Source organism: Acanthopagrus latus, chromosome 8 (genome assembly GCF_904848185.1).
Source record: "Acanthopagrus latus isolate v.2019 chromosome 8, fAcaLat1.1, whole genome shotgun sequence".
In the NCBI taxonomy this organism is placed as follows: Eukaryota; Metazoa; Chordata; class Actinopteri; order Spariformes; family Sparidae; genus Acanthopagrus; species Acanthopagrus latus.
The window spans coordinates 1,706,340-1,820,555 of NC_051046.1; the positions used below are offsets into that span (position 1 = coordinate 1,706,340).

General features: G+C 43.0%; 9 protein-coding genes across 26 annotated transcripts; 1 reads left to right on the top strand and 8 right to left on the bottom strand.

Moving 5' to 3' along the window:
- Nucleotides 1-2,382: 2,382 nt before the first annotated feature.
- On the bottom strand, nt 2,383-16,072 carry tnnt3a (troponin T type 3a (skeletal, fast)). 4 transcript variants are annotated; one of them, XM_037108299.1, is made up of 14 exons: nt 15,990-16,061; nt 14,196-14,238; nt 14,073-14,086; nt 13,475-13,483; nt 12,806-12,964; nt 9,970-9,988; nt 9,783-9,828; nt 9,571-9,687; nt 9,399-9,476; nt 8,523-8,636; nt 7,493-7,605; nt 7,104-7,194; nt 6,427-6,467; nt 2,383-2,774 (listed from the first exon to the last, which is right to left on the bottom strand). In XM_037108299.1, exons 2-14 carry the CDS (start codon nt 14,213-14,215, stop codon nt 2,738-2,740), a joined length of 858 nt encoding a protein of 285 aa, XP_036964194.1. In that variant the 5' UTR covers nt 14,216-14,238; nt 15,990-16,061; the 3' UTR covers nt 2,383-2,737. The 4 variants fall into 4 exon arrangements, with proteins under 4 accessions (XP_036964194.1, XP_036964195.1, XP_036964196.1 ...); XM_037108300.1 differs by lacking the exon at nt 13,475-13,483 and having other exon boundaries at nt 15,990-16,072; XM_037108301.1 differs by lacking the exon at nt 12,806-12,964 and having other exon boundaries at nt 15,990-16,063.
- Nucleotides 16,073-20,703: 4,631 nt separating this feature from the next.
- prr33 (proline rich 33) lies at nt 20,704-29,875 on the top strand. Of its 2 annotated transcripts, XM_037107645.1 has the most exons (4): nt 20,704-20,837; nt 21,196-21,243; nt 24,977-26,117; nt 26,172-29,875. In XM_037107645.1, exons 3-4 carry the CDS (start codon nt 24,992-24,994, stop codon nt 28,055-28,057), a joined length of 3,012 nt encoding a protein of 1,003 aa, XP_036963540.1. In that variant the 5' UTR covers nt 20,704-20,837; nt 21,196-21,243; nt 24,977-24,991; the 3' UTR covers nt 28,058-29,875. The 2 variants fall into 2 exon arrangements, with proteins under 2 accessions (XP_036963540.1, XP_036963539.1); XM_037107644.1 differs by having other exon boundaries at nt 20,705-20,837; nt 24,977-29,875.
- Nucleotides 23,555-59,719, bottom strand: lsp1a (lymphocyte specific protein 1 a). Of its 4 annotated transcripts, none has more exons than XM_037107647.1 (17): nt 59,699-59,719; nt 59,241-59,338; nt 56,349-56,430; nt 50,092-50,142; nt 47,633-47,751; nt 40,386-40,532; nt 37,010-37,403; nt 36,776-36,915; nt 36,398-36,638; nt 36,172-36,309; nt 35,070-35,113; nt 33,609-33,690; nt 32,381-32,518; nt 31,900-31,995; nt 30,398-30,484; nt 29,930-30,038; nt 23,555-24,225 (listed from the first exon to the last, which is right to left on the bottom strand). In XM_037107647.1, exons 1-17 carry the CDS (start codon nt 59,702-59,704, stop codon nt 24,206-24,208), a joined length of 1,992 nt encoding a protein of 663 aa, XP_036963542.1. In that variant the 5' UTR covers nt 59,705-59,719; the 3' UTR covers nt 23,555-24,205. The 4 variants fall into 4 exon arrangements, with proteins under 4 accessions (XP_036963542.1, XP_036963541.1, XP_036963543.1 ...); XM_037107646.1 differs by lacking the exon at nt 59,699-59,719 and adding an exon at nt 59,423-59,470; XM_037107648.1 differs by lacking the exons at nt 50,092-50,142; nt 59,699-59,719 and adding an exon at nt 59,423-59,470.
- A 3,029-nt stretch (nt 59,720-62,748) lies between these two features.
- On the bottom strand, nt 62,749-67,159 carry LOC119024682 (troponin I, fast skeletal muscle-like). Its single transcript, XM_037107669.1, has 7 exons — nt 66,987-67,159; nt 65,831-65,863; nt 65,579-65,615; nt 65,285-65,413; nt 64,201-64,290; nt 63,949-64,122; nt 62,749-63,128 (listed from the first exon to the last, which is right to left on the bottom strand). Exons 2-7 carry the CDS (start codon nt 65,836-65,838, stop codon nt 63,051-63,053), a joined length of 516 nt encoding a protein of 171 aa, XP_036963564.1. The 5' UTR covers nt 65,839-65,863; nt 66,987-67,159; the 3' UTR covers nt 62,749-63,050.
- Nucleotides 67,160-68,211: 1,052 nt separating this feature from the next.
- Nucleotides 68,212-75,956, bottom strand: LOC119024684 (troponin I, fast skeletal muscle-like). Of its 5 annotated transcripts, none has more exons than XM_037107670.1 (7): nt 75,582-75,956; nt 73,131-73,163; nt 71,081-71,120; nt 70,862-70,990; nt 70,282-70,371; nt 69,553-69,726; nt 68,413-68,550 (listed from the first exon to the last, which is right to left on the bottom strand). In XM_037107670.1, exons 2-7 carry the CDS (start codon nt 73,136-73,138, stop codon nt 68,476-68,478), a joined length of 516 nt encoding a protein of 171 aa, XP_036963565.1. In that variant the 5' UTR covers nt 73,139-73,163; nt 75,582-75,956; the 3' UTR covers nt 68,413-68,475. The 5 variants fall into 5 exon arrangements, with proteins under 5 accessions (XP_036963570.1, XP_036963565.1, XP_036963568.1 ...); XM_037107673.1 differs by having other exon boundaries at nt 75,228-75,890; XM_037107671.1 differs by lacking the exon at nt 75,582-75,956 and adding an exon at nt 74,391-75,203.
- A 77-nt stretch (nt 75,957-76,033) lies between these two features.
- LOC119024681 (troponin I, fast skeletal muscle-like) lies at nt 76,034-82,044 on the bottom strand. Its single transcript, XM_037107668.1, has 8 exons — nt 79,740-82,044; nt 79,207-79,288; nt 77,958-77,990; nt 77,733-77,772; nt 77,489-77,617; nt 77,317-77,406; nt 76,296-76,469; nt 76,034-76,205 (listed from the first exon to the last, which is right to left on the bottom strand). Exons 3-8 carry the CDS (start codon nt 77,963-77,965, stop codon nt 76,128-76,130), a joined length of 519 nt encoding a protein of 172 aa, XP_036963563.1. The 5' UTR covers nt 77,966-77,990; nt 79,207-79,288; nt 79,740-82,044; the 3' UTR covers nt 76,034-76,127.
- Nucleotides 82,045-82,386: 342 nt separating this feature from the next.
- LOC119024685 (troponin I, fast skeletal muscle-like) lies at nt 82,387-87,830 on the bottom strand. The gene is made up of 7 exons (XM_037107676.1): nt 87,737-87,830; nt 86,453-86,485; nt 85,789-85,825; nt 84,200-84,328; nt 83,595-83,684; nt 82,667-82,840; nt 82,387-82,574 (listed from the first exon to the last, which is right to left on the bottom strand). Exons 2-7 carry the CDS (start codon nt 86,458-86,460, stop codon nt 82,500-82,502), a joined length of 513 nt encoding a protein of 170 aa, XP_036963571.1. The 5' UTR covers nt 86,461-86,485; nt 87,737-87,830; the 3' UTR covers nt 82,387-82,499.
- Nucleotides 87,831-97,312: 9,482 nt separating this feature from the next.
- tnni2a.2 (troponin I type 2a (skeletal, fast), tandem duplicate 2) lies at nt 97,313-105,836 on the bottom strand. Of its 6 annotated transcripts, XM_037108143.1 has the most exons (8): nt 105,548-105,836; nt 105,139-105,177; nt 100,240-100,275; nt 100,072-100,108; nt 99,854-99,982; nt 99,534-99,623; nt 99,266-99,442; nt 97,313-98,226 (listed from the first exon to the last, which is right to left on the bottom strand). In XM_037108143.1, exons 3-8 carry the CDS (start codon nt 100,248-100,250, stop codon nt 98,146-98,148), a joined length of 525 nt encoding a protein of 174 aa, XP_036964038.1. In that variant the 5' UTR covers nt 100,251-100,275; nt 105,139-105,177; nt 105,548-105,836; the 3' UTR covers nt 97,313-98,145. The 6 variants fall into 6 exon arrangements, with proteins under 6 accessions (XP_036964038.1, XP_036964035.1, XP_036964037.1 ...); XM_037108140.1 differs by having other exon boundaries at nt 105,139-105,836; XM_037108142.1 differs by lacking the exons at nt 105,139-105,177; nt 105,548-105,836 and adding an exon at nt 104,304-104,409.
- A 144-nt stretch (nt 105,837-105,980) lies between these two features.
- Nucleotides 105,981-113,579, bottom strand: LOC119024915 (troponin I, fast skeletal muscle-like). 2 transcript variants are annotated; one of them, XM_037108138.1, is made up of 8 exons: nt 113,390-113,579; nt 110,745-111,348; nt 108,473-108,504; nt 108,183-108,219; nt 107,924-108,052; nt 107,750-107,839; nt 106,451-106,627; nt 106,103-106,245 (listed from the first exon to the last, which is right to left on the bottom strand). In XM_037108138.1, exons 3-8 carry the CDS (start codon nt 108,478-108,480, stop codon nt 106,150-106,152), a joined length of 537 nt encoding a protein of 178 aa, XP_036964033.1. In that variant the 5' UTR covers nt 108,481-108,504; nt 110,745-111,348; nt 113,390-113,579; the 3' UTR covers nt 106,103-106,149. The 2 variants fall into 2 exon arrangements, with proteins under 2 accessions (XP_036964034.1, XP_036964033.1); XM_037108139.1 differs by lacking the exon at nt 110,745-111,348 and having other exon boundaries at nt 105,981-106,245; nt 113,390-113,578.
- Between the last annotated feature and the right edge of the window lie 637 nt (nt 113,580-114,216).

The window sequence follows — 114,216 nt, forward strand, 5'->3', positions numbered from 1 at the left end:
AGTCCAACTGCTTTAAAACATTATTCTCATAAAATCAGATTCAAAACTTTATATTCAGACACTCACCATCACCGCAGTGTTTAAAGACTCCTGAAAATCTGAATTTATTGTTATTGTACAAGTTGATTAGAAATAATTTAACATGCATGAGTCCACACATTGTTTCCTCCAGGAGACGTTCAGATACTTGTGTACAAACAAACTCTGGTAAAAGTCGAAGTTCTGATCCATCTTGTTTCCTCCAGTACAGTAACAGAGTTCAGGCTCTGACATGGACTCAGAGTATCAGAGTAAAAAGTCTCCCTCTGAAGGACATTTGTGCTCAAAGCTAACTGAAGCTCACATATTAATAGAATTCAAAGACTATTAAAGTTAAAGGTAGAATCAGTAGGATTTGTCCCAGCTGTTCCTGAACGCACCACAAAGACAGTTGATTGTTGAGTCTCATTCCCAGGACGTCAAATAGACACATGTTGGGTTGGTAAAGCGTCCCGAGCAGCAACAAAGAGAGAAAATCAGAAACTCTCTGCAGATACGAGACACTAACACGCCTTTTCTCCACATTCCAGCCTCCCTCTCTGTCTGTTTACGGCTTCTTACGGCTTCTTACGGCTTTGTCTCGTCTGAAATCAGTCTGGTGACGTTGGGAAGGCGGCGTGTGATCACACCAAATAACAACAATCCATATTTCACCTCACATGTATCCTCCCCTACAACACTTTCTCTCCCACACACTGACATTGTGACACGTCTAAGCGTCACAACTCTGTAAACGACTCTTTTGACGATCATAATTTGAACCATTAAGTCCAGTAAGATTTAAAAAGTCTAGAAGAGCAGCAGGAGATGTGGACTCACTTCAGCTGGTGGCGAACAGTTGCAGCTTGCAGAGCTCGGCGAGGTGCAGCTCTGAAGAAGGTCACATTCACCTGGTCCGGTCCGGTCCGGTCCATAATCATGTTTCAATACGTTAAAACAAACAGCAGAGGGGCATCAGCTCCAAGTTCTGCAGGTTAAATCACTGTTTTTATCAAAGGAGTTTGGTGGATCTGAAGATTCAGCAGCTTCAGGTCTCAGTCTGTCATCCAAAGTCAGCTGCTGTGTCCTGAAACAAAACAAGTCCTCCACTCAGGTGTTCTCAATCAAACCCCACACCTGTTTCCTGCTCCATCCACCAGACTGAGAATATCTGTGACACGGGTCATTCTGTGGAAGAGTCCACTTTTCTGTCAGACTTTACAGAAAAATTATGCCTAAAAACACATTTTATTTTCATGCTTTATGATTAAACAGGTTATTAGAACAACCACTACCTGTCGGGTCAGAACTTCTTGTTCTTATAGAAGGAAAGTCGCTCGTTTAGAGCTCAAAATATGTTTCTACCATTTAATGTAAACATTATCAAATATATGATAGAAATTGTATAAAAAAACGAAAATATCAAAATCATATAGAATATATGATGAAGGTAATCGTGCCCTGGAGACTCTGTTACAATGTGACCATGAGTCTTTTATTTTGAAATATAAATCATTTTACTTCCTTTGACCTGTTTTCCTGCAGGTCCTGGTTCAGTCGACTGTCTCATCTCGTTAAAATTACAGATTACATTCATGTATGAAGCTTTTTAAGGATGTGATTTAGCAAGTTTTACATGATTAACAATGTGTGGCTTGATGCCCTGTAGCAGCCATTTTGTGCCGGTGTCACCTTCCTCATAAACGGGTCAGAAAAACATAAGAGGTCATTATGTTTTTAATTCTGTGTGTTCATGGAGTCAAAGAGTTCTGAAATATTAAAATAAAAGAAGAGTTACGGGTCAGTTCTCAGACATTTTGCTGTGAGAACAGTCGACATTTCTGCAGAACGAGACAAAGATCGACTGACTCAAACCTCCGAGAAGACAAACGATCACATCACAAATCGACCAGGAAGTGACAGCCTTTAAACTTTGAAACTTGAGTCACTTGTTTCCTGTTTCTAGAGTTTTTTTGCAGTATTTTTGATCCCTGTTCTTCTTCTTCTTTCCTTTTCCATCAGCACTCTTTTAATTTTACTTCACTTGCTGCACCAAATAAAATATATATTGAATATTTGACATTTTCATTTATGTTGTACTGTCTGTTTCTATATACGTGTATAAAAATATGTTACTGGATATATTTTTATTCTGTTCTATGTGTGTAGCTTGATAACTTTTGTTTCATTGTGCAGCTCTGTGTTGTAAAATGAACCTTGAAGCCTTGAACAAAATAAAAATACACAACTTTGTGGTTATTATTTGGTCTCTGGGGAAAACCTTGATCCTCGTTATCCTGCTCCGACTAAAAATCTGATTCAACTCTGCAGTTAGAAAACCGTGTTGAACAAACGACTTTAAAATTACATGGCTACAAACACTGAACTTTATTGACTTCTGAAGAAGAACAGATCTACAGACATGGCTTGAAGAGTCACACTTTATTTACAAAAATACTGAGAACCAAACAGTGGAGGGCGAGGAAGCGAGATGGCGAGCAAGATTTCGTAGGCTTTTTCTTTTTTTTTATTCCTATTGAGCAGCAGCTAAAGGCTCCTGGTTGCATGTTTCAAGACGTGGGTTGATAACCGCAAAGTAGACCTCAGCATGACTGGCTTCTTTCGAGCTACGACCTTCGCCACAGTGTGCGTTGTTTCATCAGGCGTGTGTCCGAGACGATCGCAGTTTGGTTTCTGAGCAGCGGCGGGGCGAGGTGATCTACTTTCTGCGGCGAGCGGCGGCGCCCTTCTTGCTGCTGTAATACGAAAAACACACAACAAGATGGAAACACGTCAGAACAGGAAAGTCACACATTCAGGAGGTTTTGCATCTTTTTGTAAGCACTCGATTAGCATGTCTGCTAGCATATCGCCTGAAATCCAGTCAGAAAATTGACTTTTGCAGAAGATAAACTGTTAAATATAAACATGGACGAAAATCACCACTGAGTTTGAAATGTTGTAAATGTTGTATGTCTGCTTTTATCTCAGACTTTTGCTAATGAAATGCTAACTATCACAGAAAGCAGCCGACATTGAAACTTATTCCTCTTGTTCAAAAACTTTTTAGCATCAAATAAATGTTAAGACGATGAATTCTTCATTTAACAGTTATTGTAAATTGATCTCATCGTCAGGAAACCTTTGAGTGGCTAACTCAAGGAAAATGCCAATCAACTGATGAGCATTTTCCTGAAATTTAGAGAGTAATTGAACTATCAAAAAGCCTCTGATGAGGTTTTGGAATAATGTTGAGAGTGCTTGTGATAAACAGAGGCTGCTGCTTTTACCAAAATAATCATAGAAAGAAAATAAGTTAATTAATCTAAACATTTTCTGGGATTTCTGGTCGACATGCTAAGCAGCAAAATATTGCAAAACGTCAACAACATCAGATGTCTCTCAACATGTTGAAGACAGAAACTTCAAACTCGTGCAGCACTTACCTTCACATCTCCACAGGCTCTAACAGGAAGTGAACACCGTTACAGATATCGACTCTCACGCACAGTGAAATAACCGTGTCAGTACGAAGAGAAGAACCCCGACCGTCACACTGAAAAAGGATGCACTGCTCTACATTGTATCTGTACTTTTTAACAACAGGATATAATCAGATTTGTTTGTGTCTTCCATTAGTTTATATTTTTGCTGAGGGCAGCTCTGTTAGCCTGGAGGCTGGCTAACAGAAGTAATGTCATATTCTGGTTGTCCGGATGGTTTTATTGCTACAGTCATACTTTATTTTGAAGGTTTTTTCATCCTTTTTCAGAAAACACTGGAGAACTTTCCTTAAAACGTGACACAAATAAACAAACTGATAAAAGATATTGTGTAAAAATATTTACTTTGGTAAAAGTAAATATCTACACGTGTGAAAAAATCTTTATACCACAAATCAGACAATTATCTGATCTGATATTCAGCATTTTTCTGATTATCAGAATAAGTTTAATTATTTTTTCATCCGATTGCATCGGGCTTTCAGTCTGAAGCAGCATGTAATCTGCAAAGTAATTAGTAACTAAATTAATCAAATAAATGTAGTGGAGTAAAAGAATGATATAAATTCTAAATGCAGCTTGTGGAAGTTTAAAGTCACAGAAAATAGAAAAAAGTGAAGTATGAGTGCTGCATAAGTTGTGTAAATGTACTAAGTTACGTTCTATCACTGCTGTTAGCTGTAGACTGTTTAGTTTAGTAGCTATGCTAGTTGGTTAGCCACCGTGCTAAACTTTCAAAATGGTATCGGTCTTTTAAATAAACAAAACGTTTAACTGTTTCCTGAAGATTTATTATTTGAATGATTAAAACTTAACTGAAGAATTTATTTATTACAAATTGTTCACGTTAAGGTGAAAGAGGTCGATCTCTACCTGAACCGCCGACCTGCTTTCACCTGCAGTGTTAGTGAGGTTTGGTGTGTTTATGGCTTTTTGTCTCAACTAATTGACACAAAAAATGGACGACAGTATCTGAGAAAATCCTCACGCTGAAAATTTAGGAATGGAAATACTGAAAAGTTAAAGCTAAATCTTTTTTCCATCATGAAAAACCAAAACTTTCTCATTTGCAAGTAACCAAATCCAGCAGCTCGGTCAGTGGCCTAAATATGCAGCATCCAGTTAGAATTTCAAAATAAAGTGAGCTGACACATTATGACATCATGTTTGATGGACCATTATGAAGGTTTGGTGTGTAAAAACATCCAACTTTAGGTGTGTTTGTGAAGTAACTAGTAAATAAAGTCATCACATAAATGTAGTTGAGTAAAAAGTAGCAGAAAATGAGAATACTCAAGTAAAGTACAAGTAGTTCGACCCATCAAACAATGCAAACACCCTCTACCTCTGACTTTTCATGTTCTTTATACCGCAACAGATCTGTACAACTACAGTTACAGTTACATCCCTAAAATATTACTCAATTACAAGTAAAACTAATTGTATCCAAATGATACTTCAATAAAAGTAAGAAGTAGTTTCCTCAGATGCTGCTCAGAAGATTCGTTACTTTTTTAACCACTGATGTTTAATCCATTCAATCAAGTACCCATAAATTACTTCTTCACAGTTATCAGAGTAGTTGTAATTAATTACCACTGACCAAGCTGCTGTATCTGCTGCTTTGACCGGGTGAGTCGGCCCAACTGATCCACTGTTCTGTGCCATAAACTGACATCGACTGTCCTGAGCGGTTCTGACAGTCATGTCGGGCTGAGGGGAGGGTTCACGCAGACGATAGCTGGTGTGTCAGTGAACGCATCACGACGGTACTTACTGCTTCTGCAACTCATCGATGCGGTTCCTGAACGTGAGCACCTGAAAAGCGACACAGCAGCAGCTTTAACATGTTTACCTCGGAGGAGAAGGACTTCCTCTCTGCTCTCCTGAACCGGCTCCGTGGACTGAACGCTGCAGACTGAGGCATCATGGGAAACCATCCACGGGGGGTCACGCATATCATCAGTGTTTTACTTTAGTTTGACTTCAGTTGGATGTTTTTGACCTGATTTCTGTTATTTGTCAAATCAGGTGTTCTGTTATCAGTTAATCGTCCGATACAGGATAAACAACAGAAGAAGAAACACCTGTTGGTCTTATTAATCTGATGATTGTTGCGTTTCTGTCCCGATGTGGTTTCCCCCCCCAAAAAAGAAACGTGTTCACCTCTGAGAGATTCGCTCTGAAACCTCGACAGACGTCCACTTACCTGTCCGACCGCTCACTCACACACCTGACCGAAGCTCTGTGATGCTCAAACTGACATCCAGAGCCGGACAGGATGTGACGGAGCTCAACACCACCTGCACACCTGAGATCTGCTGACAGCTGAAGAGTTTGATCCATTAAAGTGACATCACTAATAAAAATATAACTTTGTTTAACCTCAGCATTTGAAGACAAGATGTTGTTGTTTAATTTAATAATTTAGCTTCTTAGTGTGACAGTAAATACAGTTAGGGCTTTATAAAAACACAAATTCATCTTATTAATAAAATACTGTGAAAATGTTATTTTTGACTGTCACGTTAGAGATCTTTAAGTTCACATTAACGACTAATTAAAGAGTTAAGAGAGAAAATCTTGATCCAGCAGAGATACAAAGATGGAGATAACTGAGTCATATTTGGTAATTAATATATAATTATTATAAATGTTTCTAATTAAAGCTGCGATGCCTTCTAAACTAATAAAAATAATTAATTTACCTCACATCTGAATCCTGAACTTGTCACTCTCAGAAACAAACTCTTCACTTCTTTCTGTCAGTCGTGTTTCGGTGGTGCGTCGTGTCCCCTCTCGGCCAGCAGGGCGGCGCTCTGCTTCTCTGACCTTCCTTCATGCTAACATGCAGCTAGCCTGAAGCTATCAGGCAAAAAATCTGCCCCTGCTCAGCTCTACTTACAATTTACTGAGCTCCTCAACTCTCTTACGCAGGGTTGTAACCTGGAGGGGGGAATGAAAGAGGACGACACGGAGGGTTCAGATCTGGAGACGCTCAGCAGGACGTCACCTCAGGACGCCAGCGTCAAAAACAACACATGGCTGCTATGGATTTATGGTTTCTTAATCTATAAAGTGTGTGTAATGTTCCTTTTATGTTTGAATTAGATAAATGTGTGTTAACTGTGGATTGATGTTAACTGTTCCAGGTACCTGAACCTTAACTGGAAGAAATCTAAACATGTTTTTCTCGGAGAAAAAGAAACCATAGTCGTCAGAAACTTAAAAACAAAATCCACCATAAACGACTGAAAGAAAATGTTAAGTCAGCCCTATAAAAACAAGCTGACAGAACCTGGAAATATCTAAAAATCATGACTTTATGAAAAAGTCAAGTTCATAATTCCCTCCTTGACAATCTTCTTCAGAACAAGACGTTTTAATTCACTAAGAATCTGTACCTGATGTTAAAAGTGTGTTAAGCTTTACAGGTTGCATTTTGTCATTTACATTGTGTGATACATTACAAACCTTTTCTTATTTCTAACAGCAAAATATATATTAAACAAAAGATATTTATCAAACAGAGAACTCGTCGTCTTCTCAGCTGTAAATGGTAAAACAGGGCCGGAGTCTCACCTCGTACTTCTGCCTCTTCAGTCTCTCCATGTGGTCGAACTTCTCAGACTCCAGCTGGACCATCCATTCATGCAGCTCGTTGATCTTGTCCCTGCAGGAGACACGAGAACGTGAGAACGTGAGAACGTGAGAACAGGAGAGGATCAGATACAGAAACACATCCTTCAAACATAATGAGGATGACAGTGTTTAAATATCTCATCGAGCTGACTGGAGTTTAGTTTCCTCTGATGCTACAAATCTTTGTTGTCCAACTTTCTTCGAGGTCCCTCTTAGATGGTTGAGACACAAAGTGCCCTTTTGTCATATCTATGTGTATGTGTGTGTGTGTATGCGTCTGTCCGTGTGTATGTGTGTGTCTGTCTGTGTGTATGTGTGTGGACTCGTACTTTAGCTTGTCCTCGTTCAGATGGTCGATGTTCAGCTGCTTGCGTCTGGCGGCCAGGATCTTCTTCTTCTTCTCTCTCTCAGTCTCTTTCTTGCCTCCTCTCTTCTGGTCGGCCTGTTCAGTGTTACCAAACAGCAGAATGTAACTAAGTACATTTACTTATCTACTCTACTACTCACGACATTTAGAGGCAAATATCATACTTTTACTCCACTATGTTTATTTAATATCAAATACTTTTACACTGGTGGAGACAATATCACATCTTTTGCTGAAGTAATAGCAGAGAATGTAACTAAGTATAAGTCAAGTAGTGAAAATAATTTGAATATTGACACGAGTTCTTGAGTATTTTCCCCTTTCTGGAGAAATATTGTACTTTTTACTTGAGCCCTTGTGAATAATGAGTACTTTTATCTCTGAAACTTTACTTATTTGAATTCAGTGGATTACGTTTAGACTGTGGCATTTATACTTTTACTTAAGTAAAGAAAAATATCATCAAGTTTAAAATACTCAATTCCTGTATTCCAAACTTTGAAATGTAAATGAACACATTTACTTGTAATGGAGTATTTTATGACTACATTATTTCTACTTTGAGTACTTATTCTGCCACTGAGTAAAAGTAGAAATACAACAGTTTACAAATATTCTGTTGCAAGTGAAAGTAATTCATTCCAAATATAGAAATAGTATATAAAAGTAAAGTATAAAGTCACCAGTGTTTAATTTTTATGTGTTCTGATTATTATTGATGCATTAACATGAAAACAGATATTTTAATTATTATTAAAGATTATATATTGTAGGCTCATTTGTGTAATTCAAATCTGTGAAGTATCTAGTTACAGTACAGCTGTCAGAGTAATATAGTGCAGTCGAACTATATATAGGAGCATAAAATGAAAATATTCAAGTGAAGTCCCTCAGAATTGTTTGTACAGGCTTGCTGTAATCTACTCAGTTACTTTACAGCACTTAGTTACTCATAGTGTGGAGAGTATTAGAGTATTAGTGTGAGTACTGACTCTCTGCAGGTGGCTGCTGTAGTTGGAGCCCATGCTGGACAGAGCCGACTTCTTCTTGGCATCCTCATCAGCCTTCTTCTTGGCGTCAGCCTCCTCCCTGATCCGCCTCTCCTCCTGGTTCACAACAAACACACCAGAGTGAGACCGCCGGGTCAGAACCACCACTCACTCTCCAGGACTCAACAGATAGTATATCTTTATTTTTTTAATACATATAACAGATGAGCTATTCATAGAGTCAGCAGACGCAAACTGACGGAAAATTTCAAAATATATCAAAAACAAAACAGAGAATATTTTAAAATGAGGATATACTGCAATGTATAAATTAATTTGTTGTATATCATTATTTTTTAGAAAGTTTAAATCATCACAGAATGTAGCTAAAGAAATGACACACTTGATACACTTGATAACAAACATCATGAATACACGATACAAATAAAGGTAATTAAACTGAACAGTTAATACTTGTTTCACTGCTTGATAAGACAATTATTTATCGAATGTTTATTGTAAAGTTACAACCGATCCTTTAAAATTCCTCAATAAATAGCTGATTTCATTATTTGTTAAATATTAACTAACATTTAACTCTAAACATGACATAATTTTTGATGTGTGGCCCAGAGAGGATACAAAATAAAATAAAAACAAATTAATACATCAAATTTATAAATAAGCATCTCCAGAAGCTTGTAATAACTTAAGCTTCAGCAGAGCTTCAACTTCAGTTTATAGTGCCCTCGAACAAATAAGTGTAATCTGATTACATACTGACATGAGAGATATAAATCAGCTCCATATCCTCTCAGAGAGGCTGATAAAGAGCTGATGTGTGACGTCACCAGAGGTCAAAGAATAAAAACCACGAACCTCACGTCTCGCCTGGCGCTCCTTCTCCTTCTCAGCACGGACCCTCTGCTGCTCGGCCCTCTCGGCACGACGCTTCTCCTGCAGGACGACAGGAAACACAGAGTCAAACACAGATGAGGAGTTTGAGACTCGCTTTGCATAAAAGCCTCGCTGGATCTGGCTGAAAACTCACAATCCTGTCCTTGAGGGCGATCAGCTCCTCCTCCTCCTTCTTCCTGCACTCAAAGTGGGCATCGATGAGGGCCTGCAGCTCAACCAGGTCCTTGTTCTGACGTTTCTTCTGGATGTCCTGCAGGCCACATGCACAGAAAACAACAAATCAGCCCAACAGAAACTCTCGACGTCAGCAGAAATCCTTTGCGTGGTCGCTTCAGGTCCGCTTACATCAAAGTCCACTTTCTCACCATCAGGGATCTTGGGAGCGCTGGGCCTACAGGAGACAGTGTTTGGTGTTGAGTTGTGCTGATTATCGTGTTTTCGTTCATGTTTTCTCTCTCTTTTTTTTTTTTTTTCTTTTTTGCCAAATGTCTCAGATGGAATGTGAACGGAAATCAGTTCGAAGGAAACTTACTTGAACTTTGGCTTCTCCTCTGCAGGTTAGGAAATGAAGAGGGGACAAGTACATGTCATCGGGTTAGAAACACTGCAGATTATTTCATTTCTCAGGCATCACATGGATTAAACTGCATGGTTTGGTCTACGTGACACATCAGATTCAGGTTAAAGATGTAGCCTTGTTTGAGTCAGGGTTAGGGCAACAGAAAAATACTAAAAGAGCAAAAGCTTGACTGAATCAGACACTTTTTTCGTCAGGAGATCGTCTGTGAGTGCAGCTACGGTAGATCTGAATGTGTTTTTATGAACAAAACATCAGTTTTCTTGTTTTTTCATTCGACTGAGACGTCACTTTCACTCAATGTGTGCCATGTTTTGTTGGCTTGACCCCCCAAAAAATGTTTATACAAGCAAGACAAAGTGAGTTTCCCCTTTTTCTTTCTTCAGTCTGAACCCAGATTCGGGCGGCTCCATGCCATGCAAGATGACGAGTCACATAGCAAGAGAGTAACGGTGGGGTCGCTGCGCAGTGAAGCACATGTTAGCATCTCATATTCTTTCACCCTTTTTCTCCTCTAGCACTCTGGATATATTTTTTTAAAAACACTCTTTCAATAAGCTTTTAAAATTGTGTGTTTTTTTTCCTTAAGAATTCAATGTCTCAGTGCCAATTGGGCAGCGCTCCTGGACTTTGCACGACAGATGAAATTTGGACAGACATTTTCTGTGAACAGCAGGCGTTCCCCCGAGAACAGACGTCAGACCTGGACCCTGGTGGTCCTCCCAAAACCAGAATGACAGATTTTTTTTTTGTTTTTGAAAGTTCTTTTGAAATCAACATACCTTCCTCTTCAACGGCCTCTGCATGCAGCAAGCATCCAAAACAAAAGCAGAATAAACAACAGCGTTAGCAAGCATCGAACTGTAACTATAAATACAGGGCAACTATGAAACTGTGGCACGAAGTGACACATATCGTAAATTCTCAAACAATCGCCGAGTCTCAATGTTTAAAGAAATAAGTTGTTTAAAAAGGTTTGATGCTGACCACATTTTCCCTGTTGGAGTTTTTCTTGATTATTCAATGTTCTTTGGTAAAAAAAAGGAAATATTGATCAGTGTTTCCCAAATTCTCAAAGCTTTTTGTATGTATACGTATCCATTTTGTGTTACGTCCACTGCACTACATTTCTGAGACCAAGATTGATCTTTCCACTCACAAATTGTTTTCATATTTCATTTCTAACTTTAGTTACTTGTTACTTTTAAGAATTTAAAGACCCCACTGTTGGCACTGAATGTTGGATTGAAGCCAACAAATAACATTTTTCATTATTAAAAGGAAAAAACAAAAATGACTAATAACAATAATCTGAAATGTGCATGTTAATATAACATAATATGTTCTTGAATTAAAATTTTTTGACTCAGACTGAGTTATTGATTGTCAAAATAGCCGCTGATTGCTTCAGTAGTTTATCACTAATCAATTAATCGACCTATCTTCCTTTATGTTATCTGCAATGAGAAATACAAATTTAACCTGAAGAGTGGAAGCAGTCAGGAAACACACTGCTCCAAAAAATATATGACGAAATAAAGTTTTCAAGGGTGGATTTAAAGCCAGTATTTGAGAATTTGACGATTGATGACATGAATTTGTAGAAGCCACAGTTTCACTTTCAAGCAGCTCAAAATAAAATCCTCTAACATTTAAATCTGCATTCACACGCCATCAGACACCTCGCAGACTTCTCAGCAAAGTGTGGAAGCTGGAGAGTCAGGGCAGATTTCAGCGCTTCTTTTAACTTTGAGTAAAGTTTCTGAATTAAATCAATTTCTACATTATGGCGTGTGAATGCAACACCAACTTTACCATTAGCAGGTTAGCATAATGGTGCAGTAAGCGTATTTAGAAAAAGATGAACCGTGAGACATCTTTTTCTCGTCTCTTTATCCAGTCAACATGTTTGTTTTCATGCCCAGCAGCACATGTTCTCCCCTTTTAACAGAAGCAGCTCCAGACATAAGATTGAATGTAATCTGATGTTTACCTTCGTTAAATCATCAAAAAACAAACATGTATGCCAAAGTATTAGCATTATATTAGCGCCCAGAATATGAATGGTACAGTAGAGTTAGACTGATAAAAGAGACCAAAAGACTTTTTCAGAAAGTAAATATTCTGTTTGCAAAAGAAAGTTTCTTCACTGTGAATGTTTGTGAAATTAATAAAGCAAATTGTTTTATACCTAAAGGTTATAGATGTACAATAAAAAGTAACGGATTTACCCTGCAGTGGCTGTATTGAAGCCTGCAGTAGCTATGCTAATATGTTAGCATTGAACACTGGAGTCATCAGAGAAGATTTTACTTTTATTACTTTATATTGAAATTGACAGAAACATTTAATTTGATAAATTAATGAAAGTCTGGTCTTCTGTCTGAGAATCTAACAGAACAGAATCCGACCCGGATGTCGGGCCGGATGTTGGTTCTTTGTATCAGCCTAAAACATGAGCTTCAGTGCAAAAATACTCAAATATTAGTCGTAACGTAACTGTAAAATATTTATGAAGGATCATTTTCAACATATCGACATATGTTTAAATGTTTACAGTAAATATAAAACAGTTATCACGTCCCAGCTTTGGACCCTTTGAGTGCTACGTAAATGGGCCATCTTGGACTTAGAGGTGAAAGGAAGGTAGCGTTAGCATTAGCAGACATGGTGAACATGTGTGCGGATCTGGATTAGTTGGGTCTGTCTGGCTTGGCCATAGCCCGCGGAGCGCACCTGTTGCCTGGGGAAAGGATGATAGAATACCCCCTCCCCCCTCCATGCCACATACCTTCAGGCTCAGGCTCAGGCTCTGGCTCTGGTTCTGGTTCTGGCTCTGGTTCTACCACTGGTTCTGGTTCTGGCTCTGGCTCTGGTTCTGGTTCTGGCTCTGGCTCAGGGGCCGCCTCAGGGGCCACCTCTACTTCCTCTACTACCTCCTCTTCTACAGCTACACAACATGCAACGAGTCACCGGGGGAGAGGAAGGGCGGTGAGAGGGTTAATGGAAGCAGGAGAAATGGAACAGGGGAAGAGGTGAGTGGATGAAAGGGGGGAGACATGAGGAGGTTCATGAGGGGGCAGTTCGGGGGGAAACTGCCACCGGATGGTGCTAAAGCAGGTGAGAAAGCAAGCGGTTACAGGAGGGAAAAGGTCGGTCATTGATGGTCAGTCATTGATGGATGAAATGCGATTGAGTCCTGGAATACCTGCACTGCACCGCCGAGTGGTGGAAGACAGAAAGAGACAAAATCTATCCTGACGTAATCTCCTCTGTTTTAACCTGTGTCTTTCTCATATACCTTGAAAAAATGTTAGTGTCAATCAGCATGCCACAAAGTAAGAGAATGGAAGTGAGAGCACACGTCTTTTTTGTTTGTTTGTTTGTTTTTTAAAGGTGACTGACAAATTAGTATCAATGACATGAGATTTATCATCGGAGTCCGCAGGCTGCGTCTTACCATCGTATTCTTCACGTCCGTCCGAGAAAGAAAGGAGCAGAAGAACATTATCAAAAGATCCCGTTTGTACCCATTTTTGACAGAATACAAAATGTGGGTACACTGGGGATCCATGCTAAGCATACACAACACGGTCCTCCTGGGCTGAGCAGAGCCGGACTCTTCAGGTTCTGGCTTCTGTTCAGCTCAGGACGACTGCTCAGTTGCAGATTGTTCATGCAAAGCTGCAGGACCTGTTGCCATCAGGTCAGTGCAAAATGTGCGAGATGTATAGATTTTGGGTTTCACGCAGCATGTTTGACACTGTCCTGATGCCAACTCTGGTGCCTGCAACCATGCCGCAGCGGGAGGATAATACAAATGTGCAGATTTGCTTGAAAGAGAGAGCATTATTGCACAACTTGAACCTGGAGGAGTCAAGCCAAACCTGCAAACGAACAAATTTTGTCCAGTGCAAATAACTCTCTACAGGGATGGAAAATCAGTTAGGCAAGGTTCAGAAAATAATTCTGGGCTTCAGCATGGAGCTCCGGACTGTACCTAGACCCAATGTAAAGGGGTGTTATGTTTATTGTATTATGAAAATGATGCTACTTACCCTCGACCTGATCACTGCAAGAGAAGAGAGAGAAAATCCGATTCAGACTTAAAGCACATCACCTGAAGAAGATTCATGCCAGAAAGTTGTTTTAATCTGTGGATGAAACGTGAGTGGACTTACACTTCCTCAGTGTCAGACATGGTGAGAGTGGACTTGTGGCAACCTGGAGGCGAGAGAGAAGAGAGGAACCTCAAGTCAGTGTGCAGAGGAGCGACTGAGCAGCCTGCTGTATTTATAGCTCAGGATTAAGTTGCAGATGTCTTAAATATCTTGTGACGACCCCACCCGACACTCAGACAACACCTGCTCGCCTGCACATATTTCAACACCACCTCAGAAAATTTTAAAATTCTTTTCGGGTAATGATTTAATTTCTAAAGTTTTATGTGCTCATGTTTTTTGCTTTTGTTTGAAGGGGTTCTGGTTTAAAAACTGTCGATCCAAACATCTTCAGTTTTATAATTAGCATCAGACTTTGGGCTGAAATTCAATCCTCGCTTCTGAATCTGCTTCTCTGATGATAAACGAGAAGGCAGCCAGAGTTAGATTTATGCCAAGTGGGGTGTTTTTTAAACCAGTGAGAGAGGAGATGCATGTCTCTGTTGGAGGAATAAAAAGAATCCACCGGGGCAAAAGGTCGACCTCCTGAACTTTCCCATCACTCTGCATCCATGTGGCATCCCAAGACTTTTTATTTTATCTTTAGAAACAGCTTCTAGCAAATTCTGTCACATCTCAAATCCCTCTCGGTCCGGTTGTGATTGTAAAAATTCCAGACCGGAGGCGATCAAACACCCTTCAATGATAAACACACATGACCTGAATTAATTCATGATTGAATTTAGATGTAGGATTAGTTGCTCATCAGCTTCGTTAGCGTGAGGCCACCATGAAGGCGTCCCGACTTCACAACTATTTCCATCAAGACAGCTGCACAGGTCCCAGATCCGGTTTCCTAAACTTGAAGATTGGGTTCCTTTTCCTGGACCAACACCCATAATTCCACCTTCATCTCCTTATCTGGCTGTTTCGCCCTCACATGGTTCCTTCAATCATCTTCCTGAGGCTCCCTGCTGACTGCAGACACTTTGCTCAGGAATTAAAATTAACCCTGAGGGGGAGCCGTGAAGGTTAGAGGTCGACCGCTAGGCTTCCTTCTGCCTGTAAATTAGTTTTCGCCAACATGTGATTTAACTCTCCACTTTTAGATGATTCCTTTGCATCCAGTCTGGAGGCTCTTGGCTCCTGTTCAGGATGTTAAAGTGATTATCCTCTTTAATGTAAACACATGCCGCGCCTATTCACAGCTTCACTAATGGACACTGAACTCAAACGTCTGAGCTAAAGACAACCTGGGATCCAGAAAGTCACGTCAACGTCCCCTGACTGAAATGATCAGAAGCAACCAGCAGCTTCATGTCCACTGTTCTCTTGATGTTACATAACTCGCTAGTCATCTTCTGTCTCCTGAAGCGGAAAGCTGCTTCGAAGGCTTTAAGCCATCTGTAAATCCCTCAGGTATGAACGTCCGCTGGGTCTCTGGACTCGGACCAAGCCGGCACAAAAACAACAACAGAGGCCTTTTAAGAAAACACCAGAACTTCACACCTTCATATTTTAACCTCAGCTGAAGGTTTTTACAAGCTCAACACAAGAAAACCACTCATCAAGCACACAAACTACAACTGAGCTCAAAGACCAAAGCGTCAAATTCTCTGGACTCCACATGGAGGCCCGGGTCCTCTGATCCGAACACAACCACCCCTGACCTCAGCTGCAGCATCTACTGGTCGTGGCAGTGATTTTTAACACGTGTGGCCTCAGCTGTCCACAGTCTGGGTTGATGTTTGGGGACATTGCACTTGAGCCTTTCTCTCTAGCACTCACACACTCACTCTCTCCCCTCTTCCTTACCTCAGAAAAGCTGAAAGAAGCGAGCTCCCTGCTGGCCGAGACAGGCTGTAAGGTTCTGCAAACTTACCGCGCTGATTATGTCCTTCTGTTATAGTGACACACGATCCGCTCGGCCTCCCCATTGGCCGAGGAGTCGGCCCGGAGGCGAGGCCGGGCAGGGTCAGCGACTTGGGCGCCCCCCCTCCTCCCACTGTTGGCACTCAATAAGGAGATGGAAGGGTTGAATGCTAAGGAGGGAAGCTCAAGTTTGGAGAAGGGGGCAGCCAAGACGCCCCCCAGGTTGCTATTCTGGGGGCAGCTGCATTAGGCAAGCAAATTTCATCTGAGGGTGAGAGGAGAGCTGGACGACAGGGAAGCGAGCCAGGTGTCCCTGGACCTCTTACAGAAGTCTGGGACACATAATCATAATGTACAGCTTGGTCAGAGGAGGACAAGGTCCCGAATAATCTGTTGATCCAACATGTTAATCCAACTCGTTGATGCATCCGCTGCTTTGAGTCTGAACGTCAGCGAGAAGGGCGGAATAATCAGAGTTAAACTAGATCCAAGAACAAACAAATTCTGCAGACTAAAACCAAGAACATCAACATTCATTTCAAATTCATGCAAAATGTTTGTTTTGTTGTTTGTTGTGTTGAAGATTCTGGAAGAAGATTGTCAAATATTAAAGGAGCGCTGAAGAAACTGTTAATAAGAAGAGAAAGATCTTCATCATCTCAAACATCTCATCTAAATGACGACACAGTTTATACTGTGTTACTTTGTTTATATGTGGCGGACCCTGCCACCTCTCTAGCTTCAGTGTTCAGGGACCTTGTTTTCCTCTGGTATTTATAGTATAGTCGTAAATATAGTCCTGTGTGTGATGTGTATGTGACCGGTATTAAAGGGGCATCATGTCGTTCTGGAGAAGAAATCCAAATGCAGAATTTAACTATTCGTGGCAGGGTCCGCCACGTATAAACAAAGTAACACAGCATAAACTGTGTTGTCCTTTAAGGTCAGTTTGTTCAGTTTATTCAGTCGAGCAAACAAAGAGAGTTTGATTATTTTGTTTGTTTGTTTCTCTTCTCATTAACATTTATTCCCTGAAAACTACAGACTGCTCCTTTAATGAAGCTGACTGTGCAAATACAAAAATAGAAAATTCAAAAGTTAGAAAAAGAAAGAAAAAATTCCAGACGAAAGCAGACGCACGCAGCTGAAACTGAGGCAACAAAACAAAGAATCAATGATTGTAAAACTGAACAAACACGGAGAGATTAAAGTTTCTTCTCCAAAACTACAGAATGCTCCTTTAAATAAATGTTATGTCATGTTTCATGCTACAGTTCGATAATAGTTGTGTGATATCCAAAGTTACTAAATCAGATTTTCTCTACACGATTATGTTTTTGGCCGGTAAATGTGTGAGGACGTGTTGCGATCGTGGTTGTGAGCCTTTATTTTGGTTTTCAGATCCTCCTCAGGATCAGTTTGATCTGTTACTAATGTCTTTCAGTTTTGCTGTCAGTCAAAACGAGTTGCATCGTGAATCACTGAGCGGCTCCTCAGCTTGATTTATAATCCGGACCTGTGATAGAGGCGTCAGTCTGGATCCTTCTCCAGGATCCTGAGTGATCCTTGAGTGTCCTCCAGGTGGAGCTACAACAACAGAAAACAGAGCATCTCGGACACAGAAATGTGGGCGTGTCAAATGTTTTCATGTCACAGAAACACAAATAGACAAACGTCAGGCCCGAAGGCCCGCCGGGCTGATTCTATGGTTACAGTTTAACTGACCCGTCTACACTCACAAACCACAAACATGACATTTACTCCCAAACTGCACACTCACTCCTCAGAGCATGAATCAGAAGAAGAAGCCCTGAACCAAAGACACCACAGATAATATTATGAGAACCGTCCGGTCCATCATAAACCATCAGAACCAGCTGTGGCACCATCTTAACTCTGTAAACGACCTCTAACATCCTCTTGAGGAAACATGGGACTCACTGTTTGATCACACAAAACCCCAGAAATACTCGTGTAACCTGTCTGAGCGCTGGACATGTTGCCAGTGGACTCATTCGGATCATTCAGAACCTCCAGTGGATCTTTGTAACGCCCTGAAGGATCCCTAACACCCTCTGTAGGACTGCTGTAACATCTCAAGCACCACAAAGAACGTCCTACAAGCACCTACAGAACAAGAAATCTCACTAACATGACCCTGTGGCTGACGTTTACCTCCGTATCGACGCTCTTGAACTCTCTGAACATAAACACTCGGTAAAAACACGTCAGGAACAACACACAGATGCTTCAGTACCTCCACAACGCTCTTTCCGGGTCGAGGTGTGTTCCACGTGCTTCGGCATTAAGACGTACCTCCTATAGCTATTATCTCTGAAATGGTGCGTATACGAGATATTTTCAGTGACAGCTGGAGACATTTCCAGCGATCAGAACCGGCGATTTTATCACTGGAAGTCGGACCGTCTGCAGCCTCCATGGAGGAACCAGAACAGGTGTTTTAATACAAACCGCAATGTCTTCTACGACTAACCAGGTAATTTTCACAACGTTGTGATGAGAGAGGAATAGAAAATTCAACCTAAACAAAAGAAGTTGGGTCGTAAATAAATGTGCAGAACTAAGAGAGGTTTTGAAATGTTCGTACACGCCCACGAGTGCAGGATGAGTCATCAACCGTACAAACACATGGTACAATGATAACGACTCATCATGACATCAGAGTAAACAGCTTCATACACACAACAATCATGTTTAAAATCATTAATTCACACTTGTAGCAATGAGACATTATTGAAAAAGTGCCAACATAAAAGTGTTCAATCAATCTGACCTTTAAGTTTATAACATGTTATAATCGCTTATAATGTGTTATAATGTGATTATAAGTAAACTAATGAGTCCCTGTGTTGAAGGCAGTTCTAATACAGTACAAGTGTTCATTGTTTCCTTTAAGTTAAGTGAAGAAAATAAGAAAATATAGTTTATATAGACATCAGTGTGATAATTATAATTATGATAATACGGAGCTATTGGTGCATTATATCACATTATAAATACTTTTATAAAGTGTTATAATGAATTATAGACACTTTATCAAAAGTGTTACTATATTGGTAATATTTACTTTCTGTTATAACGCCAAACTTTACAAAGAAAAACCTTTAAAATACATTTTTGTGCAGATGTTCGGTCAGATTCTTGCACACAGATGAGATAAAGATTAAGACGGTTATTATTGAAAACGGTTAACGGGACGAGTTGGTTACGACATAAAACATGTAGCTGAAAAACTGAACTGACAGGAAACAAATTACACTGAGAAATAAAACATAGACATTGAAAATTATGAGATTTGATCTTCAATATTTTTGCTCCGTCACTGTTCTGCCTTCATTTCACATGAACATTAAAACACTGTGACAGTTTAACACCATGACGTTTGGCTTTAATTACACTTTAATTGGCAGATTTTCTGATTTAATAAAGTGTCAAATTAAATATAAATGAGAGCTTTTAGTTTTCCACACCTGATTACAACTTGTATCAATAGGAGTCCAGAGGAAATTTATAAAATAAACTCAGTGGAGTGGAAGAATAAAGGAGCAGAAAATGGAAATACTGAAGTAAAGAACCTCAAAACTGTGTTTAAGAACAGAAGTTGAGTACATTTTGACACTAAGATTTTAATTTTCATTGCAAATGAATATTGGTCACATCGGTCCTGAAAAACCCACATGGGTCAATTGGTACCAAACACAACCAGAGCTGAACCTCTTGAATCTCCTTCGTCTCTTCTGCAAACATAAATTGTGTCTTCTCGAGGCTCATATGTGACTTTTAAACCACTTTCATGTCAAATTGGAGTCATTGTAATTACGATAACAGGTCTAATTTCACAGTCTCCTTCATCGGCACCATGTTGTCGGTCGCTGTAGTCTGCTGTTTTTATCTGACACATTCTCGATTAGAAGAAACTGTATTAACCAGAGTGGTGTAAAAAAAAATGCTGCTTAGTTACAGCAACAGTTTGTAAATCTGCAGAGAGTTTTATTCCACGCAGGCGCAGAATGTACAACCTCACCGGTCACGGCTGAAGTCTTTGTGGTGCGTTCAAGTGCAGCTTCTTGGCTGAGACACAGTCGGATGTCATCGCAGCTCGTTGGAGCGTCGAGGCCTTAAACATCCTTCCCAACATACAGGACACATAGATTTACATCATGTATGGACGTTTCTATTTTCATACTTAAAGGGGGCAGAAATGGGCCTGAACACTGGATCCTGTGAGTAGGAACATGGCATCAGAACCTCTCAAATCTGGAGTTCCTCAGAGGAAGACCCTCAGAAACACAGATTATCTTACTGAGGGACCTCTATCAACCATCAGGGCTGTTTTAAATCCACCTGTGCTGGTGCAAGAACCCGTCGAGGATCCCAAAACCCATCAAAGAACTCAACAGAATTCGAACCCCATCATAATAACCCGCATCTCTTTTGTCAGGAGCCCCCTGTTGGTGCCCGGGTACATCCCTGACAGACCCCTGGGTGGCCCTCGGACCTCACTTTTAGAGCCCGGAGGAGGTGAAACCTAAGGCCTCGTGGCCTCTCGGCGCTGCGTCTCGCCTCGCTCTGCTGTCACGACGACGCTGCTGTCACTCTGAGCAGCTCACAGGGCTCAGGATTTATTTTTGGACTGCCATGGCGTCTGTTCCTTCCATTTGTAGGAAGGGGGGTCGAGTTGGGCTCAACATGAACCTGCCGTTCTGACACTCCGGGCTGGGACAAGCAGGCAGCAGCCGGCCGGCCGCCCCCTGAGCAGCAGTCGCACAGGTAAACACGCCACAATTACACCTTTTATTCTCCAGATAGAGAGCAGGGAAGCTGTAGGCGAGTGTGAGGGAGGCAGCTGCCGTCGAGCGCAGAGCCCCCCCCACCTCGGCAGCCGGAGATCAGAGTTTGAAGAGCTCAGGGAGTTTTTGTCTCTCGTCCTCTGTGAAGCACCAGCAGGGCTGAGCTAAGTGTTAGCCTCGCACTGAGCCTGCGCCACACTCCACTGTCATTTATCTGTCCTGGCATGACTGAACGATGAGCACGTTTTCAGCTGTAGCTTCCTGTTGTCTCATTGTTGGGAATAAAGTTTCATATTTTTCGTGGAGCCTGAATGAATGTTCTCTTCTGTTCTGTGAAGGGGAACCTGCCTGGAGCGCTTTGAACCCCAGCAACAAGTTTTGACCTGGTACGTTCCTTCTCTTTGCATCTAAACTCACTGTTTTGTTTTTGAGTGTGAAGCTTCATAACTGCACCTGCGGGGTAAATGACTTTTTGGGGCTGGATTCATTTACTTAAGGAGGCCATTGTGGACCAGTGTGGTTTTTTATTACACGGCTATTATTACCCTTTCCTCTTTTGAACTTGCATCCTGAAGGCGCTCCAAATACCGAGCCTACCAGAGCCTTAAAAGGAGGAGTGGGCTCTCGAGTGTCAGGCCGGCAGCAGGTTCAGGGAGGGATGTGGGCGGAGGGGGGGCTTTAAAACACAAGCAGCTCTGGCCTACATTTCACTGAGGTGACACACATAGTAAACTGAGGATATTAAACAGTTGTTTTTGCACAGATTGCATGATGTCAGTGATCCTGCGTAAACTCTTATGTCAAGCTCGGAGCTCGACACTAATGTTCCTGCAGCGTTTATTTTTAAAGAAAGAAGAGAAGAGTTGCATCGAGTCTCTCCGAGGCTCATTTTTGCCGTCCTTTTATGATAAATTCCCGTCCTCTCGTGTGATTGGGTAATCTCGGAGACAATATATTTGCGAGGCCCTATCAGGTAGTTACGAGGGGTGTGATGTCATGAGGTCAGATGCTTTGCATTCACTTTCACCCTTCTGCAGATATTTATACACGTCTATAAGCGTTTTTATGTGGGAAGAGACACGAGAGGATTCTGACTCGACAAAGATGTGATGATAAACGTTTGTTAACTCACAGAGAGGCGGACGAGCTCAGAGGACAGTGTCCGTTAGTAAAACACAAGTATAACGTGTTCAGGAGTTTGAAGCTAATGATGAACAAATCTGGAAATAAATCCAGAGGTATCACACCACAAACATGACAGATTTCCACGAGGATATTCATTTATTCTGCTGATTTTCTGTCCTCCACTCGCCAGACTTTCAAAATATTTACGTTTGATCATGGTCCCCAGAGGACGCATCGTAAAGATTTTATTGACCTCCAACCCTTTTCCCCGAGCGCCTTCACTGTGGCACGTTTTCCCAAATTTTAGACCAAAAACATCAAAATGAAAATGGTGATACTCTCTTAAACCCTTCTGATCATATTCCAGCTCCCCTGAGGATGAACTATTTGACCTTAAAGACTTTAGGATAAATAATCAGTTTGTTGTTTGTTGTGACTTTAATCCTGTTATACAGAAAAGTATTATTTTGAGGTCACAAATTGCCATTTTCTCACCATTCGTTGGACCCAAAATTGAAACTTTAATTGTTGTTATTGTAAACTTTTTGAGGATGGATTAATCAATTAATCAATCAGACTTTACTTGTAGCACTTGTCATATAAACTAAATGTACCACAAAGCGCTTCTCATTCAAAAAAATTAGTAGCTGAGGAACTGAAGGCAGATAAAGAAACAAATTAATGAAGTTTAATTAAAAGTAGGATTAAAATCATAAATGAACTTGACACCAGATGAGAACGGGACTAAAACCAAACAGCTACAGATTGTATAATTGATGCCCTGTGAAGCAACAGAGGTTCGGTTCGGTCCGATCTGCATCACAGCATTCTGATTTATTGTTCTGTGAAAGTGATGCAGCCTGTAAAAAGCCTGGAGTCTTAAAAAAGGAGTGATGAAGAAGCAGGTGATTGGCCGGCGTCCTCGCTGCCTTCAGGACTAAAATTAGGCCAAGTTAAAGTTTACAGGATCAGCTGCGAGGCGGTAACATCATCCAGGAGGAGTTCTGTTCTGGTCTCCTGCTGGTTTATCAGCTCTGATCTCTGCATTTAAGAACAGCCGTCATGCAAAAACGACGACTCGTCCTCTGTACGTGTGTGTGGATGTTGGGTTCCTGTTTTTATATGTGCATGAAAACCTCTTGAACTTAAAAGTATCAGATTTCTAAGTTTAAGGAATCCAGTCTCTTCTGCATTTCAAAAAACTTTTAAAATGTTCTTACTAAATGTTCTTGTAGAGTTAATCATTAGTTTGTTTTATGAATTGAATTATTGAAAGCCAAGCAGAAGTTGAATTTGAATCTTTAAACTCGATCAGAGTTAATTATCAACAAACATCTATAGACAGTCTGTTATCAGCGTGCTGTAGTTTGTATTCTGGCTGCAGACACCTCGACGTCTGAAATAAAATAAATTAAAAAATATCTGAGTATAACTCTCGACAGGAACTATTATTTGTTCTTGATAATCTACGATAATTGTGGACAATAACACAGCTGGAATCTCCACCGATGGGTTGCTTTGGTCTGGACCAAATGATTTATCACTTAACAAGGAATAAAAACAAAAACTCCAAAAAGTAGAAAATTATTTAATTTATTTAAGAAAAGAGGTTATGAACACAATCACAGATCTCAGGACTCGGGTATGAAGGGTAAAACATGTCTGCAGTGAAACAGAGACGGCTGATAAAAACTGAAGATCAAGTTTCTGCTTGATAAATGTTGAGATGTAACAGAAATCAATGTTCCCCGTTTAGATACGTGATCAACTCGAAGGTTCGTGTCTCAACTGTCTCAGATTGTTCTTGAGCCAAAGTTGAAGTGCAGAACATCTCATAGTGTAATCCATTAATTCTACATGATTTGGAAAATGTAAACTTTTTCTATTTTAAAAAGACCTTAAAGTTTCCCTACACACCATCACACGAGGACCAACCAGACATCCAGAATGATTCACCTAAATACTGCAGCAGAGGACAAAACACGAAACATTAAAGCTCAATGACAGATATATACACAATACAACAGGAACACGAGGTCGGAAAAATACAAAAGCAGACAGGAAATGGAACAAATATAGATGTTTGATGATCAGATGTTTTGGACTTGAGCTGTTGGTTTGTAGTTGTCCAACTGTGAAAGTCAGAAAAAGTGATTTATTGGATACAAATGAGATGTTGAGACTGTAACTGCTGCTGCTGCACGATGAAGCGACGACGCCTCGTCAGTAGTCGTGATATAAATCTGCAGAAGAACCAAAAAAGAAAATGTTAAAAATGTCTTTCTAACTGTGATTCCTTTATTCATGTTGAAAAGTTCAATAACGTCAAAGTTGGTAAAGTTTTCAACAAATTTGAGACTTTTTAGGTCCTAATGAAACTGAATTTAAAATGTATTTAACTTTAAAACTGAATATAAAAATGAAGCTGAAAAAGCAAAAGATTTTTAAAAATGTAAATTCAGTCATCGTCTCCTCCTCCAGTCAGGTGCCGCACTCTCCTAATCAGCTGAAGAAGCTGGAAACAACCAAAGTAAAATAAAATGGCTCCAAACAGTTTGTCCAGTGTATTTAAATTGTTTTGAAAAGATGTCATTTACACCCTTTTTTAAGCTGAGTATCATCATCATAGCCACTGAACTAAAAGTGTGGAATGTAACTTTTGTCTTTTCATATCAATTTTAAATTTCTGGACTTCCGAAGACTTTGATTATGCTGCCGAGCTGTGTGGAGCCATTTCATGTGTTATTCTTTTTTGGTTCATTTTAGAACAAGTCTGACAACTTAATGTTTACCTTCAACTTTGTCTAACTATGAACTTAAAGGTCTCTTTCATAAGAAAAGTAGATTTTTGAGTCTCGTTCCCAGCTCGTTAAATACGGACACTTCTGACCCGACACGTCTTGATGAGTTTGGACTAAGACTAAAAAACATTTCATTCTTGATGTATATTTTGATGACTCATGAATCTCCCTTTTCTGTATTTTCTCTCCGCAGGGTGCTGAGGCGCTCATGGCTGTCGCTTACGGTGCTGTTAACCAGCCGGGCCTGCTTTCCCAGCAGTACCCCCCTCCCCTGCTTCCCAAGCCCGGAAAGGACAATGTTAGACTCCAGAAGCTCCTCAAGAGAACCGCCAAGAAAAAGGCTTCCGCTCAAGCATCGCAGTCCGCCGCGCCCTTCCGCTCCAGCCTTTCCCCTGTGAACGAAGCAAGCCCTGACCTCGAGCACAGCGACCACTCGACGCCTCCCAAGACTCCAGAGACACCGTTCAGCCTCTCAGGCATCCATCAGGCTCCACGGTTCACCGTCAGGCCGCTGTATCAACATGTGGCCTCTCCTTACCCACAGCGTGCATCTTATGGCAGAGCAGCAAGGTTCTCACCTCAGACAGTGGCCATGCCGTCGTACTCTTACTCGCAGCATGTTACCACAGTTTCTTCATATTCTGCAACGGCCCACCTCACTGGAGTCTCACCAGCTTCAGGCGCCCAGCTGGCTGTACCCAAAATACCTCAGCCAGCTGTGTCTGCGCCTGAGGCAACAGCAGCAGCTGCTGAAGTGAGAAAACCAGCTGAAACTCATGCCGGTTTCAGACCTGCTGCAGCTGAAGCGACCCCACAGCCAAAACACAGTGTAGGTCCGACTCCTTACCAACTAACAGGGGGCCAAGCTGTGTATCGTCCTCTCACTGTGTTGACCCCGCTAGTCAAATCCAAAAGTCCACGTCCAACATTCAAAGCAACCGAACCTTCAAGATCACCCAAACCGATGTTTGATGTTCCTCAAATTAGGATGTACACGGCGAGCACATCATACTACGAGACATCCAGGACCCCACCGGTGTACGACTCAGCTGGATTAACTTCTATTGGCAGTACAGTGTCTTCAAGTAAAGCACCGACAGAAATGAAACAAGATCTGATACAGCCTCCTTTGTTGGGCACAGAGCCGCTGAGAAGGACACCGACTTTTGAAACCAAAAGAGGCACAACACCAACCACAGAGATGAGTACAATGACAACCCCGACATCTGAAATCAAAAGAGCAACCCCGACATCTGAAATCAAAAGAGCAACCCCGACATCTGAAGTCAAAAGAGCAACCCCGACATCTGAAGTCAAAAGAGCAACCCCGACATCTGAAGTCAAAAGAGCAACCCCGACATCTGAAGTCAAAAGAGCAACCCCAACATCTGAAGTCAGAGTCAAAACGCCAACAATTGAGTTCCAGTCTTCAAGAATTTCAGCAGGTCGGCCCAGAACCCCGGCGTACCATAAGACACGGGCGGCAACACCTGTATTTGAAATCTCAAGACCCAATCCTCTCTTGTTTGCAGTGTCGCCGATCACAGTGGAGCCAGAGAGGTCGAGATCACCCAAACCAGCGTCTGCTCCGAGCGGCTCATCTGCTTCCCAAAGCGTGAAGACGACTGCACCGGCAGAAATGATACCGAATGGGGACATTCATTCAGATGTGACGACTGCAGCCAAACCAATCCAGCAAAGTATTGCGAAGTCAAAGTCAGAGCCTGATCTGAGAGAAAAGATCCAGACTACATCAGCGCCGACTGGCCATCAGAGGCCCAAGACTCCAACTTATGAGGCCTCCCGACTTTTGTCCTCATCACCTGGATATAAAAGACCAAAGACTCCCACATATGGGACATCACCTTCTGGTGTTTCACCTGTAGCCTTCCAGAGACCGAAAACTCCAACACAGGTGGCTCAAAAATCAAAGTCTGGCTATCGTGGACTGACACCGGCTGAGTATGCAGCTTACGGAGGAATCAAAACGTTTGCTCCAGCGTTCGGTATCTCGAGTTCTCAGATTCAAACTGAAGAGGAGGTTAAAGCTTCAAAAGACGAGTCAGCAGAGTGTAAAACACCGAGCCAAGAACCAACTGTGAGACAATCACCAGCCGAGGTGACTAAAGCTAAAGAAACCCCCAAAGATGCCCCCACCCAGTCCATCCCTACTATTATTGTTTCACAAGCATCAGACACCTCAGGAACAAAAACACCAGAGACAAGCACAGTATCCAGTCATGTTGCAGTGAAACAAGACAAAACTGTGATTCAGGAGACACCAAAGGCTAAACCTCCAGCAGTCGTGGGGAAAATTCTGGGGAAGCCAAAGGTGGAAACACCAATTCAAGAAGTGTCCAAACCAAAGACAACAACTCCTGCAGCCAAACAGCCTCTGCCCAAAGGTGACGACCAGGATCCGCTGAAGGCAGTAAGAAAACTCTTGGGCAAAGATAAAGTCCAGACTGTCGAGCAGAAGATAGAAACTGAACCAAAAGCAGCCGTTTCAGATCAAAAAGCGCCAGTGAAACCTGAAGCTGCAACCAAGGCTAAAGCTGAAGTCTCAAAGCCGAGCGCTGCAGCACCTGCCGACTCAACAGGAAGTGAAGACAAGACAAAGGACAAGAAAGAAGAATCGGCAGTTAAATCTACACCCGAGAAACAGGAGGATGAATCCCTACCCGCAGCCGAACCCCTCCTTAAAGCCTTTCAAAAGCCGAAGGGGATGAAATCTAAAATGAGCGGTTGGTCCCGACTCAAGAAGCACATGGTGGTGGAGCAGGAGGAGCCCAAATTTCCAGAGGTATCGGCAACCGAGCAGGACCAGAAGAGCACAGAGAAAAAGGGAGACGAGGCGGCCGGCGAGAAGGTCGGCGAGAAGGTCGGCGAGAAGGTCGGCGAGAAGGCCGACGCTCAGCTCGAGAACCAAAGCCAAGACGCTCCCAAGGCAACGAAGATGTGGGACGCCGTCCTCTTCCAAATGTTTTCCACCAAAGAGAACATCATGCACCAGATCGAGTTAAGCAAAAGCGAGGAGGAGAAGGGAACTGAGAAGGAGACGCAGGACGAGCTGACAGATATACCTTCATTTGCGTACCGGCTGCCTGTGCTGCTGTTTAGTCCAAAGTTTGACGCGAAAAAGCTTAAAGAGGCAGCTTCGAGGCCGGTGACGAAAATCTCAACAGTTTTTGAAATGGGTCTGATTGGGCGGAAAGGCAAAGACGAGGAACCAAAAGACTTTAACAGAAAGGCACGGGGGTTCACCGCTACTTAAGCTAATATACATATAAATATATAAATATAATATAATATAAATCGCCAAGACGAAAATGTAAAGAAAAAAAAGTTGTGTTAATGTTTAATGTACAGGTGCAGACGTGTTAGCAACAGGAGTAATGTACAGGTCAGGAGTCAAAGTCTCTGTTGATCAAATGTAGTTTGTGTTAGAAAACCCGGTTTGAACTTTATATACTTGACAAATGCTTTGTGGTGCATTCGTGTGACTGGTTGTCTGGACGTTAAATGTTTGTGGATTAGCTGGACAGAGAGCTGCATTTGTCTTAAAGTCATTCAGACGCCACTTCAGATTAAAAGCGTTTTTGTTTTAAGTAATTTCAGAGCTTCTCGTTTGTTTTTCTTTCATCACATGTTCACGATGGATATAATTTGTAGAGGTAGAAGTTTCGGGTCGGACGGATTTAGTTATTTATTTTGAAAAAGTTAAATTAAATAATCTGTATTTTTTTAGACAGAGAAAATGATTTTAAGACAAATCATTTGTGATTTAAATATCCAGTTTTATTCAAAATGGTGCTACTTGCCTCAGGGTAAGACCTCTCACTAGATAATGGATGCGTCTTCTTTAGGCCGTAGCTGGTTAGGTTTTTGTGATTGAACTTTCTTAAAGTCACAATGAAACAACATTTTCCAAAGCGTCTTCATTTCACCTCCTTTCTGTTCAAACAGGAAGCGTAACGAGACGGATCAGTCGAAGGAAAACACCAGTCGGATGTCAGAGACGTTGGATAGCAGCGGGACAGACGAGGGAGATCAGGGAATTTTATTTATCGTTTGATCGAAATAGTGACGAGCGACTGCAAATTAATGAATAAATCTACAGTTTATGAGCGTTTCAGTCAGTTTGATCACTACCTCACTGAAAAGATAGTAAAAACTAGAAAGCATCAAATTATAACAAGCTTCATGTTTCAAAAACCCAAAAGTTTTACTTCAGTATTAAAATTATATTAATTACACGTATTTATAAAACTGAATACTCTGGATCCGATATTCAGCATTTTTCTGATTATCATAATGTTACTGTATGATGTGATAAAAAAAATTACAATATTTTATCTTATCAAAATATCAAGATATATATATATATATATATATTTTGTGTGTTATGATATTTAGGCCTTTTTGCCCTCATGTCTCTATTTTAATAATACATTGAACTCTAAGCTGCTGACAAAATGACTTCATTGTGACTTGAAGATGGCCGCTGAGATTAAAGCTTCTGTAAGTTGATGGAGACGAGCGATGAAGAGCGGCCTCCGCCATGATGGAGGCCGGTGGGGTCGAAGGTCTGGAGACACGGACGGGTTTGAACTTCTTTCTTCTAGTTTTACTTTTGTTTTTGTTTTTTTCTATTGTTGTTTCTAAGTCGTTTGTAACGTGTGTGCTGGAGTTACAGATTCAAGTTTGGAAAACACGTCAACATAAGCGGGAAGATTTCCTGTGAACCTGAGGACACTTTCAAAATAAATGTGCAGAGTTTCCTTCAATCACTTGTTTTTTTTGTTTTTGTTTCCTGTTTCAACACGAAGCAGCAGGTAAAAGATGTTTCAGCTCCTGAGGGGAAAGTTCTGGAAGAAAACGATCTGTGTGACTCTTCATAATAATTAAACGTCAGATTAATGGATCTGGACTGTGGACTGAAAATCACATAGTAGATTATTGGATTGGGGTTGATCCAGTCTGAAGAAAAACATTATGAAAACTGGCTTTAGTATCTAAATTTTGGATTAATCTGACGAACAAACAATTTAACACTGACGATTTAAAAAAGAAAATAAAGACGTAAAGTCGACGTGTTAAGTACAGCTTCTTCTTCTTCTTCTTCACTTCCTGTCTGTGATCTTACCAGACTTTCCGTTGGTGAACTCTTGACTGTCCTCGTCGTCAACGGGGATCTTCTCATATTTTCCGTGACCAGTGACGACAAATTTGTACTTTTTACCAACTGCTGAGGTCTGAAGAGCGAAACAGAGACAACGTTTGTTCACTCTGATGTGTCCGAGAGAAACTGACATCTGTTAATACGTCTGAATCATCGTCACTTCTTTACTGTTTTAGGTGATATAATAATAATAATAATAATAATAATAATAATAATAATAATAATAATAATAATAATAATAATAATAATGCCATACGATGATTCTCAGAGTCAAAGACATGGTGGCAAAAACATCAAAATCAAATGTACAACAAGCAAAACATTCATTATATTACAGACTAAAATTATAATAAAATCATAAACGATAAATTGTGAGTCACAAATAAAGGTGTGTGTGTGTGTGTGTGTGTGTGTGTGTGTGTGTGTGCTCACCTTGGATCTCTGCCCGGTTCGACCCGACGAGTCTCTGATCCCCTCCCACATGTTCTTCTTCTGCATCACGTCTCCGGGCTTCACGTCCTGACGAATCAAATCAATCATGAATCAGTAATCAATACTAACACGGTTGATATTTTCGGGTTAAGTATGTTTTATGTTTCAGAGGTTAACAATCTTTTGTTGGTGTGTTAAGTTGGAGTCAGGCCGTGGTTAGCCTAGCTTAGCATAAAGACTGTAAACAAAGGGAAACAGCTAGCCTGGCTCGGTCCAAAGTTCAGGAATCGATTTGCAAACAGCTCTTTTATCTTTGTTCGTTTGACCTGCAGAAATGTGAGAACACAGTTTGTGGTTTCGGGTTGAGTTTCGTGCTGGAACTATTTACTGTCCGTGATCCAGGAACCAGAAAAAAAAGGGTCATTACGTCACTGAATGTTGACTGTGTGACAGACGGAGTAAAACACTAAAACCCAACACTTGCACCTCGAATGACCTCTGATGAAGAAATGCCTCCAGAGAGAAGCTCAACACCTGATTTTTAAAAATAACATTGTGACCTAACGGAGTCGATTTGAGCGGCTGAGACTTCAGGAGCGTTTTCCCCAAAACAAAATCCAGAGACGAACAATGTGGCGACACATAAATCTGAGGTTAACCTCCTCTCTGAAGTGTGTTCTCTCATTTTCTTCATCAGAAGCCAGATGACGTACAGATGTTGGGTTTTAATGTGTTTCACCAAGAATCTCCCGTAGGCTTCAATACAACTGACACCACAGTCTGACACCAAAGCAAGATGTGGTGATGTAATTAACTTTTCTTCTTTCTTCGGTTCCTTGTTCATGATGTTCAGCTTCCTGAAGTCTCCTGTCATCACAGTGAGGCTGCCAGGTTTGACATCATCATGCCTGACCAGAAATCAGAACCTAAACCCGGTACTTGTGGTCCAACTCTGGCAACCCACACAGAACAAAATTACTGGGTGGATGAAACCTGTTTGTTTGTCAGAAACAGTTCATGCAGCGTTCACTGTCAGAGCTTCTGTTTCTCACAAGATTTAAACTTCTATTCTGACTTTTCATGGCGATACATAACAATTAGTTTGTTCTTCGACTGAAAACCTAAAGTAACTTTTAATTAATTTCTAAATATTTTTCCATTGATCTGATTTGAAACAGTTCAATTAAAGGTTTGTTTCTGATCCTCCTTCTGTCACAGAAACAATATTTTTCCAAGTATCAAGGAGAAGATGTTGCTGTATCGTCTTCCTCCACAAGAGGGAAACCTCACATAACAAACTTTTTAAGCTGCACCTGAACGCACCACAACACTGAAGGAGAAGAAGTACTCAGCCTGTTTATTTTACGTCGCTGTGTTGGTACTTTTACTCAAATCCTGGATTCATTTATTCTGCTCGGAGACTTTGAGGAAACGAGTGGACAGAGGATGAAGACGGAGAGCAGAAGGACTTCAGCACGTATCCGGTTGTGTTTGTGACTCACAGTCGGTCTGCAGAGTGACTGTCTGCTGCCGTCAGACGGACCCTTCACCCACTGAGTGATCAGGCCGGCCACGCCCACCTTCAGCCCCTCAGCGTCCTGGTTCAGAAGAAACACAAGGACCAGATGTTTGGTTACAGACGACATCGTGAGGTTTCACAGCCGCTCATTACAGATTGTTTTACAGCAAGACACTCGTGTGTTTCAACAGGAGCAGAGACTCTATAAATAAACTTTAGTTTGTGGAGAAACTGGTGAAACTTTGGTGTTTTTTCTCATCTGGTGTACAAAGTCAACGCAAAGACACAAACAGATGCAAAATCTGCATCACTCTCGTATCGCTGCTAGTTATCGGACAGACATGGAGAGTCAGATCCAGATGTTCTGGACTACCAAACACCTGGAGTCACAGTACTTCTAATTTAAGTGTCTTTGTCTTCAGCAGCAGAGCAGAAGGTAACCACACCTGTGAGCGTCTTCTCACCTTGCAGGTAGCTCCCCTGGTGGGACTCTGGCTCCAGGCCTCTCCGGCCTCAAACAGGTTTTTCTTGGAGGCGACGACCTCCGGTGAGCTGGGCAGGTCGCTCAGTGATGCCTTCACTGCCCGGGACTCCTGAGCGCTCTGCACAACAACAACAACAACAAAAACAACAACAGCTCTCAGTTAGTGTTCAGTGATGCTGAACCTCACAAATGTCTCGTTTCTAGTGATAGAATGGAACGATGCTGACTTGTGATTGGACAGAGAACAAACATCTGATGACTTCATCATAAATAAAAGACATCAGAATGTCTTAAAATATCTTCATCTTAACATGTTACCTAACCTAACCTACATGTAATTATCTTAAATAATAGAATACAGTAAAAATAAAATTAAACAATGAATTTAAATAAATAAATAATGTTCTTATTGTTGATGATCTCTGACTGTAGAGGTGCTGGACAAACTTTAAATATACAAGATGCTTAAGATGATATAACAATGATAAATATAAGAAGAAGAAAAAGAGGAAGAGGAAGAAAAACTTTGTGTATAAAGCACCTTTCAAAACTTAGTTAAAACGAAGGGAAAACAAATTAATGTCACATTGAAATAAACTATGACACACTTCTAAGACATGACACAGTAAACTGGAGATGGAATGATGTCATTTTAATTCCCGTACATTAACGCTGCCACGTGTGAACACAGTTCCTCGGTGTGAGGTATAAACGGCGTCTGCTTTGAGAGTATTTTTCTTCTTCACACCTGTGACTCCTGCCGCTCACTTTGTGTCAGACCTGTTTTTCTTTCAAAGCTCCTCCATAAATACGAGTGTGTGGCGTTGACCTCGGGTCATCAGCGAGCCGTTAATCAGCCTGTGAACCGCCCCGAGGTGAAACGAGAAAACAGAGAGCGGAAGTATAAAAATAAAGAGCTCTGAGCGGCCGTCGTTCCCGTCGTATATCTGTCGGCACGAAAACACAGAGCTGTGATGTCATCGGCCAGGTGCTGCAGAGGTCTGTGACCTCAGCACAGGAAGGTGAGCTGCGTTCTGCCGCTCAGCTGGTTCCAAACAATACGAGTCCGAGAGGTTCATCAGCTGCAAACCGAGGGGCGACGCACTTTAAAGGAACAGTCCAACAGTTCAGGAAAACAGCCGCCATGTTGTCAAAGCCGATTACAGTACTGTGTGTGTGTGTGTGTGTGTGTGTGTGTGTGAGCTGACCTCCACAGCGTGTGCGTACTGCTCCATCTTGTCGTCGATCTTGGGCAGCAGGACGAGCGTCTGCGTCTTCTTGAAGCTGTTACTGTTTCAAACAAGATGCAAACCGTCAGATTCAGGTTCCAACGTCATCAACATTCATCTTTAAATTTAACTTCAAGTCACGTTTTCACCGGCGTGTTATTAAAATATGCTGCAGTCCCAAAACACAAAATCTGTGACATTCAACTACTTTTTGTTTTTTTCTTTGTTTGATTTGAACCTGGTTTTCACACTTGTGCTCAACCAACTGAAACCCAGAGGAAGTGAGAGCAGCACGTCTGGACTCCAGGAGGTCATGTTGTCTTGGATCAGTGTGTGAAGGTCCAAACTCAACGTCCGCCGTGTTCCTCCAACACTGAACACACTCAGACACGAGCTCTGCAGCTGGATGATGTCAAACCTCGTCCATCATCTGACTCCTGTGTTCCAACACGTCTGAGGCGACGCCCACTGTTTAAAAGTGGGGTTCACACCTGATGATGTCGTGATCGATGGAGGGAAACAACACCTGATCTCACCCGTCTGGATCGAGACATTTCAGATTTTACGAGCTGCTACCTTCAGTGCTGGAGGGTCTGACTCAGTCCACAGGTACTTTCACCTTCAGCAGTGTGAGGACGTAAAGTTTCCACCTGAAAGTGATTTTCTTTGAAAGCTGCACAGCAGGAATTTAGAGCTGATGACGGTGCTCGATGAAAAGTCGGAGAATCAGTAAAGTTATGATCCATCGGATGTTTCCGTCTGGATCAGGACTCTTTGTTCTGGCTGCGTCTGCGTTGTGTGAAGCGGGTCGTCTGCACGCTGACTGTCGATGGCGAGGGTCGGCCCTCTGTTGCCACGGCGTTAGCAGCTGTCAATCAAAACCAACTTGCAGCATTTGTTGTCTCTCAGCGTTCAAGTGCTTCATCGCAGCGCTCTTGAACGCACCGCAGAGCCTTTCAACACCTGTAGCTCTTAAATCAACCCAAACCCATTTTCAGGTTTGAGTCCTCACATCATCTTTAACTCTTCGACCAACCAAGTGATGTTTCAGTAGAAAGAAGCTCTGACTGCTGTGAGAGGAGACACGCTGCCTCCTCTGAACACCGTCTCTGTTCCTGCCACACTTATTCTGAAATGAAAAACATCCACGCGGAGGCTTCAGTCCTGCTGGGAGCTCCTCAGAGATGATCACTTCCTGCTGCAGACGGCCTGGAGCCGCCGCACTTCACCACCCAGCAGAGGAAACACGGCCGCCTGCATCTGGACGGCGTTAAGCAGAGCGATAAATCACAGCTGAGGAGGGAGATGCTCTCTGAGAGGTGGAGGAGTCACCGTGAAGGCCGAGCTTTGAGGGAAATGTTTCTGCACAACATCCAGAATATCTCCACTCTTAAAAGCAAAGAAATCAGCGTCAGAATAAAACATGATGGAGATATTCACCTTTTCTTCAGCGAGCGGTTCAGCGACTCTGTCCTCTCTGTGATCTGAAAAAGAAGAAGAAGAAGTCTGACGTCATCTTTGTTTGTCAGCGGAACGCAGGGAGTGTTTTTTTTATGCCGCTGCCTCCGTTCAGATGTGTGTTAATTACAGCTCAGCTCTGCTCAAACCTCCAACACAAACACAGCGAGCCGAGTCGAGTCTGCTGGACGTCATCAGACGGTTCGAGTCACAGAATCAGCTTCAGCGCTCGGCGAGCGACTGGAGGCTCGAGCAGAGCGTGACACTGAACATTTCTAAGTGAAAGAAACTGTTTATAAGCTTGTTGTGGTGCTGCTGCTTCAGTGTCTCTGCAAAACACCTGTTTATTTTGCCGTCTCCTTGAAGTTTTTAAAGAATCAGCAGTTTAACGACTAGATTTCATGTGTAATCATCATTTTTGTGTTCAGGAGCTTAAATTCTGTAAACATTCAGTTTGATGCACCCAAAGACAAACTGGAAGGTGCTGAACTCACATGCAGTGTTTCATGCACATCATCAGCACGACTGATTTCATGTGCAGATACAGACACACATTCTTTAAATCTTGTGCACACAAGATAAAGAGAATGAAACAGGATCCAAACCTGTTAACGCAGACAGACGTGAACACACGACAAGACAACTCTGTGTTCAACAGTGACGGGTGGAGAGATGTGGAGGGACGTCAGCGTCCACAAATCAAACTCACACACACACACACACACACACACACTGACACACACACACACACACACACAGACACACACATACACAGACACATGCTTCTCCTGGTTTATCAAACACACACACACACACACCAACACACACGTGCAACTTACAAGCTGAGCCTGAACCCATCAGCTGTGAAGGTAACAACAGGTATCTGTCATCGAGTTTGTTTACAATCAATAATCTGCAGGTAATGTGACTTCATGGATCGACAGTCAAACCCACTGATCTGAAAACACACCTGGACTTCTGACAGAAAACATTTTTTATCTTGCTCAAAATTAAAGATTTGAACTCAAATAGAATCATGTTCAAAGGATCTGGAGTATAATAAATTCATCTTCGTTTTATTTACCTTGTGCGTGGGAGTTTTGGGGCTGATGGGACTGAACATCTCATCTCCGTCCACGCTGGACATACTCAGACTCTTCATCCTCTCTGCTGCCTCCATCCTCCTCCTCTCGATGTCCCTCTTCATCCTCGTCCTCTCCTCCTGAGGGTCGCATCACAAACACGTCAGAGCTGCCGAGTCTGTAACTCTGTCAGAGAAACGCTGCTACGCTAAGAAAAGACGTGGTCACCTCCTCCTTGGCGAGCCGCAGCTGCTCCTCCTCCTCCCTCCGACGCTCCTCTTCCTCGCGGACTCTTCGTCTGTCCTCCCTCCTCCTCTTCAGCTCCTCCAGCTCCTGCTCGGCCTCGGCCTGCCGGTGTCTCAGCTGCTCCAGCTCCTGGCTCTCCTTCTGCTGGAGGCTCAGCCGGATCTTCTCCAGACGCTGCTCCGTCTCCAGGATGGCCTGCGCCTCCTCCGGCTCCTTGGCTCTGCTACACACCGGGACGTTTTTAATACCAAGTTAAGTATCTGAATACTCAGATCAGTGATGATCTACTGCTGTGTTGGATGATGAAGGTTAGATATTTCTCAGTATCCACAGCAGCTGTAAATAAAACTTGCGACACACCTGATGGATCTTCTTGTCTTGTTCACGTATGACGTCACTTCCTCGTTGGTCGCGTCTCTGATGGCGTTGTTGTGTTTGGGCTCGTGTTGGAGGACAACTTTAGACGTGTAGGAGATTTTAACTTCTTTTCTTTTCTCCACCTGAGCATGAAAAGTTCAACACAACATATCTCAGACACGCGGACGTCTCCAATGACTAAGCTTCTGAAAACATGGCAGGTACTCCCAGACTCACCTCTGTGTTCGGTCTTTGAATCTCCTCCCTCCTCCTGGCCATCGCCTCCTCGCTCTTCCTCTTCTTCTCCTCCTCCTCCCTCTCTTTCTCCCTCCTCACCCTCTCAGCTCGAATCGCCTCCTCCTCGCGTTCCTTCCTCCTCTCCCTCTCCGTCTCCGTCTCCACCTCCATCTTGCTCCTGTCTACCTGCTCTTGTCTCTGCAGCCGGCTGGCCTGGACGGACTTTACAGCTTTGTTTATCGGCACCTCCTCTTCCTCCTCGTCCTCCTCGCCTCCCTGGCTGAGCTCCTGCAGGCGCTGCTGCCTCCGTCTCTCTCGGCGTTGGGTCCAGTCGCTGAAGCCTTCGTCCTCCTCCAGAGATGGAGAGCTGTTCGGCTTCAAGTCGCCGTCGTACCTGAGGACGAGACGAGGAGTCAGGATGGACGACGGATATGAAACCACAGCAGACGGTCGAGGTTCAACAACAACAACTCAGAGTTAATAAGAAACCACATATTCAAGCTTCAAAGTGAACAATGCAGAATTACAACGAGACGCAAAGGAAATCTTTCTCCAGCGGTCCTCGTCTGGGTCAGTGTCAGAGACTCATCGCTCCCGAGCTCGTTCACTTCAGGACTGACGGTCAGGCTGCTGACAGCAGCTCAGCTTGTGTCCGTCAGAAGGCGTGAAGTGATTTTAGTAATGAGGCGTCCAGAGCGTCGGTAAAAACAGAAGCTCAGGACGACGAGGTCAGTCCAGTGTGAGCAACAACACTGTTCAGACTCATTAACGTGATCTGCAGTCAACTGGAGTCTGGACTACAGACTGGACTACAGTCTGGACTACAGTCTGGACTACAGACAGGACTACAGACTGGACTACAGACTGGACTACAGTCTGGACTACAGACAGGACTACAGTCAGGACTACAGACAGGACTACAGTCAGGACTACAGTCAGGACTACAGACAGGACTACAGACAGGACTACAGTCTGGACTACAGACAGGACTACAGTCTGGACTACAGACAGGACTACAGTCTGGACTACAGACAGGACTACAGTCTGGACTACAGTCTGGACTACAGTCTGGACTACAGACTGGACTACAGACTGGACTACAGTCTGGACTACAGTCTGGACTACAGTCAGGACAACAGTCAGGACTACAGTCTGGACTACAGTCTGGACTACAGACAGGACTACAGACAGGACTACAGACAGGACTACAGACAGGACTACAGTCTGGACTACAGACAGGACTACAGACAGGACTACAGACAGGACTACAGTCAGGACTACAGACAGGACTACAGTCTGGACTACAGACTGGACTACAGACTGGACTACAGTCTGGACTACAGTCTGGACTACAGTCAGGACTACAGACAGGACTACAGACAGGACTACAGACTGGACTACAGACTGGACTACAGACTGGACTACAGACAGGACTACAGACAGGACTACAGTCTGGTCAAAACATCTTCACATCTTCCAGCCGTATTTACACGACACTTCATATTCTTAATCTCTGGAGGAAGAGACGCCGACAGCTTCACTTCTCACAGTTTAACAGCTGAAACGTGTCGTCGTATTCTGTTGGATCCAGATGAAACAGAGCGGAGTCGCACATTTCTGTCATCACAGAGTCATTAGCAGCAGAGTGACGCTGTAAAATAAAAGACCACAGCTGGAGAAACAACCGGTGAAAACAGGAAATATAAACAGAGATGATAAATTGTGGTGTTTGTTAATCTGGTCGCTGGTGTCGTAGGAGCTGTTTTACTTCAAGTTGACTCCACTAAACTCCATCATGACTTTTTACAGTGTACAAAAATGTATTCTGGGAGATTTGCTGAAACATGGGACGCTTTTGTTTTTCTGTGGAGGAAAAAAACTTATAAACTACATTGTATATTTAATAATCATCTCCAGCGTCCTGCTTCCTCTGCACAGAAACCACTGCAGTGTGATCTCTCTGTTATCTGATGGTTGAATATTAACTGTTACATTTTAATTAACCAAACTTTTCATGATAATTAACGCAGCAGCTCGGGTTGTTCCCCTCCACTGACTCAAAGCCATCGCAGTGTGTTTTGTGTTCCCAGGAGCCGGCACAAAGGAATTCTCTCGACATTCCCCAGATGATTAAGACGCTCCGGAGGCCAGCGGAGCCCCGCTGCATGATGGGAGCCTCTGCCTGATCTCTCAGCAGCTAATCAGCCCTAACGAGCGGCGATGGTTCTGTTCCTGCGTCGACACCTGGACAGGAATGAGTCAGTCGAGGGTCTGACTCTCTGATGTCAAACATGTTGACAGGATTGAAAAACACAATCACGACACAACACGTCAGTAAATCAGCGATGTCTCAGCTTTACATCAGCGTTCAGCTGACACTGTGGTTACTGTGATTGGTTGATTACAGAGTCACAGACGGGAAGTCAGAGACTTTTGGAAGTCGCACCAGATTCAGAGTCGTCTGAGAAACTGGATGGTTTCATCAAACATGTTGGATTCCATCTCTGCCAGTACGTGACCTCTGACTTCTGTTGAGGCAGAAAACTTCTGGGATTTTAAAACAGCGTTACATCATCGCTGCATCTTCCTCAATTACAGACTGCAGAGGAGTCGACTCACGACGAGTCACCGGCCGACTCTGATGTGACGGAGGAGAAGGTGTCCAGGCTGTTATTAAGAGCATGAAATTAAAAGTCGGCTGAGTCGCCGCGAGCTTTGACACGGCGGCGGCGGTTTTCCCCTCGAGACACTTTGTAGTAAACATTCTTTGGAGGTTGTGTAATGAGAAGGCAGCTGCATGTTCGTCCTCACATCCACACGGCAGGAGGGAAGAGGTCATTTGCAGCTTTTCCCCCCAATGGAAACATTTGTTTTATGTAACCAGACGTCCGTGAAGCCCCGTAAAGCGGCGAGCGTCCGACGAGCGGCGAGCTGGAGGGAAACGGTTTGAGTTTCACAGCTGGGAAACACGACGACAGACTCTTTAAACACAGTCACACAGTTAGCAGCTTGTACAGGAAGTCGTTGGACATGAAGGAAGTGGATGAATAATGTTCGGCACTTAATAACTTCCTGGGTTCTCATGATTGAACCGACCAGGAATTCAACTACTGTTTGATGTCGTATTTGCAAGAGCGAACATCTGAACGTGATCTGAGGACGACCGAAGTCACAAATCCCAAAGTTTCATCTGGACAGATTCAACATTTCAGACGCAGATGCACAAACATTCATCGAACATTCAGCCCTCGTTAACTTGGAGTTTGCAGGTGTGTTTCTGGACCGATTTAAAATGGTGCAGTTGATTATAATCATGACTGTGTGAAACCAGCTGGATGTCTTTGTTCTGAACCGGTCTCAGTGTGTTTGTACTCACATGTTCTCTTCTGCCGGCGTTTCGCTCTCAGGCGAAACGTCTCCGGGCAGCGAGCCGCCGTTGGACCAGCGTGAAGCCTCCCGAGCTCGTCGACGGCGCTCCCTCTCCACCTCCTCGGCGTCCTCGATGCTCCTCTGAGCCGTCAGCCTGGAGAGGAGGGAGGAAAGGTTCGGTCAGAAAGGACGGGAAGTACCAGAGTGATGAGATAAAACTCAAGTGGATCAGTACTTTGCAGATTCATATGAAGATGTAGACTTCAGCTACATCAGCAGTTCTTCCCAGCGTCCACAGTAACATTTCATGGAGTAAAAACTGACTTTTACATGTTGTGACTGATGTTCTGTCGTATTAAAGCTCCTTAAAGTCTTTCACAACAATAAAAGCTTTAATGACAAACATTCGCTTCATGTCACAGACGACACAGACTCATCCTCGTCTCCTCAGACTCTAAAACAAAGACTCTGAGTTCGGGTCGGGGGAACATCTGTCGGGCCTCAGACGAGAAACGCCGGCGGCTGTTTATGTGCAGGATAAACACACGTGCTCTTCACCTCGTGTCTGCGTGACATCACAACATTTATCACAAACACTGTTAATCTGTATTTATCCAGAGACGACGCGCCGAACATGACGACTCACACATGGGGGAATTCTCAGCGACGCCCTTCAGGCAAACACGTCGACACCAAAGATTAATCTACTGGATTATAGTCACAGTTATCTACTTCACACACTGCTGGGTGGTTTGTGAGTTCATCCTCTCCCAACCAAAAACAATGGAAACAAAATCTGTAGTGTGACGAGGTTGTGAAGGAGCGTGGGATCATCGAACGATCAACACTGGTGGAAATCGATCTGCTGCAGGTGTTTGGTCACATTCACTGCTGCCACCAGATGAAACCCGGCGGTACTTTGTGTTGTTCACACCAACAAAACATCATCATCATCAGCTCAGGTCTGATCGATGAGCTCTGATGTGGGCGGGGACTCAGAGCTCTGGCACCGGGACGCTGATGAGCTCCGGCATCACTTCCTCCTCCTCCTTCTTCCTGTGGGCAGGAAGAGGAAGTGAACGATGGGCCGGAGGTGCAGAGGCCGGAGAACAGCTGGATGAGGGTCAGAGTCTCTCTGATAGGAGCCGGGCGGTGTGAAGGTAAAATCAGGGCACGCTGTGTTTGTTGTAGAGACGCTGCAGGCAGCAGATAGGCAGGACGGGTCACTCCGGGTCAGATAGGACCGCTGAGTTTCAAAATAAAAGCTTCCTGGAAGGTATAAGTGAAACTTTAACGTCCATGACTGCAGTAATCAGGACTGTGCTGTTCTGTTTTCATCAACACATATAAGAGCATTTTCAAGTTGTAGTTCTGCATCGTGGAGACAGTTTTAGGTTTAGTTGTGAACAGAAACTCTGCCGTCAGCAGTTTGGAGGTCGAGATGAACTTTTCCTCCTCTGCCTCCTCGTTACGTCTCCTCTCTGTAATCAGCGCTGTGTTATTCTGTCATACTTGGCCGCGTCTCAAACTTCTGATTCAGACTAAAATGATTAATCCTCCCTCCGAGTGATCGTAAAGCACCGGGATTACCGGCAGCTTCACTTCCTCCTCCTCGTCCTGTGTTTTATCAAAAACCAAAATCTCCCCCTCTCGCTCGTGTCGTCTAATCATCGCAGCGGGGGGGAAATCCTCCCTGAGAGCCGGTCTGGACTTTATCGAGGTAACGACGCCTCTCCACACAATCACAGCAGCATGTGCACAACACTTTCACTTCCTCGGAGGCGGCCGGGCAGCTTTTCTTTTGTCTTTTGTTGTCGCTGCTCTGTAAAGTGACACCAGAGGCAAGACTGAGCACGTCGCCTGGTGGAGGCTGCCGCAGTGCCCTTGAGCCCTGGAGGTCAGTCGTAATGACAAACCTGAGAAGCTTCCAGAGAATATTCTGACCAACATGAGACTCAATTAACAAAGTTGTTGCAGGTTCATCTGCCGGCAATCAACTAATTGATTAATGATCAGCTGTTTCGGCTTTAGTCAATATAAATGTGACTGTGACTAAATAAAAAACACAGTTGCCCACACAGTAAATTAAACAAGTTGACTGTAATTTAATAATTGTAACAGAATTACACAGTAAAGTTGCACCAGATAAAGTTTTTCCCTGTTTCTGATCTTTGTGCTGATGAAAACTGGTCGTCTTATAACAGTTTCTCTGAGGAATAGTTTGTTGTGGAGATGCAGCTGGTTGCTGGAAGATTTGTGGTCATTTTAAATAAAAAAAAACCAAAACCTTCAGTAAGACAAGACAACAAAAGGAAACCTGACACACGAGACAAAAGCAGCGTCACCTGCCAACAGAGCATCTAAACTTGGTATCTCTGGCGTCTCTCTGCCTGCACTTGTTCCGGCTTCAGCTTTATTGTCCGGCAGCGGCTCACCGGAACGAGAGTGAAAAGATGGATTCGCCGTCAGGAGGAGAGAGGGTAGAGGTATTAAAGGCCTCAGCTGCTCTTGTGTAAGCACACATGCTGTCATCGGTGGGATGACTCGCTTGAATGACACAATAATAACACGGTTTCCTTTCAGCCTGGAGGGCCGCCGGGCTCCGCGGGACAGACGAGGACGGTGGGAAGACGTTTGTGAGATGAAGTCACTGTTGTGCTGGAACAAGTCGGGGCGGCGGAGGGCACTGAATCACTCTGACAAAAACAACAAGACGACACACATCCAAGAAAAGAAAAGTCGCTAGAGTCACCAGACGAGTTCTGAGGAAGCAGCCGGGAGCTTCGAACAGACCGTTAGAAACAAACTGCTGTTTAATGTTACAGCTTCTCTGACTTCACTGTCTCCTGGTTTTAAAATGGAGAGGAACTTTTCTGTAGAACACATGGTGCAATGATGACCTTCTCATTTGGACAAAAATATGTTTGCGCCATCTTGGAAGAATAAAGTGTTACACTAATGTTAGTTAGTTACTGCAGCAGATGGACGAGGCGTTGCACCATTCAAAACTTTTTGATTTTCATCATTCTTGTCAGTTTTGTGTTCAGCTGTAACCTTCCACACTGGGAGCGCTCGCTGTGCTCCAGGGGGCCGTCCTGGGGTGGAGACTAAACAGACGACGGTGGAGACTCTGTCATGCTGTTGGCAGCACCATTAATAAAACATAAAACATACCAACAGCAGCAGGCAGGAAGGAGAGAAAACACGTCTTCATAAACTCTTTCAATGAGCTCAGACCGGCTGCCAGCGACTCGGTGGGTCTTAATAACACATTATCTCAGTGCTGCATCCTCAGTTTGCTACATTACCACACATGCCTACTTTTTATCCATTAAAACAAACAGATGGGTAAATCTGTCCTCCATTTTTTATTGAAAAAGCTGGTTACAGCTGACTGTTCATGTCCTGGACAGTCTGGACCTCCATGTAGTCACACAGCAGCTGTCATGACCAGAAGTCCATCAAACCTCTGGAGACGCCGAGCAGACAGTAATCACCCTGTTATGGCTGCAGTGGACGTCTGTCCCTACATGCAAAGTGCTAACAGGCTGCAGCTCAGTTAGCAAACAGGCTTTAACTGGAGGACATGGAGGAGACGCGTCCAAACGACCTGACGAACACGAATCAAACCTCATCACGAGGGACCGGAATAAAAAGCTGCGCCGTCTGGATCAAGAGAAGTTGAACTGGAGAGCAGGAGAAAATACTTCACTGTGAAACTAAACAAACCAGAATCTAAAAACTGCAGGCTTCTTTCTGCGAACAGTCCAAAGAAAACAAACGTCTGATTTAATCCAAAGCCTCATTTTGTCCAAAGAAGCAGAAAACAAGAGAGCGGAGGTGAAGAGACGAGCGCTCTGAAAGTTTTTCCTCTGAGCAGAGAGGCTGGGAAAGTGTTCTGGTTCAGGCCCGGTGCAGAAAAACGTTGATATCATTCCAACACGAGTAACTAAAACATGTAAATTGCTCCTGCATATTTACACATATTCACCCCGATCACTTCAACGTCCTGACAGTCCGGTCAGGTAGGAAGGAACGTTGAAGTGATCGGGGTTTAGCTCTTGTCTAGTCTGCTAACAGGACCGCTAACGTTAGCCTTGTGACAACAGCAGCTAAACCACATGGACACTGGACTCCCTGTGGTCAAACTCTTTGCAGACGATCTCTGAGTTTCTGTTTGGACTCGACGCCAGGAGAGCCTGAATCTGTTCCCACATGTTAGACGTTGGTGCGTTTTAGTTATTAAACTAAACAGTTTTAAAAGTATTAAACATTAAACAGTTTTCTCAAAGACTTCACAGCAACAAATCAGTCGTGCTGTTCGGGTTTTGAGATGAGACGAGTTCAAACGTGGCGTCATCACTCTGGAGCGGAGATAAAAACCTGTCATCTGCGCTCACAGATATGACTCCTGGAAACAGGAAGCCTCACTCTGTTTACTTTCCCTCTGCCCGTTTAATCCAGACAACCTGCGGAGGGAGGGAGAGTTCAGCGCCCCCATCACTCATCAACTCCACCCTCCCCTCCCCTGGAAAACATTCCTCAGTCTCTTATCTGCCCGTATCGTAAATACCCAGGACACCCGGCGATGTGTTGGTGGGGGGTTCAGGGGTCAGAGGTCGCAGCAGTCAGCTTGTTTTGAAGCAGGTATGCCTCCTGGATGACATCACATCTCAGAGAGCAGATTAGAAACAGCCCGTCTTCCTCGACCTGCTGCCATGAGCCGCACGCCATCTGATAACGACGTGGTCTCGAGCTCCAGTCAGCGGTTCTGTCCCATGACGTCGTGTTCAGTTTGTGTAACAGCAGATAAGGACGATGATACACAGAGGATGGAAACACAACAGTTTGAAACACGAAGCGAACTTCAGTCTGTGACGTTCAGGATCAACCGGTTACAGACGACGAGTCACAACCAGCAAAAGCTACGAGGGCGTAAAAAAAATCAAGCAGCTCATGTGGAGTTTGAACGCTTCTCCTTCGCTTATCTTTTAATTTTGTTTGTACAAAACGGGAATAACTGCAGTGATGGAGCTATTTGATGATTTTTGGCTGTTTTCCACATTTTAAATCAAGTCTCCAGCTGCTTCAGTTGTTTAGCAGAACGCTGCAACTCTGTTTTGTTGTGAAGGTCCAGAAATATTTTTCGACACTTCACCTGATTAGTGAGCAGATAACGACTGAATATTAATTTAGGGGCAGTCAGGTCAAGTCACTCAAGTTCACTTATTAAATAATCTGTATCTCCTCCCCGTCACTTTAAAACTGTGAACACGTTGTTCAAGTCTTCATGTCTCAAGTCAGATGAAGTTACGAGTCTTTAGCTCTCATGTACACGTCTGGTGTGAAATAACTGGAATGAGATAGACGATGATGCGTAAAAAACACATAAAATAGAGTACAAATACCTCAAAGTTGTATTTGAGTAAATGTACTTTGTTGCTTTGAAGCGTTGCTCGTACGTAAACCACAGAAACTGTTGTCTCTCATAAACTGGGATGAAAAACACAGATTGTTTACCGGGAAGCTTTCGGATAAAAGGTTATAAAAACACAGATGTTGTTCTCATAAAGACGGAACGTGAACATCTTAGACTCCAGCTGCTGATCTCAACAATCAATCTCAACAAATAAAACATATTTCTTTTTTTGGCTCTGAATTTGTAAAGTAGATAAACTGAAATGTTTTACTGTCTGAAACTCATCCTCAACTCAGCAGCTCAGAGCCTGAACATCTTCCGTGACTCGGGCCGTCTGCGGTGCCCACGCCGCTGCTTTAGGAGTGATGTCAGCCAGACCGATGCCATCTGCTGACTGGACTGAATCACAGCGAGACGCCGCCTCCTCCAGCTGTTATCTGCTTCATAAACATGCAGCCCGACCGCTGGACTCGCTGTGACTCAGAGGTTTACGCCACGCTCGCTGATCATAACACCTCCACACTCACTGAGACGCCCCGACCCGGCTCGCAGGGCGGCTCGGAACCAGATCCACACCTCAGCTCAGAGAGAACAGAAAGTCACCAGAACTCAAATACCACACGTACATCCATTAAAGATGAAGTTACAGGCAGCTGTAGGTGAGCTGAGCACATCTCTCTGTATTGATTAAAGGTGTATTACACAGCGTCTTTACATGCAGCTCATCACAGCTGTGTTGTGTTTCTTTATCTGGTGCCCTCTGATGGACGAGAGCAAAGGAGGGCGTCAGGTGCTCATTATGATCCATATTCACGTGTGTTTAAGGTGGCGACCTCCAGTGGCTGCAGTGATCACTACAGCTGCAGAGGAGGAAGTCAGGAGGAGATTTATAAAGAGCGACAAGCAGGTATAAGAACAGGAAGTTCATTCAGGAGACTCTGCTCGTCTCACCCGTACGTTTTGGACCAAAAGATACAGTAAAGTAACGCAGGGATTTTAACTACAAACCAAAATGTTTTCCTAAACCAGAAAAGCGTCTGTACGAGAGAGGAGGTAGAGTTTAGATGGAAGGAATTGCTCAACAAAAGAATACGATGATGTGCTGGCTGACGGTGACCAACACAGAGCTGTCTGACTGTAAACAGTCAGTCAGTCTTACTCAGCTCGATGTGTCACAAGTTATGAAAGAGGGTCAACATGTGACGTCTCTCCGTCAAGTCGCAGCAAGAGTTAACGACTGATCGTCTCATCTGACGCGAAGACCAAGACACAAAACTGAGAGCGCCGAGGAGCCGACCTGGAACCTGACACAGGATGAAAACCAGCAGAAATGTCTCGCCGCCACCCGAAAACACCCAGATAACAAAAGACTGACTCAGGTGACCTTTCACCTCTGACACAGGTCAGCGACACCACTTCCCCTCTCTGTGCAGCCTCGAGGCGTCCGGCTCGCCTCCCAGTGGGTCCAGACTCACAGACCAGAACATTTACTGCCTTCACTCTGCCTCTAATCCAACGTGTTTTAAATGTGTGTTAAAGGGGAAATAATACAGATTAATGCGCTAAACTGATCTTTAATACTGTTCCTTTGTTATGATTAATTCATGTGAGCGGAGCTAAGTCGATCCAGAATCCCCCCAAAACCCTGCGTGACCCAAAACACTGCCAGTAATCCCACTGTTCCCATTCAGACAGACATGCTGACCACAGAAAACACACGTTAGTAACGTCTGATGAAGGCTTCTGTTCCTGATCTCTGTGTGTGTGTGTTGTTTAAACATTAACCTCTGTGTGTACAACACAAACAAACAGGAACCAGAACATCGACCACATACCTCATCAGGTTCTGTAAACCCTGTTTGCTGGAGTTTCTCCTCAGCAGAGCGTTGGACATGTTGGCCTCTTTTCTTCTTCTTCTAACTCTTCTTCTTCTTCTTCTTCTCCTCGTCTCCCTCTGGTAGAGAACAGATCACAGGAGCCTCTGAGGATAAACTTTCTCTTCTTCTTCTTCTTCCTCTCTTCAGTTTCCACCTCGACTCTGACAGCAGCTCTGAGTCCTGCAGCTGCACCGAAGCCCACAGCTCACAGCAATGTGTGTGTGAGAGTGTGTGTTGTACAGTTAAAGCCTCCTCCACTGGTTACACACACACACACACACACTCACACACACGATCACTCACTGGTTTTTGGTTGTATGTCACACACACACACACACACACAGTTTTCTCCCCTGCAATGCTCGTTGGGAATGTCAGCGCAGCTCGGGTCGACTCCCTCCTCTCTGAGTCGGAGGCTGGGTTTTTAGTCATTACGCTCAACCCCCCCGCGCACACACACACACACACACACACACACACACACACACACACACACACCTCACCCCCTCCTTCTGTCCTACATGTGGTTTTCATTGAACAGCTCAGAGCGGCGGGGCCCGACATCTCTCTCTCTTTCTTTTTTCCCCCCTATCTTTCCTCGCTGCCTCTCTCTGTTGCGGCGGGTCATGTGGTCGACTCCCTGAGGGGGAATGAAAGACGATACTAATCCTCCCCCCCCACCACGAAGAGAAAGAAGGTTGTTTGTTATCTCTGTGGAGAAAATTGAATCAAAATCACAAAATAAAACACTTGGATACAAGTTAAAGTCAAAGTAAAGAAACATCGGCAGTAAAATCCTTCAGTGTGTCACCGAGACGTTCAGAGTGAATTAAGATACATTAATAACAGTTTACAGCTACACTCAGACACACTTCATACCATTAAAGGGACGCAACTAAGGACATTTACTCCAGTACTCTACTGCAGTACAGTTGATTTGGTGATTTATTTGACTCCACTAACTCTCACTCAATCATCGGAGACAAAGTATGAGGATTTAAAAAACACAGACGATCAGAAAAATACAAATTTGATAATCAGCCAAGTGAGTAATCAGTCAGCTAACAGTGTATTTATACATGTAGTTACTTTTAAAAAGTACTTTCACTTGTACTTCTCATGATTTAGCACATTTAATAGATACTTTTACGATTCGTACTCGTGTAATATTTGTAATATTTTAACATGATATCTTTACTTTTACATGTATGACGTTTGGGTACTTTTTACAACGCGGCCTGATAGATTATTAATACCTGCGCTCACCTGTGGTTTAACCGTCCAGTCACACCTGGCATTAAACGCATCTACAACACCTTCAGTAACCTCTTGTGAAGGGATCACGGATTCCCCGCCAAGGACACAGATTTAATTGACCGTCACTGACTGTGTCTCTGATTAAAGATCCCGACTGTTTGTAGTTATAATTCATTTCTAGAAAGATTTTCTCTGACAGGTGTACAGACGAGCAGACAGCGCTCCATCGTCAGTCATCGTGAACTCTCCAACCTGCAGAGCTTCACTTTAATGACATATCTGAATTTTGTTATCAGGTGTTTAAAATGATGCACAAAACTTCTGGAGTTCAGTATTTACATCTGGTGGTTCAGTGCAGACATAAAAAATAAATAAATAAATAAAAATTAAGCTTTTCTAATTTTGTCCTTCGATCATAAAAATTCACTTGAAATGACTAAATAAAAGCTGTTTACTGTCACGTGACTTCCAGCTCGTGAGCACGTCGTCTGCTGGGCGCTCGCCTCTCCTCCGCCCTTCACACTTCGACAAACAAACTCTACGTCTTTGTCTCCTCTCGGCTCCGCCTCCCGACGACCCTCACATATTCAAACTGCCGCTGTTGCCGCGGTAACGCACTCATCACCATTCATCCCCCTGGAGTGTCGGTAAGTCTTGCTTGGTGGCACGTCAGACAAAAGGGCATTCTGGGAAGTGAATTCACAGCGCGGACGTCCTCCCCCTCCCTCCCTCCCTCGTGCTCGGGCTCATAAACCAAAGCTGCCGTTTCCAACGAACACAGGCCGACCTGAACACAACACACGACACTCAGACGCTCTAAAACAAACAGAACCGTTAAAGCTTCACACTCAAAATAAAAAATACACTTTTCAATCACATCAACGCACAGATCCAGGGCTGAAGATAACAAACTTCATCTACGACCTGTGGGAACATTATGAAACACAAAAATGCAAAATGTACAGAAGTATGAGTGACAAAATGTAACTAAAGGATCAGAAGAGAAAGTACTCGTTCTGCAAAGAGTCTGCAAACAAACGACCAGCACCAGCTCTGTGTGAGAGCAGTGTGTCACTGATGTAGCTGCTCCAGGTGGAGCAACTTTATCTTTAACATTATATTGCAATAACAACTAATGTACATATACTATTGTGTATTACCTTGCTGTGCCCGCTGGTTCCCGATCTACAGGTCCGGCCCCTCGGAAGGGTCAACAGGTAAGTCAGAGAAGATTCACGTCAGAAGAAAGAGGAAAAGTTCTGATGCACAAATCAACTTTTCTACCGACGCATCGTATTCTGTTCACAAGATAGTTTCAACGTTCATAACCATGAAAGCGGCAGATATTTACCATGAGAGGCTTGAACAATGTGTAGCTGCATTTGTGTCATAACCAACAAACACGATCTTTCACTTGTCCCAACGTAAAGCTGAACAAATGTCAAGATGCAACATCAGCTGAAAGTGTCAGACGGTGATGTTTGAGTGGATCGGACCGCTCAGCTCGGGCCGGACGACAGCAGAGGAAGAGGACGTGTACATAAACTGCTGTGTGGCGTTCAAAGTGTTTCAACATGTCGTGGTGGATTTCCACTTCAGTTTCAATCAAGACACATGTTCTCTCCGCCTGCATGTTGGTGTTGGACTGCAGAGTGATGGAGTTTTGTGGTTCTCGGCAGCAGATTAACTCTGAAGAAACACGTTGGTCCGTGTTTAATCTTCCTTCACGTCTTGGCTGAGAGGAAGCAGCTCGCAAGAGCTCGAGTGTGTTTCACTTCCCAGCAGGACGTTCTGGCTCAACGCTGGTTTCAGTGCATGTAAAAGCTGCTCTTCTGATGATTTACAGCTCCGTGGACATCCAGCCGTGACTCAGACGTTTATTCTCCAACTGTTTCCCTGAATGAAAATTAAGCGCTCAGAGATTCGGACAGCATCAGTGTCCTCAGACGACAGGATCGACTCTGTGCTCCAGTTCATGATATCTGAGACTGATGTGATGAGGATTCCTGTGGGGACTTGAAGGCATCACTGAAACATGACTGTAGTCACGATCACACATTTCTGTGATCCCTCCTCATCTCGTGGGGAAGCAGAAGTAAACAAAATGGAGAAGTCGTTGCAGTGAAGAAAATAAACAGAAGCAGGAGGTGAAACGAGTGTGGATGAGAGGGGAGATGAAGTCAGTGAGTTTTCTATTCTTCAGCGAGATCTGGACATCAGATTTTACGTTTCTGCCAACAGTCGAATGCTAGCTAACGTTAGCATCAAGGGCTACGATGTTTATTGTTGCTCAGCAGCTCCGTCAGCTGTGAATCAGTAAATATCAGACATGCTTGATTTTTCCCTGATGAGTCTTTGAGCCGATCATCCCAAAATGTGCAGATGTTAGAGGACACAAATCTGAACTACATCATCAGATCAACAAATGAAACCTTAATAGATTTTCAAGTTAAGTTGCCGCCTCTTATTAGACAGTTTGGAAACCTGCTTTATCTCCTCCACCTTCCCGGCCAGAGAACAAACACCTCCATCCATCAGCAGAGGAACAAACACTCTCCGTCTGCCGCTTCACTTTCAGCTCGAGGGCGAATCGGCTTCAGCTCCTGTGTTTGGTTTAATCTGCTGACGCCAGGCGTGGATGGAAAAGCGTTCTGCAGCCACCATCAGTCTGCTGCTGTTAAAGGTTTAAGTGTCTCTCTGATGTCCTTCAGGATCAGAAGCTGTTTTCTCAGCTGTGTTGACACAGTTACTCTCACAGCTGCTTCGCCCAGAAAGCTTTTTACATGTTGACATGTAGCCTGCGTTCACACAGATACACACACAATTTAAATGGCTCCTTACAATGTTTCTTTGGTGTTTTTGGTTTCATTGAACTACAACTTCATTTTTACACACTCTGGTGTTTGGTGTTGTGGCTGTGAACCATCGGGGCTCGTTCCAGGTGACGGAGGAATTTTAAATGTCTCGGTCTAACTGAAGGTTTGCAGCCGAGTAGGAAAGTCCTGCATCTCAGCAGCCATCTTGGCGACGCACCTGGCTTTTATTTCAGACTAACAAGACGAGGCTGCTGTCTGAATCAGTGTGAAGGGAGCCAGAGCTCCACTTTTAATGCTCTCCAGGATCAAATCGCCAGTCAGGTTTGATGAAAGACACTAAAAAGTTCGGTGGCTTTGGACAAAAACAAGACAAGTTAAACTTCTGCTGTGGTTTCACGACACCGACGTCTTCAGCAGCTCGATACAGAGTGATGTCATCAGCTCAGCCAGACCAGAGCAATCGAACGCACACGAGCTTTAATGTCTGATCTCATCTCAGTGCTCATCTGCAAATCAGTCGCAACTGTCTTGAATCTTGGCTGATTTCTTTCCTGGTTCGGCTGCTATGAAGCACATTTAAAGCAGATTTAACAGGAAGTAGTTCTTTTAAGCTATAACATTATTTTTTCCTAAACCTAACTGAGGAGTTTTGGTGCCTTTCGCTACGTGTAACCAGGCGTTTGAATGAGAACGTGTTGTTATGAATAGGACAGTGACATGTTGGACAATCTGACAAGCTATCACAGAATAATAGTGAAGTCCAGATCTGTACTTTTTCTCTCAGGCTCATAATCCTCGAGGATCGGCTTCCCCTGAATATTTCCAGGTTTTAAAAAAACAAAAAACAACCCAAATCTGTTTTGCTTATTTGGCTGAAACAGGATTAGAGCTGCAGGTCGTCCAGAACAAAAGAGCAGCTCATTCCTGCTGATCTCCTCCCTCCGTCAGGGCGGAGGAGAGGTCAGAGCGAGGAGCGGTGCTGATCCGTTAGAGGGCTCGGGGTGTGTTGACCTCCAACCCAGAATGTGTTCCTGCCTCCCCTCCGCCCGGTGCCAGCGCTGCTCTCATCACCTCCCACTCACAGAGGCTCCTCTCAGGGCTCCACGGCGTCTCTGCAGCCAGAGATCTGCTCGCCTGACACCGACCGCCAAACAGCACCGAGCTGCCAGAGACGGATGGATTTACAAGCTGGAATCCAGTCAGGTCTTCTAGAACAGGAGTTAACCGGTCTGCAGGAGGGATGTTCGTCAGGTTAGAGGTTAGATCCACAAACATTTGTCACAGTCATAAATTTCATCAGATTGAGATTATTGAGAACGTCGCCACTTGTTTCGGAGTGATCTGCCTGGGTTAACTTTGTTTTGGCTGTTGTTGGATCTTCCTTCTCCTGAGCAGCAGCAACCCGACACCTTCCTGCGGTGTCGTTGGCCTCCTGCAGAACTTGTTGCACCATCGCTTGTTTATCATAAACTGTGTCCAGAGACGTTCGCCTCACCTTCGACGCTTCAGACTCAAATTAACTGCAGTCGAGCGCTGCAATGAGGCAGTTTAAGTTTGTATTTAAGCGGTCTTGGAAATATCACACAATATTTGGTCATTTATTTATTCATTCTAGCTGTTGGTGTTTGTGTAAATGTCATCTGTGTGCTGTTTCTCCACCTGCTGATGGTTTACAGAGACAACAAGTGTTTGTTTTCATTCTGTTGAAGCATTTTCACTCTGCTGAGGAACGTCCCTGCAGGGAAAACATCTCCGGACAGGCCTCGATTTTCCAAACATGGAAATATACGTTCAATCGAATCCTTTGTTTCAGCGGATGTTCAGGTCAAAAATGGGAGAAAAAGCCTATTAGTTTGTTCAAAAACATCCCAAACTGTCTGACAAACACCACAACAACCAAGTAAAGAACGATATCTGAAATCAACCACTGAAGAATGTAGCTGATAGTCACTGGATTACGGAGCTTTTGTGCTTCTGTATTAAAATTTACAAGAAAATGCAAATGAGCAGTTCTGATCAGGCCGCAGTGAGTCACGTGACACTGGACAGTCGTCACAACACCAACCGAAGCCCCGAAGTGGAAGGTAGCTGATGGTGTTTGCTCTCGAAGGGGGAATCTGGCATTTCAGAACTTCATCTCTGTAGTGGGACTTAAACCTGCGACCCCAGCAGAGTAGCTGCCTTGCTCTAATGAATGTGTTGCAGCAGATTAACACATTAAGCAGCCACAGGGCCTCATTGTGCAGCTGTGAGTATCAGATTGAGTTTCAGGTTCATCAGATGATTAAAGCTGACAGGCGGTAAGACGATCCGAGGGGGAAGATCTGAGGCCGAAGACGACGGAGCGAGTGTGTGCTGCCGCTGCAGCTCGGCTGTGTGCAGTAAACAGTCAGTGTGACGGAGCACAATGACATAAAGTTTTCCTTAAAGCTGCCGACGCGCCTGCAGGGCTTCTCCTCCAGAACGTGATCGCTGAGCTGTTTCTGTTTGTGCTGGTAAATAAAGACGTGTTTCCATGCCAGCACAGACCTGCTGACGGCCGGCTCATAATGGAGCCTCTCAAACACCTACTATCTAAAATCTACTGTAAACAGCTTCTACAGCCGGCAGACTGCAGCTGAAACCCTCTTTAATCAGGAAGATATCAAGACTGCAAACCTGCAGTTACATCTTTATGTAGAAATATTATCTACGTTCTCCTGTACCTGAAAACATCTATTGACTGTTAATAATTTAACTGTTGATTCAAGCTCCTAATGACGTTTGTCAGCCAATAGCGTAACACGGCTGGAGTCATGTGGTGTCTGTGTTTCTACGCTAACGTTAGCTAGCTAGCAGCCTGTGATATTTGATAAAGAAAATGTTAAATTATTAAGATGCCAAATGCTGCCGTGGTGGACCGGACACGGATCAAACACGGATCTGGTCGAATTTAGCGGCAAGAATTTGCATTTAACCAGCGGCAGGTGCTAATTTCCTTCCCAGGCTTGAATTATAAAGCTCCTCTATGTGTTAAAAACAGTTAGCGGTTGCTAACAAGTGTCTGAATGAGGCTACAGAGGTTGTCGGGGACATTAAACGTCCTCACAGCGAACACAGAGACTCATCTACTTTACAGGTCGACTTCAGTTACAAACTCTTCCTGAGAAACTGACTGTATTGATGATCATGTTTCAGCTGTGTTTGTGTTTCGTTCTCTGTTCAGTCGTGAAGTCCAGGTTGTTTTTTTATGAGCTTCAGTCAGGACGGTTTTAACAGCAGCATAGTTATTTTACAGCTCCCACCAGGAGCTTTACAGCATGTCGGAGCCGTGTGGAGTTTACTGACGGAGTAATGTGGAGGTGATCCCACGTTCAGGTGGAGGAATTCAGCCTCATTAAAGGAGCAGAGGAACGATGCATTCCTGCTGAGTGAGGTGAACCATGAAGACTCACACGAGACACTGGATGAAGAAAAAACATGTAATATATGAAGAGTTTGACTGATGGACAAACTAAAGCTCCCAAATATGAAAATATATGAAGTGTCAACGCTGAATTAATTTACACCAACGATCAATCATGTTTCTCTCTCACATCGTTTTTCATCTTCACTCACTTCATTTCCATCCGTCTGTCCAACACTTCAACACATCAACGAGGACGACAGGAAGGATCGACCAGACGATCAATCTGAATGATCAACAGGTCGCCTCTTTAATTCGACTAACGGTCTGAAAACACGACAGTAAGTGAGCGTTTTGCACTTCTGGTTCTCTCGTCTCAAAGTCAGAAAAGTGAAAATGAAAAGACGTACGAGGGGTTTTATAAATCCTACAAAAACTCTGTGAATGTATGTTTCTGTTTCTGTGTGTCCGCAGGAGTTTTACACATCTGGCCAGGTGTTTCTGCCCTCACCTCATCTACCTGTGCACTTTGTTGCTCTTTTAACTTCCTCGCCTGACATCCTACAGCCACAAGAGATAATCAGATAAATGACGCAGCTCACGTGGACGATGTGTACGACCTCTGCGTCACTCTCAAAGTAAATATTTGATGTGTTTTATATGAATCTGTAGCTGAAAACACGGAGCAGCGACCTGAGAGCTGCACACATGAAACTCTCCATCCGTCCACTCAGTTTGTTCTTATCCGGGGTCGAGCAGGCAGGAGGCTTAGAGAATATTCTAGACTTCTTATTCCCCAGCAACACGTTCCAGCTCCTCCTGGGGGATCCTGAGGCGTTCCCAGGCCAGACCAGGTCTATAATCCCTCCAGCAGGTTCTGGGTCTGCCCGGTAAACCTCCAACGGGAGGCGACCGGGAGGCGTCCGGACCAAAATACCTGAACCACATGAAACTAAAACTCCTCCAACTATTCGTTCACCTCTTATTTCCCACTTTAATACATTTATAAACTCAAACATTTGCTTTGAAAAACAAGATTCCACTTCACAGAAGATATCTGAACAGCACAGAGTGACTCTGCAGGTCGAGTCATGAAAACCCGACAGTCCGTGACCCGAGGCACCAGAAGTTACACATGTTTACTCACAGCTCCACTTTCCATAAATAGCTGCAGGTTGTCTTCTCGCAGAACCACAATTACTTAAATTACACACACCTCCGCGTCTTTGTGCGCCTCACGCGGTCCGACCGCAGGTCTGAAGCTGCTGGCTGTGGTCTGCTGAGGCTCCGCAGGTATTCTGTTGGATGAGAGGCGTCATTAGTGGTGAAGTCTGAATTATTCTGCACAAACTGGATCAGAGTTTAACAGTTAGAAAAGAGGACGGACTCAGAGTTTTGTGATGCAGGTCTGGATCCAAATAAACAACATTTCCTGTTTTTGAACAAATGAAGATAAAATGTTTGAACTCTGACTTCTGTCTCGTTAAAACAAAGACAACGATTTCTTCTACTGACGGGACTGAAAGTGTGACTTAAACATGTAGCAGTAAGAAGCTAATGCTAGGCTACAAACAGACGACATCACGGTCACATGACTGAAACGTCTCCACCACTAAGAGTCTTACTGCACAATTACTATCCAGGTTTTCTATAAACTGATCAGTGTACAAGTTGTAAAGTCAGAGTTAGAACAGTGTGGAACTAAAGTGGCCTGTAAAGACGGACTAGTGAGTAGATGAGTCTCCGTGTTGCTGTGAGGACGTTTAATGTCCCCGACAACCTCTGTAGTCTCATTCAGACACTTGTTAGCAACCGCTAACTGTTGTTAGCACATGAAGAGCTTCAGGATTAAACTGTGGGACATTTAATGAGGAATAAAACATATTTTACATATTTAAAGCAAAACTCTCACCAAAATGCAACCAAGGCTCTTTTTTGTGAATGTACGTGAGTCAAAAGTTAGTTTAAAAGCATAATTACAACAAAAGAGACACTTTTAAGATTTACCGTATTTTTGGGTCAAACTCATTTTCAATAGCAGTGTTACAGGCACTGCTATGATAACATCAAAGTCGATCTCCAAATGTGAATGAATGGACTCCATTGTTTCTTATATGAGGCTTTTTCAACGTCAAGGTCAATATTGTTTTCCACTAACGACAAAACAAGGAATTATCCGCATTTATATGGAACTAAGCTTCAGGAGCGTTCCACCTTAACTGTCCTCCAGGTTACGTCTCATTCTGAGATCGACTCTTCTCCACTGGCAGGACGGCGGCGAGTAGAACAAGCTGCTGCTAACATGAGCTGTTCGAAAACTTTCTTTTTAGTAACTCTGAGTACACAAACAATGTTCTCAGTGCTGGTGTTCATGTGTAGAGACCCTGGTGATGCTACCAGCAAAGTTTCATGTTGTGTCGAGACTTCTTACTGTTTTAAAAATAGAGATTTTCATGCTATCGTAAAAGTGCCCGTAGCACTCCCACCGAAGATGAGTTTGACCTGAAAACGCAATTACAGTAAATCTTAAAAGTGCCTCTTTTGTTGTAGTTATGCTTTTACACAAAGGTTTGACTCGTGTCCACTCACAAAAAGACGCTCGGTTGCATTTTGGCGAGTTTCACTTTAACTGAAAACACATTAAGAAAGCTGACAGACGAGGGAACCAGAAGTGCAAAGATACGAACTGACGCTCTCGCGTGTCACAGCTTCCTGTCACTGATCTGAAAGTCTGGTTCAGGCTGAACCCAGACACAGACCGCCTCTTTCAGTCGGACCAGGGTTCGGCTGTTTGGTCCGCGGGTCAGTGTGACGGCACCCAGAGACATTTCAAAGCACAGATCCTACATATTGTGGGCCTTTAAAACCTGAAAGCTATGTAATATGTATTATTTAATTTTAGATAAACTGTGCACAGGAGGGTCAACGGGGGCCCAGCAGCTCATGTAGCACCAGAACCTCCTCACAGGTCCGTCCGACCCGGCTGTTCACTCGTTATGTCTCTCGTATCTGCTGCTGCTCTGAAGTTAAACCTGCAGGAACCAGATGGCTGGCAGGCTGGACTGCGTTCATCAGGACTGCAGGACGAATCCAAGAAGGAAATCAATCACCGTCCATCTGGAGATGACGACACACGGTCAGAGAGCGAACGTGTGATCCAGAAAAACAAAGCAGCGCCGCCGCCTCTCCACCTGCGAGCTGCTGAAAGTGAAACCATGTGGGACAAACGGGGGAAGTTAATGAGATTTTGAGCAGGCGCTAAATGTAACGGCCCTCCTTGAACTTTTACGATGACCTCCGGCAGGCTGGACGTAATCACCCTAAACGACTTCACAGCCTGGGTCAGTTATTAGGATGTGCTGCTCGGGTTTCAGCGGTGACGGAGGAGAAGGACCGCACGGCCGTATGCATGTGAGTCAGCAGGGTGAGGAGATGGAAAACGACCCGAGTGATTCTCATTACTGCGGCGAAGAAAGACAGAAAGAGCTCGATGTGAAGTGGCTGGATCAGGAAGAGGAGAATACGTCAAGTCTTCACAATCCTCATCTGTTAGTTTAATAATAAAAAGGTTTTAATCCTGAGAGAAAATACATGACAAGGTCCGAGTTCAAGCCAAGTAGAGTCTCTAAGAATAAGTGAGGCGGTCGTTATCTTCTGATGGAGAATCAGGTGAAGTTTTTTTAAAACAAAAAACAACCACATAAAGACACAAAATGGCTCCGTTAAGATAAATCAATCCGGGATCTGTGTGGAGCCATTTTAAGTTTCTTTTCTGGGATGTTTTTTAGATTTTAAAACACAGACGTGAGCTTTAAAAAAGAGGCAGTGTGGAGTTTTAATGAAGAAATTCAAACTCTGAGTTTTGTTTTTACGATATTAATGAGGTAATAATACAAACTGCTGTTCTCAGAGGAAACGAAGGTCCCGGAACACTGTGTGAAGCTGGAGAGGTGGCAGGGTCCGCCACATATAAACAAAGTGAAACAGTATTTGTGTCGTTCTTTAAGGTCAGTTTGTTTGTTCAGTTTATTCAGTCATGAAGACAAAGACAGCAAGCAGCCGAAACTGATGCAACAAGACAAAAATCATCAGGTGTGAGTGAACAAACCGAGGTGATGCGAGGAGCTCAGGAGCGGAGGACAGGTGGACAGGTGGACAGGTGGACAGGTGAGTCGAGCAGGAAACACTGGAGCAAAACAGAAGAACCTGCAAAGAGCGAGTAGAAAAACACAATAACTGAAAGATAAAGTGGGAGGAGGAGGTGCAGGTGGGGAGACAGGCAGTGATCACCAGGATGATGTGAGACAGGTGTGGAGGTGACATCACACTGGGGAGGAGCTCAGGAGGGAAACACCTGTGGGAACACAGGTGAGCAGGAAGCAGACAAAACAGGATGTGATTAAACTAATAACCAAAATCATGACAAAATCAACAAATCTCCAACAAATCAGTTCATTATTGTATTTCAGTCCGTTATTCAGCCTGAGCTGGACTCATCACTGCCGTCTGCATCCTGATGCTTCTACCTGCTGTGAAGAACAAACACGCCCCCTACTGGCCACAAACCTGCATCCACCTCAGCAGGACGTCCTCTAACAGCTGATCTCCGCTCAGTTTGGGAGAGTCACTCCAGAGACTTCAGACTTATTTACTTAACTTGTGTTTTAACTTCCTCTGTGTGTCCGAGCTGTTTCAGACGGTCTGTGCTGTGAATCATTCTCCTTCTTCTGGTTATTTCCATGTGATATATTCTGACGACAGCAGCTTTACTCCAGAAATACAACCAGCGTCAGTTTTCAGAGCGGCGTGCAGGTCGACCTCTGACCTCTGACCTCGGTGTCGGCCTGCAGCTCCTCTGTTCATCGTCCCTCTGCGTGAAGACGTTGACCGAACAGAAAACAGAAATGTTTGGTTTGTTTTCCTCCTCAGTCAGCTGCTGTAATCAGCCGGTTTCATTACCTTCACCTCCCGCTGGCTTTCAGTCCGGCTGCTCCGCTTTGTTTCACAGCTAATTAAAAACCAACTGTTTCCACCTGAGTGTGAGTTAAATTAAATTAGTGTCTAATGAAGCTGCAAGAATGAAAACCAGCAGGACTGAGAGTCACACTGTTATGTTCAGAAGTTTCCTTTTACGGAGTTTTAAAAACAGTCTCAGACTTGATGTCGATCACAGGAACTCTGCAGCAGTCAGAACACTGGTTCTGCTGGCGTCTGGTTCTGCTGGCGTCTGGTTCTGCTGGCGTCTGGTTCTGAGGCTGAGCTCTTCATGTGGAGCTCAGTGGAAGGTCTCTGGAGATGTCGATATGAAAGTGTGATGATTTTATTAAAGATCTCTCCTGGACATGCTTAAAAGGTGCTGTTTGTAAGAAAAGTTGATTTTTGAGCCTCAGTCCCGACACTTCAGACACTTCAGACACTTCAGACACTTCAGACACTTTGGATTGCACCTTTAAGACGTATATAAAACACTGTACTTTCACTACTTGTGTATTTCTGATGATGTCATTCAGCCTAGTCGTTACGCTAAATTAACAGCCAGTGAAAGATTCCAATCAGTAGAAACGAGAGAGTGAAGTGAACAAAGTATTCAGACTCAACAGGGAGATCTAGTGATCGAGTCCCGACGCTGGGGACGACTGATCAGCTGATGAAGTGATGAAGCTGACGAGGACAAGGACACGTGTGAAAAACAGAAACAATCATGATGTCCGTCCAAGTGTGTTAATCTTATCGTTTATTCTTAAACACGTCACAAGACTGCTGAAAATATCACTGTAACTCCAGAGAGACGAGGAATCTTTCCAGTCTACCAGCTGTTTTAACCAAAACTGAAGCCAGATCATCAGACTGAGCCTGTCAGACTGAGCCTGTCAGACTGAGCCCAGTCGAGTGATGTCGGAGGGAAAACATGGCGTTTTTTTAACGGGAGTCTTGTTGAAGTCACATGATCCAAATATATCTCTGAGGCGTCTCCTCACATTCCCGCGGAGGCCGACAGGATAAAGTTAGCAGCCGAGGAAACTCTAGAGGCCCCGGAGCTCCGGGCCCCCAGCAGGCCGGAGGCCGAGCTCACAGCACCATACAAGGAGTGTGAGAGCCTCAGAGTGTGTGTGTGTGTGTGTGTGTGTGTCTGTGTGTGTGTGTGTGTGTGTGGTGTTTAGCTGAAAGCAGCTCTGAGTTGAGAACTGCAGGAACTCGAAGTCCAGAACTGCTCGGTTCAGTTCAGCGCTGAAGGAATTTCTGACTGCAGACGTGATCAAACTTCAGACAGGAAACACTTTGCAGTCCTAAATGAATGAATAAATAAATAAATAAATAAATAAATTCCAGAGTTGGGAAGTAACTAAGTACATGTTGTTCATGCTGAACATGGAGACGGTAAAAGTGGGCGGAGAATCTGAACTAGTCGGCCAATGGCGGGCTTTTACACACAGTGTACTTCCTGTGAGTGAGACTGTGTTTAACTCCACCATCAGGATAAAATGTCTAATCAGTACGTTACAAATCAATGACAGAAAATATAAAAATCACGTGTAAAACATCAGACGTGAACAGAACAACACGTTTAAAACAAGTTAAGAACATTCAGGCGTTGATCTGCAGGCAGCGGTTTGATTTTAACACCAGCTGAACGTCTGAAGAAACATTTCTATTCCTCCTTTATTGAAGCTGTCGGTCAGAAGCGACCAGTCACAGACATCAGCATCCATTTCTCTGAGAGTTTAATACATGACACTGTTCTGAGCGTATTATATATGTTATATTTATTATTGATGTATATATTCATGTATAAGAGGCACAGACGGGGGCGGGATCAGTCGGAGGCCTTGTGGCGTTCAGCTGGAGTCCAGTTTCATCTGAAGCTGCTGCCGTCTGCACATTTCACTGCAGTGACGCTGAACGAGGACAAAGATCCAAACCAGGACGCACAACGAGATCAGCACGTCGTGAACACGAAGTTTAATACTGCTCAGTTTTATTGTCGTGATAAGATAATAACTCCACTAGAGACGTGAAGTAAAGATGTGAGAGCATCGATGTTACAAACACAGAGTCCATCGCTCCTCGTCTCAGAGCTGACACCGTGACGTGGACGAATTCATTCAGGAGAACGATATTATGATGATTAATATTATTTTGAACTTTGTTTTCTGTGTTAAAAATAACAAAAATATAAAAATAAATGTCTGGAGAGGCTGTGACAAGAGCTGCTCTCAGTTACAGGTGAAAAGACGACCAGATGAACTGAGAGATATTATCATGTGTTTATTATTAACTGTTAGACATAACAAATATAACGTCTTTTTAACTTTAATTTGTCTTAATGTCCTTTTTACTTTTACAACATGTAAATGTGATCAGAATAAATAAATAAAGCAGATGTTTAACTTGATGAACCTGTTGTCACTAAAATATAACTTTGTTTTGTTTTCTGGTAAGAAAAAAAACTTTTTATAGAAAAATTTACAGGTTGAAAATCAGTGTTTACGAGGCAAAAACGCCTTCATGAATATTATTTTACATAATGAGACTTTACTCGAAGCTTCATGTATTTGTGACGTCATGTTTTTGCTGCTGTGTTAAAAATGAAGACACACAAAAAAAACAAAATCCACTTTTCTTTTCTTCCACATTTGAGTTTATTGTTTGGACGGACACGTTGAGTCTGAATGCTGTGTGGATTTTTAAGACTTCAGTTGTTGTTGTTGTTGTATGTGAACCTGCAGAAACTCTCCGCTTCTCCTCGTCCTCCTCCTCCAGACGAAGCACCAAAAACAAGACAAGAGGAAAAAAACAACTCGCCTGGCTCGTCTCAGACACGCTAACCTGCCGCGACCCAACAACCACCCGGTTCAACCAGCACATTCATATTAAGACACGGTGACGGAAACACAAAGACAAACGAGCGGCGACACGTTTAGGAGGTCTCGAACATCTTCTTCCTGTCGGCCTTGTCTTCAATGTTCTTACGCCAGTCGCCCACGGCTTCTGTCGGCTGCAGAGCAGGAAAACAAACATCGTTACATCATCGTGTCATTTCTCTCACTAAACTGCTGCTGCTGTTTTCTATCAAACATCATGGTCTTCCTCAGTGGGCGGAGTTTGCTCAGTTCTCATCATTCGACCCAAATACAGACGATCGAGGGTTCAAAGATGGCGGCCGTTTGACCTGAAGCTCTTTGAGGGAAATTTGCAGCATCAAATTAAACTACAATGACTCTCAGTAGAGCGCATACCTCCGCCAAGTCCCAACAGCCCCTTTAATTAAATCAAACCTGATACAGAAGATAATTTCTTTCCAGGTTTTTATCAGGATCAACTTCAAATCGACACACATATCTGTATTCTGGAATTAACAAAAGAGTTAAATAATGTAGGAAAGAGGATTAAAACCACTGTGAGATATAATCTGTGTATTTGTGTATCGTCTGTTCTGTTCACAACGTTTTGTTAAATCCTGCTGACAAACCAACAAACAGACAAACACGGGCTGAAAACCCCACCGACGATTAATTAGATTTAACTTTTTATCTCTCAGACTTTTTTTCCTGATAGAATCTCGAGTTCTGATCAAACTCTGTTGGTATACGTGTCGTCTGTATGATCTCTTCAGAGAATTAACTTTATCATGATGAACAGAATTATGCTAAATTAACTCTGACAGCCTGAAAACATCGAAAACTATATTAAAAATTAACTTGATTGACATCTAATCAGTCTACAGTCTTTCTGTGGCAGTAACTAATATTCATTTCAATAATAAAGTCTGACTCTTCTAACCTCCGGCTGAACGATAGCAGGAGTAACACACTCACCTCCTCCTTCGCCTCCTTCTTGACCTGCTTCAGGTTGGACCTCAGGTCCATGTTGACCGTGTGCTTGGAGCCCAGCAGAGCCTTCAGCATGGTGTCGGCGGACATGCGAACTTTCTTCAGAGCGGGTTTCTTCACGCCGATCAGATCCACCACCTTGATCTTCAGGTCCTCGATCTGCCGGGAGAGAAAAGCTTTTAGTTTCAGCTTCCTGACCGCGAGAAGGTCGACGTGATCCTGTCGGCGGGAGTTCACCTCTTTGTCGGCCTTCTGCACTTTGGCCTCGATGTCGTACCGTTCCTCGTCGATCTTGTCGATGAGGCCGTGGAGCTTCTTGCAGTATTCCTGTCGACATGCAAACACACAGTTCTCATGTTACGTATATAAACATGAGTACAGCTGCTCCCCATGTCACAGATCAGCTGAACTGTGAAATTCTGACATTCTGTAATGAAACACTGATCAATAAATCTTTCATTTCATGATTCAGCATCTTAATGTGAACAACAAATGTGTGAATGAATTAATGAATGCTAAATATGCTAATAATGCTAATTAAATGGGATGCAAATTCATTCAACACTTAATAAGATATAATTAGAAATGGAACATAATTATGTAGTTAAAGCTCAGCTCCATTTTAGCTTTTAGCTGTTAGCATTACGCACATCCAGGCTAGCTTGTTTTAGTCTCCTCATAGCTCTATGCTAATGTTAGCATACTGTAAGATTAGCAAAATAGCTTAAATTTGAGTGGGAATTGCGATCTCAACTGTTCAATTTTCACATTTTCTGAACAACATATATCTTCAAGATGTATTTCTGTGTGTGACAAAACTTTTTGTATTGCTTAAAATATAATATGACCAATCAGGATGCTAACTAGTATCCACACTGGTGAGTTAACTAATGCTAGCTTTACCCAGTAGCTGCTAAAAGCTTCAGCTGCAGCTAAAAACACATCATCTGCTTTTTAAATTAGAATTTCTTCAGAAAGTATAAACAAATGACTTTGTTGCAGACTTGATGCTGTATTATTCATATTTGATGAAGCTATGCTAACAGTTCCCCCCGTCTACAGTCTTTGCTGATTTTACATTAAGGTCTGTTTTATTACAACATTCGTCTGATTAAAATGAGCTCTTTTTCTGTCAGTCTTGCTACTTCAGTTTGCCACATTCCTACATCTCCCAGAATGCCTTTCAAACAATCACTAGATGAGTGTTACAGAGTTTTATTTTAAATTTAAAGTAGCTGTAACTGCATTAATCGTTCGTAGAAACTAGACTTTGTCTCTGTATGACTGCTGAACGTTTTTCCCTAAACGAGCGGCGCCTCACCATCAGGGCGTTCTGGTCTCCGCTCAGGTCCGGAGTGGGACAGGTCTCGGACATGTACGCCTCCTTAGCCGCGACGGTTTCCTTTTTCTCCTGCTCGAGCCAGTTCTGAGCGATCTGGAGGATCAGGCTCTGCAGGGGGACGATCAGGCACAGACAGGAAGTCAGACCTGCTGTGTGTTTTGGTCTGTTTGTGGATTTTTTTTTGGTGATAAAAATAAAAATGGCAGAAGAACTTCTGCTATAAAGTCAAGTTAATGAAGTGAGTTAAGCCTTGAGAACAAATGTTTGGTGTACCTTGAGGTGATGCCTGCGGCTGGACGTCAGCTTTTTCCTGTTTTGGAGGAAGTTGTGTCAAAGCAACAGCGGAGATATGAACAAAGATTAACTTCATATTTAATCACAATCAAGCTTTCCTGATGAAGTACTGCTATGAATTTATACTTTTCATATCTTGAAATGCTTAAATTCAGGGATAATAATGTTAAATATTAAAATAACAGCAGTAAAATCTGTATTGTCAGAAGATGTGTTGCTGTTCGGACTCACTCAGACATCTCGGCGGTTGTTGCAGTTCACAACCTGCGTGAAGACAAACGTCGAGGAGACATTTGAGTAGTTTTGACCTCTGCTGAACGCCGTAGCGGTTCAGATCAGGCTGTCAGTGTGAGGTTCTCTGAGATCAGCATGTTCTGCTGATGGAGACGGACGGACGGGAATTTCTGCGCCGTAACGCGATCCGAGGCCACAGCTGAAGAGCAGCGGCGTCGACTGATTTAAACTGGGACGATCGGGATCGAGTGTCACATCCGCGGCGTTTATGAGCAGATCGGATGGCGGCTTGATTTGTAAAAAAATGTCTCCAGTGGAATATAATTAAATAAAGTTAATCACTGATGCATTTTTAAATCAGTGTGAACATTGGAAGTCCAGCTGAGGAGAAGTGATCAGTTAAATTTAGCTTTTTGATTTAAAGATTCACAAGGATCCAAATTTATCACCTTAAAGTTAAATCTGACAAATCTAGAAACTATCAAGCTGTAAATGAAAGAACAGAATCCTGCAGACACTCAGATTAAAACATTAATTAATTCATTAATTAATGAATTAATTAATTAATAGTTTGTAAGAACTTCCATCTGTTTGTTGTCACAGATGAAAAATTTAAAACCAGTTAAGCTTTAAAACAAATTACTTTTCCACAAGCTTTTAAAAAGCAAACAACAGAAAAGTTAAAGACTCAGTGATCTGAGTCAGCAAGATGTTCTGTAAAAGTGTTAATCAGAACCAGAACGAGGAGATCCGTCCCGCTGTAAACTCTTAAAGCACAATAAGACAACAGAGCGTTTTATCCGCCTCACTGCGAGGCTGAAGAGTTTCTTCAGGTCACTTTCTAAAAACGAGCCTCAAACAACTTCAGGACCATAAAACCCGACAGAGTGAAGCTGAGCGGGTCTCGTAAATTCAGGTCTGTCAAGAAAAAGGTCAAATGTGAGCGGCAAACATGTAGAAAGTGAGTTCTGGATGTCGGGACGGGTCAAAGGTGGAGAAACAAACCGTCTGCGATCCTCTTTTAGGATCTTTAGAAGTTTGAAGTCTGGCTGATTTGTTTTCTGCTCTGGTAAAACACAGAGATGCTGCTCAGAGAGGCTCACAGGCTGCAGGGAAAAGCACAAGAACAGACAAAATAAAGAAGATTTCTCACCAGTCGACAGGAAGAAGAAGAAGAAGAAGAAGACAAGACACACTGGGTGGAAGAAAAGGAGACACTGCCAAAGCCACACAGTGAAAAATGAAATACGGTATATATGGTGGGTTGTGATGTCTCAGCAAAATGCTCAGATCCTCTTTATGGAAGTGGATTCCCGGGCAGACCAATGGGTCAGCGAGCTCCTGAAATACACCCGGCCCAGCCCCGCTGTGCAAACCGCCTCCCTGAGGCAAACTGGAGCCTTTAAGTCCTTAAACAGCCTTTAAAAAAACAGATCTTCTTCATGATTTTACCCCTCGGGTGGCTTTAATGTTCCGTCACATCATGGAGACACTGAAGTCGTCTCTCCCTTGGTTTTAACTTCGAATGTTTCAAGTTTGAACTGTTTGAATTAAAAACATTAACAAAGATTTTCGTTTGTCACGTCATTAAAGAGAAAAAACTCTTCTCAAAATGTTGCTTCCTTCTGTCTCCGTTTAAAAGAGGATTCATTCAACATCATTTGAGAGACAGAGAGCGAGATGAGACGACGGATATCAAACTGGTGTGTGTTTGTTAAAATATGGAGTTCGGACACGGTTAGCTTAGCTTAGCATAAAGACTGGCAGCAGGTGGAAACAGCTAGCACAGCTCGGTCCAAACAGACTGCTCCTCTACTCTGTGAACGAAGACAAGAGGCTAACTGTTTCCCTTTGTTTCCAGTCTTTATGCTAAGCTAAGCAACATTAAATTAAAACCCATCTTCAATCTCACACTCAGAATTAAAGCAAATAAACATAATTCTAATAAAAGTCGATGTATTCCTTGAAGAAAATAAGACTTTAAAGATTCAATAACAGATTAATGTTTAGATACTGATAAGTATCAGTAAACTTTTAGATTTCCGAATAAAATGTCCATATTTGTTAGATTGTAAATGGATTTAATTGACTGATTAGTTGAGCTGCTGTGTCAGAGTTTTATTTGCACTAACAGGTTTTATAAAGTCGTTCAGGACGACGTCTCCTCGAAACTGAACGTTCACCCTCGATCCTGGAAACTAAAATGTTTAGTTTTCAGTCACATCTAACGGCCAGAAGTCCTGATTGTTTTTGAAACTGGTTCATATTTTGAAGATAATCAAAAGTAAGATCCAAGTGAAGACAGACGTTTAGTGGTTCAGATGTCAGTTGGATGATGTGTGAGTCGGGACAATATGCAGATAAATGTAACAAACAAGTTAATCCTTATTTCCAAACATTTATTTCCAATGACTCCATGTTGACCTGTACATTCGGACTGTTTCCGTCTGCGTACATGATGGCGTGACCTTGTCTCGGCTCAGTCTCTGGCGGTGGCGCCGGTGTCACGAAACAACCAAGAAAACAACAAATAAAGTGTCTGTGTGTGTCCTGCTGGAGCTCAGAGACACATCCAGTCACTCAGACCTTGGTGGAAACGTCTCCTCCCCCCTCGCTGGCGTCCTCGCCACCTCAGAAGGGTTTTAGGAAGTCTCGAACATCTTCTTCCTGTCGGCCTTATCCTCGATGTTCTTACGCCAGTCGCCCGCCTCGGCGTTCTGCACGACGACGACGACAACAACAACAACAACAACAACAACGACTCGTCAACACGAGAACTCCAACAAACCGCAGTGACTCGTCTTTTAACCAACACGTGATCAAGCAGAAGGCGTGACATCTTCTAATTAAGTCTCTACGATATTATTTTCTTAAAATTTTTTCTTAAAAATCAAGTTAAAGGGCAACCCCGTAACTTCTCCACATTAAGGTGTGTTTACAGGTCTTGAACATTCTAGAAAGTAGTATGAAGCCTTTCTGTGGCTCCAGAGTAAAGTGCATGTAATCTGCCTCCAGTGATGTCACTGAGTGGCCAAGGTGCACCGTGGGTAATGTAGTCACAAGATTTTTGGTTTTGCGCTCCAATAATTCACAAGTTTAAGGACAAATGGATCAATACAGCAGAACCAAAATAAATCATCTCTTTTTTATTCCATGCATACTTATTCATGCTGCCTACATTACCCACAATGCACCTGGGCCACTAAGTGACATCACTGGAGGCAGTTTATCAGACGGAGTCACCCTTTAATGTCTGTTGTCTTAACTTTTATTTGTGTCATTCCAAATATTTAATTTTTTATTCTATTCGTTTTCTTTGCATCAGATCAGATTTCCAGCCATGTTGGAATGTAACTAGGTACTTTTACTCCGGTACAGTTCTGAGGGGTTTGTACTCGAGTATTTTTATTTATTTATTTTTTTGTTTTCTGTGTCTTTATACTTCAACTCCACTCCATTTCATTCTAGAGGAAAATACTGTATGTTTTTTTTACTTCACTACATTCATTAAATTACTAGTGATTTTGCAGATTACATGTTGCATCATTTTCAAAGTTAATTAATTTCATCAGCAATCAGACAAAATCAGAAACTTTATATACATACATGTAAATATACATATAATTTACTTTTACTTGTAAGTTTGACTCTTCTGTCGATACTCTGATTACAGTTTTCAACACTCGGTGTTTACTGAGGGTCGCGTGATGCAGCCTCACCTCCTCCTTGACCTCCTTCTTGACCTGCTTCAGGTTGGCTCTCAGGTCCATGGTCACCTTGTGTTTTCCTCCCAGCAGAGCCTGCAGCATGGCGTCAGCAGACATACGTACTTTCTTCAAGGCGGGCTTCTTCACGCCGGCCAGCTCCACCACCTTCAGCTTCAGATCCTCAATCTGCAGGCGGAGACACATGACGATGCGTTAGTGCAGACGACGTGGACCCGGTCGGAGAAAACACGTGTTCTTGGATATTTACGGGTGATAACAACATCTGATATCAATCTCTACAACAGCTACAACATCAAGAGACTAAAGAGACCTGCAGAGAGTCACAAAAGGATCATTTCACTCAATTCAAAAATTCAAAATCCACAAATCAAGACGCAGTTTCACCAACAAACTAAGAGTTAAAGTGCCGACATCTGCGAGGAGAAGCAAAATGTTAAAGTTTTGGGTGAAAAGGCTCAAAGTTCAAAAATTAATATCAGACAAAACTAAAAAAAATGTTTGAATGGACATGTTTCTGACATAATCACCTGAAAACAGGTGTTATTAGTCAAAACCTCCTGAAGTCCTGCATCGAAAGTTAAAGAACTAAAGTGTCAGCATCAAAAATAAACTTATAAATGAAAAAGACCAAAAAAAAGGATCATTACATGATGACCTGAAAGTATTCAAACCCTCGACGCTTCACCTGAGAGCGTCCCGCCAGGTGACTCTGTGTCTCACCTCTTTGTCGGCCTTCGTCACTTTGGCCTCGGCGTCGTACCTTTCCTCGTCGATCTTGTCGATGGCGGAGTAGATCTTCTTGCAGAGTTCCTGTCGACACACGAGACGAACAAACATCTCGTTAACGTGGCGAACGCGTTTCTTCAGCCCGTAAATCTGTCAAATCTGAAATCTCACTCAAAAAAACTTGACAGACGTCAGCGCAGAAGCCGCAGTGCTTCACAACAAATGTTCTATATTGTGATTATTTTTTATTTTTCTATTGAGATTTAAAGTGGGTGACAGGAATGGAAAAAAAATTGTTGAAATGTGCAAATTTAAAGCAACGACCTGATAAAACTGGACTCATGTCTGATAAAAAACAGCTTTTTACGTTACGTGTGTACGTTATGAATCGTCCGGGCCGCTCAGCTGATCTGGGGCAGGTTTTCTCTGATGCCTCCATCAGCTGACGACAGTTTTATTCTAACCGGCTTCTTTGGTTTGAGTTGTAGTGAACGATAAACAGAGAGGAGCCTCAGCTGTGTCGTCTCAGGAGGAACCTTCTCTAACTCAAACAAGGACATCGGTATCGTCTCACCATGAGGGCGGCCTGGTCTCCGCTGAGGTCGGGGGTGGGGCAATTATCAGCCATGTGGTTCGCCTTCGCCTCCTCGATGTCCTTCTTCTCCTGCTCGAGCCAGCCGGCGGCGATCTGAAGCATCAAGCTCTGCAGAGAGGCGTGAAAATCTGAAGTTTAACTCAAAAGTTTGACGAGAAAAGACTTGAACGAAAAGGAAAAGAGGGGTTGAACTCTCACCTTCAGATGATGCCTGCGGCTGGAGGTCATCTTCTTTCCCCTGTCGGACACAAGAAGAGCTCCGATTAAAGGAGCAGTTCAACCACATATACAAAGTTCAGCCGCTCTCTGCTCTTCTGAAGTCTCGAAGTCCACAAAACATTTTCTGGAACTTCGCAGTGAAACAGTGTCGCTTCCGCCTCCTGAACAACCAGAGGAGCTGGAGACTCGCCTGCTGTGATCCAAATCTCCAGAGGGTCTGAAAACACATCACTTAATGCTTTTTATAAGCAGAAATCGTCACTTCAGCAGCTCAGATACAGGCCCGACCCGCCTGAAGAAGGAGCATGAGCTCAAAACTCAACTGCGCATCAGTCTTATCAGATCAGTTTGTGATTTCGGGGCTTCGGGAGACTTTTTACTGCGTTGCTCCAGAAACGTTTTGTGGACGATGAAACTTCACCTGACGTTCTGTCAGCATGTCAGGAGAGAGGAGCCGACGACTTCTGGTTGAACTGTTCCTTTAATAATCTTTTAGAGAGTTCGGTGTTGGGATCGATTCCACTCTCATGTCTGCACAGGAAACATGAAGCTGCAGCAGCTGGTTAGCCGAGCTGAGCGTGAACACCAGGGGGAGCAGCGAGCACGACTTACAGAACCACTCCACCTTAATGCTTTTATCTGAGGCGGTAAAACAAAACCGCGACGTTAAATGTATTAATACCACTTTAAGCGGCGTCTTACTGAATGTCAGAGATGTCAGAGACGATCTGCTGTCTTCACATATTCCTGCTGCTGCACATACCAACAACACGTACAGCTGCTGACACCTGAAGCTGCCGGCTGACCTTCAGACTGAACATTCACATGTGTTCACGTCACTTCAGGCTCAGCAGCAGCTTCAGCGTGTCAAACATTCACGCTGCAGATTTTACATTTCAGATTTCAGACATTAAATAACGACGTGCAAAGTTTAGCTGCTCATTTATATTGTTTTAATTTGTCATCTTGTTGTTTCCTGTTCGGCTGTCTGTGATGCTTTTCGCCATTTTTGCTTAATCATATGATAATTTTTTCTATTTTTATTCTGATTCTGAAATAAAGGTTGTTGGACTCCAGAATTTATTTAATTAAATAATAAATCAATCAATAAATAAATAACAAACTATAAGATTAACACTTTATTTTACACAGCATAGTTTCCTCGACAGGAAGTTAAATGTATCTGCAAATTCTTCAGATCAGCCAATGTCACTAATCAGGACCTAATTAGTTAACGCATCCCATCCAGTTAATTACCTTTAATTAAAGGGGCACTACGCAGTTTTTGTAGGACAAACTCAAACTCAGAATTTACAATATCAACAAGGTAATAAAACGAACTTTTCGCTCTCAGAAGAAAAATCAGAACTCTGTTTGAAGCTAGAGAGGTGGCAGGGTCCGCCACATATCGACACACTAATACAGTGTAAACTGTGTTCTGGCCCTTTCTTCTTCCAAAACTACAGACTGCTCCTTTAACTGCTCATCAGTGCATCAACATAAAACAAATGAATGATACATTTGTCTTCAAGCAGAATATGAATATATGACAAATAGAGAAATAATTAATGAATAAATTAATAAACTAATTAAAAAAAACATTATTTATTTGGGTTCAAATGGAGCTTTTCTGCGTTTAGACTGCGTTTAACTCAACAAAACAAACAACATTTTAATTAAAATAACTACTTCAAAACTTTTTCTCGTTAATTACGACCAAATAATGTTGTTTTTTCCCCATCGGGACTAAGTAGCGGATCAGAACCCTGACAAACACTGTCGGATCTTTCTGGATTACAGACTCCATGTTGTGACACACTATCTGGTGTTTAAATCCAAAACTTCCTCGCAGATTATCAGGAGTTTAACGACCTGTAAATAGACAAAGTGTTTACCGGGGCGACTGAGCCCGACAAGCTGAGCCTGATGAGTCAAACGGCACAAATACAGAGATAAAACTTGACATCCTGGGTTGTTGGTTCTGACTGAAAGACATTTAACAGAGAAGAAGAAGACGAGGTGTACTCACTCAGACATCTTGGCGTTTTGTGATCTTCACACCCTGTTCAGAGACAGAAAACACTCATCAGTTAATCCGGAGCTGACAGCTCACATACAGAACAGTGACTGACCGTCCACAGCTGAGCCCGACGGGCCTCCGCGTTATCGATCAGCAACCTCTCGACCCGCAGCAGGAAACACGACACGCTTCACTATCATGGAAATACCCACTGAAGCATCACAAACCGGCTAATTTTGGCCGGGTGGGGTCAGATGCCGAGGGCCTCCGGCTCAACAGATGCTCCCTTCAGAAGACATTCTGACTGCAATTTAACTTCTTACAGCGAGCCAACGATCCGAGCACGAAGGGCCACCGGCGGAGGAACCAACTGTGGCGCCAGGCACGCAGCCGGAGGCGTTAACACCAACTGTGACATCCTGCAGGCACGCAGACCGCAGGTTAACACCGAGGCGTGCCGGGAAAACTGTAAAATACACATTTATGAGAACAAGCGGGACAAAATCCTCACGTTCAGATTCAGACTCAGATCTTCTTATTTCACACAAAACAGCCACAAATAATTCAACTGCATCCAGAAAGATTCAACTCTCGAACGACACAAATCTGAGAAATCGTTTCATGTCGTACTTTCCAAATAATTGCTGATGTCATCGGGAAATAATTAAACACCTCAACCAGCCAGCAAACAATCAACATTATTCAGTGTTTCATATAATTAGCACCAAATGACATAATTATTATTATCATATTCTATTAAATGATATTTCTTGTCTGGACACTTCACATGAAGCTCTCAGTCCGGTTTGTTGGTTTGAGACGTTGAGACTTTACAGATTAAAAATCTAAACTGACTGAATGAACCTTCAGTTTTTTTCATTTCAAACATTAAACGTGAGAATGTGACCAGCACGCTTCACAAAACATCCAAACACCGTCGAGTCGCCACCATCTGATCTCCACTGAAAGAAGCTGAAAACAACGAAACGATGAATTATCTTTAAAGTCCGAACGTGAACCTGCCTGAGCGTCCCGTCCTCAGAGTCCTACAGAGTCCTTCAACAAGTCCGACACGTCTCTCATTCTACCTCCAAAACGTCTTGAACGCAGCCTCAGAGGTCAGAGGTCACACCTGCAGCAGCACCTTTACCAGATCAAAACCAGCTCTGCAGAATAAAACCCAGTCCCACCTGCGGACCGGACCTCAGCGCCACTCTCTGTATTGTTTCCTACTGGAGCTGAACGGAGCCGAGCGGCAGAGACTCTCACCTACTGAACGTGACGAGGAGGAGGACGACGAAGAAGGGGGGGAGACACTGCCAACTCCTAACAGTAGAGATTAAACAGGGTATATAGGGTGTGAAGCGCCCGCTCAGCACAAAACTCAGCCCTCTTTATGGTAGCAGAGCCACTTCAGACCAATGGGCCGGCAGGCTCCAGAAATACCTCCGCAACTCTCTGAGGAACCTCGTAAATTTCTGCCGTAGGAAGTCGCCTCCTCAGAGTGAACGGCGAGGAGACGCTATCAGGTTCCAACAGAGTCGAGGTGATTGTTACACAACAGGCGGCGACATGATTCACCACAGCAGCGCGCCAAGATGTTCAGCCGGGAGAGTTTAGAGGAATCAGCTGATGTTTCCCCAACAAATCAGCAGAAATATTAAAGATTTATTTGTATTGTTTTTTTTAATTAATTAAACTAATAATTAATTTTCAAAACACTTGTGAACTTAAAGACACAACCTCATCACGCTGGAAGTGTTTGAGCCGACATGAGATGGATAAATGTACAGAGATCGATCAACTCTTTATAGTGTCTGAGGAAACATGAGCGGCACGTCAGCAGACTTCCCAGCATGCACTGTTTTGGAGTTCAAACTCTCCTGAGAGGCTTTTTTTTAACAGCTGGTAGAAAACGTGTGAGATGGACGTGTTGTCAGTCGTTTAAAGGTCAGTGAAGGTTGTTAGTGGAAGAAGGTTTAATTCAGTTTTTGATCCTCGATTCAAACGATGCGCGAGTGTTTATGTGTATTTGTATATAAAACTGATGCAGCATGAAGGAGTTTCTAATCATTTCTCTCTGTTGTATAGTGAAGAATAAATCACCTTGTGCTTGTAAAGTCACTGTGTTGTTTCCTTCGCTCTTCTTTGTCTCTCAGACACTGGAAACATCCGTCAACGTGTTGTTGAAGTTCAACACGAACACATCGAAGTCAGAAGAACGACTTCTGATGGGACCGACAGACGAGCTGGTGGACGCAGCGTCAGTCCAACAGAAACTTATTTCAAGTTTTAATTCTGATCTGACTCACGAGGTCTTAATGTAGATTGTTACAAACATCCAACACTGTTACAGTTTATGTTTAACTGAAGTGTTTCTGTGTTTCATACAGAGTCGATCCTTCAGGAGGTTAAACTTCATGCAACAGTCGGATTAAAGAGTAAAGTGAAGTTACTCACCATCAGAAGGACTTCGTGTTGCTCCGGGTTCGTTTGTGAAGATGTCAAACTCTGATTTGATGAAAATATCTGGCAGGAAGCTTCGAGTCGTGACTGAGACTGAAGGAAGGGAAACGTGGGGCAGAGAAAAGGCTCTCTGCTGACATCTGGTGGTTTACTGTCAGCACAACACTCAGCTAAAGTCTGCACTCAGATTTACAGCCTCATGTTGAGCCGCAAGAACTTACTGTGATCAGTTTGACTTACAGGGACTTCTAAACCTTAGAAAAACAGATATTTGTTAGTTTAGTTAGTTTCTAATTGTAAAGGCTTCATTTGTGCAACATCGGCAACGATCTGCTTTAACAGATGTCAGAGAATAAAGTGAACTGTTTAATTTAGCTTATTAACGACTGTTTCACGTCTAAACCTCCGAACATCAGGTGGAAAGAAACTGCAGTGTGACAGTGACGCCGTATTCCAAAAAACAATTTAATGGCACGAGTTCTTTCCAATTCCATGAAAAAGGTCAGATGTAACAGAGGAAAGAGAGGAAGTGAAAGTCTTTTAGGAAGTCTCGAACATCTTCTTCCTGTCAGCTTTGTCCTCGATGTTCTTACGCCAGTCGCCGACTCCTTCAGCAGCCTGGAGGACACACAGATCCAAACACGGCCGTGATGCTCACGTGTCCGACAGCGAGTTCGCGTTTACAGTAACTGTGTAACATCGTCTCACCTCCTCCTTGACCTCCTTCTTGACCTGCTTCAGGTTGGCTCTCAGGTCCATGGTCACCTTGTGTTTTCCTCCCAGCAGAGCCTGCAGCATGGCGTCAGCAGACATACGTACTTTCTTCAGGGCGGGCTTCTTCACGCCGCCCAGCTCCGTAACCCTCAGCTTCAGCTCAGCGATCTGAAAACACAGACAGACGCTCAAAGACACGAAACAAAATATCTTCTGACAGCAGCCGAAACAGGTAAAATGTTCAGTGGAGGTGACTTTAAAGGGCCAGTCCACCATTTTAACACAGGTCTCAGGGAGAGATACTGCATCTGTGGAAAAAGTAGTATGAAGTATTTTGCGGCTCCAGAGGAAGATAATTATAATCTGATAAATATCCTCCAGTGATGTCACTTGTTGCATTGCATTGTGGGTAATGTAGGTTTTGCACTGCACTCCTTTAAAAACAAACGATCAGAATCGATATAAATCGTCTTTTATATTCCACACATTCTTCTTCCTTTTAGCTGCCTACATTACCCACAATGCAAGGCTTTACTGTGCACTGGAATATTCACGTGACTCTCGTCTCAAGTCAGAACAACAAGTCGTTGCTCGACTCGACATCACGTGTCACTGAAACATGACGGATGAGAGAAAACTTTGGGCTGATGTGAGAAACGTTTACTAAAATCACTTTGTTTCCTTTTGCTCTTTCTAAACACTCAAATACTGGAAACAGCCGACAACACGTTGTTTAAACGTTGTTGTCTGTTCCCACATTCGAACACGACGCGCATGAACACCCTGTTGGAAGAACGACTTCCTTCTTCTAACGCTTCACTACACGCTCGGTTTTATCAGGTCTTATTTTCTGTGTTGGTTTGTTTTTGTTGTTTACATCTTGTTCAGTTTTCTCTCCTTCTGTAATGTTCTGACCAACTGGAGAGGAGCTGCAGGGTTTTAAACTCTAACCCCCCTTTAGTTAGTTCAAACTACAGAAGCCACTTCGTATCTTCACATCACAGCATGCCTGTACCTCTTTGTCTGTCTTCGCCACTTTGGCCTCGGAGTCGTATCTGTCCTCGTCGATCTTGTCGAGGGACTGGTACAGCTTCTTGCAGATGTCCTGTCGACGTGAAAAGAAACATGAGCTCTGGTTCCTCGTGTCCGTCGGACTCAGAGCGAAGTTTGATTTGTGGTGTTTTTACCATCAGAGCCGCCTGGTCTCCGCTCAGGTCGGGGGCGGGGCATGTCTCCGCCAGGTGAGCTTCTTTGGCGGCTGCGATTTCGGCGGTTTCCTGCTCGATCCAGTTGGCAGCGATCTGCAGCATCAAACTCTGCAGGACGAGAACACAGAGACTCAATCATCACAGTCACACACAGCAAATAAATGCCTGTTTTTACATCCGACAGACAAACAGCAACATTAGAATCCTGATTGTTAAATGTTACCTTCAGATGATGCCTGCGGCTCGATGTCATCCTCTTTCCCCTTTAATTCATGAAAGGTGACGTTAATAACGACATCAACGGGTTCTCACAACAGAGCGTTATTAAATGATTTGAGTTTAAATCGTTCAACAGCTTTTTCTCTTTATTTAAAAAGAATAAATCCAGACTGTAGGTGTTTCTAAATATTTGTGGGTTCAATATTTAGGAGAATGAACTCATACTCACTCAGACATCTTGGCTTCTTTTTAGTTTCAGACTCTGTAAATAATCAAGAAGATAATCAGACAAAAACATGAACCAGTCACAACTGTTTGTCAGATTCTTACATATAAAAACTGCTCACGTTTGAATAAATTACTTTGGTGAGAATAAATACTTGTTTTCTACCAACATCTTTACTTTTCTTTTAACGCAAAGAGCCAAATATCTGGAACATTTCAGCCTTTAAAAATAGAATCGTGAGTGTCCATGTTGATGACTGACGAGCTGAGCCAATCAGGTCACAGCTAATCCTGGCTCAGGGTCAGAGGTCAACGACGACATGCAGGGGATCATGGGAAGAATCTGACAGGAGAGGAGAACGCCAGCGCCAACATTCAGTCATCTTAGAACCAAAAACATACCGAATCCTAACCAAACTTTCAGATTTTGACTGATTTTACCTCACGTCTGGACGACAGAGTTGGATTATGCTCATTTTATAATGCACATTTTCTAAATGACCTCAGATTTATCTTGGTTGGGTTTGAAAGTTGCTGACAGCGTCATCACACGTCTGTGATAATCTGATATTCAGGTTGTTGTTCACTCACAGGTAACTGGATACACCAGCAGTTAAATGAAACAGAAAACAGGAACTTAAGACTTCTTCACAAACACGTTCTGATCGTGCAAGTTATGGGAAATATTTAACTAATCTGAGAAGTTTACACAAGTGGTTTGTCTCTGAGAAGCAGAGAGAGATTCAGTGTTTGATGGAAGGATTAGTGAGCGTCTGGTTCAGAGGGCGAGACAGCAAAAAATAACCCAACATTTGGAAAAGGAAGGTTCTGCACACTTGGCCAAGAGGTACAAAATCCTCTTTTTTCCACAGTTTCTATAAACAGAAAATATCCTCCAGCACAGTCACGTCACCAGACTGAAGCATTTTAACTTTAATATAAACAGAAAAATACATCGTCCTCCAAACCAAACCGCATGGTGACGTCAGCTGTTGTTTTAGTTCAACACTTTCGCTTTAGGCACAAAAACCACAAAGAAAAAAAAGAGTTTCTCACCTACAAAGTGACGAGGAGGAGGGCGGCAGAGACGGACAGGAGGACAGTGAGGGAGTCACAGACTAAAAAGTGAAATCTGTGGGGGTATATATGTGCTTGGACCGGGATTTAAAGGTTCCTCTTTTATGGCCATGAGGAACACTGAGACCAACCAGGCCAATGAGCTCCTGAAATACCTTCATCCTTTAACCACCTACCTCGTAAATCCTTCATTATTGATGTCTGGGCTGCATGAGGGGGTCAGCAGTCTTTAGTGGGACAGAACAGACACGAAGGGACCTGGACAGGAAAATAAGACTTCAGCTGGCCGAAGTTAAAGCTTTTAAAACTTTACAATCCAACATCATTGTCATGAAACATGTTCCTGTGATAAAGCAGAGTAAAAGAAAGTGTGATTAGTTAGCAGAGTTAGTTCAACACAGACAGGAGCGGTTGGACTTTAGTGATATTAGACTTTTGGCCGAGACGTAAAGACGGGAAATATTTCAATATCAACAACAACATGCAGGCGTCAGGTCGACTTCCTGCAGCTTCACAATAATCTGATTCTCTGAGCTGCAACGACGATGTTGAAGCTTTTCAAAGTCAAAAACAAACAACGTGCTGTTAGTCTGAATTTAGGATTCAGTAAATGTGGCGACACAAAAACAAAATGACATTCTTTCAACAGCCAACATGTGTCATGTCGTTATAAACACAAAGAGATGAAAACTTTAGTTTAAAGACGTACCGCGTTCATCGCTGGATTCAGACGCAGCAGCTGAAAACACAAAGATCAACACTTTATATTCAAACACTGCAGGAAACATTCACTGAACAAATGAAACACATGAAACACTTCAGGGATTAAAGAGAAACATCACTCACCCTCTGACAGAACACTGATCCGTCTCTGATCAATACAGATGATCAAGTAACAATCAGACGTTTATAAAAATGGAGGAACAAGGTAAAAAAAAAAAAAAAGTAATTAACACATCTAATCTAATCAACAGCCGGTGAAGCTGAAGTGTTTTCTCACAGGAAAAAAAAGATTTACAGCACAAAACTCTGATCTACTTTTTAATCTAGTTCTGATTTAAATAATCTGACTGGATCTGATCTCAGGACAGCAGGAGCCGGACAGGAAGTCCTCTGCTGACACCGTGTGGTCTGAGCAGGCGGCAACACTTCGCTTATATACCAACATGCAGCATCGACAAGCTGCGTGCACGTCTAACAGAGTTTATAACTCACTGTGATGCAGCGGTGAGCAGATACAAGTGTAAATATTGTGTTTCATCAGTTTCTGAGGGAGAAGCTGTAATTATGACAAATACTTTAAATCAATAAGACGTCTTAATATAATAAAACACATCATAGTGTGATGCTAAATGAGGGGAAGTGACAGCAAATATTAAATTCTTCACATATTTGTGTGGTGTGAAACTTAAAGTAGAACTACTTCTTATAAAACATGTGATAAAAAAAATGCAATAATTACAATTTAAATTAGAGAAATGTGCAGGTTTCATGACACAAGCTGCCTTTAAGTGGATGTTAATTAAATGTAGTTTTTTAAATGTGTATATATAAAATGTATATCTTGATTTGAGGGTGATGTCTGACTTTAGGAACCAGCACGATCCAACCCGACTTCAAACTTCACTGTAAACTCTGACAGCGTGTGGACGACCTTCAGACACTTGTTCTAACCCTCCGGTGAAATGCATGATGGTAAATAACGCTCTGTTAGTGACCACTGCTTCTACCTTTCACTGAACATCCAGACAGCACGACGCTGGACTCACTACACAGGCGACAACGTAGCAGGTAGTCGGACACAGACGGAGACAAACGTGTGAAACAAGACTGAAAATAAATTCACATTTCACGCAGCACGCGACTAAAAGCATCCTTAAAACTTCACACGCCGGCTCACCACGACTTTAACTTAAAGACTCGCTGGTTAAAATCTGTTCAACACAAAACTACAAGAAAGAGTCGAGCAGCATTAACTTGTGTCAACATCAGCTGTGGTCAGATAACAGCTACTTCATATTGTGGTGATGTGTGAAGTCAGAAGTTTTCTTCTGTTCATCCGTCACTGTAACATTTAAAACTAGCGTCTCTTAAATCTTCACCACAGACTGAAGCTGTCGTCTTCTCTGCGCTGCACATTATAACAGCCAGCTTTACTTTAAAAACCGTCAAGAAACTGACGACCTCAGAATCACAAAGTGAACAATTAATCAGAAGTCGCACAAGACAACAACTTCAAACTGTTAGTGTAGGTTACCAAAGTCACTTTGTCAGGTTTTACAGTGAATTATATGTAAAAGTCTTTAAAAAAACAAACAAACAAACAGTTAAATTGAGAGTTATGTTGATGTGAGAGGTTTCTACCCAGAAGTTAATGTAAACGAACGTTGTGATTGGTTCTGAGCTCGGGGTCAAATCTGCAGACATGCGGTGTGAAGAGCCCGATCAGTCACATGTTCTGAACTCAAAGTCCACTTACAACAACCTCCCACAGCCGTCCTCAGGTACAATCACACAACCTACGTACGGAGCTTTGACCGTGTGATGGGCTGAAGAAGGCGGCGCGATGTGTTCAAGAGCGCCGGGAGAGTTTGTACGTGAACTTTGAGATACGCTGAACAGCAGAAAAATAAAACATGTCCCCGAATCTACGAAGCCATAATTACACAAGCACCGGTCCACATTCACTTTTCACAGCTCCCTGAACACTGAAGTGTGTGATCAACACAGAATATATTAATATCAGGATCATGGATATTGTGTCTCGTCCGTCGCTGACATGCACAGCACCACAAAGAGCACAACACGACCTCGTTAAAGCCTGAAACCACCTTCAAACAGAACTCAAAATCATCTTTAATCAAGCTGCTTTCATTCCTCAATGTTTCAATGTTGATTAAAAGTCTGAATTTAATTTAGCAGCAATTATTGACTTTCACCTGCAGTCAGGTTCTCTCAGGTCGCTGCTTTCCTTCTGTTCTGTTTGAGGGGAAGTTTTTCTTTAACGTTTGACAGGAACAAGCAGAAACACGAGCTAAACGTCAATCTTGAGACCTCCCGTTTCTTTAGATCGTTTAAACTCGACCGAGGTGTGTCGAGCGCTTCGTCTGCAGTGTTGTGCGTCACCGAGTCAAAGACAGAATACCTCATGACAGCAGGTGGTAGGAAACCAAAACACATTTATTACAAAATCACTAAAAGCAGGAAGTTGTCAAATGTGAACATCAACACAGCAGGAAAAAAAAACAGGAGGTCACTCTCCAGAATAAAAGTCTGATATCAGATGGAAGCTGAGATTAGGAGGTCGTTCCTAATCTAAACCACTCGCTATACAGATGTACAATAACAGACCGGGCTGAAACTGGCAGGTTTAATGAAACAAAAGGTATTTCAATTCAATGAAAAATTCCATAAATTCCATAAAAAGTGCTAACGGCCCCGAGCGACTACTGCAGCAGAGTGAAACTCTTTAGGCCTCGAACATCTTCTTCCTGTCAGCTTTGTCCTCGATGTTCTTACGCCAGTCGCCGACCGCCTCCAAAGGCTGCAAGACACAAAGAGTTGACAGTCAGCAGGAGTCCGTCGACCTCTTCCTGCCGCTCGTACCTGTCTGAACGTCCTCCTGTAGAGACTCACCTCCTCCTTCACCTCCTTCTTGACCTGCTTCAGGTTGGACCTCAGGTCCAAGTTGACCGTATGTTTGGAGCCCAGCAGAGCCTTCAGCATGGCGTCGGCGGACATACGCACTCTCTTCAGAGCGGGTTTCTTCACGCCGGCCAGGTCGACCACTTTGATCTTCAGGTCCTCGATCTGATGAAGGTGATATTCATATTCAGACTCAAACCAACAGAGAGCGACAGAGCTCCACCGTCGCCGTTCACACGCTGCTGACACAAATTCTCACTAGAGCTTCAAACGTGGATCAATCCGCTGCTGAAAGTAGTCCCAAATAAATCCTCCTGTTAGTTTGATATACATGAAATTAAATATCTACGAGGTGTTTTTTTGATGGATTTACATCTTCAGTAGGTCGAATTTGTCTTCAAAATAAGAGCTTTACATTGCACCCCATTGGAGTTTAGAACTGGGTTCTTAGCAGGGGGCTTTTAATTTGAAAGTAGCGACTGTTAGCATCTGTTTGCCGCTACAACAACAAGCGGACAGTGAAGACAGCTACAGAGACGAGGAGACGCTGCATCTCCTGGATCTCAGCGGCTGTCCAGCTGCTCATCTTCACGTCTGTGGATGAAGTGATGGACTGACTGCTGTGATCAGCTGTTTTAAAACTCCCCGGCTGTGAGTCGCACAACAGTGCAGGTCATCGACAGCCGCAAAAAGGACGGCCTGATGTTCGGCTTGTTGCCCAGGATAAAAACAGCGACAACAAAATAACTCGTATTCATACTCACCATCTGTCGGTGAGGAGAAAGAAGAACAATAACTTAAAACTGACAGACATGAAGTTAAATGCACAGCTCTCCCTCTACAGCACAGACATCAGCACGATAAAAGACTGAAGGATGAAGTGAATCCTTCTGATTATCAGCTGAGTTTTGAAGCGTACCTCTTTGTTCGCTTTGCCCACTTTGATCTCCAGGTCGTACCGCTCTTCATCCACTTTGTCGATGAGGGCGTGCAGCTTCTTGCAGGTTTCCTGAAGACGCAGACGGATGTGATGTCATTAACGTACTGATCATATCTCTTCACTGATAGATATTAAATCTCATACAGCTGCTGATATCAGTGACGAGAAGCTGCAAACATCCTCTGCAGTAAAGTTCATCTTTACTCTTTACTTGTTGCTCTCCCACTTTTCTCCAAACTGAAACGTCTCTCAGCGGTTGGATGGCTTCACGGCGCCCCTGACTTTTCCTCCGGCGCCACCACAGATTCACATTTATGATTCTGAGTAAACTACCTGAACTACCATCTCCTGGACTCATGTAACTCTCTGGATGAATTGTACTCTCATGATCATTTTCATACACCTGCAGAGCTGATGACATTCTGACCCTCTTTACGTAATATCATGAACACAACAACTGTTTCTGCTGCACGCTGACTCACATTTTTGGATATTTGGGCTGAACAGATGAAGTGAAGGATGAAGCCTAAAGTCTAGTTTAAAGGAAGTCAGTGACACAAGAAAAGATGTGCAGCGCTCCTCACCATGAGAGTGGCTTGGTCTCCGCTCAGAGAGGGTTTCTGGCAGTGCTCAGCCATGTAGGCCTCCTTGGCTGCTGCGATTTCTTTTGTCTCCTGTGCGATCCAGTTGGCCGCGATCTGTAGCATCAAACTCTGCAGGACAGATCAGAAGAGTGTCGACAACCTGCGTCATTTGCAAAGGTTTGAGGTCATATGAGAGGATTTAATGGTTAAAAAAAACCCAAAATGTTCTACATGTGAAGAGATGAGTCAATATTCTGTATGTCAACTCTTAAAACCGTCATTTGACCAAAGACACATAAAAACAAACAAAAACAATCTGAAAACTTAAATAATACACAAGTGTTTTGGGTTTTTTAACATCTTTTCAGCAACATCTCACTTTTAACTCTATAAGTATTGATAACAACGTCCTTAATCTGGTGGTGAGAGAGGAATTACTTTGTTAATCTATTCGCCAGGACGGGTTTAACCTCTTCATTGCTGGCTACAGAAATCAAAGAATAGACTTCATTTATTTCAAGCCAATGTGAAACTTTAAAACTTCCTGAGGATCCAATACGTCCCAGAACCGGCAGAGATTAAAACACTGAATCATTCACAGTGAAACATGAGAACTGGGAAATAATTCAGTTTCCTTGTGGCAGGAAAATGTCTGAACACCCAAACAGACCACACAGAAATATAAATTACTGGGAATGTGGTTCCCAACAGTCACTAATACTTGGATCATAATCAAAAAATGCCTTTTCAGGGAACAGTAACGTCTGTCTGAAGCTGATGTCAATCATTAATTAGCAGCTGGTCTTCACACCTGCAACAGGTGATCTGGATCCACAGCCATCAGTCCAGACAGCAGCAGGTCCTACATCGTGTCTGAACACCAGATTATCTGCCGTTTAACAAACAAAATGAACTGGGACGCGTCCTGGACACAGCTGAGACCACCATCTCAACCTCAACACATCACTCGTTCAGTCTGCAGCAGATCGTCTGCAGCATCATCGCAGGCTGAAAACACTTCCTGTGTGTTCGACTCTTTGCACCAGCAGGTGGCGCCTCAGAGCTTTGAGCCGCCTCAGCTGTCGTCCGCTCTGACAGCTGAGACCAGAACAACCCGATTCATCAGGAGAACCAGAGGAACCAACATGAGGGAGACAGCTGACCGTCCAACAACAACTACAGCTGCACCACAAGTTATCGATAATCACTAATCACAACTGATCAGAATCAGAATCAGCTGAACTGCAACAAAACTGCACGTCACATTTTCTAATATTCATCTCATCGACACACTGGCCTCACCTGCACACACACACACACACACACACACCCTTCAATAAATTAAACACACCTTAAGCTGCTGCTGCTGTTTGTACATCTACACTCCACAGTAGTGAGACTATTGATCGATCAGCTGTTGATTATTGATAAGATGTTTGCTCCTGTAGTCTATCTGGTTAAAAAATGTCGGACTGGTCCTTTACCACCGAAACATGTTGCTCTGATGATGTTATAACTGTGATACTGTGATATTGTGATATTATCGTCCTGCTGGATCATCAGCCGATCAATAAACGTGCCGGTCGTACCTTTAGATGATGCCTGCGGCTCGAGGTCATCTTCTTCCTGTGAGGATCAGAAACAACGTCATCGTCAGAGTCTGAAGAAACTCTGATCCATCAATAGTTTCCTTCTTTCATCTCTTGATCTCCTTCTTTCTTCTTCTCATCCTTCATTTCCCTCTTTTCTCTCTGTCTTTACTTCCTTCCTCCTTTCCTTTCTCACATTTCATCCATCCTTTTTTCACTTGCTTCTGTCCCTTCACTCCTTCCTGCACGTCTTTCTTTCTTTCTTTCTCTGATTCCTTCCTTCTCTTCCGTCTTCCCTTAAGTAAATCTTTCCATATTTTCATTCTTTCCACTTCTCTCCTCTCTTTCCATACATTCTTCTTTACATCCTTCCTTCTTCCTTTCCAACCTTTCAGCCTTGCTTCTTTCCCTTCACCTCTTTTTGCTTGCTTTACTCTTTCTTTCTTTCTTTCTCTTTCCCTCTCTTCCGTCTTCCCTTACATAAATCTTTCTTTATTTTCATCCTCTCCACTTCTCTCTCTCTATGTATTCTTTCCTTCCATCCTTCTCATCCTTCCTAAACTTGGAGAAACAAAATTAAACTTTTACGATTAGAAAACTCCAGTAAAACATCAGAATCTTTTTCCCACCACACAAACAGTCACAACGTAGAATCAACACTTACTCAGACATGTTGGCGGTTTCTTTTCTTCACAACCTGTTTGAACAGAAGAAGAACAAACAATGTTTTTATCCGCTCGCCGGCTGAATATCACCGAACATCCTCCGTATGAAACGTGATCTATCAAAGCAGTTGATGAGCAGCTGAGTGTTGACAGAGCTAAGTTTGGCGTTTGGGTCGAGTGTCGCCTCTGACGCCTGTGATAAGCTCCTTTACAGGTGTTCAAAACAGAAGATCCTCTGGGAGTTAACACTTCAATTCCTTTCGGGGAGAAGAAACCCTGCGGCAGAATGTGCTGCGGCAGCGACTCGGCCGCCGGCAGCCGGCTGTCAAAGGACAAACTCTGACAGGCTGCAACAACTAATCTGCCTCAACAAGACGGCCAGAATCAGATTTCAAGAGTTATTTTTACTATAAATAATTCAAAGGTTTCAGTTTCCATCGCTTTGAGTTGGAAACGAGCTGAAAAGATCTGAGCAGATTTACATTTACAACCCTGGAAACAATCAAATTTCTAGTTTTCTCTCAATTTTCCAGAACATTCCTCCAGAAATGTTCAAGTGCAAAGATCAAAGTTCAACATCAGACACTTAAAAATGAAATTACACCGTAAAAAACAAATGTTTCTTTCAACGTATTAACACCCAGAACAGATCTACAGAAACATTCAGGAGCAGAGATCACATTTCTGAACTTTCCAAACCTGCCAAAGAAAAATTCAAACTGTTCCAACTTTTGGTTTTATGTAATTAAATCAATCAGCTCTACTTTCTCTTGTTTTGCCCTGAAAACAAGAACAGAAACTAACCGGGGATAAAATATAAGCATCTCAATCTGTTGGCAAATGTGACTGTTAGGGAAAAAAAGTCTTGGCAGCAAATTTTGACAATTCACCTGCTGAGATTAAGATTTTCATGCTGTCAAAACAATTAAAATGTAAAAATATGATCCTTTTCTTTAAAATCCCTCAAATATCTCAATCACAGAACCAGAGCCGACTGATTCAAATGTAAAGCTGCAGTCGAACTCTTCAAAAAAGAGATTTAACAAATCATAAATCCAGACCAAACAAATCAGCCTCTCACATCCGGACCCTCAGATCTCATCCTGCAGTTTTCAGTCCTTCTCCTTCATCCTGGATCACGTCCCCTTCGCTTATTAACAAACCCCGGCGGTCAGGACTTTCAGCTCCTTAGCACTCCTGGAAAACACTCAGCTCAGCAGCTCGGAGACGGGAGGAGGAAGAGGAGGAGAGGAGGAGGAGGAAGAAAGGGAAACTGGCCTCACCTTTGACAAGACGAAGCGTCGAGGAGGAGGAGGAGGGCAGCAGTGGCCAGAGGGAGTGGGAAGAAATCATCCCCGGGGGTGTATATATATCAGGGCTCCGATATGGATATGGAGCTCCTGTTTATGGAAATGCAGGATCCTCAGACCAATCGGCCAGCAAGCTCCTGAAATATCGCCGTCCCCTGCCAACGTCTCTCTGTAGCTCAGGCATCGCTGAGGAGGAGCCTGATATCGTTTTAGGACTCCGCTCGGTGCCACCAAGACGCTATAAAAGGGAGGAAAAGGACTATAAAAACCACAAACGTTTCACCAGATGAGGACGGGAGGGATTAAAGCAACGGATCAGCCGACTCATTTATGTGTTGTTGGCTCGTAATCGTCTGTGGTGCTGAAAGTCCTGGAGTCCAAATGATGATAAACACACAGGTTTTGTTTTTTGAGGCGGCTGAAGGGAAAATTTAAGGGAAAATCGCCATTTTAAATGGTCACACACGGTTTGGAATCATATTTAGAGGCTCCACGTTGTTTAAAAGCATAAAACAGGATGATTTGAAGAAAAAACAACATCTGAATCAAAATCTGCTTTGACTAAAACTCTTGACTAGTTTATTTTGAAATCGGAAGCCAGCTTCATCTTCGCACTTGCACTTAATTAACTTGCATCACGTTTCACGATCTGAACGCTTCTTTCACGTCTGAAACGCGCCTCGTTAACTGAGTCAACGACGGAAACATGAGCGTCTCGTCACTAATCAGACGCGCGCTTCTCACAAAAGGAGCTCAGATCGTCTGGTCGCCGTCGTCGCCTCCATCTACAGATCTCAGCTGTGCAGTTTCAGCTTACAGTGTTATCCTGGAGGAAATAACCAGCGGAGCCGCCTCCTCCACAGCTGCCCGACAGCAGGCGAGGCTAACGGTTAGCTGGAGAGCTAGCTTGTCCTGAGAGGCAGGACAGAGTTTAAATACACCGAACGAATTAAGTTTCAACATAGGTGGATTTAAAAGAAATGCAATGTGATCTACGGTAAAAAAAAAGTCCTAAATCTTCCTGATGACTACCGTTAACGCTTATTTTCAGATACATTAAAGCAGCCTGGGAAGATGAAGATGAAGGGACGTTTAGCTCCTAGAGAACAGAAAAACAACAAGCACAACAATTAACATCGACACTGTGAAACACCGGTGAGTTCTGCATTTCGTACATGAAAAACTGTTTAATTTTAGCAAGAACTACCTGAATTTTGGACGACGATCCATGAGAAGTTTTGCGATCATCCCAACTTCAAAAGGCAAAGCTACACAAGCCAACACGGGACGATGACCTCTCTCATCGACGAAACCAAAACTGCACCAAAAGTTCCTCATTTATAACTTCGACGAGACATTTAACTCGACCGCGCCGCAGAAGAACAAACGCCCATCCAGGACTCAAAATGTTGAAATCAAAGGTGTGAAGAAGCTGCAGCTTCAGGCGCCTTGTGAGTCCAACAACAGGTTCAAAAGAGAGAAACCACCTGTGAAACTTTGATATCACTTTTAACTATTGCTCCAAATAAATTGCTTAGCAAGCTCATATTTCTGCCGTCTATAAATATCCCGTAATCACCGGCTGGCCTGGTTAGCGTTCCATCTTGGATTGCTGATCTGAGCCGCGGCGCTGACCTCACGGAGCCTTCCAGACCTTTCTCTGAGCGCTGAAGGTCCTCTCATATTAACACTTGTGGTATAAAAATATGTGGGCACGATGTCAGGTAGGCAGGATGGCAGACTTTCCATGTGGATAATGTTACCCGGTTATCGTGACCCGCTCATAAAAACATTCTTACTCAACCACTTCAGATTCCTCCACAAGAATCCAAAACAAAAACTCTTTAATTCTGCCTGGTTAAACTTCTTCTTTTAATATTTCTTCCAGCTGTTTGTCGCCGTGTCTACGGATCAGATTGATTCAAAGTGTTTTACTGGGTTTATGGTTTAGATGTTGTCGTTGTTAAAGAACCAGTGAATCACTTCAGCTGTATTAACACTGTGGCTCAGTGGATAATGTCAGTCAGCTCGTCACTTTCCTCCAGACTGAAATATCTCAACAGTTACAGGACGGATCCTCGTCCTGGAGGTTCAGACGTTACCGGGAGATTATCAGGCAGTCAGGTGAAGTCGCGTGAAGACTCGCGCTGCAGCTAAGCTCCTGTTAGACTTTTGTTTTCATGAACTCACCATGATGTCCCTGCTGGTTGACTTATCCCAGGATTACACATGTGCACCTGAACGCACCATTGAAGGTGCTATTTGTAAGAAAAGCAGATTTTTGCATCTCTTTCCCAACTCGTCAAAGAACAGATGGTAGAAACACGACTTCTCCTCTTTCAGCACCAGCAGGTCAGTTTGGATGGATCGGCACTAAAATCTGGTTCAGACGTTCTCGGGCTCCAGCAGATGAACCGTAATCACTTTCGGTGAAACCCTATACATCTTAATCTGAGCGCCACCCTCAGGTCAAACCTTTAATTAGTCCAATAATTTGGTTTGTGACTAAATAACTAGAAAACTAAAGATGTACTCATCACAGAAGGCGAAAAAACAAAACGACTGGATCAGGAGATTTAATCATGAATTGTGTGTTTTAAAAACCTGAAAACTGTTTTCAGGGACACAGAACTTTTAGGTTTTTATATATTTTTTGTGGATAAAGTATGTTTTTCTTCTTCTTGGCAGATGACAGGAAACAGGATGAGATGTGGTGACGCTCCGGTCGGACTCGAACAGCAGCGATGACACACGTTCTACCAGCCGAGCGTCTGCGGCGCCCGAGGTGTCTGTTGTCTGTGATCCATATCTGCTCTTTTAATGATTAATCAACTGGTGATGAGCAGCGTGAAGCGGTGTCGCCTAAAATTTCCAAAAGCAAATATAAAAATGACACCTTCACTGTGTTCTCAGGGACAGAAAGGTTGGATATAGAAATGTTGAGGAGTTGCAGAGCTCCAGATGAAATAAAACAAACATCAGCAGTTAAACTCCGTCTGCGCTGGAGTGATTGATCTTCGCGGTGATCAGCTCGGACCGGCCGACCCGTGAAGGTGTCAGCAGAGCTCAGAGCAGTTAGCAGCTCAGACTATAGGAGCGAAGGCTGCGGGGGGAAACGTGCTGACAGGTCTGAGTGAAGCACAGACAGCGGAGATGATGGAGTCACGCTGGGAATGTAGCGACGGAGGGCGATGCTGGCGGGTCGGGTTCACGGTCGTGTCAGAGAGACGGGAAGGTGTTTTCTACCGAGGTGTCCCGGGAATGTTCTGAACGGCAGGTGCGAGTTCTGGAAATGCGAGAGAAGCGTGCGGCCTTTCCTCGCCATGTGAAGGCATTAATAACTATATGTGTGCATTTGATTCATAGGCCTGATGTAGCAGCACCAGTAGTGGTGGTCTGTTTGGATACATCGACCATCTGGTTCTCTCTGAAGCCCGGATGAAGTGTCCGTGTCATCCCCCCCCTGCTGGGATGATCTGCGGTCAGATTTACTGCTCGTCACTGAGATTTCTCGAATATGAAGATGTATATTACTAAACCACAGATGTATTACAAGCAGACAAAACTCCTCACGAGCCCAGAAGAGACCTCGTTAGTTTTTGGTTCAGATCTAATTTTACAAAAAGGGACGGCGAGGAATTTCTTCTGACTTTAACACTGCAAAAACCACACTGTTGTTAAACGCTGGGAATAATCTTGTATAGTCTTTCTTGTTTCTTCCTGAATTTTCAGAGTTGATTCTGGGGTCCGGGTTCGGGCCGATGCTCTGACTACCTCGGCGGATGTTCACTCAACAAACTATACAATATTACTGATGTTTTTAAATCAATACGTCCTACCGAGAATCATTGGAAACATCATAACATTCAATGAAAAATGTCCTTAAAGTTTCTACTGTATTCTGACGTTCGGGTTGGATCAGTAATCGGGTCGGGTGCATTGCAAGCCAACTCTCAACTGTTCTGGGGACGGTGAAGAAACTGGAGCTGGTTGCGGTTGGGTCTCCCCTCTACGCAGAACCGCCGTCCTGCAGAGCAACTGGACTCTCGACCTTTCTGGAGTTTCCTCTCGTGACAGCCGCCGGGCAGGTGTGGGGATATTCACAAGCCACCTGTCTGAAAGTCAATCAGATCCCTGCTGGGAAAAACAGCATAGACCAGCACCAAACTGGTCACCAGCAAGACCAGTTTGGTGCTGGTCTATGCTGTTGTTTTCAGCAGGGATCTACGACTCACTGAAGTATAGAATCGTGGTTCTTTTGAAAAAAATCAATCCCGAAACATACTTTGTGTTCAGGACGCTTCTAAACAGCAGCTCACACTCTGAAAGTCTATGTGGGAAAGTTTAAAACCTTCATATGTGCATTGTTAGAGATATATTATTTGCAGAAATGTATTTTAATAAAGAATCTTTACCAAGATTCAGACCGTTTTTTATCAAATAAAGTCTGTCATTCTAAACTGCAACAATATTTTCTCCAGAGACTCATTCGAATAATTTAAGAGAAGCGGACGAAGAGAAGTGTTTACTTCCTGTTTCTAACAGGTGATGTACAAGTTTGCGGCAGCATCTAGTGGACATCTGAAGTCCTGCAGCTGAAGACAATCACTCGTCTACATGTTCACCCTCCTGACTGTTTGATTTAATCCTACAAATCAAATAACTGTTAGAATATAAGATGTGTATGAACTGTAACACTGAATGATCCCAGTGACCGACATGATACTTTGATCTGGACGGTTCGCTCAGCGGACGGCATCATGTGTCTGGTGTCAGTTTCATCAGCAGAGGAGACTCACCTCCTAAATCAAACCTTCAGACATGCTGGGATGTAAAATTATGACCTTAAGACTCCAAGTCACAGATGAAATATTGATTTTAAACCCAAAAAGAGTCTCTTGACATGCAACGTCCTGAAGAGTCTCAGTGACACCGGTTCTGTTACAGGTGTCGCGCACGACACAGTGAAGAGTATGTCTCACATTCGACTGTAATTAAAAGTGTCACCCAATAACTGTAATGTAACACTTCAACACCATTGCTAACTTGCTTATTTATAAGTGCTAAAAGATGTGACATTGAGAGCAGCTGATTTCACTGATTAACAGCCTTCGTTTAGAGACGAGGATCTAATCAGTGAATCGTTTGATGGGAACAGAAACCTGCAGGTTGGACTGTAACTTAGTTTCCCATCACCGCACTAAATAATGTAAATAGTGTTAAATGTACTGTACATTACACCTGAGTTAGAGCTGGGTTATATATCCATACATCGTCATCATGATGAGATTATATCGTCTTCTATTTTGGACATATCGTCCTCAGAACAACAAAACAACTCGACCGTGGAGAAACTCATGACAACCCAAACGTCTTTCCCTGGTTGTACAGGCAGAGATGAGGACTCGAGTCTGTTGTTTGAAGCCTGGCGTGCTGACCGTCACTCCCTCCTTCCTGTTTCACAACCACAGCTCTAATCAACACCATCACAAGCACGGTGGCAGCCATTTGCCGTCACCTTTGGCTGTTAAGACTTCACATGTGGCCCTAGCAAAAGTCAAATGAACGTCTGCGGAGTCAAAGGACGCTGGGACGTCAATGTCGAACTTTGTTGGGCTACCGGAGCGGTTGTGAAAGTTAACGTTAGCATCTATAGATGGTTAGCAAACATATTAGCTCACTTGATTAGACTGACTTTGGCTGAATGTGAAAGGATGAGTGTTTGCTAGACCACTTGTTCACACAGTGCTGCCTTCGTCCTGACTGTAGAAATTTTTAGGTAAGTTAATATTCCAACATCTGCTGGCTAACTTGGTGAGCAGGACCTCGATACTCGCTCTATAATGTAGCTGTATGTTTATGTTACAAGGTAAAATACAGTAATTATCTCTAAAGGAATGGTTTTATTGTGTGTTTGTATATATGGAAATGTAATACCTATGTTTAAAGTCATTATATACCAAATCAATCCCGACGCGCTATGAAAGTACAGTCAGTCATCATAACTGTCACAATGTTGAGATATAACTTGTGTATCTTGATATAGCACCATATTCATTTATGGCGATGTTGCCTCAAGTCTCTGGAGACATTTTTTTAAAACTCAAATAGAAGAAGACATTTTTGGGGGGAGGGTGAGGACGGTGAAGACGGCTGGAAGTAATCAGAGAGGGCGAGCGACCGGGAATGAAATGCAACAAAGGTCCCAGATGGTCAAACCAGGATCAGGGACATAAATATCGAGATGAACCCCCTTTAGGCAACAGGGGAGCACAACTTTGACCTTTTCTGGTACTGACAGAGCATTTTACAGTCTGGACACTCTATGTAATGCCACTTTCCCACCAAAATTAGTGGGTCTACATGGGGTTTTTAAAACCAAGTATACTTGCTGAAAATTGCATATTGATGCCATTCGCCAGGCAGCCGGTCTGTGATTTCCATTGAAGACTTACATTGTACACCACCAACATCATGTTTCACGTCATGATGCACCGGAAACAGAAGAGAAAACAAGGGATCCATTTTGAAAGAATTGTTGTAAAACAGTGGCTTCATTGTTTTGAGCATGCGACCCCCATGAAACGACTCGCTTTACTGTCAGAATTTGACCCATTCGACTCCAGGAGTCCAGAGTTAATTGACCCAGTTGACCATAACACAGAGCCTCTCTTTGACATGAAAACTATGTGAGATAGAGTTCAGATTTTTGATCAATGGCAAGAGTGTTTTGTGTTTTAATAAGCTGGGAAACTGATGCATCTGTGACGAACTATCAGAATTAATTAGTGAGTATAATAAAGTATTAGATGGATATCAGTAGGTGCTGGACATAAAGATCTTACCTCTTCCACTACATTAGATAGATAAACCCTCCAGGGGGTTCTGGGTCTGCTCCAGGGACTCCTTCTTGCTGAGGAGGGCCCAGAAGGATCCTAACCAGATGTTGAACCACCTCAGCTGGCTCAGCAGCTCTTCTCCAAGCTCCTCATCTGATCTCTAGAGGCCGAGCTCAGCCACCCTACGGAGGAAACTCATTTTAAGCTGCATGTATCGGCGATCTCAGTCTCTCTGTCACAAGCTAAAGCTCATGACCGTCAGTGAAGGTTGGAACATCGGCCGACTTCTGGCTCAGCTCCCTCTTCACCTCGACAGTCGGGCACAATGCCTGTATTCCTGCCAACTCTTGCCTCAGTCTTTTGTCTAATAAACTCTTTAAAACAGTCGGCAGAGTCTCACCTGTGTGTCCTGAAGGCTTGTTTCATTCCTGGACAGAGACACCAGCTCCCCTCCTGCCTGAAAGAGGAACATTTGAAGATGAGGCAGGTTTTCTTTACAGCGCTTCCACATTATCACTGTGTGTGGTGTTTCTCCACAGGTTAGCACCGTGGACATTGTAAAACGCTATCTCTCCCGCTGTTTGCTCATTTCTAAATCTGGCGTCTGGTGTCTGAAGTCTTAAGTGAGGAAGCAGCTGTTATCTGAGGATATGATACAGCCGTCAGCAGAGGTCAAATATAACCTGCGGTAACTCCGAGCAGCGAGATGCCAAACACAAGACATTGTTGAGGCTCCTAAGTGTTGGTGCAGCCTTTCAAATGAAGTACAGAGTGAGAGGAGTACATTAAATAAGCCTGATATCTGGAGGATAGTGTGACCATAATACAGAGCCTCTTTTTGACATGATGACTATGTGAAGCCGACATCAGGAAACACAAGCCCATTGTCTGAATGTCTGACAATCCTGTTTTATATTCTCCTGGCATCATTACAGATGATGAACAACTGTTTGCTCAGCACATGTAATCAGGGTTTTATTCTCTGACGGCTCGGCATTTTCTCTTCATGGGGCTGGTAACAACTGACAGCAGAGGGGCAGCTGAAGCCAACACCCCCTCTGCAATCCACATAAATACCTTGCAGCATTGTCATGTTTGTTTTATTACTTCTTTATTTTACTGGCTGTTGAACCACTAACAGCAGCTCAGATTTATAGTCCACTGTCAGCACTGGATCAGGAACGAGAGGGAGCAGCAGACAGCAGCTTCGCTCCTGCCTCTGTACAAGAAGTTCATCTGCAGAACAGAAAGAGAAGCTCAAGTAATTATCTTTGAAAGAAACACGACTTTAAGATCCACAATAAATGATGCTTAAAAACTCACCTGATCTGCTCCAACTGAAAAAACTGCAGAGGATTTTTCATTTGTAGGTTTGAACAAACAGCTGATGCCCGACTCAAAAAAAGGCCTGAGCAATAAAAATATCAATTACTACAAAACATAAAAATAACAATGCCAACAAACTTGAAAACTGTATTTCTTTGAAGGTTAAATGCCTTTTAAAGTATTTTTTATATTAGTAAAGATCCCAGGTTTGTGTTAACATTGGCACCAAAGTCATTTTGGTCTTCAGATAGCAGCTGTTAAAGCATATAAAGTTTGTAAAGTGCCAGTTCAGTATTGAATTATATTCTGTGACCTGAAAATTTGTACATTAAAAAAAACACACATCATTTTTCATCACAAAGTCTCATTAGCTAAACGATTACTACAAATAACCAGCTGTTTTTTATTCTAACACCTAACGGCGATGTTAGCTAATGGTCAGTTATCAGTTACAGTTAAACTGTGAACAATGAGTGTTATATAATGTTCATAAACCTTTAAAAATATCTGAAGCCACAATGAATTATATTCCGTTACCTGAGAATTCATACATTTTGAAAAAAGACTTAAATTTTTATGACAGTTGGCAGGAAGAGTGTTATGTTACTCTGAAATAGTTTTACAATAGTCAAGAATTTTTAATTTGTAACTTTGAACAAACAGCTGATGTTAAAAAAGGCATAAGGAAGAAAACATACTATAAAAACTGAGTATAATAATTATTTCAATCTGAGCACATTTCAAACAAGTCTTAAGGGTGATAAAACATAACAGTGACTTACAATTTGTATTTCTATGAAGATTAAATGCCTTTTAAATGTTTTTTTTTTTAACAATAAAGCCGTCAAGTTTGTATAAAGATCAGTTACAGTTAAATTGGAATCAATGAGTATTATAAAAAGTATGAAAACCTTGAAATATACAATCAGCGTTTAATTATATTCTGGGACCTGAGAATTTACACATTTTGAAAAAAGACGTGAATCTGCACCATAATAAGTCTCATTAGCATGGGATCAGTTTAAAGTTAACATTAGCATAAAGAGTGTTGTGTTAGCAGCCAGTGCTCAAGGAGTTAAGGTTTAAAGTTAAGCTAACATGTTAAGCAAAATATTTTCTGTCCCAGTCACTTTAAAACAGTGAATCCTTGCTGGTTTAATGTCGTACACCTGCTACAAGTTGTCATTTTCTTACTTTCATCATCATGCAAATGAACAATCCTCTGGTTCTGACCCGAAGAACAGAAAACACAACCAAAAGGTCTGAGAAGCTCTTCAGCTGAACACAGACAATTTAAGAATAATTAAAGATGTAAATGTCGTTCCTTTGAGAGTGAAGGAACTTGACGTCAGTGTTTACAAAGTGAACAAGACCGTGAACGAGATGAACATGAAGCTTTTGTATTTAATGTGACAGCAACGACAGAAGTACAACATCACATTGAACACTTTAGAAAAGATAACATGTTGGTATTCGGTACAGTCGGCTGAACTACACTTCCACTACACGTGATGGTTGCTGCTTTATTCATTAGTTACTCGCGTTAGCTTGCCAGGCTAACGCAAAGTATTAGCTAAACTCTTGTCTCTGTGCAAAGAGGTGTTCAACTGGAGGTTTGCATTGGAATAGTTGGATAAAAGTCCATCAAAGGTATTGAAATGCAGAAGTGTAGGTCAGCCTCCTCAGAACAAAAGCAGGCGTGATTCAACACTCACGTACCGACTGACATCAGTACGTACAGTACAAATACATCAAAGTACAGCGTCCATACAGGCAAAAGCAGAAGGCGGCTTAGATTCAACCGAAGAGTTTAGTTCCAAAGTGAGAAATCCAGAAAACTACCCGACCTCTGCCTCAACTCGCTGCACAGATTCACTAATGTTCAAAGAAAAGCTCATGCTGGGGATAAAAAATACTGTAATTTACTTTAAAAAATGTTAGTTTTGATGACCTGAATTAACAACAGCTGGCTCTAATTAAGGCTTTGAAGCAGGTGAATATGAGTTGAGACCATTCATCACGTACTGAACCACACCTGAAACTTCACACCTGAATCAGTTAAACCTCCATGACCATCAACATCTCCTCTCTTCAACAAGGTAAAGGGAGGTTTAAGGTGGATATGCAGCATTTTGGGATAAAACTCTTCAGTTGCAAAGACATCAGACCTGGATTCTTGTCCCGAAAAGCCCAAAAACAATCAATGATGGATCACATTTAACTATCGAACATCTTCTTCCTATCAGACTTGTCTTCAATGTTCTTACGCCAGTCACCCACGTCGCGCAGCTGCTTGTCCTGTGAACACAGACGAGATTTCATTCAGTTTGTTGACCGCAGACGTGATGATGAAACACAAAAAAGGAGGGAAAGAAAGGTTGCGACTGAGACAAAACTGCAAGCCTTCATCAAACTGGCCTCTAGATGTCCAGCAGCAAACAGAGTATCAGATAAAACCAGCTGGCTGTCATCAGAAAACGACTACGTACGTACGGCAGGGCGACCGCTGATGGTTACTGTAGTTATTACAGCAAAGGAGGAAGTCAGGTCCCCTCTACGTATACGCACTTTGTTGCTCTTTACACTTGAAATCCAAGGAGTCCGTATACGAAATGCATCGTTGAATTGAACAGGACTTTTATCAGTATATATCAGTTAAATTGCATCATGTACATGATGTAAAATTCAGTTAAGTTTTGCAGCCTGGCGCCAATTGTGTCTGCTTTCACGTTCTAGTGTGAGACTGAGGTCCATCTGGTTTCCTCTTTGTATATGGACTTTGTCGTTCTTTAGACTCCAAGTGTAAAGAAGGACAAAATTCGTATACGTAGAGGACGACTGAATAAAAATAAAACAGGATTTTATCCAGCAAAGGGCTGTTCGTTGAGCCAAAAGTCTTAAAAGCAATTCAAGTTTTTTCCTTCCAGGTAACACTATGAAATAAATGCTGACTGCACAGTGTGCTGGATTAAATCAGTTCCATATAAACATCATTCAACTACAAGTTTACGTGCCACCGGACACGAAATCTCTCTGGTTGGTGATCCGGGCAAGTTTTGCAGCCTGGCACCAATTCCGTCTGCTTAAACATTCTAGTTTGAGACTGAAGTCCAGATGAACCAGGTGGTAAACTCACCTCGTCTCCTCTTCGTATATGGACTTTTTTACACTACACTCTTTACACTAAAGAGTACGGCTCGCAGAGGATGGCTGAATAAAATCTCCTCATAAAATGAACGCTGACTGGTGATCTGGGCAGTTTTGCAGCCTGGAAACAATTCTGTCAGCTTTCACTAGTTTGCGACTGAAGTCCAGATGAACCGGGTGGTGAACTCACCTCCTCCTTCACCTCCTTCTTGACCTGCTTCAGGTTGGCTCTCAGGTCCATGTTGACCGTGTGCTTGGAGCCCAGCAGAGCCTTCAGCATGGCGTCGGCAGACATGCGCACTTTCTTCAGACGGGGTCTCTTGAACTTTCCCCTCAGATCCACAATCTTGATGTTGAGGTCTCGGACCTGCAGGAGGATTCAGAACCACAGTCCACATTATGACATTTTCAAGTACACGGTTGCTGTTTCAGTTGCAGCCAGAAACATGTGAACTCACCTCGTTCAGCACCATGTTCAGTTTGAACTCTATGCAGTACCGCTCCTCCTCGCTGATGTTGATCTGCTCATGGAGTTTCTTGCAGAGTTCCTGAAGAGAACACAGTATTTTACAGTTTGCTGGGTCTTAACGGGCTTTGACCTCGTACATTTTGACCAAGACTGTTTCTTAAACGCACAAAACTTAGCGAAGGACGAGCTAATGTGTGTGCTGGAATTCAGTTATTTGACAAAAACAGGAAATCATATGAAGACGACTTCAGCACACACAGCAGTTCATCCCGGACCGACCCGGGACAGTCTGTCCTGGTTCTGTCTCACCGTCAGCTCCTCTTTGGAGTACGGCAGCTCCACGGGAGGACATTTGTCTTTCAGGTACTTCTCCCTCTCCGTAGTCTTCACGTTGGATTCAGCCTCCAGCAGGTTGTTGGCGACCACCAGCATACAGCTCTGTGGACGACATCATCACGCCACTTCACGTATTTATCATAAAGTCAAAGCAGCGTCTCTGCTCTTCTTTATGAAACATAAGATCGTACCTTCAGAGTATGCTTACGCCTCGCAGACAGTCTTTTCCTGCAGGTTAAACAAAAACATAAGTCAGACGCGAACATGTTACAAACACAAACACCTTTTTGTTTTGTAATAAATCGATTCATCCTGTGTCTCTCTTTGCCGACTATTAATATATTTAAATGTTTACTCACTCATCGGCCATCTTGGCTGCAGGATGCTGATGTCACCTGGTGGAAACACATAAAAGAAGGGATTAAAATGACTTCTGTAACTCCTCATGACATCTGATAACGCAAAACAAACGTCACCCACTTTCACACACTGTTGTTATTGTTTGGTGCACGAATCTGCAGGCTTTCATTCATGTCCAACAATTCATCTGCTTTCTATCTTTCCAAAGTAACTGTGGGCGTACACGACACTTTGAAAGAGCAAAGATTGCATCAGTTGAAGGGAAAAATAAAAATAAAAAAAAAACTTTAGCAACAACCGTTAATAACAAGACTTTGACTTTGACTTTCACACCTCACTTTAACATTTTATGCAGTTTTTCTGCTGCCTGCAGCTCTCAGTGTCTCTCAGCAGCTGAACTCGTCTCTACTGTAACTGTTCTTTGTGTTTGAAGTCACGTCGCCTCCTCTTTTCCCGCTGTGAACTCACCTGGCTCACATTTCACATTTGGCTCGTATCAATTCTATCTTAAGACATCAGGTTAATTCCAGGAAATTTCATGGAACTGAACTTCGTAACCCGGGCGTGTTAATGCCTTACAGGACCTCACCGCTATTTTTAGCGGTGTGGCCTGTGGTGATACCGCGATCCAGCTCTGTGGTTAAATATCTCCACAACTCCTGGATGGATCACCGTGAAGTTTAATTCAGACACTTACGACCCACAAAGGACGACTCGGAACGACTGCGATGTCCTCTGGCTGTTCTTTTAGCGCCACCAACAGGTTTAAATGAAAACTACTCCAGCGGTTTCTTGCCAGGATTCATAGAGACTAATGCTAACACATGCTAAATTTAGCATGTTAGCGTAACATGAACACAAAGAAGGTATGGTAACATTTTAAATGTTACTGCTAGCAGTTAGCATCCTTCCAAGTTCAATGCTACATCTTAAATATCAGATTGTCAGCATGTTATTGTAACTTCAGCTCATGAAACCACACCCCTGAAACCGACGGACATCCTGTCAGTCTCTGCTGTAACTTGAGTTCATTGCTAACATAGCATGCTAACACTAGCATCATGCTAATATGTCAAATGTCATCATAAAAAAATTCTAGCAAGCTGAAATTGTGATGACAACACGGCACACTGACATGCTTGATTTAGCATTTTTAGCGTGCTAACAAGCGAATCTGCTACATTATTATGAATGTGCTAATTGCTAGTATCTCTTCAAACTTTGTTTTTCTGGTGTATAATTCGCTTTACAGCCTCTGTTGCTTTAAACTGTAGCTGCTGTCTTCATCTTTTACTCTCTGAACAATCTTTATTTTACATCAATGCCGACCGTTCTGTAAAATGACACATTTTTAGATGTATTTCTGGATAATCAGGGCGTTTATATTAAAGTAAGACGTGAAACTTGCTTGAGTAAACATCATTCTTCATAAAGCAGCAAGTCCATGATTGATTGATTGATTGATTGATTGATTGATAAGTCTTTGCTGTGTAACCACACTACAAGTACATCAAGTGGCAGACGTGTTGACAGAGACAGATGAGAAACAAATCAGATGTTGGTTTTACAACAGAAACTAGTGGCTGCCTGAAACAACAAACACAACGATCTGATGACTGTTACACACTCAGCAACACACACTAATAATGTCAATAATGTGGACTGAACAGTTACAAGTTGCGGTACGATCACAGAAATGATCGCTGCACACAAACAAAATGACACCATGAGTGTTTCTTTGGTGGAAGAGCTGCAAAAATCTAGTAAACCTTTATAAGGAGGTCGCAAGACAAAAAAGGCTGAGAACCTCTGGTTTAATCTTCAATTTATAAAAGTTTGTTTTCTAATTAAAATCTGAAGTCGCCAGGTGTGTTAGTGTCTCGTATCTGCAGAGAGTTTCTGATTTTCTCTCTTTGTTGCTGCTCGGGACGCTTTACCAACCCAACATGTGTCTATTTGACGTCCTGGGAATGAGACTCAACAATCAACTGTCTTTGTGGTGCGTTCAGGAGCAGCTGGGACAAAATCCTACTGATTCTACCTTTAACTTTAATAGTCTTTGAATTCTGTTAATATAACGTGAGCTTCAGTTAGCTTTGAGCACAAATGTCCTTCAGAGGGAGACTTTTTACTCTGATACTCTGAGTCCATGTCAGAGCCTGAACTCTGTTACTGTACTGGAGGAAACAAGCTGGATCAGAACTTCTACTTTTACCAGACTATCTGAACTTCTCCTGGAGGAAACAGTGTGCGGACTTTTGCCTTGTCTGCTCTAGTGGAGTTAAAAGTGCAGTCATTTCCTTTTAAATGTAGTCGAGTGGAAGCACAGAAGTATAAAATGGACAGATTGTAGTCAGTACAGTCCCAGCATGAACCGATGACTCTAGACGGGGTTAACGTATCCGGCTGCTGGACTCTGAGGCCGACACCAGAGGTACTCGGGGGCCAGAGCTGTTTGTTTAGGAGCTGTGGATTAAGACTCTATTCCTGGCAACACAGCTGTTCCTAACGTCTTCATTATGGAGGCAAAAAACCCTGACAGCAAGCTCATCTTGAAAGAAAAGACGTCTGACAACCACTGCAGGCATCCTCAAACACATAGCTGGCCCGGGAACAAACAGCCGCCATCTGTAAACCAATAACAGGCCGAGGGGGCGATCTCCAGGCCTGACAATGTATTTTAGGACACTGGAGCCTCTGAGGACATAACAACAAGCTATTCTGGAGACGGAATAAATCTGCGGGGTTAAATTTGGGCCCTGGTTTTTTCTCTTACGTTGGTGTGTGTGTTGTGGGTCGGGGATTGTCTCTGGAGGGAGAGTTGAAGGGTTCGCAGTAACTCAACACCACAGAACATCCCTCGGACGTACGAGATGTGAGAGCATATCGTAAAAATAACTCGCCGCCGGGCGCGAGCAGTTCATCTGCTGTTCATCGCACAGACGAGACGGTGAACCGGCGTTTAAATCCGACGTGTAAAGAGAGAAAAGGTGGATCTAAAAGAAAACGTAGAGAGGAAATGACAAGATACAAAAAAGGCTGAAAAAGACAAAAATCTGCTTAAAAAACATATTTTACATGAAATAAACGTAGTTAGATGGTAATAATACTGATGCTTTGGGATCGTAGGTCGTCTCGGCTGCTATCTGATAGTAACATCAGTATTTAACGAGTTGGAAGACTCAAAAATCAATCGAACAAACAGATTTAAAGAGTGAAACACCTTCACGCAGCTGAAACTAAATCTGTCCTCAGTTGTAGGACATAAACCTTTAACAGCTTCAACATTTGGATGCTCGTGAGGAAAAACAGGCTAAATTTGGTGAGCGGGGATTAAAGTGAAGACAGCGACCGGAGCTGGCAGCCGCTGCAGATTAGAGCAGGTTTTCCTCCGAACCCCTCGGCGCTGACAGGAGGATAAACACCGAGGGATCGATTTTCAACTTCAAGCCTTGTAGTGGTGTTGCCTTTCAGCACGCCACATCACCAGATCGTACATCATCGCCCGCTTGTCGCCGCAGCAGAGCGAGAACACGTTCAAACGTTTCTGAGCTTCTCGTTTAACTTTTAGAAATCAAGAAAAACAATCGGGACACAGGTTTGTAATAATGAAATAAAGAGGTTAGAAACCAGAAACATCCGATATTTTCTGTTAGATCAAATCACGCAACACTAAAAGTATGTTCAAGGAAGAGTATTAAAGAATGCCTTAAACCATCAAACAACCATGAACATTTGCTGTTTTACTGATAGACTGAAGGCTGATCGAACTAAAATAATCAAACACATTGCTAAAAAAAACCTGGTTGAACGCCTGCAGCAGTCAGTCACACTCCACACAGACGCCTGAGCATGTGAGTAAACATCTAAATATTCTAAAAAGAAACCAAAGATTTCAGCGCCGACCTCTGAATAACTTTTATCTGAACAAACAAAACATAAACCCAGAACGATCTCACCGACAGGACGATCTACAGCCGACGTCGTGCACACAAACAACACAACAAGAATCCAGAATTCATCGACTGAAAACATGAAAACAGGCAGAGAAACGACTTCTTACTTTCACCGAGCCGAGCAGGCAGCGTGTTGCCAGACTGAGTCCTCAGGCAGACCAAGTGTTAAGAAGGTATATATTGCAATCACTGATAGCCCTCCAAATCCTGCACTTTCTCTTTATGGAAGTGGATTACTGGTCAAACCAATGAGCTGGCAAGGTCATGAAATACAGTACAGTGTCATCTGCCCTCCTTCCTCGGCTCGCCTCATTATAAATAACCCGCCCTTTAAGATTGTTATCTGTATTATCTCGTGCCATCCAGCTTCAGAATGCAGGAAAGTGATTAAACCACAGAGGCATTTTGTAATCAGCGGTCAACAGATATAGAGACAGAAATCATTTAGAGATCTGATGTATTTATAGGAGGAGAACGAGCTCTGACAGGCTGCTGAGGGAAATCTGTCACTGTGCTGAGAAAGACACAGCACATTAAAATGATTTATCTTATATTGTTGTTCAGAGTTTGTTTTGTCCACTTACAGCCGAGCAATATATCGATGTTTATATTCTGATATGAGATTAGATATTCTCTCAGATTTTGGTTTGTTACGCTGTCATGAGATCAGATCTACCTGCTGACACAGTCGTGGTGATGTACCGGTTTTAAATGTCGACCTTTGTGCGTTTAGATGTGAAAACATTCTCCACATTCACATTCTGCTGAAATGAACCAGAACAAAGTAGCCTCACAAAAATCAAACCTATTCCTGTCAATGGTACTTTAACTGTCGCCAATCAAAGCAGCTTCCAAACGTCCAGATTTCGGTAATGAAACAACTTTTTTCTTTATGTTTGGATTACGGACTGTGCCTTTAATGAAAAGGGAAGTTGAACTCACGGTTCACAGCTGCAGCCGGCGGCTCTGGAGGTTAAACACCTGAAATGTAAAAAAAATATATACATTTAAGACAAAACTAGACAAAAACAGAAACGCTTTATTTTAATGTTTACAAGCCATTTATACATTTTGAATGTTGTCAACAACAAAGACGCCACTATGTTTTATTACAACGTTCATTATCTTTTAAAAACCATCTTCATCACAGAGTTACAGTTATAAACAAATACAAATATCTGCTTACAACCACATTATATATTATAAACCACCTGTGAGATGCATATATATGTTTAAATACTTACAGGAAGTGTTGAAGTAAAGTCTAACCACATACACATTTAAGATTAAAGGTCAAAATCAACTAAAACAACATATTAAAAATAAGTGATGTTAAAAAGACTTGACTCACCTCAGATCTGCATGAAGTGGAAACGTTCTGACAAGATTTGTGATAAAATTCACCAGAATTAAGATCGCCAGAGTTGAACACACTCCTACAGTTCATGTTTCTCTCAGTCTGACCGGTGATGTGTTGACGATGACGCCTCTTGCTGGGAGTTTTAAGCTTCAGTCCGTCTGTCTGACACCATTAGAGGCTTCGCACGTCATAAAACACCAACCGACAAGATTCAGTCTGTAGCTCAGTGTTGGATTATATCTTCACTAGTTTTTAACGTTCCCACAAGACAAAGAGACGAAGAGACGACGCATCCGTTCACGTCATCTTCAACACTCAAGAGATTAATTATGAACGGGTTATTCTCTTCCCTCATCATCTTTCAGTATCTGTTATTGTTCTTACAACAAATATTTGCAAATCCAGTCGAGTGAGACAAAATGGCTCCTTCAGCGCTGTTGCTTGTTTATTCCGTCAAAGTTTCTACATCTCACAGAGAAATAAGAAAAATGTCATTTGTGCTATATTATTGGTTCAGTGAAAAACTGAAGCTAAACATACTACAGGTTTGTTAAGAGCATATGCAGTTTTAAGATAAGACACTGATTTAAGATTTAAGTCTCGGCCTCAAACATCTTCTTCCTCCCGTCCATGCCGGCTTTGTCTTCGATGTTTTTACGCCAGTCACCGACGTCACGCAGTTCCTTATCCTGAAACACCGAGACGAGCAAAGGTCAGACCAGCAGCTAAAGGTGAAGTCCGTTTGGTTTGAAGACTTTCTCTGGATCATGATTAATTCGGAATAAATAAGGGTCAAAAGTATGAAAACATGGAGATATTTTAGAGATTTACTGGGACCAAGTCCAAAGTAAATCAGTGTATCATCAGCATATATGAGGCCACCCGGTTCCTCACCTCCTCCTTCACCTCCTTCTTGACCTGCTTCAGGTTGGCCCTCAGGTCCAGGTTGACTGTGTGTTTGGAGCCCAGCAGAGCCTTCAGCATGGCGTCAGCAGACATACGTACTTTCTTCAGGACCGGCTTCTTGAACTTGCCCATCACGTCCTGAACTTTGATCTTCAGGTCGTCGATCTGGAAGACGGTACAGAAGCCAGGACGGAAAATTAAATCTAGACTTTGAACGTTTGCAGTGATATTGTTCACTGTCCAGCACAAAAATATCACACAACACTATCTATCATCGAGTTTCACAACCGTGTGAGGATGATTATCTTGTTTTAAGATTCTGGAAACCCGCTGTGGGAGATGGCGTTCCAACATTTGTAAGCGTGAAAACATTGGATGTATTTAAACACTGCAAGGAAATGTTTTAATGCTGTGTCACAATATGTTTTTGAGATGATGCGCAAGAACGCCGTCTAAAACAATGTTTTCTCGCTTGGCAGCCATATCATAACAACTTTCTACAAGAAGCTGCCACGCAAGAGACCACTCTTCAAAAATATTCAGCAACAGATGTTGTAAAGCTGCCACACCAGCGGTCTCTCACTTCACAGCCTGTTAAATCAACAATTCTACCAGACAGTTCAATAAGACGACATTTCACATGAAACTGTTGGATATGTCTACTGCTCTATCGTGAGGAATATCCAGTGGTTTCAAGCTTGCAAATGTTGAAATGACATTTTGAACAATGGTCTCTCCCTTCGCAGCTTGTCATATTACCATTTCTGCGAGATGGCTCAACTCTACGAGACTGCATGTGAACATCTGCAGGCGTGAAACCACTGGATATTTTCAACCACGGCAGACAAATGTCCTGACATCTCTCAAAAATATCCAGTGGTTTCATCCTCACTGTGAGGCTACCACCACTGAGAGACCACTCTTTGAGATGGCATTTCAACATTTTTAAGTGTGAAACCACTGCAAGTTTTTGATGATAGAGCAGAACATTTGCCAGATTTGAAAATGTCCGATGGCCAACAATGGTCTCTCCCTTGGCAGCTGTATCATATTAACATTTCTACGAGGTGGCTACAAGAGACCACTGGATATATTTAATGGGACATCAGGACATTTTCAAGACAGGTTGTGGTGACAAAACGTGGTATTTAAAACATCTAGGGTGATGCTTAAACTGGGTGTTGGTACATAAAGAAACACAGTAAACATCTCTGTGATCTGCAGAAACAAACGTTACCAGCATTTACTCTGGTGATTTACTCTGGAATAAGATTTCCTCTAATCTACCTCCTTGTCCGCTTTATTGACTTTCATCTCCATGTTGTATCGCTCCTCGTCGATCACGTCGATCTTGTGGTGGATCTCCCTGCACAGCTCCTGAACACACACAGCAGCAAAATGTCATGACGGCTAAATGATCCAAAATATGTTAATCCCACCTGAACTGCTCAGAAAACACACCTGCAGCTCCTGCATGCTCCTGGGCATGGACACGGGAGGACAGGTCTCGGCCATGTACCTCGCCTTCTCCATCTGCCGCTCCTTTTCTTCCTCCTCCAGTAAACCTTTGGCGATGGACAGCATCAAACTCTGCCACAGAACATCAGATAAAGATGCACAATGAACATTTGTAGTGAACGTTTGGCAGCAGCAGGTTTCTCTCTGCTTCCGTCACAGTAAATAACTCCTGATTACTCAGTTTGGCTTCTTTGTCTTTTACCTTCAGCTGATGCTTGCGACTCGAAGACATCTTTTTCCTGAAGGGTTTGAGAAAACATTTGTAATGACAGATTTCTGATTAAAGAAATCTACTTAAAATACAAAGAAAACTGACAAGTCCTGAAATAAATTAACATTTATTGGAAGCGTGAAAAAGAAAGGTTGCAGTCGACTGGCGGCTCTGTTTACTTATTTTCTTGAAAATCAGTAGTTTATAAAGTTTATCATTTTGAAGCTTCCAGTGCAGAATATGTATAAACAAATATATGAATGAGACCCAGAATCACTCACTCTGACATCTTGGCGTTTTTTTGGCTTCAAACCTGCAGAAAAACAAATGTTCTGATTTAATAAAACAAAAGGTTGAGTGCACACAAACATAAGAAGCGAGGAGGTTCAGGAATGCCTCCATCTGGTGTTTCCTTAATCATGATTCCACTCATGGAAACGTGACACCAGCCGGGAGCATCAGCGGTTTGCCTTGAGGAAAAACCTCTAGTCTAAATTCGGACAAGGATATGAGGTCCAGTTGTCCCCCCTGGGCATCCCTCGTATGGAAGGTCTGTCTTCTGGAAGATTATCTGGAAACACTTGATACCTCCTGCGTTTGGTACAAACATTTCTGACGTGACGGAGACGAAATTCATCCTCTCTGTAAATAGCGACCGCGCAGAACAATCCAGATCAACAATACCTGCATCCAAACAGAAAAACCGAGCTGACGACTCTCTGCCTGAAGTACGACACAAGTCTGACTTCTAATTCTGAATCATAAAACACAAAAGGAATCAGAAATGCAATCGTCAATGAGAAGAAGAACCAAGAACCACAGGATCAGATGCTTTGTACAAACAAAGAAATGTTTTACAGTCTTCAAGCAGAAAATCCAGTTTAACAAGTAATTTTCATGTTTCTTTTGTCATTTTATGTTCAACTAACATTGTGTTTCAATGGCTGACATTATATGATAATATATCACTATACCACTATAATGTGTTTTGGAATTAGTAACTTTAAATGTATGTTTTAACGTACAGACTTAAGACTACACACAGTGACTTTATGTCAATCACTCGTCAGGTGTTTATATCATACAAACAATAAAATTAACAAATATAACCATATGTAACTATGGCGATCATCAACTATCCTCGGACAACATTTAGTCTCGTGGGACATCCACAGATTGTCTCGGCTTCCTGTGCAGCCGGCAGATATCCAGCTAATTCTTTACTACAGTCTAATGAGCAACTTGAACCGCGACGGGCTCCAATTTTAAATGTCGGCCAATGAGTTCCAGTTTTGAGGCCAGTTCTCATAGTGGACACACCGTGTAATTACAAAAATGTGTTTTTCCTCATTCGCTGTCATAACTGGATCCATTCAGTCCAGTAAAGGTTGTGAAGTCTAGAAAAGCTGCATAATTATATTTATTCTCATTAAAATCACGTTTGACATCTAGAATTCAAAATCTAGACGACTGCGGTCATCGTTACATCATCATGAGAGAGATATCCTGAAGTCAACAAGCAGAGGTAACCAAGGCTAGCCCTTCAGGCTAACAGTAGCTAGCATACAAATTCTGATAGTTTTTAATACTGACAGTTAAAATGTCTCCTCGTCCTGTTCATGACGTCCATGACGACCATGTAGTCATTCAGACTGGAGCCAAACTCACAGACTTCTGATCAGCACCACAAACTCTGGATTAACTAAAAAAAATTATAATAAACCAAGACTGCTTCAAGTCTCATCTCTCCCTAAAATACAAACACTCAGCTCGATTAAAATATCTCACAAGAGAAATCACAAGAATAAAACATTTGCAAGAGCAAAACCGCTCGATCATTTTTATAACAGCGGAGTTTGGGAGATTTTCCAGCCGTTTGTGGAAAACAGAAACAAAACATGATTCTTTTCTCACTCTGACTAAGTCACAACGTCATACTGAACAATGAGACCATACAGACAGTTTCAACATATCAAACATAAACATCTTACATGTCTGTGGATCACAGACAGACACACTGACAACATGTATTTTGGTGATTAAGTTTGTAGATAATTACTTAATATACATTATAAGACACGTTTGCATGTGTGAGATAACAACGGTACAGGAACTATAACCTGGACCTGATACTTTCTTGGATTCTTGATTTAAAACCTGAAACGAAATTCCATTTTATCAACCCAATCTTTCAAATTAGACTGAATCTTTTCAAACAGTCTGTGGCGACTCGGCGATGAACACTGAGACGATCACTTTCCCACTTCAGACTCCAGTTACACCGACACAACTCATCACACACACGCTTCACACCTGCAGCACCGACCGCTTCACACACAAAATCAACCATTATAACATCCCAAAAACCACCTCCGTGTCGATCACCACCTGTGTCAGCCTGCAGCAGCAGCAGCTCCTAATGAGCTGGTTCATTTTACCGACGTGGCTTCAACATCCAAAACGACATATTTGTTTCTGAGAAGAGCTCAAAACAGAAACAAGCAGAAACAGAAACAAACTCAGCAGCAGCTGAGAAGGAAAAAGATTTCTCACCTTTTAGTTGAAGGCTGAATCAGGACGGAGCGACTGATTTGGGGAGCGGCTCAGTTTTGGCATTATAAGTTGGTATATATTGCATTCCCCAAAGGCGAAGGGAACCCCATCTTTCTCTTTATGGAAGTCGATTTTCTCCCAGACCAATGAGCTCAGCAGCATCTGAAACATTATCTCTGACCCCCCCGTCACCCTCCAGATCTCCTCCCTGTCTGACCTTTATAAATAAACCTCGTCCCTCTAGATTGTTTCACTGATTGCATTATCAGCCCCACAATCCCCCCCGGAAAACACTGTGCTGAAGAGTCTGGAGGGGAAAAACCAGGAGAATCCACCAGATATGACCGAGTGAACACAGTAGTATCATATATGGACACTGCGAGGTTCAGCGTATAAACAAGGCCGGGCTGTGAGGAAGCTTTATGATGCCGGAGAGCAGTTGATGAAAGTTGAGGCGGCGGCAGGTGGGAGGGCAGGAAACGTCTCTGTGGGGTTTCAGGACGGTCATTTAAGACACGCTAAGTGGACGTCGTTAAGAAGCTGTTAACAGGAGAAACGTGAGACGAGAGAAGAGGAAGTTTCTGAAATCAGGTCTCAGGATTCTCTGTTCAGGAGTGAAAAGAGCAGAACAACAAAAAGGTCGGAAAACAGAAAATATGTCACGTACTGCATTTATGAGCTCCAAACTTTATCGCGAGAAATACACGATGCATGTTTAAATAAAGGAAACATTCACCAAGAAATGACACTTTGCATTTTCCCCATAGACCACCATTATAAAGAGACATCTGTAAACTGCTGACAGGAGATCAAGAACTATAAACAAGGTCGATTATGACTCTTTCTATCATGAATTTTTGATCCAAGGAGGTTTTTATATTTATTAAGCTTTGTAACCAGGAGGTAAATGTGGAAGCCAGAAAAAAACTGTAGTTCTCATTGGTTTGAATGGGCGCCATCTTTGCATCTAGTATCTAATTCTTCTGTATAAATCCATGAGAGATTGCAGTTCAGTTGTGGCATGAATTACACGTATGATGCTTATCAGTTTAAAGAGGTCTATACTTCAGGTTCATACTTTCATTTTGGGGCTCCAGTAGAATAAGTTTACATACTTTAAGGTCCAAAAAATACACATTTTTTCTTATATGATTGAGCAGGGCGGGTCATAGCGAGCAAGGTAGTGTGATCTCAAATAACACCATCATGGCTGCAGTACACCTGTATATATTTTATGAGATATATGTATATATGAATATATATATTTACTTAACACCTGTTATACACTGATGCACTTTTAGATGCAGTTTTAGAAGTAAAGGCTCAACTACTAACCAGGAGTTTCAGGCAGTGCAGAGTTTTCTCCCTTTGGACTTTTTCAGTTAATACAGTTAATGTGATTCATTTTAAACATTGATGAACTTTAATGTGCTCCTGACAGTTGGCAGAAAAGCATCTGCTGTGGCGTTTCTCTGAAAGAGGGGTGAGTCACACAGCTGGTGGGGGAGGACGGGGCAGGACGGGGGAGGCAGTTATGGCTGCCGGTGACGGACGAACGGCAGCATGTGAAGCCACCAACACACAAATGATAAGAGAGAGAACGAGACCTTCAAAACCTTTAAACCACAGACGGGACCGTTTACACTTCATCACCTTTAATACCAGAATAGTTCTGTTCACATTTCACACAGCGCTCTCATTAGCTCGCTCTTTTAAACCAGCGGCTAACATGTCCTGCTAATTAAAAGGTCCCATATCATAAAAAAAACATGTTTTCTCTGGTCTCTACATATATAAGCTGGTCCTCCCTGAGCCTGCCAACTCCCAGAATGATGAAAACCAGTGATTCCTGCATCTCTGCAGCCCCACTGGTACCACGGAGCTCCTACAGGCTGGTCAGATTCTGCTCCTGTTGTCACGTAACTAAAGGAGTCATTATCATAGTCCGGCCTCCTCTGAGCGGAGACAGGAGATATCTGAGAGGAGGCTTCATCCCCGAGGTGAAGCTCGGTGTGTCCAGCAGTGAGACAGCAGAGTTTCACAATGTTGTCGCTCAAAGCTAGACACGCAAATAGCTCTGTTGTTGGCTGTATAAATCAACATCAGTGTCTATATTCTGTCCCAGCTACAGAACAACAGAAACGACAGTGGTTGCGTTTCATATTTTAAGACAACATGGCGGCTGCGGTTCGTGTTAGCTTGTGTGTGTGCTAACCACTTCACATCGGACTGCTTCAGTAACGAGGTTCAGTACAAAGCTTTGCCTCGACACTGACCCTCGTAAAAGGATCAGTACCAACCATACCGGACCCAGTAAACTGCACCGAGCCACCGAGAAGCGTCGCCGCGGTTTGATAGTATTTATAGTTGCTACGAGTCTGGTGAAGTCAGCTGGAAACTGGCTAACTAGTTAGCTCCGCTTCGGTCCGCTATGCAATGGCGTTTAATGTTAATAATATTACGATGCAGCTTGGTTGTCACAGTAAAAAGTCTGGAAACATGCAGACTGGAGACAGAGACGATGCGAACAGTGTCCAAGAGTTTGGAGACAAACACAGCTTTCGCTAGCTGTTAGCCGTTAGCTTCATGCTAGTAACTGTAACAACACATACGAATAAACTAACATTATACAAACACACACTAACCATTCTGAAACGTCCTGCTGCAGCCACAGAGTCTGTACTTCTTCAGCAGCTTCTCCTTCTGGGTCCGGTTCTGGGTCAAACTGGTTCGGTTGAACGAAGAAATCTCCGCGAGCCATAGTGATACATATATACATCCACCGTCAACATTAGCGCATGCTAACTGCTAACGCAAGGGGCTTCCCCTCCCTGAGAGTGACGTAGCAGGAAGAGCTCTCCAAGTGGGCGTGGACAGACGGAGCTCATTAGCATTTAAAGGTGCAGGCACAGAAACAGTCTGCTCTGAATAGAGCTCTGTAGAGCGAGTTTTAGACAACTGAAATTCAGGACCACAGATGGGTTTGGGGTAATACATATCGAAAACTGAGCTGTTGGACCTCTGACAGCTGTGTGAAATATGGGACTTTTAATCTAATGTCGAGAAGATGGATGATGTTTCCAGAGCTTAAAAATTGTGACTACCAAAAGCACTTTTCAGCATCGGAGGTCAAGTTGAGTGCAATTGAACGCATCATTATATCAGAAACAATAGTAAACGCGGAGAAATGTGTTGTGAATCACACATGTGACCTTTTTTCAATTTAAAAGATATTTTTTTTAAGTGAGTAAAGTCTCAGTTTGTTGTTATTAAAGTAAAATCTCATGTAGTTTTGTGTTGCAGCGCTCAGTGAACGACGTCTCACTCGACACTAACATGGAGCCAACTGGGCACAATAAATCTGCTCATATCGACGACTGCAGTTCTGGTTCTGGTTCAGTTATGCGTGCTGATGATATACAGGAGCAGCGCAGATGACAGGTGGTCATCTTCTGCACTGGACACTTCCTGC

Excerpts from the sequence above, each read along its gene's own strand:
- LOC119024915 (XM_037108139.1), bottom strand. Across the intron at positions 108,053-108,182 it reads GTCGCAAGCATCAGCTGAAG|AGTTTGATGCTGTCCATCGC; the intron begins GTAAAAGACAAA and ends GTTCTGTGGCAG. Across the intron at positions 106,628-107,749 it reads TCAATAAAGCGGACAAGGAG|ATCGACGACCTGAAGATCAA; the intron begins GTAGATTAGAGG and ends ACCGTCTTCCAG.
- tnni2a.2 (XM_037108143.1), bottom strand. Across the intron at positions 99,624-99,853 it reads ACTCCAAAGAGGAGCTGACG|GAACTCTGCAAGAAACTCCA; the intron begins GTGAGACAGAAC and ends TGTTCTCTTCAG. Across the intron at positions 98,227-99,265 it reads AGAAGGAGGTGAAGGAGGAG|GACAAGCAGCTGCGCGACGT; the intron begins GTGAGTTCACCA and ends CTGTGTTCACAG.
- LOC119024685 (XM_037107676.1), bottom strand. Across the intron at positions 84,329-85,788 it reads GCCGCAGGCATCATCTAAAG|AGTTTGATGCTACAGATCGC; the intron begins GTACGACCGGCA and ends TCTGTCCTGCAG. Across the intron at positions 82,575-82,666 it reads AGAAGGAGGTGAAGGAGGAG|CCTTTGGAGGCGGTCGGCGA; the intron begins GTGAGTCTCTAC and ends TGTGTCTTGCAG.
- LOC119024681 (XM_037107668.1), bottom strand. Across the intron at positions 77,618-77,732 it reads GCCGCAGGCATCATCTGAAG|AGTTTGATGCTGCAGATCGC; the intron begins GTAACATTTAAC and ends CTCGTCCTGCAG. Across the intron at positions 76,206-76,295 it reads AGAAGGAGGTCAAGGAGGAG|GCTGCTGAAGGAGTCGGCGA; the intron begins GTGAGACGATGT and ends TGTGTCCTCCAG.
- LOC119024684 (XM_037107675.1), bottom strand. Across the intron at positions 70,991-71,080 it reads GCCGCAGGCATCATCTGAAG|AGCTTGATGCTTCAGATCGC; the intron begins GTGAGAGTTCAA and ends GCCTCTCTGCAG. Across the intron at positions 69,727-70,281 it reads TGACGAAGGCCGACAAAGAG|ATTGAGGATCTGAAGCTGAA; the intron begins GTGAGACACAGA and ends CTCCGCCTGCAG.
- tnnt3a (XM_037108299.1), bottom strand. The coding sequence starts at position 14,215 with ATGTCTGACACTGAGGAAGT. Across the intron at positions 9,688-9,782 it reads GTGAGAAAGTGGACTTTGAT|GACATCCAGAAGAAACGTCA; the intron begins GTAAGCGGACCT and ends TGTGGCCTGCAG. Across the intron at positions 6,468-7,103 it reads TGAAGAGGCAGAAGTACGAG|GTTACAACCCTGCGTAAGAG; the intron begins GTGAGACTCCGG and ends TCCCCCCTCCAG.
- lsp1a (XM_037107646.1), bottom strand. The coding sequence starts at position 59,455 with ATGTCACCTCCACACCTGTCTCACATCATCCTG. Across the intron at positions 47,752-50,091 it reads GAACCAGCGGGCACAGCAAG|AGGGAGACGAGGAGAAGAAG; the intron begins GTAATACACAAT and ends GTTCTCTACCAG. Across the intron at positions 30,039-30,397 it reads GAACCGGGCAGAGATCCAAG|ACCTCAGCAGTTGGTAAAAA; the intron begins GTGAGCACACAC and ends TTCGCTCTTCAG.
- LOC119024682 (XM_037107669.1), bottom strand. Across the intron at positions 65,414-65,578 it reads GCCGCAGGCATCACCTCAAG|AGCCTGATCCTCCAGATCGC; the intron begins GTACACCAAACA and ends GTCCCCCTGCAG. Across the intron at positions 64,291-65,284 it reads GAGACCAGAACGCCCTGATG|GAATACTGCAAGAAGCTCCA; the intron begins GTGAGGCGCCGC and ends GCATGTCGACAG.
- prr33 (XM_037107644.1), top strand. The coding sequence starts at position 24,992 with ATGGCTGTCGCTTACGGTGCTGTTAACCAGCCGGGCCTGCTTTCCCAG.